Genomic DNA, 144,179 nt, shown 5'->3' with positions numbered 1-144,179 from the left:
ACAATAGATATAATATAGATAATTGAAAACAATGATATTTTCTAAAGATTGCCCTTATATTTTGAGTTATTTTGATTCCTTCACCCAAGTTATACCTCTAATATCATTAGTTTATCATATTATCAATTTGCAATCTCAAAATTCCAGTATTATGCAAATATGAAACGTCAGAACTATACATGTACCCATCGCCAACATTTCATCCCAGGTCTCATAATGTATCACTATGTTGATATGAATATCGCCCCCATGTGGTGACCTTGAGAAATTTCAACCATAACAAGTAATAAAATTCCACTTACTTATCATTTGTGGCAAATATGAAAATGATTGGTCTATAAGACATATATAATGGGGATAAAGAAATTATACAGAAAAATCATGTTTTTAGCATATTTCCTATGTATTTCTTTATATTTTGGTAAATAGCGCCCTCCATGGGTGACCTTGTGAAAATTCAAATGTACAGTCATGTAGAGTATGAGTTATTCTACCCACGTGCCAAATATGACGATGATACATCAAATAATAAAAAAGTTATATAGGGGGGCACAATGTGCCCCCCCCCCCCCCTTGGGCCTGCGAGGGGTCAAAATAGCTTGGGCTTAATAGGGTTAAAAGTGGAGCTCCTTTATCCCATATCAGCTATCAGTGAAATGATAAGAAACAACTTGACTTCATTTAGGCCTACCACTTAAATCGAGCTATAAGCTATAACGCTAATTCCAGGTACAGTTCGACCTCGATTATCCGGCCATGTCGGGACCGGCGCTCATCCGGATAAGCGAATTGGCCGGATATGGGAGACACAATGTTAATGTATATAATAGCTGCCGTCCAACCTGCCGTCCCAGTGCACTGGCAGCTAGGCAGGTAGCGTACCCCGCGACGGTGGTGTAATCTATGCTAGCCTGCGCAAAATTGTAGTCCCTTCTTCACAAAAATATAGTATATCTTTGTGCAAGTTCTGTCGGGAATATTGTAGGTAAATCGTGTGAGTTTTGTAGAAATTTTAATTGAGTTTAAAGTCACTGTTTTTCTCAATTTTTGGACGAAAAAAAAAGTCCTTCACTGCGTGAACGCGTCCGGATGATAGAGATTTCCGGATAAAAGGAGGCCGGATAATCGAGGTCGAACTGTAACTGAAATTTAGATTAAAAAATGATAAATAAAGATACAGAAGGTGATCTGAGTTTACTCGGATCACCTAATAAGCGTCTGACTACTCGCGAGAGCGAAAGCATTAAATATTGAGATATTATTTCATTTCCTGCAAAGCGTGTTTCCGGCCTTTGACGGTGGGGTTTACATTGATGTATCCACGCGGCACGACTGGCAGGGGTCGTTCAACTTCGGCTGGCAGGGGTCGTTCACCGTCGGCTGGCAGGGGTCGTTCACCGTCGGCTGGCAGGGGTCGTTCCCCATCGGCCGCCACAGATTCCGCGACGTCCTGAGGGAACGTATATGCGTAGTCCTCGACGGCCATGTAGTCTGCGTCCCGTATTATAAGATCTTGGTAAACGATTCCAGGGGCATCAACACAGACCACTGGTTCTTCATAAGCATTGTTCGACTGGTTTGGGGCTATTTCTTCCACTGTGCGCGGTACACGCGTTTTCCTTTTCCGCCTATTTATAAAGAAATTAAATGCAGCATACAAAAGAAAAACTCTTAAAGTTGAATCAAAGTAACTACCCATGCATGGATTTTATGCTTTGCGGCAAAAATAAAAATGGTGAACATAAACGCAGGACTGACAACTGCAAATGATAATACAACAAGAACGAAACCGCCCTCATCTGTGTATTTCTTGTTGATACTACAGTTTTGTTTTGTTTGTGTGTGTGTGTGTGTGTGTGTGTGTGTTGTTTTTTCACGGCATTGCTACCCTCTTCTCTGAATAAAGACTGATTGCCATTCAATCAGGCTGGGCGGGAACACTTTAGGGAATGCGTATGAAATATGGCACTCATTATGTCGGTCAACACCATGTATCCACGATGTTATACTGTACATAATTATGATATGACTCCATCGGTTTTATGTACACTTAATAATTTGAGTACGTACATTAAATGTACCTGCGATCCGTCATAGTCCTGTGATCATTGAAGCAATGCCGAGGAACGGCAGAAAGTAAGTTTGTTGCCAAATTTAAAAAGAAAGAATACATTATTTTCGACAGTGTTATATCTCACACACCACATGTCAGCGTTTCAAAACTTTTCACAAGTTTTCTGATGTTTTAAAGCTTTAAGAATTATATTTGTACTTTAAATGAAATATTGTGTTGACATGCCTAACCTCCTTTAAGAGTACGGTACCTTTAAATTTTGGAAAAGAATGTCTTATTTTCGATTTTGGGTACCACATCTCACCTATTTCAAGTACGTTTGTTTTATGGGTTTTTTTTTTTTTTTTTTTTTTGGGGGGGGGGGGGTTTGCTGTTTGTTACTTGTTTCTAGGATAGGAGGGCGGTCAGGATTGGACGCAATCCTCAGTGGAATATCAGTTGATTATTAACGATTTTGTTCATCGGATGACTGACGTAGTTGCACAATTTGTAATACAGATAAACACACACACACCACACACACACACACACACAAACAAGCATTTTAAGAGTACATGCTTACCAGAAGACAATGAACACACCACAAAATCCAAGGAATAGTATCGTGACGACGACACCAAAAGCGAGACCTAGCGTAGAATCTGTGGAACTTTGATCATCAGATACTTCAGATGTAGAAGGAAAAAGGAAATTGAGCAGAAAAAGTAAATGAATTGATAGTTGTATTTTCTACAATGTTGTAAAAGGGAAGAATGTGCTTGTGCATGTAAAGTTATTACCGTAATCGACTTTTCTAATCTCAAAGCTTCTTTATTGTTTGTTCTATTCGGCAACCTGTCAATTTCCTAGAGATTCTTCAACATCCCGTCCAGTAATGGCCAGAATTAAAGGTTTTTAAGTCCCAGACCCTTATACTTATGGTGTTACTTTGGTGTAAATTTATTTTCACATTTTTTCAAAAATCTAGTATTTTAATGTAAAATTCTTGATCGTCTTGTTTAAATTAAAAATCAACAAGAAGTGCAGTTACTAAGAAACTCTTCAAAAAACAGTTTAAAATTTGGAAATGACACCCAGAGGTGTTAATTTAACACCATAAATGAGCACCGAAAATTTAACACCAGCTCGATGTTCACTATTCAACACCGGACTTTTTGCAGTGTATCATTTCCACATTCAGACATTTGGGTTTTCACAGCTGCTGCAACTCTAAGACCTTGCAGACACTCTTTATCAACGTTTTCCATCGACGAAAGAGTTAAAGATTATAGAGCATTATGTTTAACGTTTGTATTCCAAATTCTTCTGTGTAGACAGTTTCATTCCAGGTTTTGTCCAACTATTTAAAGTTGCACAGTGTCTTTAATAACCCTTGAATTAACCAAATGCGATGGAAAAGAACGATCTACAGATAATCGGAGCTTGTGAAACGTAGATTACTCGAAAATCAAAATGCCAAAATCATGGTATAGATCCAAATTTATTTAAACATAATTCACAGTTAGAGCATTTTATGGCTGATATCATACGTTGCAGGAAATTAAAGAAATGATACGGTATCGGCTGAGATGGGGCTTCACTTCTCCGTTTTTGAATGATGATTTTTTTTTAGATGATGAGAAATCTTTGATGAAATATGAAAAAGCATATAATTCTAAAAGGAATTCAAAGCTTATGTGATGAAAATTAGCTTTGAAATGGCTGAGATATCCAAATAAAGCAATCCTAATAAAACGTGGGACCAATCTTCATTAGGATCGCTTTGTTTAACTCAGTTGTTGGATTTCTCAACCATTTCAAAACATATTTTCACCAAACAAAATTTGAATTTGCCATTAAACATTTCATAAAGTTGCTTCTAAGTATCTAGCAAAAAGTTAAAAGCTGAATCCTCACCTCAACCATTAATATGACACATCCCTTCTATATTATATAAATGATTATATATATATCATATTTATAGTTAGAATGATAGATAGATAGATAGATAGATAGATAGGAGGACATGAAAATCCACACTATTCTTGAGCCGGTCTATGGAAAATCTGGCACAAAAACAGTAGATATACATGCACTCAAAATTTATTACGCAAAGAAAGCAAAATAAAGAGATTTCGCTATGGCAACTGGTATGCCTCCGCCATTACGCATACTTCTCCAAATAGATCTTGAGTACGTCTTAACAGTGTAAGACAAACATTTTATGTAATTGCCCCCCCCCCCCCCCCCAAAAAAAAAAAAAAATGAATGGCAAGTTTGTCAGAAAAGTGTCGAGTTTCTATTTTCCTTGAACTAGGTTTCATTTAGCTGGATGGCGAGATCTTTTAGAGAGCAAGTATTTTGGAATTACAGCATGTTTTACTTGAACTTTGACTTTCACCTTTTGACCCCATGTCCCATAGGTAATCCTTTGACCTATTTTCAAAATATTGGGAAAATTGTGATTTTTTTTTTTAAAATGTAAGATTCATTTGACCTTTGACCCCATGGTCAAAATCTTTCCACAAAATCATTTCGCAGTATTGCATGTATGAACCTAGGTTGACTCATTTTAAGCATTGTTTAATTATCTTCAAGGTATGGAGATAAACGTGAAATTCCGGCATTAAATAGAACCTTTTTTAGCATTTTAACCTGACGTGTGATCCTACCTTTGACCCCATGACTCTAAAATTCCAAAGAAAACAATTGTCAGGCAGGATATGAATATGTGCAGAGTTTCATAAAGATACCATATGGCATTTCCAAGGTGGAGAAAAATAAAATTGATTTTAAAATTTTTACTTAACCTCTGACCTTTGCCACTTGAGCCATGCCCCAAACCTTTCCCTAGAGAATTTCTATCTGATAAATTATTTATACTCTAAGTTTCAGGAAAATACATTCAGGCATTGCGTAGACATGGGGGAAAATAGCGAATGCTAAAAGTTTGACCATGACCTTTCACCTTAGGCATTGCGTGGACCCAAAAGTTGCGAGGCACGACTTCTTCCACCCATACATACATAAGTTTTATGATGCCATTTTTTTCCGTTATTCCTCAAACAGTTTTTTTTTTAATTTACGCTGTCCCGCCCCTCCCCCCCCCCCAAAAAAAAAGCAAACAAACAAATAAAAATATAATACTATGGACGGAAAGACAATACCTCCGGCGGCACTATGTGGCTGAGGCATAAAAAGCAGAAAGAACGACTTCCCGCGTGACAAAAAGACGCTATATTGCAGCAGGAAGAGAGAAAACGATGACGTCACAACACAACGCAGGTCAAGAAGAAAAGAGGAGGGCAGAGCCTTCTCGAGCCTTATATCATGGCTCGACACTAACTTTTTTGTTTGGTGGCCCGATGGGGCCACCAAAATCCTAAATTTCAAATTTTTGGTGGTCCGAGAGAAAAATTTGGTGTCCCGAAAAAAACAAACAATAAAAAACATTAAAAGTCCTTTTTTTTTTAAATGAGTCAAATATTTAAGATTTATGATAGTAAGAATTAGAAGTTGGATATATCTACTCATAAATAAACTTCAACAAACTTGCAACACTCACTCTCAGGCACTCATTCAGTCCTTTTCATCCATCCTTTTAACAAATTTAACTGCTAATTTCCGGCGCAAAAAGTTACGAATTTATTGACATACTTTTCAAAAAATTTTGGTGGCCCGAGGCGGGCCACCAAATTTGCCCTTTTTTGAAATTTGGTGGCCCGACTTTCATTTTTGGTGGCCCCGGGCCACCGGGCCACCGTTAGTGTCGAGCCCTGCTTATAGCCAACATTCCCATTCTCAGAACTATTTTTGAAACCGTATATTATTCGAGGGATCCATATGCAAAGAAAAAAAATCATAATGATATAGAAAATAATAATATCAATGCATTATGTGACATTAAATCAAAATTAGGAAACAAGTAATTAAGCGATCCGCGAGAGAGTAAACGAAGCAAGAATAACCAAATGTGTGCAATCTTCCTTTTTATTTTTGTTGCTGTTGTTGTTTTTTATTTTGCTATATAGTTGGTTGTTGTTTTTAGGGGATGTTACTCTTGAAATCACTTTACCTTGAGAAATTTAATCTGCATTTCAAAGCAAGAATATAACATGTGTTTGTGATTTCACTTTAAAAAGGAAAACACACCTAGGTTTACAAGTCAACGGAAACTTTGAAGGTTGATGATAATTATCACCTCATCCTTCTTCCATAATTGACTGTACGACATCGTACGAAACACACAACATCACTGTTTATGATAAAAACAAATGCTCTGTATGCCGCAGTTTCTATTAATGATCCTATCTGCTGTTCCGTGTATCAGTCTCTTTATTAAGGTAAACTCAAAGATGGAATTTTCGTTTTCCCTTTTACTTCATTGAATATTAACGTTTAAGTCTGGATTACATCCAAGCTCATTATGAAACTAGTTATGAAACTACATTTCAAATTAATTGATATACAGCTATTAATTATCCACGTTCACTCTAAATAGATGTGTGCATTTACATAATTATTCCATGGACTAGATTCAAAGTACTTTTGCAATTCCTGGATCCCGTTTCATAAAACTTGTATCAGTAACAACTGCTACAACTATGACAAAACTGTTATGAGCCAATCAGATGCAAGGATTTCAGTAGCTTATAACAATTATCATCTTGTTATTGATAACACTTTTTGTGAAACGGGGCCTTGGTCGATGTTTGTGCATGTCTAAAACGGAGAACCTGAGCACGGGGTCATCCCACAAGACCAACACCGACGAGTCATACAGCCCACGAGTTCGACATTGAAAACAGGTCAATGAGTCATACAGCCCATGAGCTCGAAACTAGGCTAATAAGGCCCGTGAGTTCGGGCACTAGGTAAAAACAGCCCACGAGTTCGACAGATGCAAAACGGGACTTAATGAGTCGGTCTCGTGGGCCTTGTTAGCTTAGCGTCGAACTAATGGGCTGTATGACTCGTGAGCTGTATACGTCATGGGCTGTATGACTTGTGACTATAGTGAGCTGTATGACTCGTGGGCTGTATAACTCGTGGGTGTCGGTCTCGTGACGTGCACCCCTTTAGCACAACCTCTGGAAGCATGGGACATTTGCGAACGAAGAACGTATGATTGGACAAGCAGGACACAAACCTTCTCCCATGGTGTGGACAAAAATGTCCGAAGACCACGCGCTGTCTCCGACGCCATTTAATGTTCTAACCTGTATTATTGAAATAGGAGATAAACAAAGGGAAACATCTTTAAAAGGTGTCTACGTCAAGGTTGGTAATTAATCTCATGTGACGTATTGAAAAATCCTGAAAACACACACGCACACACACACACACACAAGGAGAATAGGTTATGTGGGTATACTAAACTCTATGTTACCCTGCATCACAAAACCAACAAAAAGTCGCCAGACATGAATTTTAGTTAAGGACCGATTCTGGATGAGCAGCCTCTAAGCTTTAAAATGATGTATAACTCAATTCCAATGGACTCCCCTAACCTATCTAAATAATGGAAAGAAAGCACACACTCTGGAAAAGTGTGAACTGAGAAAAGAGGCTCTCAAGTACCGTCTATTCAAGCGCTTAATCTTTCACCAAGCCGCGCTAGCTGTCGGATGAATGGGACAAAACGCAGGATGTAAACCACTGGAGCAACAACAAAAAAGGGATTATCATAAGCTGAAATTGAGCATTTTTTATTAAAGCATTCTCTCCATGATTAATGCCATCTTTCAAAGCAGTGACTTTATCCTTTCAAAAGTTATTAGACTTGAAAGTGAAGAGTGTGCAAAGGATTTCAAGAAATGAAAAGAGGCCTCTAAGACATACCTGCTCATTCTACTCTCCCCTAAAAACAAGTTGTAGACAAAAACTGCTTAATTAAAATACACTTCCCTATTCATGTTATGATCCGAAAGTGAAAGATAATATAGAAGAAGGGTAGCTCTTTCAGAAAATATGAAAAACTCAAGAGTGACTTGGTTGACCCATTTCACCTTCTTTGAGTCCTCACGTAAAATCAAGGGGTGCGACTTTTTTGTTGGTTTTGTGATGCACGGTCATCTATAAAGCCCAAGCTATTTCGACCCCAGTCTTCCGGATCCGAGGGGGGCACATTGTGCCCTCCATACTTCTTTTTCATATTATGTATCACTGTCATACATATTGGTAGAGCAATTCATACTCTCCATGACACAATATTTGAAATTTGTCAAGTTCACCAATTGAGGGCGCTGTTTACCAATATATAGAGAAATACATAGGAAATAATATGCTAAAATCATGTTTTTCTTTACATTTCTTTACCTCCAGGATATATGATTTCATTTCAATCATTTATATATTTGCTACAAAGGAAAAGCAAGTCAACCTTCACTATTTGTTATGATTGAAATTTCTAAAGGTCAACACATGGGGTGCTATTCATTACAATATCAAGAAATATATGAATCCTTTGATGCATTGTTTGGAATAGGCAGACCTACATGATTTGGTATCATATTTAATATTTCCATGATATTAAAGGCATTATTTACCAACTGGAGCAGTGATTTAATACAAAATGTTCGAGATATCACATTTGATGCATATTATGTGTAGGTCAATTGTATATATCACAAAACATCCTACCATATAAAAATTTGGCAATAGAGCCTAATATATAAGGAGATATCACTATTTTGTTCTATAAACCATAACTGTATACGGTTTAGTCTATCAACATTTTCATTTTTGTGAACTATATTGTTCACATTTTGTATATTTGGAGTCAAAGGGGGCCTGAGCTTTCTATTCTAGCAGAATCTTCGTCACAGGCAAAATGACAAACAGGCAGGGAAAGCAATCACATATAAGGACTTCACACAACAATAACAGTCAGGGACAGGCAAGGAACACAGAACAAAGGAAACAAAAGGAGAGGGTAGGAGGTCATGGGCAAGGAGCCCAACAGGTAAAGGGAGAGGGGATTAGGGCAGTAGGGTGGACAGACAAAAGGCAGAGGAGAGTCGGAAATGATCCTGAGGACCAAGGGGGCAACCATAGAAGGAAAAGGATGAGTAGGGAGGCAACATCAAACAAGATGAGGAACAACAGAGAGAAAAAGAAAGGTAAAGAGTGAAGAAGCAACAGCAGAGGGGGGGGGGGGGGGTGGGTGGGGGCTGAGCAACCAGCAAGCCCTGAAAAGGTGTACCAAGAGGAGGCAACAAAATGAAAGAGAGTCGACCAACAAATGCAAGTAATGAAGCATATACATCAAAGTATATTATACACTATAATGGTGATAACAGCAACAATAATGATAATGATATTGATAAAAGAAATTAACATAATAATAATTAAAGCACATGAGGAAAAAGGGGGGCACAAAGTCCAAGGGAGAGAAAAAATATATGTATGTTGAAAAGCGAGCATAAAAGGGCATAGTAAACACAAATATGTAGAAACACAAACCAAAACAGGTGTGTGTGTGTGTGTGTAGGTGGACATAGGCTGTATAAAAGAGACTCTGACAAGAGGAAGGAATCAATCGGAAAAGAGATGGTCTGCAATGGGAAAAGGCGCAAAGAAAGAAAAAAAAAGTTTGCAGGATCCAGTATGTTGGGGAAAACAAGACAGCACTCAAAAGACGCTTCTATGGACACAGATCTACTGTCAACACAGCCAAGCTCGATACTCCAGTGGGCCACCATTTCAATCTTCCCAATCATTCCATCACTGATATGACTCTACAGGGCATTGAATCTTTAGGCGCTCGTCCAGACACAGTCCGAACCAGCATTTTGCCTTTTGTCTGTCCACCCTCCTGCCCTAATCCCCTCTCCCTTTACCTGTTGGGCTCCTTGCCCATGACCTCCTACCCTCTCCTTTTGTTAAAGTGTCCCTAGCCCGTCCCGGGTGCTGTTCGTTATTCCGAAGGTTCGCTATTCCGAAGGTTCATTATTCCGAAGGGTCGTTAATCCGAAACACGCAAATTCCCTATACCTAGAGGTTCGTTAATCCGAAAATGTGTGACGTTATTCCGAAGGTTCGTTATTCCGAAGATTGGTTAAGCCGAAAATGAAATTCGGAACAATGAACCTTCGGAATAACGAATCGTAGGAATAAAGAGCCTTCGGAATAACGAACCTTCGGAATAACGAGCTGTAACCGCCTGTCCCTGACTGTTCTTGTTGTGTGAAGTCCTTATATGTGATTGCTTTCCCTGCCTGTTTGTCATTTTGCCTCTGACGAAGATTCTGCTATGATCGAAAGCTCATTCCCCTTTTGACTCCATTTTACTCCATTGGCTCGCCAGTATTTGATAAGCAGTTTTCAGCAGCTTTTTTTTTTTTTTGCTACATTTTGTATATTTGACAGAGCTTAAAGGGGAATACTAAAGAAATAGAATTATATATGAAGTGAAAGAGTGGGACACATAGAACAATTTGTCGTTTACATCGTTTAAAATGGCCTTTTTGAAGTGGAGTTAGAGGATTTTGAAAATTTACACCTGTCACCCCCCTGAAATCTAGGTCACAGCGTAAATTTCGAGGCTTTGCCGATGACGTCATGGGATGAAAGGAATCGCGCAAGGTCTCGAGCGCCGCAGGCCCCCGCGCGCATAATGCATGCATTGTATCATACAAGTTGTTGTAGATAGTATTTGCATACAAAGTTTAAAAGTTTGTTTTTCGATAATGCACGCCATGCAGTGATGATCAGGATGATTTCTTGGTGGAATTTGAATGTGGGAGCGATGATGAACTGAGTGATACAGTACACACTAGTGATGATAACGATGATGAAACTAGTGATGATGACCCTGGTGAAGTTGGAGAGATAGATGTTGCTGATGAGCCGCACGGCGGGGCGCAGGAGCGGAGGGAGACGCTACGGGCGAGCCAGTGGGGATGGCCCAGGGCGGTCCGGTTGAAGCGGACGGACTTAGTGGAGATTGGCAGTACGAGCCCTTGCCACACGGCAGGCCAGGGGACAATGTTGGTGATGCAGGACCAATACCAGGTAGACTTCAAAATTTAGACGGGTAAGAGTTTTTTTTTTTATTCTGAACTGAAAATGAACCGAGCTTAGTGCTGACTTGATCTCGTACTTCAGAGCAGCAGTAGGCCTAACTGAACACAGCCCAGTCGCTGTAAGTAGCGCAGCGTCTGGTCGGGCTACGTATTATCAATCACATCACACTCACTCCTATACAGCCCAGTCGCTGTACGTAGGTACGTCGCGACAGGTATTCGCACAGTGTACTTACAGCGTCTGGTCGGGCTAACTCACTCCGTACTCCCGTTCACAGCTCATCAGCATTCTATCTAGCAAGAGTTAGGTACTGCACGATCCATTCATTACTTCACCGAGTCCATCAAAGTTTTATCACTATCGATGAAAATCGCAGTGCTCTGTATCGTTTATTTTATCACCAGATAGGCCGGCCGGCCTAGTCAAGACTTCGACTTAGCCGATGCCCGCGCATTGATTGCGTGGTACCTGTATCTAGCATTAGCGATCCACGTACGCCGAATGTTTCGCGAGTTTTTTTTTTTTAATTATTATTATTTTCGCCAATTTCGCGAACCTGGTGCTTTTTGCGAATTTAAAAACACGAGAAAATATTAACTCTCTTTCCATATATATTTCCTTCTTCCGTGGTGTACTCCACAACCACGAATTTAAGCACTCGCGAAATTATTGGCAAGTCCCGATTCGCGAAAAAATAGACTCGCTAAATACATGTACCATATGTATATGGCGTACACAGCTGTAGTACTACCGAGGAACTACCGATATAATACATTGTACGTATCAAAGAGGTACGAAGCTCAGGCTTCTCCGCTCTTTGATACACGGAGGCTACTGCACTGCGACATACGCGGCCGGTGATGGGCGCATGCATGTGACTGATTGACTACGAAGCACCATCGTACAGGCACTAGGCCTGACAGCTTCTGTATTCGTGGCCTAAATAACACGTAACAGACTCTATTTAAACGAGGAAATGTGTGATTTCACAGGAGACTTGAAGTAGAAAACAATTTTATTTCATTTTTTGTGACATTCTGATAAAAAATGTCTTGGGATTTCAAGGTATGAGCCTCGACATCACGCTCTCATCGAGAGCATACATAGGTAAAGCTTAGGCTGTTGTGTGATACTTCCGGGTTTGCCTTTCATCCCATGACGTCATGGACACGCCCCAAAAATAACCACGGATCTTCCGATTGAGCATGATTCAGGATACAATTTTTCTAAGCAGCCGTTCTCCAAAACGCAATTTTCTAAATGGATGAATGAAAGGCCGCTGTGTTTAACATGCTCTATGCTTGAAATGGGGGAATAATCCAACAAAATATGCGTTTCCTTTAGTATTCTGCTTTAACATTAATGATACTGATTCAAATTCTTACATTGCTAGTTTTTATCCCTGACCCACATTTTAATACTATTTTCTAACACTGAAGCTGGGTTTTCGTTTCATCTGCAAATGGTAAATTACGCCTTTAAGATTGTGAGTTAGGAGATTGATACAACGATAAATAAATGAAAGAACCCTGCTACACTTTGTACATGCAAACCTTGTGTGAAAATGACACAAAATAGAACGGTTGTCTTTGGAAAACAATGTATTTTGAATTATTTTTATTGTATCTATTGTTTGATGTTTATGACATAAAATATATAAATGAAATAATAAGAAACACATTTTATAGTATAATCCACGACCATAGATACTTCACATGTTGGTCCTTCAGCAAATTACAACCAAGAAAAATCCCCATTTCATCCAATATCATACTGTTACCTGAAGTTGGAACAGAAAAACTAACAAAATCTGACGAATTGGCTGTCAGCCTATACGGTTGCCATGACAGCCAGCAATATCGGACACATTTGAATTATGTATCGAAATGTTGGGAAAAAATAGGAAAAGTCACCAAATTTGGTTTATACTTGGTAAAGGAGTGGCAAATAAAAATGAAATGAAATGAAATGAATGAAATTAAAAACATGATATAGGGATCTTGGGGTTTATAGGGTTAAGACATCATCTTTCACCCCGACACAATATGATTAATTCCAATATTTTTCATACCATTCTCGGAAGGATCATGTCTTGTACGTCATAAGTTAAGTACCCCATATTTCTCACGATACTATTATGTGTGTGTATGCGTGTCAATCCGAACGATGCCTGCTATTTTTATTGCATTAAAGGAAATTTCCCTTTGATAGTACATGATAATAATATTGTATGCTGTTTTGAGTCCATAGATTTAGTCGTTCCTTTGGATACCAAACCAATGCAACTTTTTTGCACTTTTCATTGATTTTTAACGCTCTGGTTTTCATTAGATAAAATAAAAACAAATGTTTTCTTCTCTGTTTGTACAAATCATTTTTAGTAAAGAGAGCAGGTACAGACTTTGACTTATTTATGCATATAGGGTCTCTGAGAATAACAGTGTTTGAAGCCCCTGACAGATCTACCCTACTGAAAACAAACAAAAATTAATATTGACCCAGGTAACATTTGGACGTCATTTGGATGCCAAAACGTTTTACTTTTTTGTGGAAGGTTTTTCGACGTATTTGAAAACGTTTTTCATATGGACGTTATAAAAAACGTTTTTTAAAACCGTTTAAAGGTAACAATAAAAAAACCTTTCGGAATTTTTAAGGACCTGCAGAAAAACCTTTTTAGACCTTATAAACTTCAGTAAAACCTTTAAAGAATATTCAAAAACGTTCTGTGGACGTTGTGCCGACGTCCAGAAAAACCTTTGAAAACCGTCTAGAAACGTTCAAAAAAACGTTTTAAGAACGTCTAAAAAGTCTTATGACCCGTTTCGACAACGTTTTTGAGAAACCTTTCATGTCCGTCTAGAACGTCCAGAAAACCAGAACGTCTAATGTTTATTTTTTATTGGGTATTTAGAAAAATATATATATATTAATAGGTAGGAAATGATACAGGCATAATCTGGGATTAATGTACCCTAATCCTTATATAATCCTACCCTAACCTGTTCCTAATGTCCTACCACCTATACCTATACTACATCAAATTCCCAATTGATGAATCCGTATCACATTCTTTTATATGCCAGCAAAATGTTAGATTGCATGAAGACATGGTTACTAAAATTAAATTGCACACACCTTAATCAGGCCTATTAACGCAAGAAAATACCTCTTCATAACACAATTTGAAATTGTGAATGACTGGACAATAACATAGGTATTTTCTTTTTACCAAGAAAGTTTGAACACATCAAATCTTTCGATTTCAATGTTTTTTATATATATCCACCAGCTTTCAAATCGTATATTTTCTCATTTGAATATTGATAAATAGGCATGAATATTCATGATAAAGAAACCAATTGCGAGCACGTAGCGGACCAGGTAAATAAAAACGTTTCTAAACGTTCATTGAAGACGAAGTCGACGTAGCAGACCTAATAATTTTGTGTGTGTGTGTGTGTGTGTGTGTGTGTGACGTTTATAAAGGACGAAGGAGTAGCATACATAATAAAGCGTTTTGTAACGTCCATTAACGTTTTTAAAACGTTTTCCAAAAACCTGTGCTTTGCGGTAAATGCTAAGTCCCAATTTTGACGGCGTGTGTACGTTTTAAAACCGTCCATTTTATACGAAGACGTACGGAACCTCAAAAAACGTTTAGGAAACGTTTTGAAAACGTTATGTGTTTGCTGGGGAAATAAATAAATCAAACTTGGAGTACGCAGTGATTTTAAGAGCCTTGCAAGGTAAACTGCTAAGAACTACTGCGAACTATAACTGGCTAAATATCACAGAAAAACATACCAAAAAAATAATTGGTTAATATGCTGTCCTCACCTCAACAGTATATGTTGTCTGCGCTGATAGGTTGAGGAGTGTGATCTCTTGTTTCGTTTCTAGCTCAAACTCATAATCTTGCCACGGCTCTGGTGCTACAGCGATATACCTGATCTCGAACCCTCGGCGGGCACCGTTTAAGTTTTGCGGAGATGCGACTTCCCACGTGAGCTTGAATGAGTGTGCGGATATCTCCACAGCCATGACTTTAATCGGGGGCGGAGCAACTATTTTAGACAAACAAAGAAAAAATTATGCAAAAGACAAACGATACAAATAATTATCAATAATAATAATAATAATAATAATAATAACAATAATAATAACAACAATAACAACAATAATAATAAGTGCAGCATTTGTAATGCGCCATCGATGTAGTAGCCTATTCTGAGGCGCAGAAGGACATAATTATAAAGAGAATAACATACATTATAATCATAGTTGTACATAAGAAGGTTGGAGAAGAAAGAGATAGAAATATATACCCGATGAGCAATTCAATGAATATTACAATAATACAACAACGGATACGCGACTGTGGCCATATTTGCTGATTTTGTTTTTTTGTTTTTGTTTTGGTTTTTTTTTTTTTGTCCTTTTTTTGTCCTTTTTTCAACTTGTATTTCAAGGCAAGCTTCTCGTATTTTCCTAGTAATGCAATGACATGCTTCCGTTTACACCATTTTATTTTCATTAAAATGAAGTCACTGAGTTTTAGCTTGTGATTCCAGCAGCTCGATCATACAAACATAATCATCAAGATCCTCATGCAATGTCCAACTTACAACATGGATGGCAGCTAATCCCTAATCATGTCTTATGACAATGCAGCATTGAATTAGGTTGTCTCAATGGAGCTCTTATTTAGCGTTTTGAAGCCACTCTCATTATATTGTTAAAACCGTTTAGTATTGATATATTTCATGATGTTAAAGTGTGTAATTTTGTAACATTTTACTGAGACAAACTTACATTGAATACCTTCGACCCATACTTTATGGTTCGCATTAATTTACTGATTTGATTGATTGATTATAGATTATAGATTGATTGATTCATTCATTCATTCATTCATTCATTCATTGATGAATTGATTAATTAATTGAGGGATTGACATTGCCCTGTATCTTCCTTCTGCAAAAAAAAAAAAATTAAAAAAAGATAATGATAATAATAATAATAAATAACAGATAGGTTCAACAATCCAAAGCAAAGAATTCGTTACTAACTTTGTCATTGTGGGCATGCACAAAATTGAATAATTCATGCATCAAGTTTAGGCTGTTATTTAATGCTGAATTCCATACAGTGACAATATTCATGAAGAGCCTTAGAAATCAACACACAAAGAAAATTTCAGCCCAAAATGCTGTCGTTGAGAATATGATACCCCATATACTGATATCCTACCATGGACTAATATCAAAATTAATTTTAATAATATTATAAGAAGCATATTTTTTGTCCGCTTTTTTTTTTTTTGTTATCGCCAGTTATTACATTTAGGGTTAAGATGTTCTACATTATTGTATTATTATTGCAGTTGGGGGGATACAATTTTATCATTACAAGAAGTATACGCCCACCTTCTTCCAGCGTCTGATTAGATCGCATGTTACTCTTGCTACTTTCCCCGTCCTTGTTGGCCGTCGCCACTTGAATTTCGTAAGTTAGATAGGGCTCCAATCTGATCAAGGTCAGCTCTGTCGCTGAGCCATTGCTGGTCCGTGCAGATGCAGACAATTTGGTTCGAGTATTCAAGTAATAGACGACGTAACTGGTAACCCCGCTCCTGCATCGTGCTACGTCATCAGGTACTGCCTTCATAGCGTGTAATAAGTGTACAGACAAATTGTACTCCCTCATGTTATAAAAAAAGAAAGGAACAACATTCATGTCTACTAGTCATATTCAAACCAGGGACTGAATAAATATCAGTTCATGAGAATAGAGTATACTCCCTACTTTCTAAACTATAGAACAATAACATTACAAGGCCGTCACCAGCTTTTTCAAGTGGGGGGTGGGGGGGGGGGGGCGGGGAGGGGTGTGGAAGTTTTGACCCTTAATGCATGGCCGGCCCCATGTCTTGTTTTTGTTTTTGTTTTTTGCGTTGTTTTTTTTTTTTTTTGGGGGGGGGGGGTTTGGGGGGAGGGAGGATTTTTTGTTTGTTTGTTTGTTTGTTTTGTTGTTGTTGTTTTTTTTTGGGGGGGGGTTTGTTTTAGTTTTTGTTTTATTAGGGCCTTCAGCGCAATTTTCTCCTTACCCTCCCGGGTTTCTTCAACTGACAAGCAAAAAATAAAAAGAAAGAAACAAACGACATACAGGCATACATTGTAATGCCGAATACCAGCGCACCTGACTTCCCGAAGGTATGTATTCAACCAAACCCTTACGTTTTAGAACACTTTGGCAATTTTCATATTAAGTACTATATTGATGTGACAATGTCAGTGTTATTCGGATCACGTTTATTCCATCGCAGAATCAAAAGAAACAGACGGTACTTGTTTTGTGTGTGTGTGTGTGTGTGTGTGTTTTCTTGTTTTTGTTTTTGTTTTTGTTTTTGGTTTTTGGTTTTTTTTTTGGGGGGGGGTCTTCTTTTGGGGGGTGTCTTTTTTTTGGGGGGGGAGGGGGGTTGACGTCGTGATTTGGTTATTTGATCAGCTGCTATAGATACGTTAAGCTGTTTTCGTCACCATACAGTTGTGTTACTTTAGTTTCTCCTTTCCTTATTATGGTGAGTTTTGCCCTTAAAACAGGGAACAAATTTATGCTTAATTACTTAAGTGTCATTATCAATACTTTGAAGTGCCATTATCGAAATTAAGGAATAAGAAACTACTTATGTGACGTACCTGCCAAGCAATTTTTAGTTGTCCAGGGGCTTTTGCTGTTACAGACGCAAGCGTAGGTGGCGATGTTGGTGCTGCGTTAGGAAATCGAAATGGGGTGTATGTGTGTGTGTGAATGTGTGTGTGTGCATGAGTAAGAAAGAGACAGACAGGTAGACAGAGATAGTTAACGATTATTATCAAATTCTCCTACCCACAAAAAAAAAATAAAAAAAACTTTCATTTATGGCTTCTGTACATGTGTTCTGCCTGTCTCCCTTTTATTTGAAGTAATAAAACTAGGTGACGGGGTGAATATAGGAAATTCAGTATCATTTAAAAAAAAATCAAAGTTTGTCTACCCACCACCTTTCTGAAACTCAATGTCTACTGAGTCTTTTTTTTTATTTAATGTTTTTTTATCATTTCAGATTACCAATTAATAATGTTTCTAGGTATACGATATAACGTTTTGCATTGACTATATCCTGCCCACTTGTTTACTCGTTATCTTCAGAACAGACTTCATAAGAAAAGAAACTTGTTTATAATATTATGGGCAGCCATTTTCTGTCCTAGGTTTTCAGAAATACAATTGGGAAATTATAAAATTATCTTTTTGTTGTTTAATGGGGATGATGTCACAGTCATTTAAAAATGTATACATACATACATATATATATATACATATACATATAATCATATATTCATATATATATATATATATATATATATATATAATAAAAACATGATATATTAATATACGTGTATAATATAATGCCTGCGTCAGAATTAAGTTCATGAATGACAGATGACCAATATAGTCAATTTATCAATTCTATCAAATCAATTATGATTACCGATCAAATTCATTGTGCATGACAAAGGGCTACATTAAGTAACGTCATGGTTGTGAATGTTACAAGAAATTATATTCATTTTGACGTTACAGGAATAATATTATCATTTTGACGTTTGTATCACCTAGGTAAATTGCTTGGAAATAGACATAAAACATAAATGATATTAAATGAATGCATTGTTATGATTAGGTTTTTAACTTAACATTTTTTTTTTCACATAATGCCTTGTCAGTCAACATCGGAATTTCAAACTAGAATCAACGTAATGCATGTTACTCAGTTTTGAAAATATGATAATTCCCAAATATTTATATCTTTTTCTCATAGATGTTATCACCATGTTTGTTTGTTGTTGTTTTGAAATCTATGTCTACGTGCATGCACGTCAACAAAATTTTATGCGTCATTCCGGACGTTCAGCGGCACTGTTTCTTATGGACGAAAAACGCAACAACAGAATGCTTGTTAGGTCAAAATCGAGCAATCATGAAATAAAAACGTGCGTGTATCTTTGTTTTCTTTTTTTCTTTTCTTTTTTTTTTTGGGGGGGGGGGGGCTAATTCTACGTTATGAAGTTAAATTGGAATTCAAGGAATCGAACATTGAGTTACTATGCATTCACTTATTCACTTATTCACTTATTCATTCATTCATTCATTCATTCATTCATTCATTCATTCATTCATTTAATATTCAGTTATTCATTCATTTCATTCATGTCTTGGTGGTGAAAAAAAGGTACCACTTACCTTTGCACAGGGTGGCGAATTGAGTTACCGGTGATCTCGGCCCAATGCCACCCGGACCCTCCCTGGCCGCCGCCACACTTGCCTCGTAGTCCGTATCCGGCAGCAGTTCAGTTAAAGCAGCAGTCACAACGTTGCTATTCAGCACCGGCCCTTCAACCCAGTTTTCAGCGGGATTTCTCAGAAACACTGTGTATGACGTCAGAGGAGGATCTCCGATGCTGACGCCCTGTAGCCATGGTAACCACTGGAGATTTACACTTGTAGTCATGACTTCAGTTACGAGCGGCCCACTTTCAAGAACAGGGAGAACTGCAAAAATAGTTAGATAACAAATGTAATTTCCCCATCAACAATGTCAAAGTTTCTATAGCAATTTTATATGGATGTTTTGTTTTCTTTTTTGCTAGCAGAATTTAGGCGACAGCTCATATTTAGTATATGCAGCAGTTTGGAGTGTAGTGGCGAGGCCATAGCTTTGAAACAGACGATATGGTGGGACTTTTACCCATCAATCCTGTAGTCCTGACGACAGGGCGGTCTTGCAGAGTAGAGCTCATGGCACACCGAACATTCTTATTTTGATAAATGAACAAAATTTCATTATATTGCCACAGACAGTGCACTACCGTTCATAACGAACACGGTGACTATGAAATTCCGGTTACAACGAAGTAAAAAATTAAGGCCGCAACATTATCCGCGTGTATTTTTTCTTAAATTGTTTGTTGTTGTTGTTTTAACGAAATTTCGATATAACGAAAGAAAACTGACGGTCCCGAGGAGTTCGTTATATCGGGAGTCCACTGTACGACGTGGCACAGGAGGTAAAGCTGCACAACTCCCAAAATTTGGAATACAGTTCAACCTCGATTATCCGGCCTCCTTTTATCAGGAAATCTCTATTATCCGGACGCGTTCACGCAGTGAAGGATTTTTTTTTCTCATCCAAAAATTGAGAAAAACAGTGACTTTAAACTCAATTAAAATATTACTACACGATTTACCTACAATATTCCCGACAGAACTTATATAAATTCACACCACATTATCATCGTAAAAGTAAGCAGTCATGATCTATCGGGACTACAATTTTGCGCAGGCTAGCATAGATTACACCATCGTTGCGGGGTACGCTACCTGCCTGGCTGCCAGTGCACTGGGACGGCAACTTGGACGGCAGCTATATACATTAACATTGTGTCTCCCATATACGGCCAATTCGCTTATTCGGATGAGTGCCCGTCCCAACATGGCCGGATAATCGAGGTCGAACTATAGTTATCATTACCGTAGACATTTGATTCGACTTCGAGCAAAGCATCCGAGCTGTTGCCACGCAGCAAACAGGTGTAATAACCCGGAATTACTTGATTGACGACGAAGACTATAGATCGATCGAGTCCCGAAGCGGACAGAGAGACTTGACCGCGCTCTATTCCTAGTTCATCGAGTGTTCCGTTACCAGAGCAAAAAAAGTGAACATCAGTGGCCGGTGGGGGCGGGCTTCCAGTGACCGCACACGTGAAAGAAGATTGTTGGGAGGGATTAACTTTTTCGTTGGCTATAGCCTCGAGTATTCCTGATGCGTCAAAACCGAAACAAAACAAATGCACAAACAGAATTGCAGACAGGTTGTGTTAGTAGTTATCACAATATATGCATCATAGACAAAACAATGGTATGAATATTTCCTTGCAGGTAGTGTGACGCGAGCCGTGGAAAGAGCGGTATATTATTACAAATTGTTGTTCAATATTATTTACTACAATACATTATAGCATGGATCACTAGGTGTAGACACAAAAAGCACAAAAAAGAGAAAAAAGTAAACATAACAGACTTATGTGACAGTATTGTTAGATAATAGCTATGTATGAATGTGTGTGTTTGTTTGTTGATTTGTATTCAATCATACATTCATGTAAAATAGAAAGATACACATACATTACACATAATGCACGAGTCTATACAAGTGTGCGGAAGTTTAATATAAATTACTTTTATTTTTTTTAATCATTTTTACCGGTTTCGCAATTCGGTAGGAGCCAGTTGGGCAGACAGTCTCCAGTACAGTTTCCTGTCTCTATGTCACACGCCTCATCGGAGCAGCGACACTCCCCCACGCAGTTCACACCGTAGAACCCTGGACGGCACTCTGTAGGGTATCGTCAAAATGATCATTAGCTGGTCGCTTTTGAATCGAGTTGCATGGAATTGAAAGGATTGGATTGGATTTTTAACAAACCTTCTCAATAATTTTCATGGAACTGTCATGGAATTGAATGGATTTGATTCTACTTTCAACAGAAGTTCTCAGGAACCGCTAAGTTATGAGCGCTTTTGAAGCAAGCAATCGTTTTGAACGACGACGCAATTTCATATCAGAACGTACGGAAGGACTAGGCGAGTATGAAAGTGTCTTGGATATTACTGTACCCAGGAGACTCAACCACAGACCTCGTAATTGATATTAGTAGACCAGGAGCTGGCTGCTGGTCAATTTACCCCATCAAGCCCAAAAGGTTTGACCCCTCAAAGTTACTGGGGCCACCCCCCTCATTACAAAACTGGGCGTCAGCCTGATACCTGAGGGCGGGGTCGTCCCCCAGGGACCCCCCCAAAATGGCCCCCGGCGGGTGTAATTTACCCCATGGAGCCCATGGACCAAACCTGGTCTAAAAGAATGGCCTAGGGGTGTACATAATAAAAATATAAAAACTGACAAAATATCTGGTCGGGAAAGGGGTTGCCAGACCGTCCCCCCCCCCCCCCCCCTGGGCCCCCCCTGGCGGGTGTAATTTACCCCACACAGCCCATGCACCAAACTTGGTCCAATGAAAGTACTATGGGTGTTCATAATGAAAATATAAAAACTGACACGATATCTGGTTGGGAAAGGGGTTGCCAGATCCCCTCAACCCCCCCCCCCCCCCCACCACCACCACCACCCATTACGCCCCTTCGTGGGTTTAATTTAGCCAACAGCACCCATGGATCAAATTTGGCTGGGGGAAAGTAGGCCCCACTATGGGTGTGCAAAAAATAAAGATAAAAGCTGACAAAACATCTCACTTACAAAGAGTAATCAAACATATCCCCTACCTTTGCTACCCCCCCCCCCCATTTTTTAGTGTGAAGGGCCTATACGGTTTGGAGAGGTATGAATGAGCGTGTCATAAAAAGTAATAAATGGAACTTCTTGAATTAAGATGAAGTTATGACAACAGAAGCATTGTGTGTGTACATATATCCACATGCCCCATCCCACTCCCTCCCCCGAAAGAATGGAGTTATTGATATCTACTAGAAACATACTCAGACAGTGCAGACCTTTGCCAAGCAGCTCATTTCCACCCATCCACACATGCTAAAAACTGCCAAATTTCCCATATAAAAGCCTTTTGCTCTTAAATGCCATCAACTTCCAGGTGTGTGGTAGTGCATTATACCTTGAGCACATGCCTTTACCTTTAGTGCGCATTGATGCAAACCTCAAATTCATGCAGCTTGAACTCCCAATTCCATTGATCTCATCTGCCATAAGATAAAAATCATCAAAATTTCATAAAGATTCCCGGATCACTACCAAAATTTATATTTATCATCTGTTTTCAAAATGTAATTGTGTTATTATCATCTTTTCATACAAGTTTCATCCAAATGTGTTCTCAACCTTTCAAGTTGTTTTGCATACAAACAATAATGCAGACAATACTATATATAAGTAACATAAAACCTCAAGTGGCAGAAATAATCACAACTGTATGCAACATCCTACAGTTCAACTGTGTTACCATGCATGTGGAGCAAGCTCATGTACAACAGTACAAGAAACTGTATACCTGTGATACAAAATTGTACATGCAGTGGGTGCATAGGCCATAGTGTGTTTAATTGCATGCATATATTTGTATGTTGTATACATTTTACTTGTTGCATGCAATTATACATTTCGAAGATCGGCAACACGTGTATCATCAGTCTGCAAACAATAAAAAGGCGGTGTTTTCCTGACCTTGGTATTAAGTGAACTGGGCTTTCCTATTGTAGGTACTATACTGGTAGGCCCCTATGACAGTAGTACATGTATTTCATCACTGGATGACAATTGGTGTCAGTAACAAAGCAAACAAAGAAAGGTCAAGAGTCTAGATCTTGGACTAGATCTAAGTCTCAAATATGCTATGATATGGCTAGATATCTAACGTTAGGACCTATATTTCCTATACATGCTATAGCTTGTAGAATACCTAGTACTATTTGGCGAAACCAAATGAACTGGAACAGGGGATGGATTATCAGCGAGATGTAGTGTATTATGAGTCATAACTGAAAAACCAATAAATAGAACATCAATGTTCTCAGCCTATATAGGTTTAAGTGTCAAAGGTGTGCATTGCTTTAAATTTGCATAGAACACTTAAACCCTGAATTTGTTAAAGTCACTGCACTTCCTATCATTCATAGCTAGAGTCAAAAAGGCAGAATTATACTACATTTCAATTTCTCTATCTAATAGACAACTTTGATTTTAGGATTAGAAATAGCCTTATTAATAGCTATATGTATCATAAGTGTTGAAGATGCAGATGTTCCAGTGAATGAATACTTGCAGAATTTGGTATGAAGATTAGGCAAATAATCTGAAACTCTCTTTAAATATAGCAAAAGAAATAACAAACTGTCCCTGTGTTGTAGCCTCTCCCAGGAGAGGCTGCAGTGCCAGTGTGGTGCATGTAGTAGTCTTTGTGCAGACTCATTGACAACCAACAAAGGTTTGTACCTGTAAACTATGAGAGCTGCACAAGGTATAGAAAACAAACAACTGAAGTGAAAACAAGCTTATGTGTACTTTCGCCTCATACATCAGTGTAAACAAACTCAGAGTTGAGCATAAATACTGTAGCAATGCACAATTATAGCTTTGGCTCTAACAGAGGTGTAAGTCAATGACCTTTGGTACAGATTCCTATATTTTTGCAGGTATTTAAAATATTATCTTACTACCAATGGATTTGATTTGCAATTTAAGCAATTTGAGGCTTCATTTGGTCACAGCTCTTCAATCTTAAGGCTCTCTGTCCATGTTTCTGGCATGGTAGACATGCTGCATGTACTGTAGCTTGTTAAGACATCGATATCACAATATTTGCAACTTTACTCAGGCTGTTTGTTATTTCTTTTGCTATATTTAAAGGGAGTTTCAGATTATATGCCTAATCTTCATACCCAATTCTGCAAGTATTCATTCACTGGAACATCTGCATCTTCAACACTTATGATACATATAGCTATTAATAAGGCTATTTCTAATCCTAAAATCAAAGTTGTCTATTAGATAGAGAAATTGAAATGTAGTATAATTCTGCCTTTTTGACTCTAGCTATGAATGATAGGAAGTGCAGTGACTTTAACAAATTCAGGGTTTAAGTGTTCTATGCAAATTTAAAGCAATGCACACCTTTGACACTTAAACCTATATAGGCTGAGAACATTGATGTTCTATTTATTGGTTTTTCAGTTATGACTCATAATACACTACATCTCGCTGATAATCCATCCCCTGTTCCAGTTCATTTGGTTTCGCCAAATAGTACTAGGTACTCTACAAGCTATAGCATGTATAGGAAATATAGGTCTAACGTTAGATATCTAGCCATATCATAGCATATTTGAGACTTAGATCTAGTCCAAGATCTAGAGTCTTGACCTTTCTTTGTTTGCTTTGTTACTGACACCAATTGTCATCCAGTGATGAAATACATGTACTACTGTCATAGGGGCCTACCAGTATAGTACCTACAATAGGAAAGCCCAGTTCACTTAATACCAAGGTCAGGAAAACACCGCCTTTTTATTGTTTGCAGACTGATGATACACGTGTTGCCGATCTTCGAAATGTATAATTGCATGCAACAAGTAAAATGTATACAACATACAAATATATGCATGCAATTAAACACACTATGGCCTATGCACCCACTGCATGTACAATTTTGTATCACAGGTATACAGTTTCTTGTACTGTTGTACATGAGCTTGCTCCACATGCATGGTAACACAGTTGAACTGTAGGATGTTGCATACAGTTGTGATTATTTCTGCCACTTGAGGTTTTATGTTACTTATATATAGTATTGTCTGCATTATTGTTTGTATGCAAAACAACTTGAAAGGTTGAGAACACATTTGGATGAAACTTGTACGAAAAGATGATAATAACACAATTACATTTTGAAAACAGATGATAAATATAAATTTTGGTAGTGATGCGGGAATCTTTATGAAATTTTGATGATTTTTATCTTATGGCAGATGAGATCAATGGAATTGGGAGTTCAAGCTGCATGAATTTGAGGTTTGCATCCATGCGCACTAAAGGTAAAGGCATGTGCTCAAGGTATAATGCACTACCACACACCTGGAAGTTGATGGCATTTAAAAGCAAAAGGCTTTTATGTGGGAAATTTGGCAGTTTTTAGCATGTGTGAATGGGTGGAAATGAGCTGCTTGGCAAAGGTCTGCACTGTCTGAGTATGTTTCTAGTGTAGATATCAATAACTCCATTCTTTTGGGGGAGGGAGTGGGATGGGGCATGTGGATATATGTACACACACAATGCTTCTGTTGTCATAACTTCATCTTAATTCAAGAAGTTCCATTTATCACTTTTTATGACACGCTCATTCATACCTCTCCAAACCGTATAGGCCCTTCACACTAAAAAATGGGGGGGGGGGGGGGTAGCAAAGGTAGGGGATATGTTTGATTACTCTTTGTAAGTGAGATATTTTGTCAGCTTTTATCTTTATTTTTTGCACACCCATAGTGGGGCCTACTTTCCCCCAGCCAAATTTGATCCATGGGTGCTGTTGGCTAAATTAAACCCACGAAGGGGCGCAATGGGCGGTGGTGGGGGGGGGGGGGTGGGGGTGAGGGGATCTGGCAACCCCTTTCCCAACCAGATATCGTGTCAGTTTTTATATTTTCATTATGTACACCCATAGTACTTTCATTGGACCAAGTTTGGTGCATGGGCTGCGTGGGGTAAATTACACCCGCCAGGGGGGGCCCAGGGGGGGACGGTCTGGCAACCCCTTTCCCGACCAGATATTTTGTCAGTTTTTATATTTTTATTATGTACACCCCGAGGCCATTCTTTTAGACCAGGTTTGGTCCATGGGCTCCATGGGGTAAATTACACCCGCCGGGGGCCATTTTGGGGGGGTCCCTGGGGGACGACCCCGCCCTCAGGTATCAGGCTGACGCCCCGTTTTGTAATGAGGGGGTGGCCCCAGTAACTTTGAGGGGTCAAACCTTTTGGGCTTGATGGGGTAAATTGACCAGCAGCCAGCTCCTGGTCTATAGTAGTCGGCAGTCAGATCTGGCGAGTTACATTTTTCCTTCTGGTGTGATATTATTTCTGCCAACTTATCTTGTCCCATCATATCTAAGAAACCACATTTCTCAGTTTTAGGTACCGCGACATTTTTCTTACGTTGTTTTCATTATTATTCAGCTTTGGATGCGCGAAGCGACCGCTAAGACGACGCTAGTCTGGGCCGAAAGTGGCGTTCTACACATGCCCGAGACAGCTGTTTCCATTGCCCTATACCCGGGAGGCTGCGTCGTCCTGGCGTTCGCGTGGCAGATCTGAAGCTAGTTAATCACTAATAGTGAGTTCATATAGTTCAGTGTAAGACGTGTCTTTCAATGAAGTTCTACGAAGGTCATCATTTCAATTGCAAAATTCAATAATGTCCAAAAGTTGGCAACACATTCTAGAAGACTACATGTATTTTTTTTTTCTGTCGTGATTATAACATTACTTCGATTCTCGTATTATTTAGGCAGGTAAAATGAATCTTTTCCACTGTTCTTTATTTTTGTAGGATATACTTAACAAAGGCTGAGTTGTCAGTGTTTGCCGATGACAGAAAGCTATTTTCTGTGATGCAGCTATAAATTCATCTGAAATTAATGTGTTAATTGGCATAATACGCCGGGCAAACATTTTTGGTAAATAGCAGCCTTACATTGATTTTGCAAAGTTATCAGTAATGATAAATAAGAAATTAATGAACCATCTCTTTGCATTTTCCCAACCACTTTGCCCTTTACCTTAACTTACTTTGATGACACAAGTAAAATCAAACGAAATTGGGATTGATACAGCCACAAACTGTTGACCGTGATTAATATTCTCTATCTGATGAGAATAATACATGAACTAAAAATAGGACACGCAAATCTCAATACTCACATGCGAATTCCTTATGATATTTTAATGCAAAATGGTCAGAGGAATATATAAAGTGAAGATGGATAATTTTTGGCGAAAGATCACTTTCAAGAACTTCTGGCTATGCCAGTTCCATGTTTAGTCTCGGTCAACCCCCTACATGAGTGGTGCACAATTTTTTGAGTGGTTCACAATTTACAAGCTTGCTTTTTAGTGGGCCTCTCAATTCTTTTTTTTTTCAACTGAAGCATACTTTGTATTTTTTTTTTTTTTGCCAGTATGCATTTTTATGTTTATCGGTATAATTTATCTTTTTCAAAAGCAAATGTTTATGTTTATGATGTAATTCCTGATTTATTTTGTGTTATGTCTTGTTGGAAAAAAGAAGAATGAAAGTAAATGAATTCAATCAATTCAAAAACATCATTGTACATTGCTGGTCCCCAGCTCTCTAGCCTACCCACCTTGATCCCCTCAGCCAAATCCATTACTCTAAGATCTCACTTTCTTGCTGTATATTAAATTGCTGAAGCTGAAACTTCAGAACAGCACCATTTTCAAGTTAACATCACTAAATAAGGCAAAGCAACAAAAAAAAAAATGGTCTGAATTACATTAAAACCAGGACAAATGAAAGTCGAATACTCACTTTTCTTTTTTTGCATTACCCACATGTTTATAGTTTAACGAATGTCTAATAATAGGACTTGAATATCTTTCAACAAATTGTGCTCGTCTGATCTTGTTCTCGTTTAAACTCTATCATAATCCTAAGATTTTCGATAGTGTATCTATATACCTTGGCAGTTCAGCTGGTTTCCGAAGACACCATAGCGGATTGCACAGATTCCGGATGAGCATTGCCCGGTAATTTTGTCACACGGTTCGTCGTCCATGCAGTAACATTTGTCGATACATTCTGGTCCGTAGTAGCCAACATCACATATATCTGGGACTGTGAAAAGCAGAAATTCTTACACTTCAAGCAAAAGCAAGGACTCATCAAACCAAGCAAAGTGAAACTGAGGAACAACATGTAGGATAGTATTCGGCAATTTGACAACACGCCATGATTACAGTACCAAGTTCAATTTCATGTATTGACCATAATGTCAATGTATTTCAAAACTGAAAGTTGCAAGGCGATGCCCACTAGCTAGAGATTCGCTTTTAAACAGCTCAACACTGCGTACATCAGGCATATTAAGCCTCATGAGAAATGTCGAACTCTCTAATAGGCCTCATCTGCCCAGAGTGTTGATCTTAAGGACCTTATTAACTAGTGTTGAGCTCGTGGGCTGTATGTCTCGTGGGCTGTATGACTAGTGGGTTGTGTGACTCGTGGGTCGTATGACGTGATGGGTATCGAGCTAGTGTGACGCACATCTGAATACCCCCCCCCCCCCACACACACACGCACACACACATTACATAGATGTAATGAGGAAATAAGTCTTACTCTGGCAGTTGGTCCCGGACCAGCCTGGCTGACACGTATCGCCTGTCGTGGACGATAAACATGCCCCCGAGTAAATGTTGCACCCATTAATGCAATGACACGTCAGTCGACAATCTGGACCGAAAGTGCCCCATTCACAGTCTAGACATCAAAAGTAAACAAATCATCAACAACCGTTACAGCTTGTAGGAATGATTACAACATTTTACTGCATAAAGTAGAATGTGATAAGCAGCGTGCGGACAAAATGGAAATCGTAAGAGAGAGAGAGAAAGGAACAACTTAAACATTTAAGTATAGAAGAATCAAATAACTTTGTGATAGAAGCTATCTCGTTTCCAGCAAGTATGCAATGAGGATAGATATGAACAAAACAATGGAATATGATTATATGAAAAACAGCTGGTCATTGCGTCCGCTGTGTGGGTCACGTGATAATACTAGTCCATATACCTTTATTACACATTAATACGGATATATCTGATCATTATGCCATTTATATGTGTTCATCCTTACAGTTAAAGACTAAAATACCTCAGAATTATGAAAGAATGCGTAAGTTTACACCTCAGAATATAGCCCGTTTTCAAGAATCTTTGATGGAAATTGACTGTCTGACTTATATGTGGTGCAAGATACGAATGTAGCTTTTGAAATCTTTATAAATAAGATTGTTACTTTGTTAGATACACATATTCCATTAGTTAAAAAGAATTTGGGTAGTTATAAACGTGATCCAAGATTGCCATGGGTGTCAAAGTCATTATTACGTTCAATTAATCGTAAAAATATAATTTGTATTTTGTAAGTAAGGCTAAAAAAACACAGCAATCCCGTGATAAGTATACTACATATAAAAATACTCTCACTATGGTATTGCGTAAAGAAAAAAGAAATTATTATATGAGAAAATTAGATTTGTTTAAAAATTATATGCGTAATACTTGGAAATTGATAAATGAAACATTAGATAAGCATAAGGAAAGAAATGTTATTTCTAAAATTAAGAATGATGGATTTGAAATAAAAGATTTATGTATGATAGCAGAAATATTTAATTCACATTTTTCAACTGTTGGTCGGAATCTCTGTGCAAATATTCCGTTGTCTACTAAAGAATTAACTTTTATGATTATCTAGACGTAGGTAATCAAAATGCAATCTTTTTTCCCCCTGTAGCAGTATATGAGATTTTAGATATTGTTCATAATTTACCTTCTAAAAGAAGTTCTGGTTATGATGATATTGATAATATACTGTTAACAAATATAGTACCTTATATTGTTGATCCTTTGTTTCATATTTTTAATTTATCAATATCACAAGGGCAGGTACCAGATGTTATGAAAATATCAAAAATAGTTCCAATTTTTAAAAAGGGTAATAGGGAAGAATTGAATAATTACAGACCTATTTCACTTTTGCCTAATATATCTAAAATATTAGAAAAGATAATATATTCTCGAGTTATAGATTTTTTAAATAGAAATGACATTTTGTCAAAATATCAATTTGGATTTCGCAAGAAACATAGCACAGCACAGCACATGCAATATTATCTCTCACTGAAAAAGTATCTCGAGCAATTGATAAGTTTGAACATACTGCAGGAATCTTCCTGGACCTCTCCAAGGCCTTCGACACGATTAACCACGACATTCTTCTTTATAAACTTAATCATTATGGTATACGTGGGAAGGCCTTGGAGTGGTTCAGAAGCTATTTGAAAGACAGAAAACAATTTGTTTGTATAACAATGAAAAATCTTCTTTGCGCCCAGTTGATTGTGGAGTTCCACAAGGAAGTATACTAGGGCCGTTACTTTTTATTATCTACATCAATGATTTTCCAAAATCTTCAAATGTTCTTTCTTTTATATTATTTGCAGACGATTCTAATCTTTTCTTTTCTCATTCAAATCCTCATACATTAGTTGATGTCATGAATATAGAATTGAACAAGATAATGCAATGGTTAAGACCAAATAGATTATCGCTTAATTTGCAGAAAACAAATGTGATGTTGTTTAGTAATACCCTTGATAAATTGCCACATGATATAATTTTTGAAAATGAAGTGATAAAACAGGTCTATTCTGTTAGATTTCTTGGTGTAACTGTAGACAGTAAGCTTTCTTGGAAACAGCATATAGATTGTATATGCCACACTATTTACAGTAACATAGGTGTAATTGATAAAGTAAAGTTTTGTTTTTCTGTTAAAAAGTTGTTAATATTATATTCAACGTTAATTTGACCTTATTTAACGTATGGAATTATAGTATGGGGAAATACACATTCAACTTATTTGGATAGATTATTTTTGTTACAAAAAAAGCACTTCGAATAATATGTAACACCTCCAAATATTCCCATACTGACGGATTATTTGTGGAGAATAAGGTTTTGAAAGTAAGGGATTTGTATCATTATTACCTTGGTCAATTTATGTAAAGTTTGTATAATAATTCACTTCCTGTAGTTTTTGAAAATATGTTTAATAAGAATAAAAATATTCATAAATACCCCACTCGTCAAACAGATGAATATCATTTGCCCCTTACCCGAACTTTATTTACAAAATCCACGTTTATCTACAGTGGCCCAAAATTTTGGAATTCCCTTGAGAAAAGTATAAAACATTCCATTAATTTGAAATCATTCTCTAGTAATTTAAAGAAATATATGATTAGCTCATATGTACCCAATGATTAGTTTGACTGTTTGGAATTGTTGTTCTTTTTTCTTCACCCTGCATCGAGAATGCTGACCATGCCCTTCGTTCTCTCTATATACTGCCCCTCTCCCCCTCCCTCCCTCTCTTTCCCTACTCTCTTCTGTGTGTGCACAATGTATGTGGATGCATACATGTGTGTGCTTGTGTGTTTGTCTATGTGTATGCCTATGTGTATGTCTATGTCTATGTGTATGTGTATGTGTATGTGTATACATGTGAAAGCGTATAGTTCATGTAACCATCCGATTCGATTGGATGAAAACTGTATACTTTCAATGATTAGCTTGTACGGTACATGTATCGTTGTATTGTGTTATAAAGTCATGATAATTAATGTATTGTAGTAATGTAACGTAAGTGAGGGGAATTCAATCTACAAGTTCGCTTTTTAGCAGCCCCTCAATTTCCATTTCCATGAAGTTCTTTTAAGAACCAATATGTATTATTATGTTCCAATATATGTAATCATGTCAAAGTGTATTACCTGTGTTTGATTGGAAATGAAAATAAAATATAAAAAAACATGCATGTGAACATGCATGTGTGAAATAAATAGAATCCTTGAAGCATACCCATGGCTGATTTTTCAACTTCATTAATGATATATGCCACCTTAAAAAGACTTCCTCGAAGCTTCTATTTTGTTATAAACATCAGACTGAAATCCATGTCTGTTTTACCAAAGTCGAATTCCGTTATTAAAAGCATTAAGATAAGTGTTGGAAATTATACCTTGATACCGTACTGTATAATTGTGTCTAGCTATCGTCTCCCATTATTCCAGTTAATCCTTACGATTACAACTGTAAACACACACACACTATTGACATACGGTATATGAAATAACCTGCTTATTGTGGAGATTTGTCCTCCCCGAGCATGTACAGTATGTCCAAAAAAAGAAGAAGATACAAATAAATTTTTGCATTGATAGCACCCAATATGATTAAACTGTCTAAATGCTACTTCATGGTCTTAAAATATAACATCTTAGCTCTATTTTGCAGAAAACGCCATTCAATTTGGTTTAGCGGTCACAGAGAAATGCGGAATGTTATAAAGCATGTCATGAGTCTTATTCTTCCAAGTCTAGCACTTTGATACTTTTGTGTGTGAATACAATAAATAGAACTTGGAGGGAAGAGATTCTTGACATCCTCTACAAAATTCCTCATTTCTCTTTGACCGCTGAAGCAAATGGAATGGGGTTTTCTGTAAAATGTGGGAAATGAGTTATAGTTTCATATTCTGAATTTTCATTTGGATTGATGCACTATCTTTTAAAGATATCATTGCGGAGGATCCCGTTGTATTTTTTTCTTTTTTTTTTGGGGGGGGGGTGGGGGGGGGGGGGTTAATACGGTATTTTGGTTCAATTGATTATTGTCTTACCGGATGAGCATTTGTGTCCCCGAACTCCTGTCTCGCACGAACAGCCATACGGATCGGGCAGACAAAACAAATAATTACGACACGAGTGGGCACGGTCGGACTCCGTGTACGAACATCGATATTCACAATCGAACCCAAATCGATTGCCACCATCCTCCCTGCAAACTTGATAAAATAATGATAATAATAATAATAATAATAACAATAATAATAATTATATTAATAATAATACAATGCAATTTCCCGTCATGTTTCAGAAACCAAATGAATTTGTGGTTCAATACTGAATCTGTTCTTACAATTTTCTATCATTTCTCCATAGTACATTATTTTATACGTTGGAACCAAACGCTCATTTGGCCATACTTTGTTTTATTTTGTCTTGTATTTTTTTTTATTCTATAGTTGGGAAAAGTCCCAATTTCAATTGCTGGCCCTTAGATTGGTTAGACATTTTTAACTGATGAGCTCTTGTGTTTCTGGATTACATCGGCATTTCATCTAAACGTCCTCCAATATAAGATGCACAATAACATTCAGAAGTGGCAATTCAAATCTCAAGTGAATAATCTCTACCAGCTCACTTTCTGCAATCTTTCTACCTCGAAACGTCCTCTATGAATGTTATAGTAATCTTTGTTTATGACGTTATTTGTGTAAGTCAATTTTCGTATATTGAGTCTCGATTTGTAGTGCAATTCCATCTATCTTATTTTTCCTCTTCCCCACTGAACATACCGAATATACATGTACAAAAATTACAAGATGACCTTAACCTGCCCCATTCTGGAACCTGGTGGTCTCAGCTGTATGTTTAGTCTATGTGGATTTCAGAATTCAGTATGGAACAGGTTAATATAACATGAGGGGGAAACCATGAGTCCATACCAGGCGCGCCGAAAGCAGTTTTGGATTGGGGGGCAAATATTGGAGGGGGCTCACGATAGACCATACATTTACACAATATACACATACTAACACACACATATATATATATATATATATATATATATATATATGTGTGTGTGTGTGTGTGTGTGTGTGTGTGTACAATGGCGTACCGTGGGTCGAGACATGGGGGGGGGCACCTGGTGGAAGAGTAATTTTGAGGGTGTGTATGCTTGTGCGTGTGTGCGTGCGCTGTCAGTCTGCAAGTACGGAATCGGCCGTAATCTGGCAGAACTGCGTATCTCCTTTAACACATTACGCCAGAAATTGGGTTTAAAGATTCAATGTTACACCTTTCTAAACTGAGATACGATGAGTTGCATTTTTCCTCTTTTCTCGGTCATAATTGGTCTAAAGAATTTATTTCCAGCAAAAAAATGACAATCTGACCTTTTTAAGTAGTAAAAATTACCAATTTAAAAAACTTACGCAGTTCTGCCAGATTAATCGTCGCCAAATTTTTGCGATCGTAATCTGGCAGAACTGCGTATCTCTGGTCACGTGCCCGGGTTGATCAGCCAGAACTGCGTAAGTTTTTGGCCATGCGGGGGGTTTTTCAGGCAGAACTGCGTATCTCTAGGAGATACGCAGTTCTGCCTGATAAGCACGTGTTTCATCAGGCAGAACTACGTATCTCTTTTTGTCGTCAACCACGTGCTTATCAGCCAGAACTGCGTATCTCCTAGAGATACGCAGTTCTGGCTGATAAACACGTGGTTTATCAACCAAAACTACGTATCTCGGTCTATTTTCTGCGGGTTGTCTATCGTATTTTACCATCCACCCTCTTACTATTCAGCGGATGCAGTGTCAAAACAATGAATATTTTAGATCGAGTACAATTTTTTTGAAATATTTGTATTGTATAAAGTCATCATTATTGATTCACATTTAATTTCATTTTATCCATTCATTTGTATATGGAAAATAACTTGCTTTCCCCAAATGTTGTCAGTCTGTGTTCATGTTTCAGTATTATTTAGCGGCACAAGAAGTACTGCTACATCAAAAGCCTGGCTGCTGCTTGGGTTATTGTCGATCTCATGAAGCATTGCATTTGGACTAAGAATAATATTAGACTAGGTTCTAGATGTTAAGCTATATTGTTCATCAAGACTATAGGTACTACACTGTAGACCGTCGTCTATTCAGGCCTAACGATACACTAGACATCTAGAGACTAGTACTAGTAGAGCGGTACGTAGGAATCTGCATACGATAGGCCTACTGATCTCATCATTATCCTAGTATTCCTACTCTATGCCCAAAGTAAGAGTAAGCCTAGACCCTTTTGGCTGAAGGCCTAAACTCTATTTAAACTAAAGAATACTAGGAGCTAGGCCTGACTAAAAGTTTATTTACAGCTTTATTAGAAAATAAAAAAATAGACCCTAGTTCTCGTTTGTGTCGACTCCTAGTCCTACTGTAGGCCTTATTGTCACTACAGTACTAACGTTAGGGTAGTAGTGTTCTAACCGTTACTATTTCTACGCAGGCCTATTAAAAACGTACGAGAACTCTCGAACTCTGTCTACTCGATTGTCTAGGTCTATGTAACATCCAGACGTCTATTTTGGGGCGTCATTATAACAGACTAGTAGATCAATGAAAATTAGTTTCTAGATTTTCTAGTCTAGACTCTAGATCTAACGCTAGACTCTATATCCAGGTAGGGGCTAAATCTAGCGTTACAGCTAGACTGTTTATTGGGGATCTAGGCCTAGAAGGTACTAATGTTGTAGATCTAAGAACAACATAAAGCCTAACATGCCTATCTATAATGACTAACGGTAAGTCTATAGAGTCTATAGCCTATAATGTCTAGTAGTAGGCCCCTAGTACTGGTAGTAATGTATAGAACACAGATCTAAATCTAAGTTTCAGATCTATTTCTAGGGCTAAATGTTTATAATTTAGCGTTTAACCTGTAGATTCTAGATTATTCATATTACAGACTTCAAGAATGTCTGGCCGAATCAAATCTAGAAAAATAGAAAACTGAGTAAAGACAGAATAACCGGCGATTCAGCCTAAGTTAAGTAACGGTAGGCCCCAGTAGTCTACTAGTAGTAGGCCCCTACTGCACAATTTACTGGGAGTACCGGTACGGTACCGGTATTAAAAAGTAAACTGTAAAAGTGTTAGTATTGGTCAATTTCTGACGTCTGTAGGATTGGATCGAAAATGCCATCGTTATAGACGGTATCCTAGATATTCATTAAATTTCTCGAGATCAATCCCATAGATCCAAGCCCACTAACCGCTTATTACAATGAAAAATAAAATAAGAAGCTATGGTCAATGGATTACAGATATTGTTGTTCGCGTGACCTACGCTACCGCACAGTACATTGATTTCACGTACACTAACAATGGACAAGTGCTGCAGCAGTACCAAGTAGGCCTAAAGTTGACTGGAGCGTGATGTCAGACAAGATGAAAACTATAACGTTTGTTAGATCTAGAAATGCTCTAGGCTTAAAAAACACTAGATTGTAGCAAAACTTAATAGTAAGGCATACCGCATATTGACCTGTTTTGAAGCCTGCCAGTCTATGAAGGGAAAGAAAGTGGCAATTTCCCCCAAGAGTAACGAGGGTTATTGCTTTAGCGTGACTGTCGTCGTGTACAATACACGTAGCCGCACGACGTGTCTAGCTAGCTAGCTAGCTAGCTAGGCACTGCTAACCTGAACGCGCAGCGCGTTCGTCACTACCAAGGTCGCGCACGCGCGTGTTAAGATATACCATGTCCGTGCGGGACGCAGGAACACCTTGGTCCAAGCGTTGTCGTAAGTCGACTTACGCAGTTCTGCCTGATTAACATCGGAAAATTCATTTCGAATCTCGACTTACGCAGTTCTGCCAGATTAATCGCCCTCTCTCCTCAGGAATTTTGCCAAAATCACTTTCTAAAAATAACTTTCTGTACCGATTCACAACTTATTTTTTGGCCCACTTGAAAGAGCATGAGAAAAAACACACAAAACACTCAAAACCTGAAAATCGACCAAAATCGACTTAGGGAGTTCTGCCAGATTACGGCCGCAATGTGATACATTCAACAACGCAGTCATTAGACGTTTTCACAGATCAGCCCGATGTTTCGAAATAGCGCGCTATTTTCTGACTTGGGAAGTTAAAAAATATCTCGAGCTTGGATTTTTATCGGGCTGATGTGAAAACGCCTATTGAGCAACATTGTAAGTTTTCCTTACATGGATTATGGAATGACGGTGTGAAACGACAAGCACTGTCAGTAACATCAGGAGAATTGCATAACAATAAAATGCGAGCGAGCGGAGCGAGCGAGCTTGAAAATTTTGACATTTTACAGTCCCCAAACTGCCGTTTGCTTTCGCTTTGGAAATTAAGGGGGGCGCACCGGGCGCAACTGCTGGCAATTACTGGCAGCAACAGTAATGGAGAATGGCATAACAATCTAATGCGAGCGAGCGAAGCGAGCGAGCTTGTAAATTTTGATATTTTACAATCCCCAAACTGCCGTTTGTAGTAAAATGAGTTGTAGTTGTAGTTAGAATTACTAGTCTTAGCTAATAAATTTCCCTATTTGTATTTTATTCATATGAAGAGTTTGTTTGCAAAAACCGATAAGTCCATATATGCTAAATGGAGATATTTGCGATTAAAGGTCAAGAAAAATACAGACAATAATAAGAAAATTTTTGCTTCTTTTGACCATAACTTCAAAAATGTACCTTTATATGTAGTGAACAACATATCATTTAAAAGCTATTATTTTGTACTTTATGGCAGAGACCGTACTTCAAAATCTTCAAAAATGGACTTATCGGTTTTTGCGAACAAACTTTTCATATATATATATATATATATATATATATACATATCTTATTTGATTTATTTTTATATATCTATTATCTTATATATCTTTTTGAGGGGGGCGCTTTTTGGGGGGCAAAAAAGATCATGGACATTCAGTACAGAAAGAAACATAAAAACAGACCACACATGCAAAAACAAAATCACAGCAGCCTTGTATAACTGCAGTAGGCCAAGAGACTGCCATTGAGAAAACGGGACAGCAATGAACAAGGAAATCGCAAGATCGAATGTTTATCTTTCCCTCCCCAGGCATGCACAGCAAGCTATCCTTGTCAGCGTGTTCGTATTAATCGTTTCTCTTTCAAATTAAAATGTTCTCCTAATAAATTTGTGTTTGCTCTTCCTTTGTCTCCATACTGTGTCACAGAAGTGCCGTTCAAGCTCTACTTCTTTGCTGAATAAGTCGGGTTTTCTTATTATCATTATTACTATTATTATCATCAAGTAATCTAGCGTGACCCCAGTGACTGATGAAATGAAACGAATGAATGATTGGAGTTGTTTGCACTGTGTTTCTCTATAAAGCAGCAGGCGTGATTAGCTGGCTAGTATAAACACAGTATAGAAATTTGACCTTGATTTTTAAGAAACGAAGTATACATTCAATAGCCTCACTGGGAAAAATCTGCAAGGAGACAATTTTACGAAAAGGCGTGGGTGTATTTCTTTATAGAGGAAGCCAAATCTTATGCGAGGTTCACAATTTACAGCCACACTTTTCCCTTTAGTTAATTCATTTTTTTTTTCTTGCCAGAATGCGATGACTTTGTCAGACTTACATTGTGATATCAACCACTGCGAGAGTTCAACAAAGAGATTCGACGCAAAGTGGAACTTCGGTGATTTGGGGTGGAGATTTAATTAATTTGAACTCACTGTTCAGGCAGTTTGGCCCCCGAAAATTATTTGGGCAAATGCACCTCCCAGTTTGGGCATTGCAGATGCCTCCGTTGTAGCATTTATCGCAGATTCCTTCGCAAGCAGGTGGGCCCCATTTGGCAGCGGAACAATCTAAGAGATACAGAAACATACATACAGAGAGGAAGAAAACAGACAGACAGACAGACAATTAATACGACCATACATATATATAGAGAAATATCATAATAGACAGACAGACAGACAGACAATAACGGAATCGGATTCATGGGGGAGGCAAACGAAAGACAGCAAGTAAATTTTGGGCTACAAACAATAAAACGAACCGAAGACAAGACAACCACAGTAAATATTAAGATGGAAAATACACTTATGTGTGAGCCGAGGCATTTGGCATTGTGTCTACAGTATGCATGTTATAGTGGTAGAAAAGGATAACAGGATATAAATGCTATGTCCAGTCACACACGGCCGGATTTCGAAAAGGGTCCATAAGGAATTAAAACTGTATATCGAGCCGTACCGACCCGCATTGACCCGTATCGTTACCTGTGTCAATTCCTGATGGACTCCGGGGACCACGATACGGCGGTGAAAAAAGTTGGTCATGTTCAAAAGTTTCTCACTGATTTCAATTCCGTATTGGTATCCGAAATGACCCGGTTCGAACCGCATTGACTCGCATTGACCTGCCGCAACCGGCAGCGTAAAACTGTATGGACCCTTGCCGTATACCGCATTGCTTTCAGGCAACGGATGATGACAAGATTTACTTCCGGGACATTACGGGTCGAAACGGGTTGACACGGGTCGATAGGGGTCGAAAAGGATTCAGCTAAGGATTTAAAGTGGATTTTTATACGGTTCATTTCTGGTCAATACTGGTCTCGACGGCTCGAACCGGGCAGCTTTAAGAAGCTATAAATTTTCCGGAATCTGTTCTCTCACAGTCGCTTTGATATAGCTGGTACGTTCTCGCACGACGGACAATCATTATGCATTATGGAAAAGGCGAATTGTAGCAACAATTCTCTTTAGAGGAATCCCGGTGCTACAGTAGGTTATATCAAAGATTAGAATCATAAAAGTACAACAGTGAATATTTTATCAAAATCAGAAAAAATTGGGAAATTATGAAAAAATGAAGTGTCGCGAATTTCTGCAGAACAATTGTCATTCATTTAAATGGAAATGAATCATGCAAATGGTTAGCTGATGATGTCCTCACTTCCCAATTTTCCATCTTATTATGTACGAAAAAAAATGACGAATACTTAAGGTTTTTGTTATCGAAGTGTAAAACATGGTCTTATCTCTGTTTGAAGAACTTCAGAATAACGATCAGTTGAATATATCAGGATTTGAGACTTTTCTGTATTTGCGTTTGAATGAAAAACTGGAATTTCTTTTTAAAGTAGTTTTATGCACGAACTGTGTGCGAGTTTTGAGAAAATTACAGCATCACTACTGAAAATCTAGTGAAACATCAGAATGTCTTACCACCCTTATTTTTCATTCGATTTTGATCAAATTTTCATTATCCTTTTTATCAGACTACCTCAACTGCGCTGGATATCACCTATGAAGATGCAATTCCACAAAGTCTAAGTTGTGTTAGATAATACAATACATTAAGTCAAACTGAGTAGTGATTTCAAATCTTTTAAACTTCACAGTATCTCTTTTTTAGAGAGATATATCATGTTGTAACCATCCACATACGCAAATTAGATGCAGAAATTCAGTACATCTTTAAAGAAAATACGTTGCAGTTGTGGCATTGAACTCGTTTTCTCGACCATAAAAATTGTTTTCGTTTCACAAAGCACGTACGTGCTATGTGACTGTTGAGAACGATTTGAAAAGAAAACACCTAACGCATTCGATTGTTTTTGTTAAAGTTCAACAAGCTGATTTACTTGTAAACCATAATGATTATTATGCAACTCATCGAATCTCAATTGATGGACTGAATCTTGTGGGTACAGTTAACGTTTAGCTGTAGGACCAGAGTTTGGGGGTGTGTGTTTGCGTGTTTTCACTTAATTTTTATTGCATATGTATCGTAATATTTCTAATTACCCTGAAGAAGTTTATGTCATCCGTGGAATATTACGATAACGATTTCACGAATGATATAATTTTGAATGCCGATGACGATTCTTTCCATTTTCAAATCATCGACTTCATGTACTACATTTTTGAAATAAGGGATAAAAAAAAAATGAAAAGAAAACAAAAAACCCAAACTAAACAAAACAAGAAACCCAAAATCGGGGGAAAATGTATTTTACATTAGGTATACCAAGTGCGGGATAACGAATCTTATTTCATTTTTGGAATTACGAACCTTCGGAATACCAAACTGTAACTAAGTTACTATAACGAGCGTGCATAGGTTACATCACCTACCTCGCACAATTAGCCTATACAGGGCACCTCTTCCTTCGTGGCGCGTGCCGTTATAATAGATTTCGTAGATCCCAGCGTCAGATGACTTAATGGAGTCGTTGAAACGGTACACCTCGCTACCTTCCATTGGTGGTCCGCCGTTCTTCCTCCAAAATATACGAGAATCTTCCAGAGGAGTGGTGACTGCCATCTCAATAGCAACTCCCGTGTCGCCAACATTGACCGTTCGCGTTACCAACTCGTCCGCGGACATGAAATACGCTTTTTGAGAGGAATCGCGAGAAGCGAATGAAAGTATTGTTGTTGACGTTGCATGCTATCAAGAGGAAATCGTGTTTGTCTGTGTGTGTGCGTTTCTTCGAGGGGCACTTTTATATCAAAACCATATATGCTTACCAGATGTTATACCAGTATATGAAAATAAGTAGTTATGATAACAGGACTATTTGCCTTGATATTACACAGACAAAGATGAGGAGGTCGGCGGTTTACCGACATGAACTTTTTATATTCATTACCAATTGCGTGTTCTGTGTACGCCTACCAGGTAGCAGTAAAGGAACCCCGACATTGTAAAGAATGTATAACGAACTTCATTTCATGTTCGGACAAAAAAAAACCTTCGGAATAATGAACATTCATCTTTTAAATGAAAAGAAAAATATAATGAAATTTAGGAAAAGGTTATTAAATATAAGTTATTGATAAACATCTATTTACTTTTTCTTCAATTCTCTGTTTATAATAATATTGTATGTCGATTTATGTAAAATTTGTATTTTGTTTCTTTCTACATGCTTTGCTTACTACACTGACACTCTTGAAAAGAAAACAAATAAAGTGAAATATATGACTTGACATGAAATGAAATAAAATGAAACGAAATGGAATGAAAAAAATGGAATGAAATGAAATGAAAATTGATTTCGGAGGAGGTATCGTGGAGTACCATTTCATAGGACATAATTCACTTGTAATGTACATATCATACAACAATCATAAGGTGCAAGCAGACAAAAAAGAAATAATACCATCTTCTCTTTGGAAAAATGTGGAAACGGTGGTGCCTCCGCGTCGACAGAAAAATGCTCCAAAACCGTCCTCGGTCCAGTCACTGGAGTCCAGGAATTCCACCAGGTAGGACGGATTGTCCGAGTTCCGGTGGAACCTGCCCGGTGGAGAGTCGCGCGCTGTCTCGCTGGGAATAGGCGCCGTTCTACCAGTTTCAAACGGGATACCATCTTCCCCCTTGTTGGGGTAACACTGGAAGATTGAAGTGTCACTTGTAGACTGTACGTCATAAAAATTTATCCCGAGTATGGTTAAATGGACGTCTTCTGTAACAACAACAATAAAAAATCAAGCTGGTAGAGGAAAAACAGTTAAATTCCTGATTGCGTGTTGGGAAGCATGTGACAAAAACTCAAGGCTCATCAAGAGAAAACTTTATATTTGGTTTTAGGGACAAGGTATTTTCCACTCTCACTCTCTCCATTTTTTCTTTCAGCTTCTTGCGTTTTGAAACTGTGTTTACCTACTATAAAGGTTGTTTCAATCTCCTTCGAAAAGTATATGCTTGTATGTGCACTATAATATAGACCACTTATATTGCATGATTATATATGTGTGCAAGTCTCTTTCCCCATTGTACTAACACAATGTATAATTATTTCCCCGCCCTGACACTCCCTTCCCCACATATTATATACAGGTAGGTTTTCTGGGCTGCCACGTGTTCAAGCAAGAGCTCATTTTTGCAGTCCTTCAGCATAAAATTTGGTAAAATTTGGCTAGATTTAGTAAAACAATAACATAAGTTTTTTGACGGAATATATGAAGAGTTTGTTTGCAAAAACCGATAAGTCCAGTTTTGAAGATTTTGAAGTATGGCATCTGTCATAAAGTACAAAATAATACCTTTTAAATGATATATTGGTCACTACATATAAAGGTAGCCATATATTAATTAATTATGTTATACCTTTGGAACCTACATCACACAAGCTTTGCTTTTTAGTAGGTTCCTCATTACACGTCACTTATTTATGAAATGTAGAATACGGAACATGAATGAATATATATGTGTATAATATTATATATATGTTCAGAATGATAAATCAAACAAGCACACAAACAAAAAGAAAATACACGCCAACCCTCCAGAACTACGAGGAGTGAGTCGGATATAAGCAGTAGGAGCAATTGTTATTATATCATCGTAACATGGGATGTGTTATGATAATGTCATATAAGGTGAGCTATCGATCTACCCGTCTCACAAGCCCCTGATTTAGGAAGAAACACATTCTTTTTTTTTCTTGAAATTGATTCGAAAAGGGGAAATCCTTCCAATCAAATAATGCGTGTTCTTCGTTAACTTATACCTTTACGGCTGTGGAAATGTTTACGCGGAAGTCTGATAACCCAACCTAGTTTAGAAAAAAAAAAAGGTACGTTGTAATGATAAAAATGTATCTGTATCAAGGATACCTAATTCATAGAGATAATCCGTCTGTTCTGGTTCTGTGCACTTTTCCTTTTCTTTTATGTTTTCTTGTCAAAGCTTTTCAGCAGGAAACGTGGACCACTTTAGTGTGTACTCCATAATTTATACAGTGCGTATCAAAAAGGTAATCCAACTTTGGAGGCTTACTATTTCATAATTGTCAGCTATGGAGTACGCAGTGTCAATTGTAAGAGAATGGGAAGGGAACCCTTCTTCTCTCCATTGATACCTAACTAATTTGACAGTTGTCACGCATGGCTAAGCACTTGGCCTTAAAAGACAACAATGCCAACTACTATTATACAACTAACATTTGTGCTCTCCACAGCTGACAATCATGAGATGGGAGCCCCCCAAAGTTGGATTACCTTTTTTTTTTTCTTTCTTTCGGTTTTTTTTTTTTTTTTATACGCACTGTATATGCCAAAGTCTCAGATCAAATACGAGATGTCAAGGTTATCAACGTCATTGAAGTTTTTTTTTTTTCTGTTTGGCAAACAAAAGGGAACGCCAGGAGTTTTCTCAGTCATACAGTGCAAGTCATGTGAGGAGATATCCTCCAAAATCAATAATCCCGAACCACAATAACATGCCCGATGTACATGGAGGAACTTTGTAAAAATACGTTCTCTATCCGCCGTGTTTTGACTTGTGAATATGAGCACTATGGGTGGTGAGCATGCATGAATGAATGTACATAATAAGTCTTGTGGATAATGGGATACAACATGTTTTGCATGAAATCGTGAGGTTTATGATACACACACCCCCTCCTTTATCTGTTAAAGATTAATAACGTCCTTCTTTTGTTGAAATTAATGGGGAAAAAAGAAATGTCAGCTATCAGTGGAAATTTTCCAAACCACTTATAGAACCTGGGATACAGTGCTTTCCTTCTCCCGCTTAAAGGAGAAAATCCAGTCCAAGTATAAGTTAGTCTGATAAGATAGAGTGAAATATTTTTAGTTCAAAAACAAAATTGATTGAAATCGGATGAAAAATAAGGAAGTTATGACATTTTGAATTTGTGCTAATACTGCGGAAACAGTTTTGAAACGGTCAATAAAATGAATATGCAAATGGCCAAGTGAACATGTCATCCCTTCACAACTTGCCATGTAGTTTGTATAAAAAAAGTTCTAAAATTCCCAGTCTTTCATTCAGACGCAATTATACCCGAGGCTCAAATCCTGATATATCTAATCACTATTCTGAAGTTATTTAACCAGGAATAACATCATGTTTCACGCTTCAATGACAGAAACATTGAATTTTCGTTATTTTTTGTACACGATCAAAGCGAAATTGTGAGTTTATGACATGGTCAGCTCACTCATTTTCATGGTCATATCCACTGCACAAGAACTGTTTTGTAGAAATTAGCAAAACTTCCAAATTTTACAACTTCCCTATTTTTCATCCGATTTCAGTCATTTTTTTTTTCCGTTGAACTCGTAAACTTACTTTTTTATAGATGTACTTATTGGACTGGACCTGTGGATTTCCCCTTTAATCGTATCTTCGGCATTTTATTGCAATCAGTTAAAATCGCATCTTTATTCATGTACTCATATACTCACGACAAAATCAAAAGATATCACAGGCATAGCCCCAGCATATTCTTGTCCCTCATAGTTTCCTGACATTCGAATTGAATTTAGTAAATGCTATTCTATTTCTGGAAAAGCAAAATAAAGATTACTCACTCATCTTTACAAAATTCATTATGTTTGGTTCATGTGTGTACTTTTTGTGTTCATGGTGGTAGTGATGTTGTTGTTGTTGTTGTTGTTGTTGTCGTCGTCGTTGTTGTTGTTGTTTGGGATGTTCAGATAGGCCTATGTATTGCAGCATCTGTATAGCCCTTCATGCATGTCGACCCGAACACAAGAAAAGTCATATTCGTTGATTCACTTAGTATACTCCAAATAGACATTCCTATGTTGTGTATCGACGAAAAGATAACATCAACATCCTAACGGACAGAAAATGAATAACAGTAAAATTGACGTCAATATCTTAGACTCTGACATTTGCCGCAGTGGATGAGACTAAAAGAAATATTACGTGTTTAAAATGAATATAAATTTGGCTCGGTATTGATGGAGTGTGTAAAAGTTTGTAAAGTGATGTAAATTATTGAGGAAGAGAGAATTTGCGGTAACCATGGTAATACCATGTGGCTGGACATTGCTTGAAAGGATAGTAGGATTGAAAGTCAGTACATCTTCATGATTGCCTTGACAATTCATTTCATTTCATATCATTTTTTCTATTTCCAACGAAAAATTGTACACACCCTTAAAGCATAACGTAATTGCATGAAAGGAAAGTTTTAGTTATTTTTTTTTCTAATGGCTCGTGAATTGTTACATGATAACATAAGTTTATACAAAGTCTAATAACGTGTACTAAGGTAGTACTGCTGAAAAAAAAGTCCCTTTTGGAAAAAGAAAGAATGAAAAAGAGCTCACAAGAGTGAGCAATCTTTAATGCTCATAGAGGAGAAAAAATGAGAACAAAAGCGCTCTCTGAATGCAATGTGCCGCATTCAGGAAAACGCAGAAATTAAAGAGGGGGGGGGGGGTGGGAGAACGAGACGTTACAGAAGGTAACAATACAGAAACAAGGGACGAGCATGAGGTGTTGTATTGTGGGGGGTTCCATCTTGCGTATCGCTTTGATAGTCAGGTACTGTGGGAGTAAAATGACAATGTGGGAGTATTTCTCTCTGGGAAAAGACAAAGGGGGTACTCCCCCAAGCATGACAAGCACCTATATTGCTAGTTAGCCGGAGTGGGCCCTATATTATCTTACACAACGCAGAATTGCCTGGTTCCAGTCAAGAAGAGGCAATAAATGATTTTTGCGTCTAAATATGGAAGATGTAGATGCGAATGTCAACTCGTATCAAACTGATGACCCTAAGATGAGACTTGATAATGGATTCAAAGATATTTCTTTACGGTATAGTTGCAACTTGAGGGCGTTAAAAGTGAGTACACATTAACGTTAACATCCAAGGACTTCCGAAACATGGGACCACTACAGACAAAACAGATTTCTGTAAAAACTATATATATGCGTGTCACAGGTAAATGAAATCAATTCGATTTGCGTTCTGGGTATTTTATGGATGGATTTGTTTGGGGAAATCATTGTATAGTATTGGTTGAGATTTGGCCTCAGGTTTCCACTTTTGTGAGATAATGAGAAACCTCTTATGAAAATTCTCTGAAAGAGAAATTCAAAGTTCATTTTGATGAACATTACACACTGGTTTTGAAATGGCGGAGATATCCAAAACCATGCAAGAGGTCTTAATAAGGGGTGGGACCAAACTTTTATCATGACCACTTTGTTTTACTTTGTTTTTGAGATCTCAGCGATATAAAAAGCGATTTCATCAAAAAGTAAAACTTAGAATTCCCATTAGAATTGTGTGTTCTTTCACATTCAATAAAGTGGTTTCTCATCTCTCAAACAGAATCCAAAGCCCACATCTTAACCAAAACTCTACCTTCACTGTTGTTTAATCTTAACATTTGACCAAATTTAAAGAAACACAAATCATTCATCTTGATAATTTTGTTTTCTGAATAATTATATTAGTATATGGCAGTGATTGCATCATGGCAAAAATAAATTGAATGGCATAAGTGTCACATTGAAGATGCATTTCCAGGTTGTTTCATGTACAACACCTATCGGTCATTCAACTAGACAAACATGTTTACGGGTAGGGATAACGAGACAAAAAGTGCGAGTGAGTGAGCGAGAGAGAAAGCGAGAGTGAGAGAGAGAAAGTGCTAGGACAGGTGTAAATGTTTTACAAGTCGCGCCATCGATGACCGAGAGGAGTTCATTTATTTTTGCATGACAATTAATGTAGAAAGAGAAGACAGGAAATAGCTCCAGTTCCGGGAGAGTGCGGTATAGGTGTTTTCGTTCAAGTCCTTTTAGTTGTATCAAATATTCCAAATGCCTCGAAAAGGAGTGTCGTAGTCGAGTAGCAATTTAACAGTAGAGTTGGATCTTTTCGTGGCAGACACCATTTTGATTTCACCGAGAGAACATTGAGTTAGCTCCGTGATGGCAGAAAACCAACCTGCCACACCCAGGCGCCAGTTGGCAAGATAATTTTGTGTCTAAGCCCAATTTCGTTTGCGGCCAGGAGCCGTCCGTCCACCTTACCGTCAGCCTGTATACTGGCTGATTTGAGTTCAGATTTTGTTTGCTGCCAGAAGGCGTATTCCAACAGCCTTTGCAGCCTTCCAGTAGCCAAGAAGAAGAGGCATTTTGGTTATATTACACCGGTCATTGATGGCGCCGAGGCCGAGGTCGAATCTACTCCCAGGCCGACGCATTCGCAGCAGAGCGACTGTGCCCGCCCCTCGCTAGGGAGAACTTTTGACGCCAATGAATACGGAACGCGGGTCCCTCGCGAGACTTTGGAGCTGGAACAGCAACCTCGCATACAAGGACGCTCCACCCACGAATCAGTTATGTTCTGGAAGCGAATAGTTTGACAATTAAGGTGACTCTGTGGACAACGCAGGTGAGCGATGAACCTGGCGGGTGCATGACACCCTGTTGATATGATTGGTTATGACGAGGAAGTGTCGCCGAAGTAGAGAGGTGAAGGTCAGGTTAAATTGGTAAAAGGATGAATATGATGTGCACATAATTCGAATGTTGGTATTTATACACTCCATGATAGTTGCGGGTTAACACAGAACCCGGATGTAAACGGAAACAGTGTAATTGAAGGCAAGTGTTATAACCGCGGTAAACCGTCGTGCGTGCAGGCTGGTCATCTCAGGATCAGCACTACGGTGGTGTGAACCATATAGTGTTGCGCTTGATAGCAGATAGTGTATTGTCAGGGATAACGAATTAATAGTGAAGCTGTTATAATTATTCTGAAGAAGTGTCAAGCCAAAAGTACAGGTGGAACCGGACCAAGACAGGGTCCCGTTCACATGGTTGTCGAATATAAGAGTATTGTAATTTAATTTATCTCACTCAGAATCTTGATTTTGCATTTTATGTTGGTCACAACTCCTTGATTTCAGTCTTGTAAATATTCTACAAATGGTTTATTAAATTGTACATTAAAGTGAATGGCACGAGTGTGATTGAGTATTATTTAAGTCCGCCCATGTGACAATAAGTCTAACCCAAAATCATACAGCGTGAAAGAATGCGACTTTCACATATTTTCAGTCAACATTTTGTTTGAACGAACACTATGCAAATTCAGCACAACAGTGTTTAATGAGTTGATGACTGCTATCCAATGCATGCTTTTAACACTATATAATATTACCGTATTCATAAAATCATGTATTTGGCCTGTCCTGAGCAACAACACTCGATTTTTTTAGAGTGTATGTATTACATTATACATAATATATCCATTAACCCCTAAAGAACGTCAATACTCTGTTCATACAACACAACAATTATATTCATTTTCACACAAAGGTTGTGGTGGTATGTCATTTCAGATTAAATATTTTGTCTGCTGTGGTGAAAGTTAAGAAATGAAACCCTTTAAGATTGTGCAGGTCTTTAATTTTTGTAAAATACGTCAATAAAGGGATGACATAGTTCTGGTTGAGACCTGGCCTCAGGTTGCCAACTTTCTTACGAAATATAAAACAACATGTAATTCCAAAGGTAATTCAACGTTTATTCGATGGAAATTGGTTTTGAAATGTCTGACCTATCCAAAACCAAAGCGATTGTAAATAACTGTATGACCCATCTTTGCTTCTGGATATTTTCAGCCATTTCAAAACCTGTTTTAATCGAATAAACTTTGAATGCCTCTAACAATGGTATGTTCTGTAGCATTTCTTAAGTGGTTTCTCGGTATCTCGCAAAAAGTTAAAAGCTTAATTCTCATCTCCACCAGCACTGTATCACTTTAAATCTCATTATTACTGTTTTGCTAACATGTGCATTTATTATCATGAGAAAATTTGGAATTTTTCCCAGTACGTCTAGAGGTTACATCGAGCCTACCATTTTTTTTTTTGATCAATTTCGTTTAACATAACGTCAAACAAACAAACAAAAAATCCTCGAACATTGATCGCCGCTGTCAATCAAATTCATTGCATCTTGAATGTGGGTGAACGCATGGCGTTATCAAAGCACCCAAATGAAGCTTTCTCCCATGCATTTAGTGTCCTACGGTACCGTAAAGTCATTATGAACATTCTATAGCCAATAGGACATTGGTGATTGACGTTCCTGTTTGCCGATACCAGAGGCAAACGCCATGATCTTACCTTGTGACGAAACGTACTGGATGCAATTCAGGGCGTTGACTGCCATGGCTAGCACGAGTGCACTCCTCATGTTAGAAAGCTCTTATTTCAGCCAGTGGAATTCTTTGACCTCTTGTCACCTTTGACCTTGCTACAAACTAAGAGTGTCATGTACACATTCAACAAAGACCCTCTTTTGTCCTAATTCCAACCAAAGCGATTAGAGGGTCGCCACGAATCATGGTCCGGAGCCTATCCATCCGCAAGCATGAAGCCACCGCGAGAATCGTACCTTTGGCAGACCTGTCCTACATAAACATTCGCAGCAACAATCAGCCAATTAGAGGAGCTGTCTTCGGAGAAGCTTTTACGTGTGCGCAGAGACGTATGGTGGCACCATTTTTTACCTATTTGGCAGGTGATACCGAACACGTAAGTATTTCGACGTATTGTTCAGTGTAACAATGCGTCTATGAATCGGATAACTGTATTCAAAAGCTTTCAGCAATAATATTGATACTCTGCACCAAGAGTGACTCTTGAAGTTTACGCTATTCAAGTTCATATGCAGCTTTACAAATTTAAACATATCTTTTTTTTTTCTCCGTCGGTGATGAAACCATCATTTCTTCAAATTTGGTTGAGAAGTTAGACACTGGGCGCCATCTGCAATTCCTTGACGAAACATCCTTTTGTGCATTGTCGATACCTATCTTTTTATTTTCTGAACATCTGATTCAAAATAAATGTCTTTCGTATACGTATTTGATGAAACCAAATACAATTCGCACCGACACAGTCCAGGTGATTTTTTTAATGGACTCAGTGTCACGAATAGGCGCGCAATTTAGCATATGAACATTTTTGTTTGTTTCTTTTCTGTTTTTGTTCATGCTCGTGTTCTTTGTCATGCTACAGTCAAACACGGCCGGGTCACAAAACGGATTTGATCCGGGTGAAAATGAGCCGGAGTAGTCCCAGAATGGAGGGTAATTTATGCTACAGTCACACACGGCCGGATTTCGAACCGGGTCCATAAGGAATTAAAAACGTATTGACCCGGTTCTAGCCGTAGAGACTCGGACTGACCCGTATCGAACCGTATAAAAATCCGCCTTAAATCCTTAAGGCCCCAGTCACATAATGCTCTGCGTCCGGAGTTACGTCCAAAAAAGGTCATTTTTCCTGCGGACTCTCGCGGATCCCTTGCCGTCGCAAGAATTTTTTTAAATAAAAAAATACGGGAAAAATGCAGGAGATACGAACAGATACGATCAGATGCGGACACCTGCGTCCACTTGCGGATAATCTTACGTATTGACACCTTATTTTTTTTTTTCGACTTGCGTAAGCTTCCGAATACTTCTGAATACTTGCGGAGAGTTACGGATAGTTACAGATTGATATGAATAATTATGGACAATGTGGTTTTCTCTGACGATCCCTGCTCAGTTAGTGTATTATGACGACAAGATTTTCACGTATCGGACTGTCTTATATTGTACACTAGGGAAAAGCTGAAATTATGTCACGTACAACTTGTGAAGACTTTTCGCATTCCTTAAATTCGTTTTACAGCAATAGAAGAAAAATGAAATTTTGAACTCTAACTCTGAATTGATTTTGTCCAACTCAAATATATACGTCATCAATGTCTAGTATACATAGCATAATTATACCACAAATAAGATAAATAGATCGATAAGTTAAACAATAGAGTAAGAAAAAATAAATTACAGTCATGAAATAGAAAAAGAAAAACTTTGATTTAGCTGTAATTGTGCATCAATAGTCATGACTTAATAATGGGTTATGTTAAGGAGACTGATATAACAAAGTTACCGTAATGCTTGATAAGTTTCCAAATGGACGTCGAATAGAACACCCCTCCATTTCCAAAATACAAAATAAGAATGTAATACACATTCCATGGAGTGTAAAGTGGTTAAGACTTTATAGAAATACAGTCGTTCTCATTTCATATAGTTTACCTATATAATGCAGGCAATACGAAATTATGAATTGAATTGAATTACTGAAAATGCACTGGTCTTGCACTTGAGACACAGTGAACAGTTCCAGCTGTTTATTTTCATATTTCACATCACATCATATCTGTACATATACTTAACAAAAAAGAAACAAAAATACAAACAAGCAAATTTTAACAAAATACAAAATATGATGTAAGGTTTGTCATTACAAGAAAGTGTGTCAGCATTAAAAAAAAAAAAAAATCTCTATAACAAGTGAAATACGAAGGAATCGGAAAAGCAAAGCTTGTAACCGCGTGTTCCAGGAAAAAAAAAGTATCAATGTAAATTCGTTTTGCAATGGAGATAGGACACAAAGTATTAATAACGAAACTATTTTGAAAGCTAAAACAGCAAAGTACAAAGAGCAGAAGAAGTAAAAGAAAAGAGAAAGAAAAAAAGAGAAAAGGAAGAGAATAAGTACTGATTGATAAAAGATACCTAAAAAATACGCTGGTATACGAGCATGACCTTTCTACACTTAGTTTCATAACAAGTACAATGTTCAAAATATGAGTAAATTATGTAGCGCAGTATAATGGGAGCATAAACACGATAAAAGCTGAAACCAGAGGTCAAGCTAAATGTACACTTAAAGTTGATCTGCCGTGCATTGAAAGAGAATAATATAAAATAACGGGTTACATAAATTTAATCAGACATGTAAACAGAGAAGAACATTTGACTTATATCTGCGGAAAGATCATTCCAGAGTTTGGATCCGGTGAAAGCAAATTTTGTTTTTTGAGCAAAGAGTGTGCGAGTAAGTGGAAGGTGAAACGAGTCTCTTTGCCTAGTAAGTGGGGTGTGCATGAACCGCATAGTATTTCTGAAAGATATGCATAAATATGTCGGGCAAGTCGTTGGCTGATAACTGATGCATAATGTTCCTAAGTTGTATAAAAACAAATCAGCAATCTTAAGGAGTCTGTTTTCAAAGAAGAAATAATGCGTGTGAGAATACAAACCAGCTAACTTGACTGAACGAATAGCCCGTTTTTGCATTTTGAAAATTTTCTCAATGTGTGATTTCGTACAATTCCCCCAGGCAAGTATAGGCCTATACCGAAGAAATACTGAATAACGTAAATAGTTTTATTTACATTGAGAGATAACTTGTTTCCTTGAATCCACGTTTGAATTGACTTTAACTCTCTGTTCACTTCATCTAAAAGGGTTGTTGGGTTTCCATGTGGAATCATCGGCAAAAAGAATTCAGGAAGGACAAAACACCAGATGAGTTTTTGAAATCAATCATGTAAAGAATAACCAAAAGCGGACCCAAAAGAGATCCTTTTATCGAGGGATCCCGCAAGAGAGTTTTTTTTTTTCAAACTAGAACTAAAACCTTTAATACTATATACAAACTGTTTCCTGTTGGTTAGATAGCTCCTGAACCAGTCAAAGGCCTTTCCACGTATCCCATAGTGCGAGAGTTTATATAGCAAAATATCGTGATCGATCTAGTGTCAAAGGCCTTGGACATAGGACAGGTCCAGGAATGATATACCAATTCAATCGTTGTATATGATGAATCGTCAATGGCGTGGGCGATTTTGTCGATAAAAGCAAGCAGAGCGTGAGTATGGGGGGGGGGGGTGTTTTTTTTTTTCTAAATCCAAATTGAGAGTCACAAAGAATATTGCATTCATTTAAAAACTTAATCACACGAGAATATCGAATGTTCAAGAATCTTGGAAATTGTGGTCAAACGGGAAATTGGACGATAATTACTTAAATCTTCTTTATTTCCATTTTTATAAACTGGAGCCACTTAAGCAATTTTCACTTGACTAGGCACTGTACCAGTGAGAAGGAACAAATTCAATATATATATGTTAAAGGAGTCAAAATTTTGGATGTTATATTTTTCAGTAAAACAAAAAACACGCAATACCATCATGTCCAATACTCTTTTTTGCTTTGTGAACTACGTCTTTCACCTCATATTCTTGGATGGGAGTAATGAACACAGTTTGGGGATTTAGATTAGTTAGCTGTTGCAGGGATATTACCAGCAAGACTGGGGCCTAAATCAACAACAACAACAACAACAAAGATCATTAAACGCAATCGCTACTTGTTCAGGATTTTTAATCAAAATACCATGTCGAAATATTTCCTTCACTTGTTCCAATCTATCTTTAACTCGGAGAACTTCATTAATCACCTTCCACGTACCCTCTTGGTATCATTTTTTTTTTTGTAAAGATCAAACTGCCTTGTGAAATAATTCTTGTTAGCAAGTCTTAGAGAAGTTGTAAGAATATTGCAATAACGAACATATTTTCTTTCCGTATTTTCATTTGGATTCCTCTTGTATTTGCAAAATAAGTTATTCTTGTGATGAGATTGGGTGACCCAAGGCATTCTTGGTGCTCTTTTGTAAGTAGAACGAGTGGATTGTCGTAAAGGAATAGTTTCAGCATAAATACTCTCTCAAGTTCACTATGCTGTGAACTTGAGAAAGTATACTTTAAACACGGAGCATACACCTGCAGGTCCATGGGGGTCCTTGACCTCTAACCTCTCTCATTGTTGATTTCTATCAAATTTCATTTCTCTTTATGTGAGTTTTTCTCCAATACCAGAAATTATTTAATTTCAAGCAACTCGAATAGTGTGTGGAATCACGAACGCTAGATGCATATTAATAATGTAGGCCTATGTCTTTACGCGAACAGCATTCCTCCTCATCTCCTGCATCTTCTATAAACTTCAGAATGTTCTTTGTGCTTTTTCTTTTTCACCCCATCATTTGTATATCCATAAATTTCATTTATCATATTTTGTAATATTGACATAAAAAATGTAGGCCTACTTATATTTTATGTGAAAATTGTGTTTACAAGTTCTGTTGGAGATGAAAAAAAAAATGAATGAATGAATGAATGAATAAATGAATGTATGTATTCTATAACGTAGGTTTTATCCAATGTCTGTGGAAATGTCACGTTGAAGAGAGGGCGGCCTGTACAATGCATGCCATTTTGGATAAAGTGAATGACGTTTTATGGCCTCTGTTTACTCTTTCTTAGTTTATATTTATCTATTCTATGTATTCAATTCCGTTATTTTATGCCTTTACCTAATTGTACATTAATCTATTTATTTATTTATTTATGTATTTACTTATTTATTTATTTATGTATTTATTCATTATTATCATTATTATTCATTCATCCATATTCATTCATTCATTCATTCATTCATTCATTCATTCATTCATTCATTCATTCATTCATTCATTCATTCATTCATCATTGTTTATCTAAGTTCTCTCATTTCATTCCTTTATTCATTCATTTTTAGTGGGCGGGGTGTTTCGTTGTGTTTACCTCTCTTCCATTCATGGGCAGTGCTTGCGAATGCGGGCACCCTTCACGTAATACTAGTAAGGCCTACGACAGATCGTGAGATTTACCCGTGCGCGTCGTCCCCAGGGTCGTTGTCTGGATGTCAAAGGTCAAGGGGTTACAGCAATCATCCAATGCTCCACATGTGATTGTGTGGTAGAGGCATGATCACTGCATAGAAACCACATCACACAGGAATTACGAAGCGCCTGCCCCCACCTACCCATCCACTCTGCATCCAGTAGTCTAGATCTTCATCATGGCCGTTATTCCAGAGCCTCTCATCCACTTATTCGCAACTCTTGGGCTATTCACGACGATCTACGCCTCGACAAAAGTTTTTCTTTCAATTCTGAGAAATGTGAACACCTTTTTCTTGGCCGGTCCCATGGGCTTGGGGACTAACCCTGCTCGTCAGGGGAAATGGGCAGGTAAGATTTGTAATCATGCACTTTATTTAGGGCCCTGTACTGTGTAGGCTGTATTACTAGTATCGCATATCGGTGCAAGATTTTACCCTTAATCGAACAGTGCATGCAAATGAAAGTAGACACTCCATTCTACATGGAGCCAAACCCTATACCGTTTCGGTGGTAGCTCCATGATTCTACCTGCCGCCGCGCCGTAGCCCCAATCAAGCACCGTAGAAGTTACTGATAATATCAATGGGCAGGGTCGACAGAGCAGAATGTGCATGTGTCAATCAATGTCTTGCCTAACGTTTGATGAGTTGTTACCAGGATTAAATGGCTTTTAACTCGGTAAGAATGGAAGAAAATAAAAAGAAACAAAAATTAGCAAAACAAATCAGTGAAGTATAACTCCTTCTTAGAACTAATTGTTTACAAGGCCCTAAGGGTCTAGATTGAAATTAGGCCTAGAGTAAGAACCCCAATTTTCGGCCGGCCCCCAATATCCGGACACTTACCACTTATCACAAGGCAGCAAAGTCGACTGTCACAGCACAAACATATCACATCGTTTCACACACTAGCACACTCGTTCACCACGCGAAAATGCCTGAGTCACCTCCAAAAATCCATCTAAAATCCCAAATTTTGCCCTCAAAATCGCGGAATCGCCGCGACTTTTCCAAAACGCGCGCAAATTAGGGCCCGTGTAAAGAATCGGGGTCGCCGAAAAAGCGCTAAAAATTGAAAAATTACGCCGTTCTGTTGCGAGATTTTTCGCTTATCGCAAGCTCAGAGTGTTATGGTATCCTCAAAAACACAAAAGAAAAACAAAATCTCCGTACGTGCCGATGCAGTGAATAAATGTACAGGGGCTGAATGCAAGTGCAGAGTCCCCAAAATTCGGACACGAGCGGGCGCCGCAACATCCCCAATGCAACCTTGCGTCAAGAAGGTATGGCGCGCGCGGATTTTTCAGCGGCCTTGTATGCATACTGACATTGCACGTGTGTCCGGATTTTGGAGACACTGTCCGAATTTTGGGGAATTGACAAGGTGATAATATTTGGGGATTTTGTGAAATTTTATGATCGGTTTGAGAAAATCAATATCAAGAAAAATTAGTTTGATATATGTAACAAACATTATTATAGATTTCATTTTGTGGAAAATTATTTGAGTTGAATAAATATTGCAAAAAAGCTTAAGTGTCCGAAAATTGGGGCTTTTACTCTAGGTCTACTTTTGACAAATATTCAAAAGAGTAAGATTGCATTTGTCCCTACTATACTAGCTAGCCGGTTAGCCCGACCAGACACCATCAAATCATGCAGAGCACGGCGTCACCGTCGCGTTTTTACAGTGACTGTACAGATTGTTCCCTAACTAAACTTTACTGCCTGAATGTAGCATAGATTCTAGTTCATGTGTTTCTTCCCCAAAGCGATGGGTGTGGGACTAAAGAACCAATTCTTCTTCTTCTTCCAGGTAGAGTGCAGCTTCAAGTTTGAAGATTATCGCACTGTGAAATACGTGTGAGTGTGTGGACCCTCACACACGTCTAAGACAGGATAGCTTTTGTGCAAGTGCGTACATGTATATACAACGTGTAAGTAAAAATTTGTGTCCTCTGGAGACAAAACTATTTCTTCTTCCCACTCAAGACAAGCCGGAAGGCGTCGAGAGAAGAAGAAGAAGCTGGGTCCTCTTGGAGGCTGTTCCAGTCCTTACAGGTCCTTGGGAAGAAGGAAGAAGCATACGCCTGATTGCTACATTGGATCGTCTGCAGTCGAGAGCCTTGTCCTCTAGTGGCTGATGTCCGTTCGCTGAGGTAGGACTGCCAAGCAATGTCAACAAGGTTGAAGCGGATGCGATACAACATAGCCAGGCGGCTGTGAAGGCGTCTGTCCCGTAAGGAATGCCACTGCAGGTTGTTAAGCATGGCTGTCACACTGGATGTTTGGTTGAAGTCACCTGTCACATAGCGGGCGCACCTTCGCTGGACCATCTCGATCTTGTTGATGTTCCGCTGAGTGTGTGGGTCCCATGCTGTTGCAGCATATTCCACCACTGGTCGGACATATGCGAAGTAAGTGGCCTGCTTGATGTGACGGCTACAGTGTTTGAAGTTACGACGTAAGAAGCCAGTAACAGAGTTAGCCTTCTTCACTGTGGTATCAACGTGAGAGTTGAAGTTAAGCTTGCAGTCGATGTGGAGGCCGAGGTATTTTGCGGAACTCACCACTTCGAGATCATGCCCATGGATGTTATACTGGCCAGTAACTTGCTTCCTCTTGTTGGTCACGCGAAGGATCTGGCATTTAGAAGGGTGAAATTCCATCTTCCATTTGCTCTCCCATTCCTGTAGCCGGTCTAAGTCTTCCTGAAGATTGGTACAATCTTGGGCTGACCTAATGCGCCTGTAGAGCAGGCAGTCATCAGCGAAAAGGCGTGTTGTCGAGTGCTCAACGCTGTCTGGTAGATCATTGATGTAGATCAAGAAAAGGAGTGGGCCTAGGGCACTGCCCTGCGGTACTCCGGATGTAACCTTGATCTCCTGACTGATCTGGCCCTCAAGTACGACTTGTTGGGTATGGTCGCTCAGGAAGCTTTTGACCCATCTGAGAGTAGTGCCGCATATGCCATAGTAGTCTCCTTTGAGTAGAAGTCGCCGGTGAGAGACTTTGTCGAATGCTTTCGCAAAGTCCAACAGTATGCAATCTATCTGTTCCTTGTCGTTGAGCCCTTTTGCAAGGTCATTGATGGTGAGGATGAGCTGGGTTTCACAGGATCTTCACTTTCTGAAGCCGTGTTGTGCGTCTGACAAGATGTTGTGTTGAATGAGGTGATGGATGACAGCACAATGCACCACATGCTCGCATAATTTGGACAGGATTGCAGTGAGTGAGATTGGCCGATAGTTTGCCGGGTTGGACTTGCATCCCTTTTTGTGGATTGGTACAACAATTCCAGCCCAGGAAACCTGGAGCTCACGAGGAGGGATCGTTACAAGCAAGAGCCCCCGCCACAAACGGGTTTCCTGGACTGAATACAACTCCACATTGACTATCCTGTTCTGTCCTGTAGTGTGAAAGACTGTCTGATCATTTACTGGTGTTGTATTCAGAGCTATACATAGCTAACGTTAGAGCTCATGCACATAAGTTTGATCTCTGATTCAAAGTTGAGTGCAGAACTTCCACATGAATTATTTCATTGTTTGTGTTTTTTACTACAGTTGTGACTGGTGCTACTGATGGTATTGGAAAGGCATATGCAGAACAGGTAGATCCTAACGTTGTTAGAGTCTTAAGTAAAGTCTCATGAGGCTGAGAGAACAGTCCCATTCTTATTCTGTCCCACAATCATTACATTGTATGCTACACTTGTGGCATCATGGTGCTTGCCAGTTAAAGGCATGACAGCATGCATACCAAAACATGATCTTCTCAGAAAAGAATATTTAAAAATAAAATAATTCACAACTCTGCTCATTATTCACTGTCTTTCAATCCATGAACAACTTGGCGCTGGAAATCCTAAATGCCATTGGAGGCAGATCAACTTTGTGCACCAACTAGAACATTTTCTATGCTTTTCTTTTCTTACTTGTAGGTCTCTGTATTCATAGAGTTTTTATTTTATTTTTATAGTTGAAATGTCCTAAAAATATTCTTTCTTTATAGTGGTGACTGAAAACACTGCAATAGAAAATGACTCTTGGTAACTAAAATATGAGGGTTTTGTTTTTTTCATTTTGTTTTGTTCTTTGTTTTTGTTTTTGTTTTTCAATGCCTGTCACATTTTTTTTTTTTTAATAACTATATTGCTCTTGAATTGTTGTCTTTGCCTTTGCATAACTTTGCTTTTTATGGTTCATTGCAGCTTGCCTCAAAGGGAATGAGTATTTTTCTTATGAGTCGGTCAGCGGACAAGCTGAAGGATGTGGCTACTCAGATAGGTAAGGCTCTGAGGGGTCAAATATGTCTGTGGGAGAACCTTGTTTAACCTGTTGAGGACGGTTTGATTTTGCTTCAACATGCATTTCCCGTAGACACCTGCCCGCGTATACTCGGGACTCGTCCTCAACAGGTTAATAGTACCTATAAGGCTATATGAAGGACCTAAAGACCCCTGAAAATTACCTTGTTTCACATTTTTTTCTCATTCTGTTGGATGCAAAAAGAAGAAAAAATACAGTCAAATTTGTCTTTGATTAACAGACATAACGTACGAGTGTATAATGTAAACCCCTTATCACTAATGTGTTGCTACAGTTTTCCTGTGTGATACTGAGGCACTTTGCCACACTTAATATGGGCTTGGGATCTTTATAACAATTGGGTCAGATCTAGAGGGATTAACTGAATTCCGATGAAAGAGCATGGCGAGTTAAGCTCAGGGCACTGGCACAAAAATGTTCCAGTCACTTGAAAGGACTTCAGTGCAATATTGTGTTCACCACATAATTAATGAGGCTAATTTTTCACCAATCAGGACTTTCCAACAAAGTTTTAGAGTGGTTGAATTTGCGATTGTGGAGTACAGTAATAAACACAGAAATGTATATGTGCACATTGCATTGATGTCGACTCTAAGATCAGAGTTTGATATTTTCACATGTTCTTCAATTCACAAATGGCACCCGACTCGCTTAACTCACATAAATTGCTAAATATTTGGCATATATATGCAGTATGGTTCTAACAAAGTTACATGTACCTTCTGGACAAGTACCCCATACCCTTTATCAGACCCTAATCCTGATCCTGAACCTAATCCTAACCCTAAATCAAACTGTAACCCTTAACCTTTAACCTAACCCCAATCTTTACACTATGATATTCTTATCACTAACAAGTATTTTACCAAGGGGGGTTAATTGTCCTTGGGTTGACGTGGGTGGGAGGGTAATTTCCTAATACCATACAGTATATCTGCACCTGGAAATGAACAGGAAGGTAAATGTGTCTGGTTTGCCCACTCGCAGGAGAGAAATACAACGTTGAGACGAAGACCCTGGCCGTCGACTTCTGCGGCAATGCCGACATTTACGGAAGGATCAAGGAAGCCCTGGCCGAACTCGAGATCGGTGTCCTCATCAACAACGTCGGGATGTCGTACAGCTTTCCGCAGTTCCTCACAGAGATTGAGGATGTGGAAAAGGTACATATTACTGTAAGCGTGGGACGACAGTGAGACTGGGTGAATGGGTCTGAATGTATTGCTCCAGAGGTTTTTGGGTCAGGGCTATTTATAGCTCTGCTGCTTGTATGATGGTATTCTTATCCCATCACACCCCGATGCAATTCTGCTAGAGAGATTATCCCAGTATAGTCAGTGCTATCATTGGCACCTGCCAGATTTTTAGCATTGTTCGTAAATTTGTGTTATTTTGAATCCAAACCCTGCTTTTCACAAGTAGGGTCTTAAAATGTGCGTATGATATGAACGAAAATGAAGTCATGAAATTTCAGCATGAGGACCGTTTTGTGTTCAAATTGTAGCAAATAATGTTGAGGTGGGCTATTTTAATGGCTCTATCGGATGAGATACTGAAAGTATTATACCCACCGTAATTTGTGTTCTTATTAATGGTTTTTTCTCTGCAGTTTCTGCCGAACATCATCAACATTAACTGTCTCACCGTGGTTATGGTAAGATTTTCTGAGTTTGTGGATGTCTTTAATAGTTTGTGTCATAGATGCAGGGGTGTTACAAAGCAAGGTGGCAACTCTTCCTTTTTTACGAATGCTGAAAGTCTCTTTCATGTGTCAGTTGGTTGGTAGAACAGGCAATGTTTCAGCAGTGGTTCAGCAGTCTCTCCAATAATGCTAGATGATATTAGTAGGACCCTTTGGTAGAGCAGTGCTACCATGAAGAGGATAGCCTTGATAGTAAAATCATATTTTAATTATTTTTGATAGTGACTGTAATAATAATAATAACAATAGTAATAATAATACTGATAATATTATTATTATTATTTTTTATTATTATTATCATCATCATCATAGGAGGATTAATAATGACCCTTTTCCCTTTGCATTATAATCATTTATAGTAGTGGTAGTAGTAGTAGAAGTGTTTGTTCTCCTCCTTCATCTATGAAATGTCTATAATTTCTTACAGAGATTCCACGTCTCCTACTTTCACCCACTGTCCGAGTTCTGTCACATGCTGTATACTACAAGCTCTGTCTTTTTAGTGGGTCCCTCCATTTTTCGCACTTTAAGCAACGGTATACATGTACTTCACTTTGATCACTTCTGTTTCTTTTTTACTATACAATGTATGATTACTATAGGTCCTCAATTGTTGTACAGTCTTTTCATATCACTATGTTCTATTTACCTTATTCTTTGTTATCAAAAGAAGTGAAACATGTTTTGTCAAAAAATGAAATAAACTTTGAATTGAATTGAATTGAATTGAATTGTATGTTCCATAGCCCAGTGAGGACGAGTCCCGAGTGTACTCGTGCAGGGGTCTATGGGAAATGCATGTTGCAGCAAAATCAGCCTGTCCTCAATGGGCTTTTAAAAAAAAAAGAGCACCAGAGAGCATCCGTAACACTAGAAAATCCATGCCTCCTATATGATCCCAGGACCCCAACCACAAAGGACTTCATACTTGCGATTGTGCCCCATACGCACACAACATGGTGCGCATGTTCACACGACCGCAGAGTCTCCTGTTTGCTAGGGGGTCCATGTGGCAGGAGAATCTTCAGGTTAAGAAATACTTGGGGTTGGAGTCTCTGCTACTAACACTAGCATTTGTGTGATTATTTTTGTTGTCATTATAATCGGAGCAAACCTATTGAGGCCATGCTTACACTGCAAACCATGTCGGTCATTTTTTTGCAGATGAGTTACTTGGTTCTACCCAGCATGATAGAAAGGTAGGTATGCATAACATTAATTGGAAAAAAAACAGTAACTTTAATGAAAGAATACGGTACATCAATAGATTGGGTAAAAAGTGGACAGGTGGCTACTCAAGCATTTATTTTCCAGCAATGAGCAGACATTTTGAATGGAGATTAGTAAGTAAACAGTCTCCATAACTTTTGAACTGGAACACTGTTTGACCTCTATGTAACTATGATTTACTAATTTGACTCTTTTCCCCAACCCCAACCCCACAAAAGAGAAGCAAACAGTAGTAAGAGATTACCAGATATAATTGTTAAACTCTGTTTGTGCCAGCCATTTACTGAACACTTTTGCATTAACTCTTTATGTGCCATGTTTGCACATTCGACTCAGTCGACGGCGTACCAACTTCGCATATTCTGCTCAAACCCACAAACCCGCCCAAACCTATCGATAAATCGCCAAATGCCTCAGTGCAATGAAAGCTTTTCTCGCGCTTCCGTTTGTCTCACATAGAGCTTGAATTTTATGTGTTGATTGACTATCAAGCTGTGTTTCCCAATAGATTTGCGTGTAAATTCTAAGTTTCTGGCACTGTTTTATGTGCAAATGTCATGCCTTTACATTAATGTAGCTACTGGTCATATCAAGAAAAACAATCATCGATTTGTCTTGCAAATTTCCATCAAAGCAAAGCTTGGCATTTTCTCTACAACTTTACTCACTACATGTTCACCTTAACGGAAATAGATAAAATCTACATAGATTTGAAAAACATAATGTTTTCTCAAAGCATGACTACGTTGGTGTCTCAGAATAATGTGGCACACAGGGGGTTGCCACAATGGCACATGAAGAGGTGTTAACTGAGGTGTTAACTGAAGCACAACCCAAACAGATCACTCTGTCAGTGATGATAAAGCAAGCCTGTGATTTCCAGACATTAGGCAAAGAGGGTGGAGCATGTACACAATACTCAAACATCTCTCCATCCTTTATATTATCAGGACAGTTGTTGACAGAAATAGCATCCATTCTGTATTAACAAACTGGATGGAGTCGCTAGCTGCTGTACTTATGGTTCAGCGCACACTAGTGACAGCATTGATACACAGATCAGTGGATGCAAGCGTCCCTGTCCACAGAAATTGAAACAGCTCCCAAATCAGAATGGCGCACGACGCGTTAATAGATAAGTCGATTAGCTCTCCATTCTGTACAATACCATACAGACCGAAATTGAAAGCTCTCTTTTCATGCAAACACAGTAGCTCACAGGACGTGCATACGTAGTGTGAGTTGGAGCAGTAAAAGATTCCGAGCTACTCCCATTCATAATTGCTATTAGATAGAAAACGCACAAAGAGGGAATGTGGGTAACAATCGCATTCTCAAAGAGGGTTGCTTTGGCGTTGAAGCGGTGCATATGACCCGTGACAATTTTATGCTCATGCATGTACCTACTTAAAGGAACAAAAAAGTGGAAAAAAAAAACTTGAAAAATGAAGCATTTATTGATGTTACTATGGAGAAAAAAAGCTTTGACAAAGGGTAATATTGAAGTGCGCTGAGGCAATGTCTATTGTATAGGGAACAAAAGCAAGGCTTTCAAGTGGCGTGCTTTTGACTCTGCTTGTAGTGTGTGGTGCTTTGCTGTCTTATTTTCTCTTCAAAAAGTGAGAACACATGTATGATTTTTATATTGATTTTTTTTTTTCTGAAAATATATTAAGCAGGCTTGGTTTGTGCAATTTTCTCAGTTTTAACCCACATATTTGAGGTTTTTCTGGGATAGGTTTCAATATTAAAAAAAACAACAGCATTGGTTTGATATGGGATCATACAAATCAGTAAAAGAAGTTTTTGTTCAACTGCATTGGTACTCTCTTAAGGTGCCTGTCATGGAGTTTCCAACCTTTCATTTTTTTTTGAATAGTGTTGCCACTCTCAGTGAACTAAAGGCATTATTTACCATTTGCAGATGAAACAAAAACCCAGCTTTAGTGGTTTAAGTATACGCTGTTATTTTCTCATGCAGATATTTTCACAAATGAGGAGGTCATAGACATTTTTTCGAGATGTTTTCGCGAATTGATTCCAATGCCAATGTTAAGGCACTATTGCCCTAGCGCATCAATGGAGACATTTTCGCGAGATATTAAAATCGTATTCGTGAACCATTTGATTTGGGAAATTCAGGAAAAATAAAAACGTCGCGAAAATAACAACTTATACAGTAGTTCTAAAATGTGAGTTAGGGACAGAAACAACCTATGTAAAAATTTGAATCAGTAAACTTATTTTTAAGTAATGTTAAGTATACAAAATTTGAAAAATGGAAAACGTTTCTTGTGATGTCTTCTGATATTTTAGGCTTCATTGTGAAATCTTTACATGGTAGGATGTTTTGTGATACAACTGGCCTACACATATGCATCAAATGTGATATCTTGAACATTTTCTTCAAATCACTGCTCCCAACAGTAAACAGTACTTTTAGAATGCAGTGAAAAAAAAAAAAGATATGTATGAATATTCCTGGTATTTTGTAACTGTGCTGCAAAGCTCTCTGTGTGTGCAGGATGTTTCACACATGAAATTTGCTTTCCATCCACACGGTAGGAGAAAGGGTGTCATCATCAATGTCTCCTCAGCGTCGGCCATGAACCCCAGCCCGATGCTCACCGCCTACTCTGCAACCAAGGTAACAACATTCAAGATGTGCTTGTAACGACATACTGTAGGCCATGGAACACTTGGCACCCCATACAAAACTTCCATCTTTGTCCATGGTTTAAACCACAGACAAAGATTGTACCACCTTCATGAATTCGGGCCTTAATATTGCATTTTAGTCTATTTTGTGTTACACTCTTTCTTCATTTCTTTTTCTGTTTTGAGGGGAGGGGAGAAGAGATTTGCTTTTTATGTTTGTGATGTGTGGTTTTTTTCGAGCCCACCGGAGGTGTGGGGAGACTAAGGGATCGCCTGCGGAGTCTGTCCGTCCGTCGTCCGTCCGTAACGCTACAAAAACTTCAATAACTCTTTACTTCGAGGGAAGAGGGGTCATACAAAGTTTCACATTTTACCATATATGAAGGTCACCTCAGGGTCAAAGCTCACAGGCAGGGGTCAATGAACTTTTCGAGCCCAATGTTAAGTTTTTATGGCGCGTTTCTATTATGGGTCATAACTTTTGATCCATAACTGCATTTGTGACTAAACTTGGATGGTAGATGTCCAGTGGGGAGTGGATGATCACCACAAGGTTAAAGGTCACAAGCAGGGGTCAACGAACTTTTAGAGCCCAATGTTAAGTTTTTATGGCTCGTTTCTATTATGGGTCTTTACTTTTGATCCATAACTCCATTTGTGACTAAACTTGGATGGTAGATGTCCCTTTGGGAGTGGGTGATCACCACAAGGTCAAAGGTCACAAGCAGGGGTCAACAAACTTTTAGAGCCCAATGTTAAGCTTTTATGGCTCGTTTCTATTATGGGTCATAACTTTTGATCCATAACTCCATTTGTGACTTAACTTGGATGGTAGATGTCCCTTGGAGAGTGGATGGTCACCACAAGGTCAAAGGTCATAGGCAGGGGTCAACAAACTTTAAGGGCCCAATATTAAGTTTTTATGGTACATTTCTTTCTTGCCATACATTTTCACCCTTTTATATCTCTTTTTATCTGTTATATCTCTCTTTTTGTCTGTTATATCCCATTCGCTTACAATTTCTTGTACGCAAATGGGCGAGACACATAATGGCACTTGCCTTGTGTTTTTTAACCTCCTTTCTTTCCAACCCATAATTGAAGTTTGCTTCTTCACACTCTCTTGCTTTTAAAGATTTTGTTTGTTTTTTTCTTCCTCTTTTCAGGCGTTCGTAGACTTTTTCTCCAGGGGCCTCAACACAGAATATGCTTCCAAAGGAATCATTGTTCAGGTGAGTACACTCATAGTGCTGTAGACAAGTTCAATTATGTCATCAAACTATGGCTCAATTTGCTGAGGGGCAAAAAGTAGGGGGGGGGGGGGCAAACGAGAAAGCGTTGCATCCCATGTCCCATCATCACGTGAGATTTTATCAGGCCAGCTGGGGAGTCGGGTATGCGGTACACATACTGCATGCTAGAACTGCTTTCTATGAATAGACACATGACCTGCTTTTGCCCCTCAGGTGACACGTTTCTTGATGTCCTGGAACCTCGTTCTCAAGATATTTGAGAAGTGATGATTGGCTTTTTAATACTGACCATGCACACTCTTTCTACTCAGGGGAAGTTTGTCAGCTTGTTTGATTTTTATGTGCAGATCACACCTTCACCAGGGGTTTGTGATGCATTTGGTCTGTTTTCTATGGCATTAGAAAGCCATGCTGATATTTGATTTCGAGAAGGAAAACTAGATTTTAAGTATTTGGACCCTCCTGTCGTAGTGAATGGAAACCACTGTGTGTTCTTTAAATGTCTGAGAGTTTAAAAAAAAAAGTTCTATTGTGTGTGCAGATTGCTGCGTGAACACCTAAACACACAAGCATACACACAGGCATGTACCGGTATATGAAGGCAAATTTGCATGATTACATAATGACAAGGTTGCCTCATGTGTATACATGAATTGTAAAATACAAAAAAAAAAAAGAAAATAAAAGATGATGGTGACTTCATTCAGTGTACAGCTCACTCTTGACTTGAATTTTCATGGTATCTTGTGCAGTCTGTGCTGCCCTTCTACGTCACTACAAAACTGAGCAAGCTGCGCCGTGAGACTATTACCATACCGAGTCCCAAGACGTACGTAAAGAGCGCCCTCCTAACCGTCGGTCTCCAGGATCGCACAAATGGCTGCCTTATGCACAACCTCCAGGTATAATGTTCTTGCCTTGTTTGTCAGCATTTGTTTACATGAATGCTGAAATTAAAATAAAATTACACATTTGTGCATACAGGTTGATGTGTTGCTTGAAGGTTTGCATGGTGAAGTAAATGAGGGAGAATGGTGTGTGGTAGCACTATGAACAGGTTGATGTTGTGAATAAAGCGCCATTTAAAGTGTTCAACGTAAATCTGTCACTTCATCAGAATTTTGCGATGCTTTATCGACAAAATCCGGATAAATGTTTGTGGTATGCACAACCTCCAGACATAAACATTGTTCATTTTGTTTGTGCATTTTTTACATGAACACAAATATAACAGTGAAATGACATACAAATTGATGCTGTGAATATACATAATTGTAAAGCTGTAATTATATATGTACTACCTCTTTTCAAGGGGAAAAAAAATCTCAGAAACTTTCTGCTTTGGATTTAATAGGACACACAGCACATTTATCATATGTGACCCTGCATCACAAAACCAACAAAAAGTTGCCAGATCAGGAAGAGCAGTCTCTAAGCTTTAAAATGATGTGTAACTCAATTCAAATGGACTCTCCCAACCTATTTAGATATTGGAAAGAAAGCACACACCCTGGAAAAGTATGAAATGAGAAAAGAGGCTCTGAAGTACAGGATCTATTTAAGCGCTTTCATAATCTAAACCAAACCATGCTATCTGTGCGAGGAAAGGGACAAAACACGGGATGTCAACCACCGGAGCAACAACAATGAAGGGATTATCAGATTAAGCTGAAATTGGGCATGCATTATTAACACATTCTGTCCATGATTAATGCCAACTTTCAAAGCAGTAGCATTGTCCATTCAAAAGTTATTAGAGTTGAAAGTGAAGAGTGTGCAAAGGATTTCTAAGAAATGAAAAGAGGCCTCTAAGACATACCTGATGTCATAACTTTACCAAAAAAAACAAAACAAAAAACGATTGTAGAAAAATTGCTGAAAACACGCTTATCCATTTGTTTTATGATCCAATCTTAGAAATAACGCAGAAGAATAATAGCTCTTTTAAAGAAAATGAAAAACTGAAGATTGACTTGGTTGAGCCGTTTCACCTTTTTTGAGTTCTCACATAACATCAATTGGTGCGACTTTTTGTTCGTTTTGTGATGCACGGTCACATATATGAGACAATAGTCACTTTTGTGAGATTTTTATTGTAGGAATATCTGTGAACTTGAACAATTCACAAAAAATATACTGCCTGTACACCATTCCCTCCCATGCCAACCAGTGCTTAACTAAAATGTTGTGATCTCGCTAACTTTTCCAGGCCTACGTGGTGGATTTGGCTCCCGAGTGGCTGCTGAACCGGGTACAGATGTCGCTGCACACCAATATACGTCGCATCAACCTGAAGAAGCTGGAACAGAAGAAGGCTAAATAGAAAGACCGGGACCAGCAGTGAAGGCTTGTCACTACCTTAATAGATAGTGTAGCATTCATTATCCAAGCAGTACAGGGTTGTTTAATAGTGGGAAGATACAATTTGCACTTAATGTCCCACATATCAATGTCATCTTTCTGTAAGCAAAGAATTTGTCAAATTTTGAAGGAATCAAAACTGTGTACTGTATTGTCAGTGTGAACAAATCAGAGCTTGATTTAATATCCTACGTGGTACCAGTGTTCATGCACGTGCTTGAAAGAGAAGGTGTTTAAAAAGAGAAAGAAAGAAAAGAAGACCTTACTACAACTGGTAAACAAATTGCCCTACAGAACTTGTATGTAACGTATGCCCGATATATACACCTATGATATGTATCATGGATTCACAATGTAGTTGTGTTACACAGCTACATTGTATGTGGGTTGTCAGTACTGCAGATCTGCCTACTAGATTGGGTGTAATGATATTGAACAAAGTATGTTCTCTTCAGCAAATGTCACTTGTGTGCTTTCTGAAACATGACTCAGCATGCAGAGTATGTACAGTTTTTCCACTTTTATAGCAAAAAATATGATTTTATTGCCCTTATTTGTTTTTTTGGTTTTTGGTTTTTTTTATGCAACATTTCTCTTGCGACAATTGCAACTTATGATTAGGTTAGTGATAGGGGTTTTGGCCTTACAAATGCATTGCAGTTTAGTGTGAGGATTAGGATTAGGGTCATGGATATAATATGTCTGTGGGTAGAATTTATGTTTGGCTTATAGCATGGTAGATATTTCATGGAGTAATTGTCACAGGAGCAAATGTTGTGAAACCATACATGTGTCTCCCTTTGGTAATTTTTCACTCAAAACAAAATCAGTTTGATTTTGTCCAGTTTCTGTGATGCAGTATTATTTGTTCACCATGCATTACCCCATGACTAAGAGTCCCACAAATGGAACTTCTTGATAATTGACTCGCGAATTGATTTGACCAATGCAATGATGTGAGTAAATCGTGATATGTATCATCTTCCATCAACCCCTGTGATTGCATCTTGTAATACTTCATTTGTTTATTTCACGTTGTGTGTTTGTGATTCTCAGCATTGTTTGTTTGTGATTCTCAGCATTGTTGATGGTTTCTGTAAGGATTGAACACACATTGTATTAATGTCCTGATAGTGTAGCAGGAAGATACCATGGCGTGGTAAGGCTGACCCAGCTCGGATAATGTATCTGATTCTAAATATTGAATATAAGTTCGAAAATCTCTATGACGAATTGTGTCAGACTTTATCACTGATCTCTATGTGAGTACAATCTACATACATAATTATGTTAGAAAGATTGAGTGGTTATGACCAACACTGCAATTCATTCCAAAAATATATACTGTACAGTAAACTATCACACTCGTGGAAGTTAATTCCTGCAATATTTGACTCTGGGAGGAGTTAAAAAATTTGTCTGCCTTGCTTATGCAGTAATTGATATGTATTTTGATACAGTATATTCATGTGCGCATAAATGGCTGTATAGGCATGTTTCTGTTAAACTAAAAAACTAATGGATTTGTTTATGAATTTCATAGGCTTTTATATTGAATTAGACTGATGTGACATTTAAAATACATAGAAATACCCCACCACTTCATCATACATGTACTGCAAAAATGAGATAAAATGAAGTAGTGTTTTGATCTGTGTGTGTGCCTGTGTGTGAGACATTACCAATATTTTTTGTTTCGTTTTTTTTTTTTTTTTTTTTTTTGTTTGTTTTTGTTTTTTTTTTTTTGTTTCTTTGTTTCTTTGTTTTTTTTTTTTTTTTTTTTTTTTTTTTTTGGGGGGGGGTTGCTACCGAATGCTCAGTTTAGAAAGAAGGGTGATAAACAACTAGCACGAGGCATCTTCTTAATCTGCCTGCAATCACCACAGCCATTTAGACTGTTATGTTCAGGATTATAATCATAGAATTATAGTACAAAAACAAACTCTGCAGAAAAAAAAAAAAAAAAAAAACACTCCTGTCTCCAATACTTGTGTTACAGCTTTGTGTTATTATGAACGTCACTCACCCACATGTAGCAGTTATAGTCTAGTAGGAGAAAGGGGTTCCCATGCACCCCAAACATATATTTTTTTAATCTACTTCATCTAGACCAGTTTTGTGCGTAGATTTCAAAAATGCAATGTTAACAGGTCAAAGCGTGTCCCATAGTGGTCAAAAATCCGTTTCCATGGTAACGCATGGTGAAAATGTCAGTATCTCATAAAAATACATGTAACCTTTGATAAAATTGTTCAATTATCATGGCTGTGGTATCAAATTAAAGAAAATTAAATAATCTATATGATGATACCAATTGTGTAGGGGTTTATACCAACCTTCATCTTAATTTTGAGGCCAGAATACAATTTTTTCACATTTTTTAGCAAAAATGCAATTTTACCATAAAACTTATCTATCTCTAAATCATACCAAAACATATTCAATTTGTTTGAATATTCTTCAAAATTATACTAAATATGTATGCAATACAATGTGAAAATTTCATAGATATTGCTCAAATAATAAGAAAGTTACAGCCATCCAAAGTTGACATTCAAGCATGTCAAGAATGTGCATATGGGAGTGTGATGTACGCCCTCTATTGTTGAATAATCTCATTTAAACATTTCAGTCATCATAATTTGGTTCCAAAAGCATGAGAATGAAGTTGGATGTGATAAAGTGGGTCATCTAGACCAGTTTTGTGGGTAGAATTTAAAAAAAAAATGCATTAACAGGTCAAAGTGTGTCCCATGGTGGCAAAAAAAAACTGTTACCAAGGCAACGCATGATGGAAATGTCAGAATCTCCTTAACAAAATGTAATATTTGATACAATTGTTCACTTATCATGATTTAAAATGTTAAATTTAAACGAAGAGTATTAAATTCTTTGAATGATATACCAATCATCACACAGAATTTATATTTATACTAATCTTCATATCAATTTTGAGGTCAGGGTAGTAGTTTTTGCAGCGCGCTGCCGGGGGGGGGGGGGGGGGGGGGGGGGGGGGGGGGGGGGGGGGGCGGCGAGTAGAAAAAAATAATCGGTTCACATATAAGTACAGTACAGTACTAGTATACTATTCGGGTATACGGTGCACGTTTTCGATCGAGGGCATGCGAATGGCTTGAATCGAACAATACGATTTCGTAATACCGGGGGCCCTGTTTAGAATTGATTATTATACTAGTAGTTGATTTAAACTGTAAGTCTATAGGCCAGGGAATTGAGGCTGAATTTTGGGGTCAACTGGCAACTATCGTATAACAAACAAATTTTGTATTTGAAAGTATACATGTATGTCTTAACAAACTTACCAGTACAATTTTCCCAGAAGTTCTGCTTCGGAACATGCCGAAATGACATCATCAACATGGCCACCCCACAAACCAGATAAATGAATGGGAATTTTAGGATACCTCAAGTGTTCATTATACAACTGACATTAAAGGGTGTGTACAGTTCTGGTCGAAGTGAAGATTTAGCTTTTAACGTTTTGCGAGATATTCAGAAACCATTCTATAAGATGTCAAAGAGCATGAAGTTCTAAGGGGTATCAAAAGTTTATTAGAAAAAAAAAAAAATAGGGTTTCACCCAACACTAATTGCAACAGTAGGAATTCCACTGCAGTGCTATACTTGTTATGGGCTCCTAAACACCATACTAAAAGTCCCAAGAAATCCAGTGGGGCAAAGTGGCTAAATTTCCATAATATGCAAATTAGCTCCCATTATGATAAAAATACAGTGTTTCCATGAAAACTAGGTTTCTAGTTTTCAGATTGGAATACCGAAAGTGTTGAAACTTATGTTTACAATGTCACTAGTGCGATGCAAACATTTCACCATGTACATAGTCTGGGCCTCATTTGCATAATATGCAAAGGGTTCCGAGTCAACGGAATATTCTGATGCATCAAAGTGCCCGATATGAGCATATCAAGAGTGTTCAAATATGATATTTCAGTTTCTCTTCACCAAAAACAAACTTTACAGCATTAGTAAACTAGCATGAATTATTATTATAAGATTAGAGTTTCTTATCAGACAGATGATGATAGCTTATCCATTATTATTACGTAGAATCAAAGTACGAAATTAAACAAGTGTCAACATCTGTCTACGGTATTTTTGTAATGAATGAACTCTATTTGGAGGGTGGTTTGTTCGAATCTTGATGATTAAGCTCTTGCATCCTTGAGGGTTTTGAGATATTGAAGATGGCACAGTCAAAGGAAACCCTGTGGGTAGTACCCAAAGTTACCCCCAGTCGAGCATATTATCCCACGACCATTAATTTACAAAACATGCATCAACCAACACGATTTCCGTTGTTCTAAGCGTACAAGATTTAATTCTAAAGTCGTTTCGCCGTCTGGCAAAGACTTTGTTATTTCCATGAAATACAATTGGCATTGACAGCGGAGACATTTTTCTACAATGTGTACATCTTTAAAAAGTGGTGCACAGTCAAAGTGGCTCACATGCAGGGAGGTACCCGAATTTATCCCTATACCCTCACGGCCCGGTACAAAACATAAATACACACGTGAATGCAGCTGTTTGAAGCGAAAAAAAAAAACAACAACCTCTGTGCATAACGTCCTATTCATTTCATTTCCATTAAAATTCAGTGGAAGTTCTCGCAGAATTGTTGTTCTACAATATCTTGGTATAAGGTGAAAATGGTTCACATACGAAGACAACCACGTGGAGGGTGCCCAAAATTACCCCACCCAAAGACAGTCTAAGACATGCAATAATCATGTACCAGTGCAAATACATGAATATGTTCTATGGATACATGCCTGTAAACAGTCCTTCTGGTCCTCTAGCCCAGAAACTTTTATTTAATGAAATTCAATGGAGTCAACAGACGATGTATTGCTCTGTAATTTTTACTTACACTGACATAGTTAAAGTGGTCATCATTCGAAGGGAGCCTACTATATGGGAAGTGCACACATTAATTGCCTCTATACATGACCTTTGTAACGCAAATATCAACGCAATCATAGTATAATTATACAGTCGTTCCAAAAGTGCATGTCTCAAAAAAAGGTCGTTCCTTGAGTTTTAGGACTATCACTTGAGTTTTGTGATTATGTATAATCATCGTATGGTGCTATAATCATTGTACATTCTTCTCATTCGACATAATTTTACGCACCTCATTTTCTGTTACAAAGAAAGTGATGTCTATCTGTTCTTGTCGAAAAATGAAATTGAACTTGAATTGAATTCTATTGAATTGGATTCCTGCCATAATTATCAAGACACTTTTTTTCTATAAAAACTGCCGAGGTAAAGATAAAATAATAACATTGATCCATAATATCTATGCAGTCCAAAGGGTTCACTTGCAGAGACCACCTTGTGGGAGGTGCTCAAACTAATCCTAAAGGCAATGAAAAACATGCAGTATACAATGTACAACCGCGAAAAATGTTCCATGATTATATACATGCCTCTGAAAAGCTCTTCCACCTGTGTAGCACATACGCTTTCGTAAAATGCAATTAAGGTGATATAGGAGACGTTGCTTTACAATATCTATTTTGTCAAGCCCTTGGGAAATGCCCAGATCACCCCAGCCCTGACCGTCGTGGTCCCAAAAACAGATTAGCAAAACATACATTATATGCCACAGTAAACTCACTTGTACATGCATGTAAAGTCGTTGCCGAGTGGTAAATAAAGACACTTTACTTTTCATGATTTTAAATGGTATAGAGACACTGCTTTACAATCACCATAGTCAAAAGGGGTGCACATTCAAAGGCAACCGAGTGGGATTTGTTCAAAACCATCCAACCCCCAGAGCAATATAGGAAACATGCACCAGCATTTAGCACAAATATGTTTCAATTTATCATGCCTTCACATTGTCGTTACGGTTGTACAGCGATTGCCCTTTTGTTTGTATGAAATGCAATATAATTACAAAAAGTAAAAATGCTCTACATTAACTATTATTGTTAAAAGGGTCAACATTCAAAAGCGATCCCCTGGGAAGTGTTTAAAATAAACACCGTCGCTCAAGCCCCGTAATTACATCACACGGATACTATGAACGCAAAATTAATACCGACGTTCTTTCGTGCATGGTTTTAGAAGTAGTTCCAGCAATACAGCTACACACTTTTATATCAATAAATGTCGTGGAAATGATAGGAGAAGCACTGCTTCAAAATATCTATTTAGTGAGAGGATGTACAATAAATGCCAATCTTGTTGGATATGCCCCAATCCCCCCCCCCCCCCCCCCCCCCCCGATCCGCCACCTTCAGTGCAGAGGCATGAAAATATACCTCATGAAATGTTGCAAATTTAGATAAAATTTGGGTGCTTCTGTTTACTTTTAGTTTTCACCATCAATTAATTACATAGAACTAGACTCTAACATTACAGATCTATTGTAATGAATACAAAATTATGTGGAGTCTACAGAACTAAGGTCTACACCAAAACTAGTATTATGTTACAGACAGTATCATTCCATCAAACTAATCTTGTAATCTGTTACTTTCACACTCAGCAAAGTAACTATACAAATAACAATCTATTCATAGATGTTCTCTTTAAATATTAGTAAATTCAACTCAATTCAACACAGCACATCAACAAGTTCTGATTTCATTTCATACCTATGAAAATCCTAACACATTTTTTAAACATGTGAGACTGAAGTTCACTGAACATAAACTTGTAGTGGAAAAGCTTCAATAGATGAAGTTTTTTTGGTACTTTGCTTTCAGGCAAAAATAAATGTATGTTGCAGAATGGTTTTAAAAACAATAATATGACACAAAATGCAATCAGATACAAGGGTCAGAGGTTTGATTTATGGCAGATTTCTTTGACTGATCCCGGTCTGATCCAAACAATAAAGCTTCTCACCAAAACTTTTGTCCTATCACAAGCAAGCTTGCTTATTTCTCCACAATAGAGGGCGCGCGTCATCATCAATCTGGAAATTCTTGACCAATTCTTGACAGGTGTCAATGTCAACTTTGGATGGCCGTAACTTTCTTGTTATTTGAGCAATATCTACGAATTTTTCACATTTTATTACATACATATTTGGTATAATTTTGAAGAATATTCAAACAAATTGATTTTGTTTTGGTATGATTTAGAGATAGATTAGTATTATGGTAAAAATGCATTTTTGCTAAAAAATGTGAAAAAATTGAATTCTGGCCTCAAAATTAATATGAAGATTGGTATAACCCCCTACATAATTGGTATCATCATATAGATAATTTAATTTTCTTTAATTTGATACCACAGCCATGATAATTGAACAATTTTATCAAAGGTTACATGTATTTTTATGAGATACTGACATTTTAACCATGCGTTACCATGGAAACGGATTTTTGACCACTATGGGACACGCTTTGACCTGTTAACATTGCATTTTTGAAATCTGCGCACAAAATTGGTCTAGATGAAGTAGATTAAAAAAATATATGTTTGGGGTGCATGGGAACCCCCCTTTCCGACTGCACTATTAGAGAAACTCTCACCAACATAAACACTCCTTTGGTTTTAATAGGTTAAGATTGACTGGTTATAGTGGGCCCAAACCAGTTTGCATTGTGAGGTTGATTAGGGAAGACTTGACCTGTACCGTACTTGTGAAAAAGACTATTTCAAGTCAAAAAGACTGGATTTTTTGCTCAATGTTCACTGCACATACACAGTACATTATCATATCATCGCTGGGGTGACAATACCTTGTATTTCACATTTTGGTGAAAATGACTATTTAGATTAATGGTCAAATAATCGGTTGAGTGATGTCCTGTCCAAATCCTTACTGCCTTACCCAAAAAATGAAGCCACCACGGCATGTCAATGCTTTGGCCGCCATGTTTTTGGGCTGTCCTGAACACTTGACATTTCGTAGCGATGATATGACATCTAACCATGAGTGATGACATCGCTAAACATTTATACATGTATCCCAATTTACTGTTACATTGTCAGTACAAAATTTTCAGACCTTATGCTATACCATTTTGTCCCTGCAAATACAGTAGAAGCAAAAGGAAATCACACAGCTGGTTGAAAAACAAGACAGGTGTATGCAATAATATTATGCAATGTAGTGACTTAGTAGCTCTGTGTATTGCATAGGATCAAACAGTTTATGTCAGCAGTCAAAGTTGTACAAAGTGAATTGGCAAAATATGAAGGAAGCAGCATTTGTATTGAAGACAATTCAACACAATTGTTTTGAAGAAGAACTTTTAAAGCCATCAGTGCATGCTCAATTCATACCATGCAACCAATACGTTAGATGAGAAACACACAATAAAAACAATCAAAGGAACTGGTAAATATGAACCAAAGGAAATATATTTCATAGAGTCTTTTTTTACAACAGGCCTATATACAGCATAAATTGATTTTCTACTCTAATCTGCCTGTTACTCAAGCAAAATGTTCATTCATTGCTACACATGACAAGCTTAGCTCCATTCCTGATACATCAAACTCAAAGCATTTATGTACAATGTGGTTTTTTTACTCGATCGGTATGGGCAAGTTTCTTCGTAAAGGGCATACATGTACAAACACACACAAAAAATCAGCATACAAGATAGATTACACATGATATCGATACAGATACAACACATGCCGTCAACATTCAATGGTATAAGAAAAAAATAGGTGTGGTAAAGGGTGATATTGTACATAATGTCATGTGGACTATTGTTTATATCTTCCTCCATAGTGCCTGCGATCATACATTCTCATATCAATATTTTCTCATAATTTGTGTTTGGACTAGATAATTTCACCATGTACATGACCACAATGGGAGCCCTCAGAAAAAATCAGTAAATTGGTTATACCAAGGTACAGAGGTACAGAATAGAATAGTATTTGGGATATGGAATGAGAACATTTGCAAAACTCATATTAATAAATCACACAAAATTTGTGACACAGTGTTTAAAAAATTCTATAACAGCATCAACATTTGCCAGTAAGGCAAGAAAATAATTATGTTGTCTCAGCAAGAATCAGTTACGTGTTCCATTTGACATGATTCCACTGGGCAGTTACACTTCTTATCATAGTACTAGTAGTAGTGATAGCAATAATGATAATAATAACAATAACACTAATAACACTAATAACAATAATAACAATAATAATACTAATCAAATCATAATAATCTAGTAGTAGTAGTAGCAGTAGTAGTATTGTTATCATTATCATTATTTTAACAACAATCACGTCATTAATAATATTAATAATAACAAGGCTGAAGAAAAGAAAACTGAGAAAGCGAGACAAAAGGACTGATGAACGCTGCCCAAGACAACCACTGTCAACGAATATACAATGTACTTCAAAAGCCAACAAGGTACAGAAGAAAGATGTGAATCCACATGAAGGATATATGCAAAGAAATGATGAAAAATTATGAAATGCCATTGTTAGTCTCATATCCGGCCAAGCTGCTCATCTGCAGAGACTCCAACTCTCCTGTTTTCGACGGGAGATCTCCCGCCGAAAACCCATTTTTGCAAAATCTCCCGTTCTCCTACTTGAGATTTAATTTCTCCCACCCTGGCTCTGTGTCTCCCGATGGAAAGGATTTCTTACTTATTGCTATCGTATGTTGAAAAAATAAGCCTTAGATAGCACCAGAGAGCATCGAGAACCCTAGAAACTTCGCACACATCAACTTGGAGTCTCCCGTTTGCTAGGGGTTTCAGGCGGGAGAATCTCCAGATCAGAAGGTGCTTGGGGTTGGAGTCTCTGCATCTGAATGAGTATCGGTCCAGACACGGCCAGACGACTGAGGGTGAACATTAGGTAATGAGGCTACATGTATGTTTATTGAAATAATGAACTACAGCCTACTGTACATGCTGTATAATTTGCAAGCACACCACGTCTTGAGTTGGGACTTTTAAAGAGTTGATGATTTTGTGAGCACTTAATCAGTAACTGGGAACCAAATGACAGAATGAGAAAAAGGTGCATATAAAGCTGTACAGTGGCAACTCAGTATAACGAGATCCTTGGGACCAAGGGAATTGTTCTTTATATCGGATATTTTGTTGTATCAGTAGTCCATATACAATACAAAACAAAGGAATTACATTAATTTGGACTGGAGAAATTAGTCTTTCAAATAAATACATGTACATGAAATTCTTCCATCGAGATGTTTTTCACTACAACTGATTGAGTGTGTAGGGCAGTTTGTCAATCAGTTACAATGAAAAACATCTCAACAGAAGAATTTCATGAATTTGAATGATTACACAGTACCCGCTACATGCTATAAAGATTAGAACCAACACTTGCTGTCGGGCGAAAGCTCTGTGGTCTAGTGGAGATGACGCCTGTCTGAAAATTGTAGGTTTTAATCCTGCTCGAGTACATACACCAATGATTTTTTTTTATCATCGCTACTAAGTGTACTAAAACACTGATCGATTCAGTGCTTATTTGCGTCAATGTAGGGCAATTTGTCAATCAGTTGCAAAGAAATTACTTTGTTACATCAGGTATTTTGATATATCAGATCTCTTTATGGAGTTTCAACTGTATAATCCTTCTTCAAGAGAAAGCTACAGTAAATTTCCCAACTTGGATTACAACACATCTTTATATACAGTACATATACAAAATTGTACATGTACAAATTTTATATGACACTTCTGTATTCCAAGACACGCTTTGCAAGTTGTTCATTTTGCAAATCTAAGTCAACTCGGAAAATTTACTACAAATATGAACAGCACAGAATATATCGCATAACTATAGCAATTCATGTATTGGCCACAGTTACTGAAATGTTTAGATGGTAGCACATCAGCAGTAACTGTTCTTTGACCAGCATACAAAGCACAATTTCTCTACCATGAAAGACTCAAGTTTAATTATCATCAAAGAATTTGGTGAGCAATTTCTTATTTACTTTCTTTTTCTCTCTCTCTCAAATAAACATTGAGGTCTACATTGTATGTATTGCTGTCATGACTTAACTTGAGAACAGGAAAATACGTGTGTGTGAGAATTTCGAAAAAAAAAGAAACAAATTCTTGGACGACAGAAAAGCCCTTAATGCAACTCCATCAGAAGGTATTGAAAATAGTGCAGTATACAACCTTGTCATATTGAGGTCGAAAATCATGAGATACATAATAAAAGGACATATTTTACATGCACATTTGTATATCCATTTGTTTTATCCTCACTGGTCTAACAAGATACCCAATATAACAAGGACACCCGAGTGGCACGAAGCAGCACATTTTGACACAATTTCTCCATATTCGCCCTAATCTCTCTGTAATCATCTCAAAAAGAAGTAGAGGGATTAAAAAAAAAAAGGATTATCAAATACTTGGATACTATTCTGACAATAATAAGGTGGTTTTGTTTGTTTTGGTATGATTGTTAATGAAAACACAAACTGAACATATGTTTTCATTCATATCTTCCTCAAATAAGCAATTAATTTGTGTCAGAGTGTTATATTCTCTTTTTCTACTTGTCACTCTAGAAAGCAAAAAAATTTTTAAATAACATATGAATGTTCCTGGTTTACCAACGTATTGTGCAAGATTGGTTAACTTTCAAATATCTTATTTTGCTTACAAATAACATGGCAGCATACATGAACAAAATTATCAGTTGTATACTTTTGAAACATGCTTCTACTATGGTAAATACATGTATATCAAAACTTAGCAGTACATGTACACCGCGTCGGAAATCACACACACAGAATTATTTACTCCATGATCAAGTCGACTTTGACATCTAAAAAGGTAAGACCAAACTTAAAAACAGAAAATCCAATCTCAAGACTCTCATATTCAAGTTGAACATAACAACATAATTAAATGTCTATTTTTCATCATTCTACAACTACATTCTCCCTACCCCCCCCCCCACCTCCCCTGTATGAAACCATAGCTGAAAATGGTCAAAATTCAGAATCTTTTTTCTGTATTCAGAATGGTTGGGAGGTCTGTCATTGTAACTGTAGTTTTCCACAATCTTGGAGACTAAAAAATTTCACTGATTTCTTATACCGAGGAAGGCTCAATCTTCTTTAGGTGCCATGGGTAAACCCCCTGTGTGCCACACTATTCTGAGACACCAACCTAGTCATGCTTTGGGAAAACAATTTGTTTTTCAAATCTACGTAACACCTATAGATCTCTGTTTACCCTGGGCATGTAATGAGCAAAATGGTAGAGAAAATGCCAAGTTTTGATTTGATGTAAATTGTATCACAAAGCTATGCTTGTTTTTCTTTCAAATGACCAGTAGCTATTAAAACATTATCGTAGAGGCATGACTTTTGCACACAGAACAGTCATGGAAACCTAACCTAAAATTTTCTCGCAAATCCACTACGGAATACCCTTTGATAGTCAATCACCACATCAAATGCAAACTGCATGTGACAGGAATAGAATCGCGAGAAGTGCTTTCATTGTACTGCGGCATTTGGCTATTTATTGATCGGTTTGGTCGGGTCTGTGCGTTTGAGCAGAATATGCGAAGTTGGCATGACGTCGACTGAGTGGGACGTGCGAACATGGCACATACAGAGTTAAAGATCAATGAAAGTTCAGGAGACTTGTCTACATCAAAGGATAGTGCTGATGATCTGGAGTGACTATTTGTTTATATAAATCAGCCAGTGTACATGTAGCATGTACACTGTATTTTTTGGGTACTGATTTAACACTTTGCAAATTGGGACTCATAAATTGCATGAGGTTAAAATTTTGATAGAGGAGAAGAGTGACGGAATGAGAAGAAAAAAAAGGTATTATTCCTTTTTAGAGATCCTACAGAGTTGTATCTTGCAGATAAAGTACAACGTAATAATATTACAGGTGGGAATATATCTGCAAGTTGTGACCAACACATGGATGAGTTCACTGTTGTGTTATACGCTAAATATTTGGTGATGTTTTCATTTTTATGAATTTTGCGAGTTGCATGCTCTTCATGAATTAACCCGTTCCTTACGGGAACCTGGTTTACCAGGTTCCCAAAATGAAGACAAGAGTGCCTGCTTTAGGGCCTATATTCATGTTTCTTTGCGTTTTAATGCCCAGAAAAGTGGGTTTGATAAAAAGATCACAGTTTATTCTATCAGCATTTGTTCTCTTTCTGTTTGAAAATTGCGTGTTTAAGAGTATTATGTACCTTTTCCTGATTTAGTTTTTTGCTTGTTCTACTGTAAACTCGTACGAACATGTACATAGCGATCAAGGCTGAGATCAGTTAGATATGTGGGTTCGCTGACCCCAGTCACCTCATTCAGGTACCTGGTTTTGTGTAGAACAAAAGATTGTGTGAGCTCATCAGCGCAGGCTCTATTCAAACATCGCACCCGATCGATATTCCATTGTTCACTGGCACATGTAGTTGACCGTGGAAAGGGGGATACAATGTACCGCTTGACTGCCCTCACACAGGTTGGATTACCAACCTGTGTGCCTCTCTGTCGACGGGCGAAAAGAATCTCGTTTGAGGGCATTAAAGGCACTCAGAGAATTGCGGAAGGAACGGGTTAAAAAACAAATGTAAACATTAGGTCTGATCCTTTATACATGAATGCAACATTTTTCTGTTCAGTACTGTACTTCACAATCGTGAATTTGTCCACATGTGAAATCATGGGGAAGTCCCAATTCGAGAAAATTTAGACTTGCAAAATAAAGGGCGTATACAGTATTACAAAAAAATGGAAGTGAAATATACATGTACGTGTACCACGGATACAGCAAATTCTGTCACGGAATATGCCCAGCATCACACTATGATGAAAAGTATGTTCTTCACAAATTTTTTCCGAAATGGTTTCTACAATGCACGGCTGCCACACCTTCAGATTTCACATTAGTCTGTTCAAGACCTCGTACACTGCTTTGACTTGCCTCCATAAGTATAAAGTGCATCATGCATTGCGAAGCTCACATAGACGCAGCTACCGTCCCTGAAGGCATTGGCGTATGAGGCAAACCCAGAGGATATCAACTGACGTTTCACGTTCTTCATCGCATCCTCACTTCCACAAATGTCTCATCATCATGATTGGATTCCTTTAACAAAAAATAATAACAATAATAAAATAATGGTAGATAACGGTTAATCATCTGGATTGTCCACATACAGTGATAGGTCACTCCGGCCCGCTTTCTCTAACGCTTTCTTGAGCTTGGCTTTGGTCGCGTTGACGCCATTTTTCTTCCGCCATTGAAGGAGCATCTGGAAAATGCATTCCTAGGAAAGAAGAATATAGAGTGAAACACACATGTTAAAATAATGTAGGCACACAACCATATTGTAAAATCAACTTGTAAGGTTAACACACACACATTCAGGTAAGATGTTACAGTTTGAATCAACCCCCCCCCCCTCAACATTTTTTTGCGATTACTCTGCCTCACGAAATTTTTTGACCGCATCGTTCGCCGACTTTTTACTTTCAAGTCTCTCACATCTTTTGACACCGAAAATCACGAATACCATTATGACACTGCATGACCTTTTATACATGCCTGTCAGACCAAAAATGGCTCAAAACGTGATATTGTGTATTAAAGGTGCATAGTTCCAGTAGTGTAGAGGGCGCTGTTGATGATACTGCCGATCACCGTCAGCACTGATACAAAGATTACCGAAGTTGAGCTCTCATCAAGAGTAAAGCGCGTAGGTGTTGCTAAGTAATGTTGCCTTCGTTGTCTTCTCTGCACATCGCGCAGTCTGTAGTAATGCCAGGGTGCATGCATGTGCTTGTTATGACATCACAAAAGAGGTTTGCTAAAGCTGTCATCCCCCTCAGCCAAATCATGAGCCGAACTATGATCGGACCTCTGACTACAGTGAATCAAACTTCTTCGGACTCGGGGAAGTGGGCCAAAGCGTAAGCGCTAAAGAGGAGTTGATAGCGCAGGTCTCTGTAGGAAACTTGTGCCGTGCGCCCTCTTACGCATTTGACTAAAACACCGGGACCATGCACCTTTAAAGTCTAGTTTATGCAAATGGAGTTTTCTCTTCTTATTCATAAAGATATGATTATTTCACTTTCATATGCTGAAGTCAATCAATTTTAGAATGATTATGTTTGAGATATGTTCTCTCATAGATTTTGTGAAAAAAATGATAAGCAAAAGGTCGAAAAACAAAGAAATACATATGAAATTCATAAAACAATGAAATACATAACAAATTGATTTTGATACTAGATATTTTTCAGTACATTGTTAGGAATGCTACAGGGAATGTTATCACCAAAAAGTAGGATTCTAGGAGCTTTACTTTCTGATTTAGAGCAAAATGTATGATTCTATGCATATATTAGCATAATTATAGTTATTCTGACAAAAAATTCCTTTTTGTTTTGTATAGTTTAGTAGATTACGCTACAGGTAATGCAAATTTTCGTGGTGATTCCGCGATTGACAGCAGAAATCTCAGGGGTTGACTCAACCTTCTGTGAGTTCCCTTTCTGTGTATTATTAAAGACACTTGGCTGTAAATTACACATAACTTGTCAATGCGCTCCAAAAGATACCGTACCTTTAATACCATGCCATGCCAGAGAGCACTAAAAATCAAGAGCAAACAGTATAACAAGTTGACAGGAAAAACATGTGGCTAATAGTTTCTTACAAGTTGATTGACAAACCATTCTGGTCACCAGATCTACGCAGGTTCATTCTTTGTTTGAATACGAGTTCTATAAATTACCATGTGAGGCAAGTTGAGCATTATGACCCTTTGAATTGAGTGAAGTGCCTAACCAACTGAGAAAGAGGAAAGGTCATTTGTACCCATATGCACATGAGCTTTTCCCAAACTGGCTTTATAGATGCTGCATAAACCAGGTGGGCACAGGCCCTGGCTAGTTACTTTGTGGATAGAATTTCTAAATACATTCGAAAAAAAAAGGACAAAAAGTAAATAGAATATAATGCTTACAGATACAAGGTTGTGTTGCTGCTGTAAAATTTCAATTTCCGAGTTTAGAAATCCAAGATACGTCCCTACAAATCGCCACTCTGCACCAAGTTTCATCGCCACGTCGCACAAGAGAATTTCGGACAACTCCATTTGAAGATGGTCACCACCTCCCCCACCTGCTATCGGGGCAGGTTGAGCCGTCTGCTGAGGTGGCTGGGGATAGGCCTGGGGTGGCTGCCGATGGGCTTGTTGAGGATGGGGCACCTGATGCGCAAAGCTGTTTGCCTCCGCTGTTTGGACAGGTTTCATTCCGTCTGGGAGGCGGGCTCGGAATGCTCCTGTGACAGAAAGGGCATTATGATGAAATGATGATAATAATGATAATAAATCAGGTACATGAGAGAGAAAAAAGACAAAGTGCAGTGAAATAATGACAATAAATCTGCATAATAACGTGCGCATACAGCACAGAATGCACAACTGCAAGGAATACAACTTTATTCAGTGGTCCCAGAGAAGTCCTATGAATAATATTGAGAACAAGAAACAAAGGCACAACTTATCACTGTCATTTTATTAAAGCGTGTATATCTAGATGTATTATCAGTGAGCAAAATCACTGTAATTCACACATTTTTGCAACTTGTGGTATAGAATCTGTAAAACGTGAAAATTTTGTATGGACATGCCAGCTGCACTGTTGTTACAAAATTACCCTGTTGAAGACTAGCCTGAGTATTCTTAGGCTGGGGTGAATGGAAAATACAGGAAAATCAACCCATCCTTAATGGCTCGGACCTAAGTTACTATGTCATGTCAATCAACCTGTGCCCATTATTCTACAAGTTGCTGTTTAACAGTAATATTAGAAAATACCCCCCCCCCCCCAAAAAAAAAAAAAACAAACAAACAAACAAACAAACAAACCCAAACAAACAAACAAACAAAAACAAAAACAAACAAACAAACCCCCCCCCCCCCCCGCAAAACAAAAAAACAAAAAAAAACAAAAAACCATAATGCCACTATCCACATGTTTACAAATCTAATACCACAGTAAAGAAATTGTGATCATGTGTTAAACATGCCACAAAGAGCAATTCCATACCACATCAAGGTTGACTTTACAGTTCAATAAAATTATATTCAGGCAAAACTTGGTATGAAGGACTCAATATATTATCAAAATTTCAAGTAACTTTTTTTTGCAACTGATTGACAAATTGCCCTGCATCGACGTAAATAAGCACTGAATTGATCAATGTTTCAGTAGTAGCCATGATAAAAAATCATGGGCGTACATACTCGAGCAGGATTCAAACCCACGATCTCCTGATCACTGCACAGGCTTCATCTCCACTAGACCTCCGAGCTTTTGCCCGACAGCAAGTGTTGGTTCTAATCATTATAGCATGCAGCGGGTACTGCGTAATTATTCAAATGAATTTGAAAAACTTTTTTTTCATGTTTTTGTTTCGGTTTTTTTGTGATGAAGATTAATTCAAGTAGACAAGTAGTTCGTTCACTCTCCTTTGATTTACCATTCTGGACTTTATCAGACAGATTGCGTAATTTGCAGCTCTCGAGGGCGGCCATCAGCAACCGTCGCCCCTTCTCCTCGTCCTGGCTGTTGTTCCAGGTGATCAGCATTTGGTGGGCAGCTTGCTCCGTGTTCATGTGGAACTGCCGTTCCCAGTTGGCTAGTCTCACCTCCGTGAGACCCAGGTACAGGCCAAGCTTGCGCCATGCGTAGGGCCCAAGGTTCTCAGCCACCGAAAGGAGCTCCAGGGAGTCAAGCGGCGTACTTTCCGACACTGCCATTTTTTATCTTAAAGATAAACATAAAAAATAGAAGAGATAGAATCTTATCTCGTTGCACAAATTATGTAAACAGAGCGATGATTGTTGAAAAAGGAACAGTACATGTACACCGTCTGTACATGTACATATGTACAGCGTCCAGTTTTCTTGCACGATTTACTGATGCTGTGATCTGTGAGGTTAATTCTGATATAACTTTACAATATCACTGTAGTTGGTCACCTGTAATATACTTAGGGCATACTCGTTAAATAGGGCCCACCACTGCATGTCCATACTGATACTTTGGCGGCTCACCGAGGTTCTACAAGGTATACTCACGAATTCAGCCCCATCGTTCATCGGGAGATAAGCAAGGCAGTGGGGCTTTCTTCCACAATATAATACTCGTTAATGTGGCCCCACCAAACGACGTTTGCAGGAGATTGATACAGCTGGGCCGATTTCCACAGCATCGCATCTTTTGCCCTCCCCTTCTCCTGTTTTTTTTTTTTTTTTTTCGTCTTCAACTTTTTAGTTTTGGAAGGACTCTCCTTATGTAACTTGCCTAATTTAACAGCCAACCATACAACCCTAACCTAACCTTGCTTGCATTAATGCACGGGTGCACTCGCACTACGGTGCGGCCAATTTCACAATTTTGCCAACTTTTGCATGCATTCTCGGCGCTAGTGTACTTTCGCACCTGTTTGTCAAACGACCTCCAAACAACCACAAACTCACCCTGGTTTCTTAGTAACCTAAAATACTTCCATCTGAGTCTCCAAAGTCCACCTTTAGCGTTTACAAGTGTCGGAAAATCGTTGGAAAATCTTGATCGCTATAGTGGAATTGCTGCTCGGTGCACAAGCACAATTACGAATTGGTCTGAATGTAGCGACACAGCGGCTTTTTCTAAGGTGTCGTTGAAAAGCTAAAATTTGTTTTGTCCTTGTACTAGTAATCGGCCAAGGTGGAAATTGTATTTTCTTTTTAAAGACACCATAGAAGAACTTGCCGTGGTCACTGTGAGACAGCTACATTCAGTTCAATCGCGGTGCTCGCTGCTGTGCTGCCGTGTGTTTTGTACATCGTGCTGCGCTGTCTGCTCTTGATCCTGTGCAACGCAGTTATCGCTGAGCGAATGGCTGCGATCGAGATGATTTCGAGAAGTAGATAAATGACAATATGGTGAAAATTCCATTACTACTGGACTTTAATCTCGCTCAGATGCAAGTATTTAGGTTACTGAATAACTAAGGTGAGTTTGTGCATGTTTGGAGGTCACTTGACAAACAGGTGCGAAAGTACACTAACGTTAGCGCCCTAGGCTAGGCTATGGGCGCGACCGGTGTACTTTTCAACTCCGATTTCTCATTTTTCTTACCTTTTCGGCTTTCTATTTCATGAAAACTCTCTGATATGGTTCAATTTAGCATCTCCAATAGCTGCACAAAATTTGATTGACAAACGGCAAAGCGAACGGTAACACACATGCTAACGTGTTAGGTGTAGAATCTACATTACCAAAAAGCCCTTTTTAACATGTTAAGTTATGATTGGTGAACATCCAATCCATGGCATGTGGCATTAGCTGTTACCTAAATTAGAGAGTAACTTTTAGGTCCTAAGATAAAGAGGCACATGCAGCCTTCTTTTATCCACGTCATGTCCACCTAACTGCGGAATTCTGGCTGGTTCTGTGTGTTAACTTTTAAAGGGAAGATAAACCCCAAGAACAATATGGATTGAGTGAAAGCAGCAACATAAGTAGAACACATCAGTGAAAGTTTGAGGAAAATCGGACAATCGATGCAAAAGTTATGAATTTCTAAAGTTTTGGTGTTGGAACCGCTGGATGAGGAGACTACTAGAGGTTATGACGTATGAGTGGACAACAATACCAAGAAAATATAAAGAAAATACTACAAAAATCCATTTTTCATGAAAATTACAAATTCCATCAAATTGATATTGACATATGTTAAGGGTAGCAATTATTCCCCCTGCTTTCTGAAAGCGGTTGGTCCACTGCTCTTTCATAATTCTAGAAAAGTGAATTTTTGTTGAATTTCCTTTATATTTTCGTTGTATAGTTGGCCACTCATACGTCATATCCTCTAGTAGTCTCCTCATCCAGCGGTTCCAACACCAAAACTTTAAAAATTCATAACTTTTGCATCGATTGTCCGATTTTCCTCAAACTTTCACTGATGTGTTCTACTAATGTTGCTGCTTTCACTCAATCCACATTGCTCTTTGGGTTTACCTTCCCTTTAACAGTAAGATGTTAGGCCTAAAGTTAGCTAGACCTATCCATCACGTGATCCATGTCGATATCTAACAATGTTAACCGGTTAAACGTGTTATGTTAACAAACTGTTAGACATCTAATTCCGCTAAACTGAATTTTAAAACCAAAATCACACGAAACACTTGGTCTACTAATGTTGCTAGTGTACTTTCGCACCTGTTTGTCAAATGACCTTCAAACAAGCACAAACTCACCCTAGTTATTCAGTAACCTAAATACTTGCATCTGAGTGAGATTCAAGTCCAGTAGAAATGGAATTTTCACTATTGTGTCACTTATATCCTTCTCGGAATATAATCTCGATCGCAGCTACTCGCTTGGCGATAACTGCGTTGCACAGGAGTAGACAGCGCAGCACGATGTACAAAACACACGGCAACGCAGCAGCAGCGAGCGCCGCGATTAATCTGAATGTAGCTATCTCACAGTGACCACGGCAAGTTTTTCTATGGTGTCTTTAAAAAAATAATACATGTACTTTTCCACCTTTCTCTTGGCTTCTACCGAGTCGCGGCATAGCGATTTAGGATTGGGGTTGTTCATTTTGTGTGTGTGTTTTGTTTTATATACAAAATTCTTGATTTACCTTAATTTACCATGATGTTGAATCAAGGTAAATCAAGAATATTTTATTTGATATTGACAATGTAGAATTTATGTTGCTATAATTTAGTATACTAGTATTAGTGTTATTTTGCAATGAAATAATTTGTGTATTAATGTTTATATGAAAAAGAAAGAAAAATAAAAGATTGACAAAGACAAGAAAGGTGTGTATGTGTGTGTGTGTGTGTGTGTGTATGTCAATTGGTATGAATGAAAGAAGATTGTGAAAATGTGATAAGACAAGGGTAAAGAATACAAGGGAAATGCTAGGAAAAGGGGGAAAGGAAATAAAAAAATACACTAGCAGGCTAGTGTATCAAAAAATTAATCCACAAAAAATAAAACGAAAGGTTTACAAAATGGAGAGTTCATTAAAAGAGAAGAGGAAAGCAATTACTACAAAGAAATTCAAATTGAAAACAAAGATGAATCAAACCTGGATGAGAGCAAAGATGAATATGAAGACAAGAAAGAATTATACAGATTGAAAAGGAAATAAGGGGGAAAAAAGAATTATTAGAACGACATGTAAGAAAAAGATTGGAGAGGATAGAGGGGTAAGGCCCTCGTAGTTGGAGGGAAAAACAACCCATAAGGAAACAAACAAAAAAAAACAGGCAGAAAGTAGATCTATACAGTTGAGTTAAAAAAGAAATTGAGAAAGATAGAAAAGAGAAAAATCACAAAGAAATGATTGCTAGGAAGGAAGGGGAAATACATTCTACCTGAAAATAAAAGAAGAAAAGAGAGAAAAGAAAGAGAAAGATATACGTGATCCTATCCAGCATACACTCGCGCACGCGCTCATTCAACCGCCGCCATGAAGCTACAACCGCTATTAACGGAAGACTTGCCTGAGGATAAGGAAAAAAAATTAGCTTTTCAACAACACCATAGAAAAAGTCGCTGTGTCGCTACATTCAGACCAATTCGGAATTGTGCTTGTGTACAGAGCAGAGCAGCAATTCCAGCGAATAGCGATCAAGATTTTCCAGTGATTTTCCGACATTTGTAAACGCTAAAAGTGTAAAAACTTAACGTATATTCGACTTTGGAGACTCAGATGGAAGTATTTTAGGTTACTGAATAACCAGGGTAAGTTTGTGCATGTTTTGGAGGTCGTTTGACAAACAGGTGCGAAAGTACACTAGCGCTTTAATTCTACTTTATACTCACGTGAACTTGAACGAATCGGATATAGGCTCTAGTGTACGTGTTAATACCGACGTCGATCGGTCGACTAAGTACACGACTAAGTACACAAACGACAGCGCCTTAATTGTGGAAGGCGATACCCTGCGTGCGAATCGCGAAGACCGATATGATGTGGGATTTCGTACCAAGTGGCAAGGAGTCTTGTGTTGCTGACCCTTTTATAGGGCCTAGCGCTAGGGGTCGGTCGCTCGCTCCATGATCCAGCGCCTACTTTTACACAACCTATGGCATGGCCCACACAGTATACTTTGTAGGCGTGAAGGCCAGGCGTGACCCGGCTGAGGGCCCTATCAGCAACTATTGGCCTATATAGTATAAGAGGTAGTTAAACGCGGACTGTACTGCTCATCTGATCCTGATTGGTTGGATTCATGAAAATAATTAGTGATCGTGACCGTGGATATGACGTCATGATAGCCAGCAGTAAAAGCAATCTGATGCTGCCGTGAATGGCTTTTTTACGAGGGAATTCCCCATCGTCACATCACACGCGTAAGCATTGTGCAGAACCGGCTGCGTGTTTTTTTTTAGACGGCACAGATTGGGGCATGGCGCGTGTTAAACCTATGGGACACGTTTTTTCTTCCTCTGAATAGTGCCTGCGGGGTGAGACTAGTCATGATTGCACTACTAGTAGTCATGAGTCAACTTTCGACCAATGCAATACCGTATGCGCGCGCGCTTACCGTATGTACTGTCTATGGTATAATACTATAGCAGCGCAGCGCATAAACGCCAGCGCAGCGCATGCAGCGCATAATAGCGCCAGCGCAGATGTTGATATTCGCGGCAAAGTAAAGGCTAATGTACCTGTCTTTTAATGTGTCAACAATGTGTTTAGACACCATTCCTGCTCAGTTAAGGGTAAGTTTTATTAGCAGAATAGTGTCGTATTTCTTCTTTTTTGGGTATAGTTTTCGACTGATTTCATTTTGCACGGTGATTTTTTAAATAATTTTCCATAATGATAAGTAAATGCATTGTCATTGAGAGTAGTGCAGTAGAGATCCGCACAACACAATGGGCATGATGCCATGTCCATGACAATGGATGTATGACTATATCAAAGTCTAGACTCTATGTTACATGAACGTGACAAGCAGTCCGCCGTATGCCAGTGAAGTGGCTTTTAAACCTAGTCTACCTAACTTTTTCTAAAGTTAATGGGTAAATGCTTAATAATTAGTAAAACTGTAAAATTATTAAAGTTAGGCCCTGGGTGTCTGATTTGACATGTGACTTGTAGAAGACCTAGCCTAGGAGGGCAAGGCTATGTAGTATGTGTGTACAAAAATGACTGAGTTGGGAGCAAAGTCTGAGCCCCTTCTGAGCGGCAGAGTTTTTGGCTGGATGTGAATTCAACGCAATTCTGTGGGGTGATCTTAAAGTTTAAACTTAATAAGATTTCACATGAATGAAGTTTGGTATGTTTTGGTAGGTAAAATGTATCTTTTAATACTGGTCTTTAATAGTAGGATAAGTAACAAGTTACATAGCCTTAACTGTGCTTTATAATTAGGTACCATATGAATAACAAGATCAAAACTTTAATTCTAACGTTTAATAGGTGACTAACCAAGTTAGGTCTAGATCTAGAGTCTAGATCTATTTCTAAAGCTAAAAACACTCCATAGTGGTTATTGCACATCTTGTGTGGAGATTTGTAGGCCTATGACAAATTGACATGTCACTGCTTAATAAAAGGGACCCGAGTTTTTTACCATAGGAATATATACAGATTGCATATCTTGTGTGGAGATTTGTAGGCCTATGACAAATTGACATGTCACTGCTTAAAAGGGACCCGAGTTTTTTACCATAGGAATATATACAGATTGCATATCTTGTGTGGAGATTTGTAGGCCTATGACAAATTGACATGTCACTGCTTAAAAGGGACCCGAGATTTTTACCATTTTATACAGAGCTCCTTCTAGTGGTAATTCATTGTTTACTCAAATCTGTCGTTATAACAGTAACTTTCGGTGTGTTTGAGTTAATTTCCTGGTGTCTGGAGTGAGAATCCTCCAGTTTTCAAAAGATTGATAAACTTCTCCCTTAAAACCAAAACTAAGTTTGGGCTTTAAAGTTAAAGGGATGAAATGAAAGGAAAATAAGGGATTTTAGCTAGAGTAGAAATGATAGAAACAAAATCCATCCCTGAAATATTTTCAAATTTGAGTGAATGAAGCATCCCTCTTCATTTTACTTGAACCCTATCTTTCTTTTTCGGGGGGGGGGGGGGGGGAGGATTTTATTTATTCTTACATTAAAAAATTTGAATATTCTCAAAGCAAATTCTGGAACATTAAAATAGAAGTGATCGATGTGAATCAGTTTGCATGTTCATTTGTCAAGTTACAATTATTTGATTGCAAAAGCCCATTTCTGAAAGTTTCTCCCATTGTTTGTTTGCACAGGCAATATTGCCAGTTGACCCGGTAGCGCCGCCGGTACATGTCTGTTCCTTCAGTGCCAATGACAATGCTTCAAACTTTTCAGCCACATTTCGCCTGAAGTCAAGAACACCTGACAGCTGGCAGCAGTGGCTGGTTACTTTCCAAGAAAAGACAAAAGTAACATGGAGGGTAAAGACAACCATGCCAGCACATGGAAGATCTGTAATTTTCAAGGTAGGACCACCCACCAATCATACTAATTTTCAATTTCTTCCATTCTTTAATTGAACAGAGAGGAATGGAGCAACAGCAAGCCAACGTCAATCCAGTCTCCTTGATTTCAAATAATATGCAAAGCAAGATTTGAGAAAAAAAAGGTGTTAGATCATATTGATAAAAACTGCCAAAAGTATGCACCAAATTTCATTCTATAATTACAAATATCAACATGAAATAAGGCTCTCCCCCTAACATTTTATAAATTTATATTGATAACTAGTACATTGTATATTAATACGTATCCTCATTCTTTTGATGCTATGAATGAACACCTCTGAATAAGAACGGAATGAATGACACTTGATGACAAAAATAGAGTGCAGATCACATGAGAATGGGTGGCAGCATTTAAAGACCTACATGTAGCTAAAACTGAAGGACTTAATTATAGCAAACCAGAACTAAGAAGAAATTAAGTACCGGTACATGTCGTAAATTGAACTGTTTTGCAAAAAATGCACAGGATGTTTGTGGTTCTAAATATTACTAATGCATAGTATGTCAAATAGTTATTACAAATATAAATAGCTATTGTAAATCATTGTGTTTGTTATTGACAAAACCTAATGTAATTTTTACCATTGTAACAAACTTTCTATACCAGTACTTGTATTGTTGACAGTAAGTATGATTTTGTGCGACCCTGAATTATATTCCTGTGAAACATATGCAAAGTATGCTCTTTTTTATTCAGTCATTTTTAATTGAAATTGCATAAGATTCATTTCTTTTTTTTTTCTTATTTTGACTCTCAAGAAACAATACAGATGCCAACATGGACAGCAGAGGACAAAACGGTATACCAAGTTACATCCTAAAGACACTGACTGTACATCTACCATGACAGTGACCATCAGAAAGACAGAGTTTTCCAGGAAAAGACAGAGTAGGTAGGTAAAACTCTAGCATTGCATAGTCATCACATATGGTCAAGATAGTAGATACAATGTTCAATACATGACTCATTAATGTCATTCTGTTCTATCTAATGAGCCAGAGGCAGTCGGGTGTCTTGACTTTAAAGGATAAGTATAGGCCAGTTCCAAGTAAATTTTCAAACAAAGAGCAAGAACAGACAAGAACACTAAAAATTTGATGAAACTTGAATAAAAGATAAGGAAATAAAGGAAAAGTATATATATATATATATATATATATATATATATTGAAGTTGTTCACAAGGTACCCAAGGGCCCTAGGGGTAGGGTAGAATAGTCAAGTTTTAAAATGTGTGTAGATGACAATTACTTGGTAGTGAATATAGAAGAAAAAATGACATATGCTTTTCTATACATAAACTAGACATTGAGAAGAGTGTAAGAGTTATTGTATTTTGTTGTGTTTTATCAAGGAAGCTGCAGGGGTTAATCACAATAAGCTAAGGCTTGAAATTCCATAAAAATGCAATGAAAATGGAAATGAGTGTTGCTGCCGTGGCATCACAGTTGTTCACTGAATTTATACAAATGTTGACCCACAGATTTAAGATCCATATATGTTTGACGTATCACAAAATTCAAGAAAATTCTTAAGTGTCATTTTCATGTACAAAGTCAATGGAAAATTATGAGGCAAGGACATCAACTCAGTCATTTGCATATTCATAGGCACTGTTCAAGATTTTTTTTTTGTTGTGATAGAGACTTCAACAATTTATAACCTCTTTGTGTGTGTTTTCTTTTTTTTTGGGGGGGGGGGTTGGAAGGGTCTGATTTCCATCAAATGTTCACAGTTCTTTTCAATTAAAATAATTTCTTGCTCAAACTTGCAAGTTCTCTAAGTTTGCCTTCTGGGTTATGTGACCAATATTTTACTTATTTATCTAATTTAAGCACTACATTTAGTGAATGCATGAGCATGTGCAGATCCAGAATTTTGTAAAAGAGGGGCCAGATCACCTGAATCCAAAATTCACAACACTTGCCAACCCTTGCTAACCCTGGAAATAACTTATCAAGTGTTGACAAGTGAATAGACTATTTGACCATAGCCTATTGTATTCACTGCGCAAATTATTACTTTTTCTTTTTTTTTTGGTTCTGCATACAGGAGCTCAGACACCCACATGCCGGAGTGGCCAACTGAAGTGAGTATCACTTGGACTCACAATCATGCGTCAAGCATCCCTGCCTCACTCAAGTACAGGGATGTTGGAGAGGAGGCAGTGAAGAAGCTGCAAGAACTGTTTGAACAGGGGCATTCTCCTCAAACCGCCCTCACAATACTTCATAGTGATATGCAAGTCGATGACCCTGAGGGCTACATCACAAAGTCTGCGGATAGAGCTGTGTGCCCCGACCTCCAATTTTGTTATAGGTAAACAATTCTTATCATTGCCCTTATGATCACCAGTATCACAATCATCATCATGCATTGACCCTAAAAATGCCAGATTTGTATCAATGTTTCAACAACGGAGTACCAAATTCACATACACATGCAGTCATGCATGCAATTGTTGTAATGCCTATTGAATTGTGAGAACTGGATTTTATGCATGATTGATTCTATATCGTTTAGTGTGTCCCTGTGTCACTTATGTTTTCTCGTCAACTTGTCTTCTTATTAGTGGACAAAGATTCAAGGAAGTAAATTCTGCTTCCAAATAAATCTGGCAACCAATTAAAAAGCAATTTAATAGCACATAAAAGCCCCAGAGGAGTTTGGTATTCTTGAAGTTTTATCAATCTTTCGAAAATCAAAGCACTTTCACTCTAGATACCGGGAAATAAAATCAAACATTTCTAAAGTTAATGTTAATGAATTGTGAGAACTGGGTTTTATGCATGAGTGATTCTATTGTTTAGTGTGTCCCTATGTCACTTATGTTTTCTCGTCAACTTGTCTTCTTATCAGTGGACAAAGATTCAAATCAGAGGACTTGTAGGAAATGAAATGAATAATACGATTGAATGCAATATAATTTCATGTGAAATGAACCAATACAAAACATTAATATAGTAAAATGGCTTAAAATATTCATCCGGTTTGCCTGACATGACTCTAACTTTTACAAAGTTCCAGCATAGATTATTTACGATATGTATATCCACTGTTTTATGACTAGTTCTTTTTTTTTTCATTTTTCATTTCGCTTATTTTCCACAAATATATACAATGTATATAGCATGAACTTAATATTGCAATATAACAAATGGAAAAAAGCAGATGCAGTTGCATTGTACAAAAGAATTATTACAAACAATATTAACGATAATGCATATTAAGTATAACAAGTTTAAGATGTGGAAGGAGCCTATTTAAAAGGAATGCTTGTCAATTATAGGCCCCTGTAAAGAAATAAAATTGTGTACTAAATACTGCATAATTCGCATAATAACATGATGGGTAATTAAAGTAGCCAAGAACATAACAAAATGAAATAAATAAAGAAAACAAAAAGAAGCTAGCTCGGCATATAAACAGAAATAGGTAATAAATTATCATCTTTGTAATACTCAATTTCAAGATTCAGTTTTCAGTTTTCAAGTTTGCCTCAAAGGATACACAGAAAATTATCATAAATATGTTGAATTAATAGTGTCGGAATCACATGTCTGTACTACACTGTATTTTTTGAGTGAATAAAAATACCCTTGAAGTACAAAATACAATACGAAATACACACCTGCCAGGGTAGAAGAAACAAACAAGAGCAACTATATACCAATAAACCTTATGGCAATAACATTAAGCGGAGAAAAGAATCAATCAGTTCATGCTTGTTTTAAAAATTGAATGAACTGAATTAAATCAAATCACTTTTAGTGTAAAGGATTTTATGACACTTGTAGTGAAGTTGATAGGTCTTCAGAAACTCTCTGGCACACAAGTTATATTGGAATGCTTCATGATGATCTTCCCTTATTGGTTTTGTGTGAAATTTGGAATAATTAATGATATATGAGTTTGCACATTGAGATTATTTCTACACTGCAGACTGTACTACCATATCTTTAACAAAAATTATGGAGCAGGGGATGGACAAGGGATGATTGATGCCATTGAAGATAGAGTCATCACCCCATACAACACAGAGGTGGGAATGAAGTGTGCAGCCATGGCCAAAGAGGATGACCACATCATCATAGCCATTTGCACACCAATAATGAGGAGGGTGCATACGACAAGGCAGAGTGGAGAGATGGTGTTCATAGATTCCACAGGTACTGCAGGCCTACTGAAATCTGTATAATGATATGCTTACAAATTAGAAGTAAATGGAAAAGGCACAGTATAAAATACTTGGAAGATATATAACTTTTTAGGAGGCACTCATATTCATGACTCTAGACACCTTGTAACAGAAGATGATTTTGTTCAAAGTTTTTTATTTTAATATACTACATAAGTATAGTAGAAAGATACATCTTATGGTCGTGCTCTAATGTCACACTACTATCACATTGTGCAGCAAGCACCATTCGATTGTAATGGCATAGAAGTCTCTATTCATATGCATCCACTTTGATTATATATTATATAATTTTTTACGTGTTTTATGGATGTTGAAGATGTCAATGGGCCATCAAAGAGGACTTGGTAGGAATTGGAGAGTCTATATCATGTGATATGTAAACACAACACGGGTAGCGTCCGGGCTTCACTGCCAGCTAGTATATGTGATTCCATGTATATATATTTATAAATGTTCATCACTGTAAATTAGGCATTCACTGCAAATGCCACCTTTTTGGATATGGTTGATCAGCACATCACATACAAACAAATCTTTATGTTAGAATAGAATCTTAATTACCAGTCAAAAGTGTGTCTTATTATGTTTGTGAAAAATTGATACCTCTTGCGAGATCGGATGCTTTCAATTATTACAATCACCATTTAATGATATAGCCCCAGTATAGTTTTGGTGTTATTGAATAAGTTAATTTTTATCAATCATGTGAAAAGTGGAGCATTCTCACTTAAGACAACAGAAAATGAAATCACATTTAAAATTACTGTTAATGAAAAATATTAAGCCTTTAATGAGCAACCACTAGAGGGAGCTCTGAACACATTCCTTTGGTAAAATCTTGGGGGCAGGCATCCCGATATATTACATTTTTTTGGTAAGCAATCCCCAAAGTAGATTGTTTTAGAGAAACAATTCACAGGGCTTTTAGAGCTCATAAAGCTCTATAAACAAAACAGTTAAGCATAAATTTTATTATTTTTCATGGATTACCAAACCATACTTTGGAAACTACCTACAGGTGGTTTAATTATTACAAAACTCATTTTGCAGGTAATGTTGATCGACACGGTAGTCGAGTATTTCTACTCCTAACACACAACAGTGCCGGTGGTGTACCTCTGGGCGTTATGATTACATCATCTGAGCAGCAGAGTGTGATAGAGAAGGGTTTGCAGCTCCTCTCTGAGGTGATGCCGCCTGATTGCTTCAACGGCCGCGGAGCAGCTGGGCCAAACGTCTTCATGAGTGACGACAGCACAGCGGAGCGGACGGCACTTGGGAATGTCTACCCCTCCTCCACCCTGCTACTGTGCACATTTCATGTGCTCCAGGCTGCATGGCGCTGGCTGTGGGACAGTAAACATGGCATTCCTAAATCTGCCAGACAACCCCTCTTCCAGAACATCAAGCACATCATGTATGCATCAACCCCTGGAGAAGCTGCCACAGTATTCTCAAATGCTGCTGAAGACCCTCTCACATTAAGGTATGCCTGTTTGATACTGGCTCAATACTGTAAAAAAATAATAGAAAGATCAGAATAAACAGAGTAGTCTTAAAGAAGAGTAAGCGGGATTGGTAATTTTTACAATTTAAAAAAGGCGGAAATGCTCGGATGATATTTGAATGAAACCAGATAGGGTGCATAACATGCCATCAATCATGCATGAAATGATATGAATTGATTGGATTTAGAATTGTTTTGAGTAAACAGGTCAAATGTCACAGGTCTGTTTTCATATAATTTCAGCAAATTAATGTAGTGACAAAATGTGACCCTCTCAATTAGATTTCAAACAAATTCAGGTTTAATGTTTACTACGATGCAATAAAAACTAACTATAAAGACTGACGTCCATCATGTGTTAACTATAACCACGTCAGATTGATTAAATTCATGCATGAAGTGAAATTTGCAACCAGAGCTGTGCAAACGCAAACTGTTGCAAATCAAAGTACTTGAAATTGGCATGGCAGTGCCCATTTATCTTCAAAGGTCTTCTTACTCTTTATATTGTTTGCAGCTGTTACAATGCATGCATGTAATCATGATGAACGTTGACTAACTTGACGAAACTATTTATGTATTGTTATGTGGAAACATGCGATTTACCAGTCACAAATTCTCCACTTTTCAGATGATCCGACTTTAACATACTTATGTGAATTAGCGCCGCTTGCCTATTTCATTCTTATAGCTATAGCACATCTAGCTTGTGTGTTAAGCTGTACACTGCCTTCATTATTCTGTACTACGTTCAGCTAGTGCATGCATCTGTACTGGTATGCCAGTATGAACTGCGTAACATACACACATATGTATTAATTGTAACCACACCCTGTTAGATCTAATGTGAACATGGAGACAGCTACTGCCTGCTAGGTCTCCTGCTAAATCCAACAAAATCTGTAATAGCCTTTACCTCAATCAGTATGTGGGATACTGATTAATTGTGAACCCATTGCTACCAATCACGCAGTGTGAAACACACCACATACGCCTTGGAAATTAAGGAAAAGTGAATGAAATTCCAGTAATGGAACGTTGAGAAACATACAGACACATGCATCAGTGAATTTTTTGTAAGTTTTCTCCTTCAACTTCTAATTTCATTGTCTGTAGATTTCCCAAGTACCTTGACTACCTGAATGCCCTGTATGAGAGGCGAGCCCTGTGGGGACTGTCATTCAGATCATCATTTCTTGTCCGTGGAAACAACACCAATAATTATGTCGAAGCTGCGATGAGGGTGCTGAAAGACAACATTCTCCACAGAACAAAAGCCTTCAACATCCCTCAGCTTGTGCACTTCATCTTGTCTCGCCTTGAACCACACTACCAGAGACGGCTTATTGCTGTTGCAAACCAAAGACCCATGACCTCTCCTCGAATGAGGCCTACAAGCTGCAAAAAGGAAGATATCTCGAAGGTACATCTTAAAGCTATTTTGCCACCATAGCATATAGCAATAGCATTGATTCTTCACCTGCCCTTTGAGTGGTTCATTGATCCAAGTTTAATGATAAAATCTATTTTCAGTCAGCCGAACGAACATAATTGCTGATCCGGAAAACTTAATAAAAATTGAATGTATCTACTGTGTTATTATATAAATGTATCTACTGTATACATATATATAATAGATAGATATAGATATATAAACACAACAAAAACGTAAGTCCCCCTTTATTCAAAGTAGCACAACTTTTTGAAAAGGGGGTTTCCAGCAATGCAATTTGGCAGTAATGTTCCTGAAATAATGGGCTCGCTTGTGTGTAAAAATCCATTGAGTTATGCATGAGTGAGCACACATCAAAGGGGCAAATGTCACTTTTCAAAAGTCACAAGTGCTCTGTTTTAGGGAGAAGATTTAGCAAAAAATTGGCAAATTCAGTTTCAAATGCATGTTTCAAGTGCTATTTTTGTTATGTTTTAAATGATCAGACACTATCCCATGGATCTGGATATTTTTAACAGTCATTTAAAAAAAAAAATCATTTTTGAAGGAAATTTGCAATTTGCAGCGTTTTCACAAATATTGATCTGAGCCAGAAAAGGGGGTGGAACACAGTGATTTACACCTTTAATTTATGCCCGTTCAACCATAAAAACTGCTGGGATATGTGGATGGGGTCTAAAGATTGGCATTACATCAAAAACTCTCTTTGAATGTACACGAGAAACAAAATTCATGAAATTCTTTGTAGAAGAGCTTACAAAAAGACCCTTGTGACTTTTGAAAAGTGACATTTTTCCCTTTTATGAGTGTGCACTCAGACATGACATACTGCAGTAGTGGAACATATTGATTTTCATACACAAGGTAGCTAGATACATGTTGAAAAATGTTCCTGCCAAAGTTTGTTACTGGACACCCCTCCTTTAAAAAGTTATGCTCCCTTTTAAAAGGGGGAATTACTTTCTTTGTTTATATGTAAAGGGTGGCCCAATAAAAAAGGATCAGTGGATTTTCAGGACCTCGCCTTAACTTTCAGTTATTAATTTTTACCTCTGTAGAAAGAACCTCTGTTTTCATAGTAAAATAACACATAATCATCCTTTTCGGTTGAGAACATTTGATGTTATGACTGATTTGATTTGGACTGTCATTTTCAAGAACTGCCTAATTCAGAGGTTCGGGGCATGATTAATGAATCGATATTAATAATTGATTTTTAGGACAATGCTGATCATTGTGTGTATTTTTCATTTTGCGGATAGAACAACGTCTTGTCACTATAATAACACTAAATTCTCCAAATTTGGTTGGAGTGATTTCCTAAGAAATTTCATTTTTGGGGTTTGCACTCATTACTCATTATCATCCCTATTAATTGACCAATTCGGGTTCGTTGAGGGCAGCAGACAGCGCCACTGGGAGCAGCCATTACCTCATTTTGCGGTGTCCCAGCCGACCCCCCCCCCCCCCCCCCCCATCCTCTCCCCCGGTACCCCACGGGCAACATATTTATCGCGCACTTGTAACAAAGGTTCGCGCAATAAGCAAGCATTCGCGCACTCAGTACGAGATGCTTATTGGCTAAAGCAACCATGCATCAGTTTTTCATTCCGTGCGCGGAAGGCGGTGGGGGAGGCGTGGGGGAAAGGGGAGGGGGGGGGGTCGGCTGAGACACCGCGTAATGGAAATAATAATAATGATAGTGAGACTCGTATAAAGCGCACATTTCTACCTAAAAAAAGATACTCAAGGCGCTATAGAACAGAGTACAAAGTAATGGCGCTGCCCATGCCAAAAATACACATAGCGCGTCACAGAATCGGTCAATGGGAACTAAAAAATCGGTCAAATCTCGAAAGTGACAATTCAAAATTAACAACTCACAAAAATAAACTCCAAAACCAAATTTGATGATCTTTGTGTTTGGGATATGTTGTAAAGTTTTTGAAATACAGTCAACCTTGCACGCCGAAATTCAATCTGTTGGGAGTTTGGACTAGAGAATTATAGCTTCGACTTATAATCTTCAACATATATTAATGAGGAGTAAAAAGTTAAAAATAAAAGAATATGAAATGAAGAGGACTTGATAAGACCTTCGTGATTATTCGACTTGTGCGAGTTTGAATTAGGCACGGTTTACTGTATGATCGATATTCATTTGAAATGGGGCAGTTGCTCAAGTTGCATATTATGATACATGGATCAGGTGTACCCTGTTTAAGTCAGACTAGTTTTAATGCATGTAGTTATATTACATTCAAAACCAGTAAGCAAGGAGCCATGGTGTAACTTGATGCATTGTCCTGAATTCTATCAGTATTTATTTTCATGAAACTTGACTTTTTAGCTCCAAGGTTGTTGTGAGAGGTGTCAATCTTTTCATTATAAATGATTTCAGCTTGATTACTTGGTAACTCACTTCAGAGTACGTAGATAATGGACACAATCTAAAGTAGTTGCGTGATTGTACTTTCAAGTACCAATTCCATGTTACAATGATTGTATACATTTCTTAATCTCACTTCAGACTGGAGAAATGACATATGAAGTGAGAAGTAGTGATGGCTCCAGTACCTACCTTGTGGATATGAGTCTTGGTGTGTGCTCCTGCAATGCTGGCCTATCTGGAGATGCATGCAAACACCAAGCTGCCATTCACTTCCATCTCAAGGTTGCAAGCGATAACTTCCTACCCAGTACACCGGAGGAGCGAGCCACCATGCTGAACATAGCAACTGGAAGTGAGTATTTCTTTATGTTTAATTCATAGTACTCTTGAAATGTAACCGCTCTCCCCATACTCATTGAAGACGATTAGATTTAGCTACACGTTCTACGTGTATTTTCCATACAACAACCCAAGATACATCAGGAATAGTGATCATCAGGTTCAGTACATTTTGGGTTTTTTTTAGCTCACCTGAGTCAAGGCTCTAAAAAGCTATTGCCATCCATTTTTGCCTGTCATCGGTAATGTATTGTTTGTTGTTTGTCTTCCATCGTCAATATTCATCTTCTTTTCCAGAGTGTGTGGTCAGACGATAGCAAAACTTTTTCACACTGCTGTAACAAGTGAAGTCCATTCCCATCATTATTTTCCCATTTTCCATCATTACATCATTATTCTATTATTTGGTTCTACATATCGTGGACTCATTTAAAAAAAAAAGAACTATTTATTTTTTATACTTCACACTATAACTTTTACCAAAGGAAATCTGTAATTTTATAACTCTTGCATGTTGTAATAAGTTTTTTTTTTATATCCAAGTGATGTTTTAGTTGGTACTCAACATATAACATTCTTGAAGTAATGACAGCTGAGAGATACATGACAAAGAATAAGTTTTGTTCAGCTTTTTAATTATACATGCACATTTTTCTCTTGTGGTATGTTGTCTGTGTGGGTTTATAGTGGAAAGGAATGTTAAAAACTGACATAACCTTAAGGTTGCTAACGAGATGCTGAGTGGTAAGTGCATATACACAATCTGAAATTATTGAAATCTAGGCCTATGCTGTATCGACAAAAACACAAGAACAACATGAAACATGAAAAATGACAATGCCATGGCGAAGCATTTAGTGAAAAAAAAAGTAAAGCTCAATACCGCTGAGTGATTCCCATTTCTGGTTATATGCACATTAATCCTTGTTTCTTTGCAATATAACACTCTTCACGATATGATTTTGTTAACATAGCCTTAAAAAAGGACAAACAGAGAATAGTGTTGTTACATCTGCTTGCATAAATACACCTTTTTCCTATAAGTAAAGTATGGTTTACCAATATTTTGTTTATATCATTCTCTATAATTCCAGTTAATACCGTCTTCACATTAAGGAAACACAAATCTATAATCGAGAGAAAAGATGTTATATCCCTCAAAAGTGTTTGTGACACCTTGCAGTTCCACATAATGTGTTCAATCGTTTCATTCTCAATGCATCGAAATGAACATAAAGGGGAATACACTAACTTCATTTTAAACAACTTATAATTTTATGGTAGTATGTTATTAAGTATCTTAAACTGAAATTCTCTACTTCTTGCATCTATTGACACTTGCACTATGAGTTTACGTGCTTTATATATATCCTGCTCTGTCATATCAAAATTAGACTGCATTGTAAGAGCACTAACAGACGTTTCATATTCAAATTCTACTAATACATCATAAAAATGTCTGCTCTTTAATCGGGCACGCAGACGTAAGCATTCCGGAAGGACGACAATGTCTTTGAGGACTTGTTGAGATTCTGTGCTAACTGATAGAACCTGAATTTCTGTATTCTTTTTAACAGCTGACCAAATACCTTGTAACCTCTGATAATCATTACTATCAATACCAAATTCTACTTGTAAGATACGAAAATCTTTAAGATGTCCTTCAGGGGATATAATTTGGTAAAGCAGACATATACCCTTGTACAACATTCTTTTGTAAAAAATCATCTTTTTGTCAATCTTGATATCGGCATTGTTCCAAATTATCTGTGATCTGAAAGCTTGATTTTCCATTGGTATGGATATCGACAGCCATTTCTGCAAAAGAGAGGAGTAAAATCTGGGTATATTCGGAGAGAAATTGCTCATTTCATAATTGCAATTGAAAATACAAATTCCACCATATTCATCTAATTAATTTATCTAATTACTTGAAACCATACTTGTGGATTTTCAGGTTTCATCCTATTTATCCAGGTCAACTGTTGTGCATCGATAAAAGATTGTACATCTAACATCTTCAGACCGCCCTTGATCAATTCTTGTATCATCACACTACGTTTGATTCGATCTGGGCCATTCCACAAAAAGTCATAAAACATTCTTTCAATCTCCTTTACTATTTTCTTAGGAATGATAATGGAGGCAAAAAAGTGAATAAATTTTGAAATTCCGAAAGTTTTAAGAATAAGTATTTTTCCGAACAGTGTAAGTTTCCTAATTTTCCATAAATTCAACAATTTTCTCAATCCAGACATCAATTCGACCATTTTATCATTTTTAAATCGCTCTGCGTTATAACCAACATAAGTTCCCAAGATTTTAATCGTGTCAACAATACGAACTTCATATCTTAACACATTTTAAATCTCTTCTTTTTCGATCGATCTTGATTGCTTAACGATCAAAATCTCTGTCTTTTCTTGTTTACATTTCAAACTGGAGCATTTACAGAATTGATCAAGAATTTTGAATAAACTCTTGATAGATGAGGCATCGCAACGAGACGAACAGAAATCATCGGCATAAAGTGACAACTTGAACTCTTTGTCGTTAATTGTGATGCCGGCTAGATCCTGTGAAGAGCGCAAACGAATTACTAGTGTCTCTAATACAATGATAAACAGATAAGGGGACAAGGGATCACCTTGTCTGACACCACGTGTTATCTGGAAATAGCCAGTTGATGTTCCATTGTTAAGTACACATCCTTCGATATTTGAATATAAAGTTTTTGTCCATCTAATAAAAGACGGACCAAATCCCAAAGCTTCTAATGCATGGTACATAAACTCATGATCGATAGAATCGAATGCCTTGTGAAAGTCAATCGATACAATAAAACTATCTATTTCCCCAGTTCGCAAAAAATGAAACATATCATGCACATTACGTATGGCCTCGCAGATTTCCCTTCCTTTGCTGAATGCGGGCTGATCTGGGTGGATTATTTCATCTAACACTCGTTTAACTCTCATAGCCAGTGCCTTAGAACATATTTTTGCGTCTACATTTAGAAGTGAAATTGGACGGTAATTTTGTAAATCTCTTCTATCTTTTTTCGCTTTGAGTATCAGCGTAATAACTCTTTGCTTCTGACTAATCGACAGTTCCATATTCTCATAAGAGTAATTTAAAGAAGTTAAAAAAGGTTCTGAAATGATATCCCAAAACTGAAGTTAAAATTCCTTTGTGAGACCATCATCACCTGGAGACTTTCCAGAGGGCATTAAATACAAAGCTTTGTAACACTCTTCTCGAGTAAGTTTACCTTCACAGGACAACATACAACTGTAGATTGCTTAGATAAACAAATACCACGAGTGTTTAAAAACTCATGAGGATTTTTATCATTCGTTTGTACTGTCTGTTTTGAATATAAACATTCATAAAAAGATTTAATTTGTGAAAGTATCTCTGTCTCACTCTCTATACACTTATTACCAACCTTTAATCTTTTAATAATGGACCTATTCTTACGTTGCTTCTCCAATGATAAAAAAAATATTTATTACTCTTTTCTCCATATTCTATCCAATTTGCTTTAGACCGTATAATCAAACCTTCAGTAATCTTAGTATAATATTCTTCTAATAATTGTTTGGCCTGTTCATATTCTTCCATCTTTTTTCTGTCTATTTGCTTCCATCTGTTCTATGTCTTGTATTTTCTTTTCTAATCTATTACGTTTCTTTCTATCTAATTGAGCTTTCTCCTTGCTGTACTTTTGTGCAAATCGTCTTACCTTAAATTTCAAATATTCCCACAATGAATTGGGATTGAACATATTGGCTTCTATCCTCCACTCTTGAAAATTAACTTTCAGCTCGTGACAGAATGCACTGTCTGTACAAAGAGACGAATTGAACTTCCAGTAACCTTTCCCGGATCTTTGTTCTTTGATTTCTAATTGTAAAAAGATTGCAGAGTGATCCGTGGAGACGGATGGTACTATATCAACTTTAGACACCATATCCTGATGCTCAAATGGGATGAACCAATAATCAAGTCTGCTCTGGCTAGTGAAATCTCGTTTTCTCCAAGTGTACTGTTTAGCCTTTGGGTTGTAAAATCGCCATATATCACATAACTCAAACTGATTTTAAAAAGAAATCAATTTTTGTCTACTATTTCCTCCAACCGATCGGTAATGAACTTCTTTACCCATTTGATCGAGACTTGCATTCAACGACACATTAAAATCACCGCCAGTGATCAGAATTGAGCCATTTGTATATTCCATATTACTCAAGGTATTACTAATCTCAGCCCACAATTGTTTTTGTTCTTTAACAATATTTGGTGCATATATATTGACAAAGGTGAAAATTTTATCATACATTTTGATACACAGTACAATATATCTCCCTTGTGAATCGTAGATCATTTGTATCGACTAATAAATCCAACCCATCTGTAATGAAGGTTAATACTCCTCTGGCTAGTTTACTTCCATGACAAAAGTAAAGTGTACCTTTCATATGGCATTTCCAAAATAACTCCACTTCTTTGGTACTATGCGTCTCTTGTAGAAATACAACATCAAGATTTCTATCCTGTAAATATTTAAACACCTTCTTGCGTTTAAAGTATTCTCTGAGGCCGCATACATTAAGCGATAGAAACGATAGATTTATATTTGGGTTTTTTTCCATATTCATAGCAACGACATAATATCTAAGTTACAGAGAATATCCTTTCCTGTTTTAATATGACATACAAATTGAATTTCATTCGGTTTCATAACCACTCCTACTACGTATCTGCTGATATAGAACAATATGTACCTTTCTGTTGTAATAAGTATATATCGCTGATTCTGCATATTCTACATGTCTTGCCTTAGCTATGAACATAATTACAGATTCAAAAGATGTAGTTCATGAAAAAAATCAATTCTTTATTTTTTTATTTCTAAAATGTTTGCAAAGATTCTATTGTGATCATGTGATGCAATGCTTGAGACAACCACTAACAAATATACAAAACAAAAAGAAAACAGTAATCACAATAAACATCACTGAAATTTAACACCCGCATGACTTTAATTACAGTTTTCTGCACATGTGGACAAACAAAAAATTACTTGCAAATAACTGCATGTATACTCCTGTGAAAATATAATGAGACAAGCTTCAAATCATTTCCTGGCAGAACTTTCAAGATAACATTTCTGTGATACCTCATTTCTATCACATCATCACTGTGCGTTCTCCAGTAAATGCGATAAGGCAAATCTGCACACATGGGTATGTCTGCTAGTGAAATATAACAAGAACCATTTATTTGTATCTTTAAAGTCAATGCTACTGCCTTCCCAGCTGATTGGCTTGCACCACTCCAAGGCCAACAGGACAATCCAGATGATGGTACGGCCTCTGATGTGAACATTGGAGAAAGACAAGAGATAGACCCCTTCCTTGAGGAAACCACTGACCAGCCCACAGAATGCTGGGATGAACTGCTCGAAGAACCAATCTCAACACATGGTTATTTGTTTTTTTGTTGCTATCAATTAAATAGTAAATTGTCAAATATTTAAAGATAATAAGCTAATGTCCAAGGTAAGAATTAATGACAGAGCTTTAATAACAGGTAATGTGATGTAAAGGGAGAGATGTAAGAAATGAGGTGGGGAGTTATTGCGATTGCAATTTGTCCGTCCTTTGTCCGTCGTCTGTCGTGCGTCGTGCGTAAACTTTTACCATTTTCATCTTCTTCTCTAAAACCGATGAAAATTGCAAAGGCTTGTTCGATTTGTGTTACAGGTATTTATTATACCCCCGCCAAACGAAGTTTGAAGGGGGTATATAGGAATCAGCGGACGGTCGGGCGGTCGGGCGGTCGGGCGGTCGGGCGGTCGGTCGGGCGGTCGGTCGGGCGGTCGGTCCGTTGCAAATCTTGCGTCGCGAACTACTTCCTCAGTTTTCAACCGATTCCCATAAAACTTGGCACAGATGTGTGCCTTGGGTTGTAGATGTGCAAGACGTATTTTTTGACAGTACCCAAAAGTACGTTGCCATGGTAACGGCATATTATGGGCAAAAATGGGTACAAATCTTGCGTCGCGAACTCCTCCCACAGTTTTTGATCAATTTTTATGAAATTAGGTACAGATGTTCATCTGAATATGTTAATGTGCAAGACACATATTTCCGCAGTGGCAAAAAGTGTGTTGCCATGGTAACGGCATGTTATTGGTAAAATATAGGGCAAAATGCTTCATGGCAAAACTGCTTCATCAGTGTTCTTCCAATTCTCATGGAATTCATATTGAATGTTTGTCTAAGGATATAGGTCAGCATGACACATTTCTTGACAGTGACAAAAAGTATGTTGGCATGGTAACAGCTCACATATTATGAGCCAAAATGATGGAAAAATTTGTGTTGCAAACTACTTCCTCAGTTTTCAACCGATTCCCATAAAACTTGGCACAGATGTGTGCCTTGGGTTGTAGATGTGCAAGACATATTTTTTGACAGTACCCAAAAGTACGTTGCCATGGTAACGGCATATTATGGGCAAAAATGGGTACAAATCTTGTGTCGCGAACTCCTCCCACAGTTTTTGATCAATTTTTATGAAATTAGGTACAGGTGTTCATCTGAATATGTTAATGTGCAAGACACATATTTCCGCAGTGGCAAAAAGTGCGTTGCCATGGTAACGGCATGTTATTGGTAAAATATAGGGCAAAATGCTTCATGGCAAAACTGCTTCAACAGTGTTCTTCCAATTCTCATGGAATTCATATTGAATGTTTGTCTTAGGATATAGGTCAGCATGACACATTTCTTGACAGTGACAAAAAGTATGTTGCCATGGTAACAGCTCACATATTATGAGCCAAAATGATGGAAAATTTTGTGTTGCAAACTACTTCCTCAGTTTTTGCCCACTTTCCATGAAACTTGGTACAGATGTGTGCCTTTGGTTGTAGATGTGCAAGACGCATTTTTCGACAGTACCCGAAAGTACGTTGCCATGGTAACGGCATATTAATGGCAGAAGATCAAGGAAAGATCTTGCGGATTTAACTACACTGTACTTCCTCAGTTTTTTGACCAAAGCTTATGAAATGTTGTTTTGACCAAAGCTTATGAAATGTTGTTGGGCGGGGGTATAACCAGTCGCTGTAGCGACATTTCTAGTTAGTACTAGTATTATTTTGTATATTTTTATTACCTCCACCAAGGGAGGAGGTTATGTTTTCGTTACCGTTGGTTTGTTCGTTCGTTCGTTCGTTTGCCTGTGCGCAAAATAACTCAAAAAGTAGATAACGGATTGGGATGAAACTTGCAGGAAAGGTTGAGAATGACAGAAGTAACAAACGATTAACTTTTGGTAGTGATACGAGAATTTGGGGGGAATTTATGAAGGATTTGTGATATTTCTGCAGGTAGGGTCGATGAACTTGGAGTTCAGGCTGCGCGTATTTGAGGTTTGCATGCGCGCACTAAAGTAAGTGCTCTAGTTTCTGCTAGGGTGAGGCGCGCTGTGCAACTGAGGGTCTATGACATAACAATGGCTTCTATATTTGGAAATCAGGAGACTTTCAGCACACTTTTATAAACACTTTCAGCATGCTATAGTATAAGTACGTATGGGTGGAAGTCACTGATAATATGGAAGAACAAGATCAATGATGGAAATGAGCTGCATGCTTGGCGGAGGTCTGCGCTCTCAGAGTGCTTCTCTAGTTACTATTATTATTGTCATTTTATTATGATTATTTCATTATTGTTATAAATACAGTTCAGAGTTCATATCTAGATTTGCAATATGGGCTGAAGGGGAATATGTTTGTTATTGCTATGGGTATATTTCTGGGAAACTGATTGGGACTGAATGGAAACATCTCATTTAAGTATTCATTTATTCCTGTATTTCTTCTTGATTTATTTTATTTTTCTTGGAGGAAGAGGAAGTTATATGATACATTCAATTATTTATTCTATACACACTAACTACCTCTCGATAAATGACCCTAGACAATACTCTTACTCTCCCTCTCATGTAAGCAACATATTGGTCCACTTCCAGACAAATCACCTCTAACTAAAAATTATACCCCTATATTGATATTGCTGAAGACCATCTTTTGAAAAATCAATTAGGTGCATTTGTTCCTTTAGATCTTATCTTTACTTCTGAAATTTCCAGCTGGAAAATAATGATTATCTAGAAAACAATTGTACATAAAATCGCTAAACTGTTCATGTATAAATATTCTTTTATAAAGAACCAGTAATTTTTCTCTTTTCCATAGCTTGCAGATTATTTTTGCTTGTTCTCTCAAATTCATTTCATATCTTCATAAGGCACAAAATGGATGATGATAAACATGGGATTATTTTGGGGGGGTTTATTAAAAGGTGGTGATTGTGATCATGACATCAAGGATGGACATTTTCCAAAAAAAATGAAAATGAATTATTATGAAAGTAAGTGATGATATAAAACTAGTTATTTTTTGATTTCTTGTGTTTCTCCAAGAAATCCGATTATCATATTTTTATTTTTTTTTAACCCCCAGATGCTGACACGTCGCAAGAATGTGCAAATCTGGCCATGATGTTTGATACGCTAAAGAGCAAGCTGCAACATGACCCAGAAACCTTCAAAGAGCCAGTGAATGCAATGTTTCGTACATTCTAACAGATGACAGATAGCAACATCATATCAGCTATGTTCATGTTTGGAAAATATGGTGCAACTAACTTGGCTCCACGCAAGTTCATTGGTGCACCACTTAAGTCACATGGCCCAAGTATTGGTGTACAACCAACTGCAGTAGCTCGGCGAAAAGCTGCAATGGGGGGGAGGAGACATCTGACATCTGGCCGCCCTACTAAACGTGCAGCTGTGGCAGAGCATGGCTACTCAAGGACAAGGACGGAGCGTGTTCTTGGAGTTCATGCAACCAAGAGATCCCGAGTTGCTGCTCCTCACTCTTTGAGTCATGCTACAAGCAACGGCGTAGCCAGGATTTCATCTTAGGGGGGGCGGTTAGTCTGCGAGGGAGCGAAGCGACCGAGCCCGAGCGAGCGGAGCGAGCGAGGGGGGGAGGGTGCTGGAGGGGGGTGTCCCCCCTCCCACGGTGAGAACTTTTTGCATTTTGATGTTGTAAATGGTGCAATTTGATGCATGTTTTTGCGCGTTATATCGACGTGAAACAGTCCCACTTGTTTAAGGTAGCAGTTTATTTTGATGTAGATTATTATTGAACAATTTGCCTATAAAATGCTATAAGTAAAATACACTTCTTGTATTAACTCTTTTCACTGAATATCATGAACGCGACTGAACCCGAGAGAGCGGAGCGAGTGAAGGGGGAGGGGAGGTTGTGGGAGGGGGGTGGTATACGTTAAATACACTTCTTGTATCAATTCTTTTCACTGAATATCATGAACGCGACTGAACCCGAGAGAGCGGAGCGAGTGAAGGGGGAGGGGAGGGTGTGGGAGGGGGGTGTCCCCCTCCCACGGTGAGAACTTTTTGCATTTTGATGTTGCAAATGGTGCAATTTGATGCATGTTTTTGCGTGTTTTATCGACGTGAAACAGTCCCACTTGTTTAAGGTAGCAGTATATTTTAGTGTAGATTATTATTGAACAATTTGCCTATAAAATGGTATACGTTAAATACACTTCTTGTATCAATTCTTTTCACTGAATATCATGAACGCGACTGAACCCGAGAGAGCGGAGCGAGTGAAGGGGGAGGGGAGGATGTGGGAGGGGGGTGTCCCCCTCCCACGGTGAGAACTTTTTGCATTTTGATGTTGCAAATGGTGCAATTTGATGCATGTTTTTGCGTGTTTTAACGAGTTGAAACAGTCCCACTTGTTTAAGGTTGCAGTATATTTTGATGTAGATTATCATTGAGCAATTTGCCTATGATATGGTATAATTCAAATACACTTCTTGTATTACTTCTTTTCACTGAATATCATGAACGCGACTGAACCCGAGCGAGCGGAGCGAGCGAGGGGGAGGGGAGGGTGTGGGAGGGGGTGTCCCCCTCCCACGGTAAGAACTTTTTGCATTTTGATGTTGCAAATGGTGCAATTAGATGCATGTTTTTGCGCGTTTTATCGACGTGAAACAGTCCCACTTGTTTAAGGTAGCAGTAATTTTTAGTGTAGATTATTATCGAACAATTTGCCTATAAAATGGTATACGTTAAATACACTTCTTGTATTAATTCTTTTCACTGAATATCATGAACGCGACTGAACCCGAGAGAGCGGAGCGAGTGAAGGGGGAGGGGAGGGTGTGGGAGGGGGGTGTCCCCCTCCCACGGTGAGAACTTTTTGCATTTTGATGTTGCAAATGGTGCAATTTGATGCATGTTTTTGCGTGTTTTAACGTGATGAAACAGTCCCACTTGTTTAAAGTTGCAGTATAATTTAGTGTATATTATTATTGAACAATTTGCCTATAGAATGGTATCATTTGAATAATCTTCTTGTATTAATTCTTACACTGAACATCATGAACACCGTCTGTTCAGCAGTCAAACAGAAAAAGCATGCACACGAGGGTGTAGATAGGGGCATATCCCCTCCCACACGAAGGTGATTTTGCGTTTTCAGACCTGAAATTTAGCGATCTGTTGCAAATTTTTGGTGCAATACTTTTTCATCGAAGTGATAAAATCACGGAATTTAGCTCTTATTCCGAATGTGCACCATCTGTGTGTATGCATAAAGTCTAGTGATGTATATAGAGGAAGGGGGATTCCTCCTCCCGCTCGCGGAGCTTTTGCGTTTTTAGAATTGAAATAAAGCGATCTGGGTATAGCCACAGTCTATACTTCTATGCATGGTGGAAGGGGGGGGGGAGGGGCGGGGGAGCAGGGAGAAGGCGTGGGCGAGTGTTATCCCCACCCTTCCCTTCCGATCGAGCTTTTGCCTTTTTAAGGTTGAAATTGAGATATCTCATCTACGCATTTTTGATGGAATCAACATTTGGGAAATCACACACACACACACACGCACAAACTGATGGGGGGGGGCTGAGGGAGGAAAGGGTCGATTAAAAGGGGAAATTCCCCTTATACATGAGGGAACCTTGAGTTTTCGGAATATAAGTGATAAGTCTTGTGCACTCAGAATTATTCATAATTTTTTGTAAATTTAAGAAGTGTACTAGGCTAGGGAAAAGGCACAGAGGGGGAGGGTTTGGGAGGGGGTATCCCCCTCCCAAGCACGAGAGATTTTGCATATTTTGAATTGAAATTCAACGATCTGGTGCACACTTTGAGTGAAATATTCAAAAAATATCTTATTTGATGAAAGGTTGCAAAGGAGACCCGCTTCATGTGCATGCATATACAGTATACACGCATTTTTTTTTCCGCCTCCCAAATCCCCGGTCCAAATCTTAGGGGGGGCGATCGCCCCCATCGCCCCCCCCCCCTGGCTACGCCAGTGGCTACAAGCATGAATGTGGCTTTAGGAAAAACTCATAGTGCACAATAAGTGTTTGAAATGCAATATAATTCAAGTGGGGCTCATGAGGAACTCTGAAATCTTGGCAAAACCAGGATATGCCATTCCATGGATGGGAAAATTTACAAAATCAAAAGCTTTTAACCAAATTTGATGATCTAGGTGTCATCATCTCTATGATGGAAACGATGTAGATGTTCTATCCAGCCAGGTAAAAAAGATTTAATAATTTTCTTTGTAGCTTAGTCCTAAAAAACTGTATCAAATATTCCCGAGGGAGGGGGTATCTTCCATTTAAGTACAGCATCCTCGCACTTGACCCTCTGAAAAGTACACTAAACGAGGATTAAGATTTTGTAAATTTGATACCCTACTTTTTAATGGCTCCGCCCTCGAAGGAGGCATTATGTTTTCGCGTTGTCCGTCCGTCCGTCCATCCGAATATCTTGTTACCGCGATATCTAAAGATCCCCTGGATGGATTTACATCATACTTGCCCCACTGGTACCCCAAGATGACTTGTTGAACTGATTAGATTTTGGGCCAAATTCGCCCAGGATCAAAGGTCAATGAACTTTAGAGGGAAGTGATTTAAAAATATTTGGATGGAATTTGCCAAAGGTCAAATGTCAATGAACTTTGTCTAAAAAATACGTTTTTGCCCATTTCTCCAAGTAGGAAGATCCAATTTTTATAAAACTTGATACAAAAGTTATAGAGAAGGTAGGCAGAGAACACATCAGGGGTGGAATATAATTGTTGATTCATACATGGCTATGGCAACCCAATATTAAGGTTTTTACTAAGTTTACAGGAGGCTATATCATAACTTTCACAGTTTGGAAGTGATTCAATTCCCATTCAATTGGAACAATTTCAATCAGACTTGGAGAGGAGAGTGGTTATGGAAAGTTACACATTTTACCAAACAAGAAGGTCACCTTAGGGTCGAAGGTCACGGGCAGGGCCAATGAACTTTAAGAGCCAATGTCAGTTTTTAGGGCGCGTTTTTATTATGGCTCATAACTTTTGATCTAAATGTCTCTTTGCAACCAAGTAGGTGGTAGACATATGTCTCTTCGGGAGTTGAAGGTCACCACAAGGTCCAAAGTCACAGACAGGGGTCAATGAACTTTTAGGGGCCAATGTCAAGTTTTAAGGGTGCGTTTTGATTATGTGTTGTACGTTTGTAGGCGAAACACATTTCGGCACTTGCCTAGTGTTTTTACTTATTTCTTTCTTTCTTTCTTTTTTTTTGGGGGGGGGGGGGGGCACCAAACATATTTCCACTACTTGAATAGATATTAAATCTTGTTAGCTGAACATTACTACACATACAACTTCATTCAAAACTTGGATGGAGAGATTAGATTTCTTGATGTTTAATGAAAAACAAAATCATATCTTTGTGATTATTAGACCATATCACATGAAATCTAATCCAGTTGTAGCAAATGAATTTTAGTTTACAGGTGTGAAGATATAAACAATATAATGATGTAATATTAATATTACACCCATGTACAGTGTCATTAAAATTTTTTGGGACATGTATGTTGTATGTAGATATTTACATACCTCTATATATGAAGAAAATAGTTTGTTGTGGAAAGACATAGGATGCCCCCTTTGGCCCCTATAGAGGGGGTTAAAATGTGGGGGAGGGGCCCAAGGAAAAAAAAAAAAGGTAATTCCATCATATTCTTCAGAATTAACTAGTAGCCAAATTTCATTCAAACTTGGTGGGAATCATCCTTTAGGGTTATGGACCCCTAGTCGTTCATATGATATGGGGCGTTTGCACCCCCTGGACCCGCAACGAAATTAAGGGAGTAAACTTTAAAAATCTTCTCCAGTGACCCTTCACTAGTGGAGTGAAGATATGCTGTATGTAGTAACCCTTATAAATAAAGTACTAAGAATGTAATTTGTTCTTTGCAAGACTAAGGATAGCATTGTTCCTGGGGGGTTTCCCCCTCACCCTCCCCAGTTCCCCCCCCCCCCCAAAAAAAAAAGAAACAAACAAGTGGGAAAAGGGGCCTTAACAGCAAACTGCACGTAGTGTATCGATCGCGTTACTCAGGTGAACGGCTTGCCCCCTGGGGGCTCTTGTTTCATTTGTAATGCATTATACACTTCTTTTGGAAGTACCATTAAAGAAATCAAGAAAACTTGTTGCCTATTTGCATGATGAAAATGGGCTTTACTTGTACATAAATAAATCCTGTGCATGGATGTGTTAACCAGTATATTGATGGATGTAAAATTTTATAATGTTGTATGTGATACATACCTTGATATGAGTATGAAAGTTTGAAGTGGCCTTCAAAGATCCAGAAATTACTTTGTCACAATGACAGCATTTCGCTTTCATTCCATTACCATTAGGGTCCTCAATAATAGTCTCTAGCTTTTAAATATTGGTGGTGGCATGATTAAGTGGTGCCTCCTAGTTTGTTTAATCTATTGGAACTGTGTATTTCCCATATGCTTATGGCATTTGATGGATCATGAGCACATATAGACAATACAGATGAGAAAAACCTTGTGCTGATGCTATAGGAAATATTTCGTGGGATTTAATTTTAATAATATTTAACTACATGAATGACCTACATGTATTTAATTTTGGAACTATATAGGCTATAACCAATCCTCTACATAGGGGAAAACATGCAATTCATCCCACTACTCTGTAATTTACATGAAATCAGCATAAATGCAGTGAATGTTATGCCTGCCTGAACACATTCTTAAGGCCCATTCTCATTTGAAAAAGTTGCAACATTAGAATTATTTTTTTTGCAATTTTGACTTTCTGTTCCCACTGCAAAGGATTATAAGAAATGTAAATTTCCTTGTATAATGTACATAGTTTAATTTCTTGTTGAAGCTTATGACCTATGGCAATTATGAAATATTTCAAATGGTCAATTTGTGCACTTCTTGAAAACAAATAGTGTTTTCATCAATTCCTATTGTGTCCCCTCTTTCCCCCACATCATGGGAAATGATGCAGTTACATGCTAGAGAGTACTAGATACCTAAGGGGAAAGAGAAATAAGCAATCCAGATAAAATTGAAGAACAAATGAAGTTTTATTGTAATGTAATTGAATGTAATTAAAAGTAATTGACAGTAATTAAAGTCGATTACAATTTTTTTTCCAAAAATGTAAATAATTACGTTGTAATTGAGCTCAACAGTGACCCTGCCTCTGACATCTATTTATGCTCCAACAATTATTTTGAAATGTTTTTTTTTCTCCCTGAAAAATAGTAAATAATGTTGTCATCAGAAATCAACATAGGAACATGCATCAGGCCGAATTAAAATTCACAATATGTCAGAAGAAAACATGATTATGTCAATAGGTATGAAGTTGGAAGATTGATGAAAAATATGTCTCATCATCCCAGCCGTTACTTGAGCTTATATCTCTTCAGTTGTAAATTGCATCTAACTGTAGACTTTAAGATTACTATTAACAAATTTTCAGGAATCGAAGTGTGCCTTTAAAAAATCTGTGTGCTTAGAAATTTGAAGACACACCCACAATAAGTCATGAAATTTTACGTTTTTATTCTAATGAGAGATAATTGTTAAATGTATGACCTATCCTGATAAGAGGTTCTGAAATTAACTGACATATTTTTATCACATTTGAAAGGGAATATTGATCCTTGTTTAAAATGGATCATTAACATATTTGTATGAACTTAGATCACAGTCAGTGCATGTCTGTTAGATGAGCAAGAATGTGTATTAGTTTAGTCTCGTGTCATACAGTGATCTGTACAAAATGTATAAAATTCAAAAGTAAGAATGAATTTAAACATGTGATAATTTTGTGATTCAGGCACTAACTTTAACAAATTAAATGTCAAATCACAGCCCATGTAGCTAGAATGGATGAATCATTGTTAGACGGTATCTGCTGTTATATATACTGTTGTTTTTATCAGTATTACAACTTTATAATAATTATCATTTAAATGATAATGATGATTAATTTTTATTATTGTAATTACTATCATTGTCAATGTTGTCAGGATTTCTATCAAATGTATTTATGATTCTATTTCATTTATTATTTTTAATTATTATTTTCACCATTGATATGGTTGTAAGTGCTGTTTTAGTGTTGGTTATTTGAATCATTGCTTGGAATTATTAGATCACTGCTGGCCTTGCCATTTTGCCAGTGGTTATTTTGTATTGCACTCATTAACAGGCAGGCAAACTCACAGGAAGGCAATATTGTTGGGACGATATTATTTTGTAAACAGAGAATAGTGAAGAAAGTTCTGCATATTCTTTCAAGTGAGAGTCACCCGTGGAAATTATTTATGGATGAGGTCTGGAAAGAGACTGCAGTCTCCTAAGTGTAGGACGAGTAGGTACCTGAATTCATTTGAATGAGTCCCATTCTCTATAGGGGCATAGTTTCTGCCGTTGTCGTATGAATTGCCCCATGTACACATATATATGCATTCATATGTTGCATGCATGCAATATAACATAACTCACATAGACACATGTATTTATAGGCCTACTCATACATTTCATATCCCCCCACACAAACATGTACTCATACATGTATACATGCACATGCACACACACAGACACACACACACTACACAACACACACACACACACACACATGTACTCATACATGTACACATGCACATGCACACACACACACACACACACATGCACGCGCTGTAAATGGTGCATTGATCTGCATTTGTTTTGATATGTATTCATTTTATGTAGGACTGTTGAATGTTTATTTCTTTGATTATTCATTCTGGTAATGTATTTATATTCTGTTATTTATGTCTATTATATGTATTGTGAAAATTGTGCTGTAAATGTCAACTATATTCATATTTGTACACTTGGAACAACTAAATTTCCACTTTATGGACAATAAAGCTGAAATTGAAATTAAAATTGAGTATGACGATTAAAAGGATTAATGATTAATGTCGGGTATGTAGATGTAACAAGGAAAAAAATGGTTTTGTGTTTTAATTCCGTTAAAAAAAACTAACGTTTGGAAGAAGAGAGAGATGTGTGTGTGTGTGTGTGTGCGTGCGTGTGTTGGGTAGGTCTGACAGTCTGTCGTGGGACAGCGAACAAAAGAAATTCTGGAGAACAATGGTCCCACAAAGGTAAACAATAGACCCACAACCGTCAAACAATAGAAAGTGGCTTTATTCCGTAAACGTTTGTGGGTCGACTAAACTGTGGGTGTCCTAGAAGAGAATGTCAGACGAGTGTGTGTGTGTGTGTGCGTATGTGTGTGTGTGTGCGTGTGTGTGTGAAGAGAGAGATCGTGGGAGAGAGGTGGATGGATGGCGTTGGGGTTAGTGAGTTGTGATAATGATGCTGGAGGATTTTTCCAAACAGTTGGGGCAGTAGTTTGGCATCATGCTATCTGAATGGGACTAATGAATTATTATTTTTCCATATTAGAAAGCCGTCAAGTAGAATAAACACAAGAATAGTATAAACATGTAGGTATCAATATTCGAGTAGCTTTTGTCCAATAGGAGGGGATGAGAGAAATATAATTTATTTCATTTATGGGTATGAGAAAAAAAACCATACAAACAAATTAAGGACGTGGATTTATGGGGCATTCATTGTGCTGTCATTCAAATAAAATGACATGCTTTTGTATAATAGCTGTATCAAAATGGCACTCTATTATTTTAAAGTTAAAGGCACAACATCTTTATTTAACAATATAATGCACACTTGTTTCACTTCGATTAAATGTTAATTACAGCAGATGTCTATGGACAGGTATGGCATAAAGCAAGGTTTCAGTGATCTAAATACATGTATTTATATCACTGAAATCGTGCTTTATGCCATACCAGAGACTCGTGTAGCTATGCTGGGAATAAAATTCTATGTTGATTAGATAGGTCAATTGCTAATAGTACCAAGCTTGATAATGAACCCTAGCAACAGGCACTTATACATGGCCCATGATTTTTCAGTTTTAATGAAACGAAAATTGAACACTTTATCTGAGAATGTAGAACGTAAATGACTTCTTCAAACCAGCTAGTGTGATGCATAATTGTACATAGCATGCTCTATCGCTACAAATTACAATATTGATATTGTGTAAAGTACGCTATCGCAATAAATTTTGTAAACACTCGGAATCATTTTGTACAAGTATCACCCCTGAATGGCTCGTATGCATGCAAAGTCTGCGCGTTGCGAACTGCCCATCCACGCATGCATGCGTTGCAGCGTACACTTATGGCTACGGCGTCGCGTACGTCCCACTCACAGAACTCTTACACAGTGTAAGAGTTCTGTGGTCCCACTGCACTGAAGTAATTTTAATTCAGTGAGTGCTCACCACAGAATGAACTCTAAAACACGCACATCCGCTATTAGCCCATCCCCGTCACATCCCACATAATTCGTGGGTTTTATTATTTATGACCAAAAGAGGGCGTCCTATGACCTGAGACTTGGCCAGGAGCTGTAGAATGATTTTAGCCAATCACAGAGATCGTTACTGGGACTCTGAAAAATAATCTATGCATAGAAATCTATTTTAGAATGTCTCTTATTGGCCAAAACACCTACCAGGGGTTCGAGCCTGCTGAGAAACTAATCAATATTCATGTTTACAGCGCGCATGCATCTTTGTTGCTCCAGCAACGGCAGTGATTTCCTACGCGCGGTATCGTGTTATCGATAGCAGTTGAGACTTGTTGCCCGATACCTGTTTACTCACTGTGGTTACGAAGGTATTGCTGTGTCGCATTACGTTAGTGTGACATAAGTTCTGTAGGGTTTCGTCCATTTCTCTCATTTTTCTCTCTTTTGCTTTCATTTCACTCTATCCCTTTATTTTCAGAGTACAGCCGTACATCTGATCGTGTTGTGTTCCATTTTTTGTTGCGTGATTATTTCGTTTGCAGCAATTTGGAGGTGAGTTTTTGTTCGAATGTCGGTTGATTGATTGTGAACGTCGTTGTGTGTGTGTGACCATCGTACTTTTCATGTAGCCTACTGTACTCGTTTCTACCTACCGTAAGTGTCTCCGCAGCAGCTCCGTCCTTCGTCATCAAGCTTCGTGTTTTCATCGTAGTATTTCTCATTGTAGTTTTTCTTCTCCTTTTTAGATTTCGGTGCAAGATATTCTGTATATTTTTTTCTACGGTAATTTGCCTTCGTTGTCGATCGTATTCGTGTTTTATTATTTTTCCACCTCCATTTCATTTTTGTGCTGCAATATGTCTGCGAGTAACTGCGACCAGCCCCAACACGCAGTGTTGGGGCAGTGTTGGGGCTCCCACAGTGTGTAACTGTGTATACGGAGCGTCCCGGGGTTAGTCTGCGAGGTATGAATCGTATGCTGATGTGTTTGGTTTGAGTGACGAAGATGAGAGTGATTTTGAGGGTTTTGCGGTGGATGAGATCGGTGGGAATGACTCTAATGATGACAGTGATGTTGGTGAAAGTTCGAGTGATGATGGTGATGGTGTCATTGTAGCCCCGGAGACCCGCCGCTCTGCGGCGGGGTCCTGGCGGCTACCTCGCAGTTTCGTTAAAGTGAGAATCACGAACAACTCCCTATTGCCACATATACGGCAACTTCACAAATAAACCATGGCTAAATTTCTATCATAAACACAGTGACAATAAAAAATGAAATATACACTACCCCATTGCCTTGTTTCTTCTCACCAATTTATCTGGAAACTGCAAAATATTCCACATTTTTTAGGAGTAAGCGGCCTCCCCTAGTGGAGAGCTTTGCTGCTATTTTGAACGTGTATATCAATTTGTACGCATCTACGCATGCGTAAACAGTGACGTCACCGTTACGGATGCTCAAGGATATGAATAATGCATCATCGCACGGTGCATATAAGGTGAAATGAATATGCATCATGTAGCGAGCGATACAGCTGTCAATGGACCGACTGAATGCATGCTGTGCGCATGTGCAAGTGATTGTGAGTTTTAGTGAGCATCGGTGAGCTGAAGATATTTGCCTTATAAGACAGCATTTTCTGCATCATAAGCAATGAAATGCATCAAACAGTCGCCGATAAGAATCATTTAGGTTTAATCGACCCATGTAAGTATTCTTAGTAGTTTTTGTTGAAAAATCAAGGAAATACAGCGCCGGAACGGCACCCGTTTGGTACAACATTAAAATCTCGATGCCAAAACGGCGCAGCCCCAACACTGTACGTTGTACGTTGGGGCTGCTGGTCGCAGTTAGTGTCATTGGTGATGATGATGAGAGTGACACTGACAGTGACACACAAGCTGACGCTCAGGAGTGGTCTAGAGACCTGCATTCTTTTTTGGCAAGGTCCTTTTCAGGACCTCCACCTGGACCGACAACAAAACTGAATGAAACGTCTACAGTGCTGGATTTTTTCTTCTTGTTGTTTCCTTTGACTTTGATCCAGCACTTGGTCCAGGAGACAAATCGGTATGCTGCACAAAAGCGGCAAGCCAACCCAAATCTCCCTAGGTGGCAGCCTGTGTCGGTGGAAGAAATGAAGTGTTACCTTGGTATTCGGCTGTACCTCAGCATAATGCCTCTCCCAGAAATGCGCTGGATGTGGAGCTCCGATGATGTTTTTGGCCATCTCCGTATCGCTAAGTTCATGTCTCGGAAACGTTTTGAAGGAATTAGCGTGAATTTTCATGCTAATGATCGAACTCAACACCGACCAAAAGAACATCCAAATCATGACAAGCTGCACTTGGTTAGACCGGTGTTGAATGAAGTTTTGGCAAACTGTGTGCAGCAATACAATCCTCACCAAAATTGTTCAGTTGATGAGGCCATGATTGCTTTCCGTGGCCGTCTCGGATTCCGCCAGTACATTCCAAGCAAGCCGACGAAGTATGGGATAAAGGTGTGGATGAGAGCTGACCCTGTGAATGGATACTGCAATGAGTTTCAGGTGTATGTTGGGAAAGAGAAGAGAAGAGGGCGTGAGAGAGGGTTGGCAGCACGTGTAGTGACTGAGATGACTGAACGGCTTCGGGGGAGGAGGCATGTGGTGAACATGGACAACTTTTTCACGACGGTTGACCTGTTTGAGAGCCTCCAGCAGAAGGGCACCCTTGCTCGAGGGACGGTTCGTCGCAACCGTCGAGGTTTGCCACATGCTGAACTTGCCGAGCCTAGGCTGAAAGTACAGGGTGAGTTCAATGTGCTCCAGCGTGGCCAGCTTTCAGCCTATGCTTGGCAGGACAAGCATCTTGTGAACCTGCTCTCTTCAGCCGATGATCCTACAGCACAGACAACTGTTGATCGAAAGCAGCGAGATGGGACTAAGAGGGTGGTCCCATGCCCTGTCGCTCTCCGTGAGTATAACAACTTCATGAGAGGAGTCGACCGAGCTGACCAGCTGAGGACGGAGTATCCAACCTTCCGTGCGAGTCGGCGGTGGTGGGTGTATGTCTTCTGGTTTCTCTTTGATGTGGCCGTAGCTAATGCATTCATTTAGGCCATGGGGTGAAGCTGAAAAAGAGGCTTAGAAAATGGGTTTCGTTCCAGCAACACTGGCACTACTTTCTGAATGCGGAAATGTGATGTTTTGTACATCCTAAATATACTGTAAAAAGTTCTCCTCGAAATATCCTGCAGTTTTTGCGAAAATCCATATTTTATAAACTGCGACCAGCAGCCCAATACACATATCGTAATGGGGCTGCGGATTGTAGCATTTAGGATCATGACAGGGAAGTATCGCGGACAAATGTCAACCTTAAATCGAACAAAAATTCTTCAATTTGAAGACTTACAAGTAAGGGTGAAGTATTGACAACAGGGTTCGTGCAAGGTTTGGTTCTACATATAGTCATTTATCTGTTCGATTTGATGACTTAATATGACTAGGTCGAGAGGAATCTGGGAGAGCTACGCTGAATTGACGGTCAGCGCAGGCGCACACATCACTGCGCACAAATTTCGTATCCATTGACTGGATATTAGATGTCTGTGTGTGCATGCGCTGGCCGTCAATTCAGTGTAGCTCTCCCAGTTTCCTCTCGACCGAGTCACATTTAGTCATCAATTTGAACAGAAAGGAACTATTTGCAGAAGCAAACCTTGCACGAATTCTGTTATCAATACTTCAAATTTATTAATAAGTCTTCAAATTGAAGATTTTTTCCCGATTTTAAGTTGATATTTGTCCGCGATAAAATATCCGTCATGATCCTGTATGCTACAGTTCACAGCCCCATGACGCTATGCGTATGGGGCTGCTGGCCGCAGTTATGCGTATGGGGCTGCTAGCCGCAGTTATGCGTATGGGGCTGCTAGCCGCAGTATAGTTCCCATAGTGTTTCTAAGCTGAAATGCATATACACATTTGTAAAGCACTGCTTTTAGCCATATACCTAGAAAAAAAAGTGAAGTTTTGGTTTAATAGTTGCATTATATCTCATGTTTCAGCTTTTCCTGATGCTGGCTATGCAAAGGAGGACAAGAGCAAAGTGGTTCAAGACCATATGAGAGAGAGCACTGACTGACCGTCAGAGGTCAAGGCAAATGCCTTATATTCTGTTCAAAGACATGTTATTAATCAAATGACTAATCATTCAAGGCAAAAAAAAAAGAAAAAAAAATCAGTGTGTTTGTTTGTGTGTGTGTCCGCGTGCATGTGGGAGAATCTTATTGTACACACACACACACACACACACACCATCACATGCACACACACATACGCACACACATAGTTATGAAGATTCAATATACCCAAGTGTATTAAAATATTATTCTTCATGCCTTGGCCATTTATCACATCAGTATCATAAAAAAGATTATCATAAACATGAACACACACAATGATATGATACATGTACTGATCAGTGCATTACACATACACAGGTGCATAAAAACGCTGACATATTATATACACTCACACGCACACATACAAACTCATTTACACACATGAGACATTACTATTAAACAGATCATATTGTTTATCAGTAAACATGTTTTTCTTTTCTTCTTCTTCTTCTTCTTAAGAAGCTTTAATATACTAAGATCACATAGCAATCACGTTGTTCATGAAATATTATACATTACTTTAGCACTAGAAAATTTAATCTTCATAAAATTTCCTGAAGTTTTCATTGCTATCATTAGGTTACAACATGGTGGGACACTACCTCCTTTCATGTAAGATAGCTCAAAATGATAATCAGTCAAATTTTCTAGTTTTAATAAATTTCCTGGAACATTCCATGGTCCAAATATCCTTGAAAGGGTGTAAAAGTTTTGAAAAATGCCAATATATAAAATAAAGGCAAAATTATAGTTTACCCATTCATGAGTGAAAACTGTTGGATTCTGCATTGGAGGTAATGCGTACCTGAAAATCTTGGAGAGAATAAAACAGGTTTGGCATTAAAAATTATGATAACATTGCAATTAACATCCAATATCAGAGGATCTGTGCAAACCTGACTCAACTTATGCACAATTTTCATTTGGCTGGTGTGTATTAGTTTTAGCAAACTGATTTTGTACTCACACCTACATTGTACTGACCTTTCTACATGAACATTCTGTTTCAGTATTAATAATACTTACATATTTTTTTCCCCAGAGTGGGAGAAACAAATTTTAATCGTAGTCATTCAGTTTTATGAAAAAAAAAACACACTTAGGAAAACATCTTTGTTCTTAGAATAATTCAACCCTAATCAAATCATAATAGTGGGCAGAAATGTTTGCTAAAGGGCGAACAATCACATACTGAGGCAAGGAGTCAAAACATGTTGCATAAACATTGGCATTCAAAATACAGGAAGCAATCTGTATTACAAAGACATTTTATCATGCACAACTTTGGTAAGATGTCAATTCTTGAATATCAATCACATTGACCAAAGCATTGGTGCATATACAGTACATTCTGTTGTTTCTGAACTTTGCACTGAAGTTCTTTGTGTATGTGTGTGAATGTTTCAGTGGTGTATAGGCCTATATATTGCTCTATTTTATTAAGGACAACTTATAGTAACATGACAATGTTTTCATGCTTCAATATCAATCATATTAACCTATTTCCCTTGGCAAGTAATGAGCAGGTTGACTCTGTTGCAAATGATGCATTTCACAGGCAACACAGCAGAACCTGAAGAGCTTCAAGAAGAAAATCTTGATCTTGATGTGAGCGTCTTAGGGGAGGAAACAGATGCTCCTGCTGACGGACCAGGCTCCTCCTTCAGCTTTCGTTTCCTAGCGAGATTCAGGCGTTTGCTATCTATAAACCTCTTGTAGCACGTTTCATGGAATCCTATTTAATACAATGGAGAAATGAACAGCAATGATTAGCCGTTGGATTTTGTTAGGGGGAAAAAGGCTAAATGCTAGAGGGAGGGGTTGAACATTACACTCAATATATCATTAAATGTACGGTAGACTATTGACTGCCAATATTTGAATCTTGTAATTACCAATACACAGGCCCTAGTACTATGCCAGGTAATCATTAACACCTCATGATCATTGTCATCATCAACTACTTCAACTTGTACTTGCAGTGCAATTACTGATTTTAAATTACATCTACAGCTTTCAGCACCTGATCACATGCAATATCAATTATCATAATTATGAATACAACTGCCTTATCATCATTAATACTAGTAATCCTTGGCCTTTCACTATCACCACCACCCACTGCTTTATAGTTTGGCACAACATAATGGTAATCATATGTTTTAGGGAGTTTAATTGTTGCAATTATGTTATTGTCATTGTTGGTCTTTTAGATCTATTTATATCAAATATTAATAAGTTAATTTAATGAGATGCTAAATGTGTGTTTTGAGGGAGGATTCGCCAATTTCGGGGTGAGAGAAACAGGATGGATTAAATTAATACTCCATGGCCATGATTATGAAAATATAAATTTACATGCAGTTTAGACCTTTTTAAATCCAGTCCTGTGTGTCAAGACTTTTACAAAACAATATCACCGATCAGCTACATCAACCTAACCTGGGCTGTACATAGAACAACATGTAAAATTACATGTAGGCGACATTTTATAACGGCGCTATGCCATGCCAAGGTGAAATTCAAGATAATTTATCTAAGTAACAGACACGCTAACGGCTAAGCTACTGCATTAGCGCCCATTATAACATACACAAGCAACGTTCATAACATAGCTATTAAACGTTGTACAATTGTACTTGTAGTCATCATGGTCATTAACATTATGAGTGAGACTGCACTGCAGTGTCGACTGCTACGACTCGACTGTACGCACGTAAACTAACCTGTAAATTATCCTACTACGTAGGTTGCAGTCAGTCCCCCTGAGCAGCTGAATCACTTCGTTCTGGTCTGCGATTTCACGGTCTCCCCCACTCAATTTGATCCACTCTTTGGCACACAAAATAGGTTTCGTCTATCTTAGGTTTGTCATAGCCGTGAAATTTTCAAACTTCATCGATGTTACATGCATAATATAACGCATAATAAGTTTCGGCTGAGCAGACGACGTAGTAGACGCGTCGACAGGCTCACAGGGGGCGGCCATTTTGACTCGTAGACAATAATTCTCGATTCGGATTGGATAACATACATCACATGATCGTTCGCGAATGAATATCGTACACGGCAAAGTGTACATATTCAGCTCCTCAGTGACAAAAAAGTTCACTGTTTCCCCCTAAATTACCAAAATACTGCAGGAGGGTTTGTGTCGAACTTTTTCCTGTAGCTTTTTTGGTTATTTGTTTACACGTAGCTGTGGAGAAATTTTAGTGCCGCAGTTGTCGGAACGAAACAAGCGAAAAAACCAGCTCACCCCATGGCCTAATTCTCATGAATGAATCTGAGGCCCATCAGAGGGAAACCAGAAGTGGACGCCCAAAACCGCTGACTCAGCTTGAGTTCCGGAAGCGTTTGGCAAAACTTCTCCTCGGCTGCCATGGTGATGACGGTCGTGATGACCAGAATCATGGTGGTCACGCTCTTGGGAAGGGACCATCTCGGCGAGCGTGCCAGGCGTGCAAGAGAGAGAGGCGGCGTTGTGAGACCCGAACGTTCTGTGTGAGGTGTGAAGTGGTGATGTGCAGCAAATCCTTTGCTGCATATCATGGATGGTAGATGGTGCAGGAGAGAGCATGAGGTGTAAGTGGTGATGTGTTTGCAGCATATGGGTGGTAGATAGTGTTTTAGTGTTCTGTTTTGGTTGAGAGTGGCATCTCACTGTGATCGATTTTCAGTTGTCAGTGCTGTCAGGATTCCAAATAACGCTTCATTTCTGTTTGTAAATTTTTTATGGTAATTCATTGTAAAAGCAATGTAACATTTCAAACTGGACTTCCTTGAGGAAAAATTTATCAAACTGCTAACATGAAAACAAAAACTTCACATTACTCTGTTTTGTAATGTCCTTTCTAATTCACATATGAGCAATCACTGCAGGAATTTAACTTCCTATTTTCTTTTACCTTGTTCAGTTATTCAGGTTCACTTCAAAAATTAATTCAACTAAAAGCTAGACAATAAATTTGTATTAGGTCCAGTTTGAAATGTTAGCTTGTTTACTTGTTTATTGTATTCACAATTGTACATGTATAGTTATGTTGTATGGAATGCTACAATAAAGAGAGCCTGCAGAGCAGGTGTTTTCCATGCTGTCCCTTTCATTTCCTTCTCTCTTTTTTCTTTGCCCTTGGATGAAAAAAAAAAAATCCTACTTTGCCATGTAAAGACAGAACACATAGCAACATCAAATATCATGACATTTGTAAATATTAAAACCTAATAAGCAAATGATAATGATTATGATAATTATAATAATAGTAATAATACTGTAATAATAATAGGTATAATAATAATAATAGTTTTAATAATTTAGATAATAATGATTACAAAATAATTCTAATGGTATTTGGAAATAAAAGAAAAAAATAAATCAACTATTGTAATTCATGTTTGGACTATAAATGATTTCTTATGATATAAGACATTTCTTGTATTATATGAAATTATTTATAGTGCAAACATGAATTCTAATAGTTGACTTATATTTGTCCATATTATTATTAGCTCATTCAAATGTACAAGTAGTACAACATAGTTTGATAATGATCAAGAGAAACCTGAAAACTATCGTGGTAAAAAGTGATATGACAGGTACTTCTGACAAAGACTGCTTCATCTGATAATGCCTGAATTTCTGTAAAAGAAAAACAGAGAAGGTAAGATTGTAAAATCAGTAATGCCACTGATAAAATCACATTGGCATACATTTACATCTCACAGGAACTGCAGTAGTTGTACGACTACATAACAGCTGATTACTTATGCATCGTTGCCATGATCGCGCGACGTAACTGCAAAAAGGAGCGTTGAATTTAGACTCGAATCAAGAACTCTTCATATTATTATTATATTTGTTATTCGAAAAGAGAGAAATTTTGGGAATGAAAACCCTCAAAAATATTTGCATTATGTTTCAAAAGTGTACAATAAATATATAACGTATTCATATTTACGATTCTATAAAAAACTGGAATTACCACCCAAATATGAAATAAAGGGAGGGCTTCTATCAAGGCAAATTTCGCCCCAAGAATCTGTAGCACACCGTATCTGGTGCATTCCTTGCGTTCTTTGCCACATGACAAAAAGCACCTTCACTTCATGCAGTACGTGTCCTACAGTACAGTACACACGCTGTTGTATTGGTAGCTGTATGAAGTTCACCGATCTCATTCTTGATCTCGTCGTGCGAGGAAAACTCAGAAATACTATTCTCAAACTCAGCCAAACGTGAACTGGGAATCTACATTAGAGTGTTAAGACCGTTTGCCGATCGTTTTAGTGGATTTTGATTTCGCTATTCGTTTTAGCTTTCGAAAGTGTGGCTTTTTCACATCGGATTCCTTTGTACCATGCCACGTTTTCGTTTTTCCGAAGCAGCATAACCCACGTGTTTACAACTGCGTCATACACATGTACGGTCTTTGTTAAGAGAGCGATAACTCGTGTGGTGGGAGACATGCGGATTTCTGCACAGGGTGAATGAATAGTCAAACGTATCGTGATTGTATTACAAATCTTTTTTTGTGTGTCTCTAAAAATTTGAAATATGTTATCTAAGCATAAATATATCGTGATTCATTCATAAAATAGATTAGCAATCGCAAAAAATCTCTTTTATTAGAGTTACTTCATGATGTTGCAAAACAAAACCCCCGTGACTGAATGGAATGTCCCACAGTTGTCTCCGAGGGAGTCGAGGACATTGTGGACGCTTCGATTTACGTATGGGTAATGTGTGATAACAACGGGGTTGAAATGAAGAGGAAATACGAAAAAATACACACAAACGTAACATTTCTTTCAGAATTCATACATTTTATTATTTTCTTTCACATAATTCACACAAACTAGCGCTGTATTAAGTCAACTAAGTGCACATTCGCTCGAGTGTACACGCATCAACCCTCCTGCCTATAGTGGGAATGACACAGGCATTTTTTCAATGACGTATGAATGCCCTTCGCGTGAAGATCGCGCCGTAGGGAAGATTGCGCCCAAGTTCACTGCCGACTTACTAGACAGGCACAAACTTACAGATTACACGGAGGCCCATACGTGGATGGGTTAGTCTGTTTCAAGACCCCTTTTGAAGAAATGCCCCAATCTGTGCCGTCTAAAAAAACCGGAAACAGGTTCATGGCAACGTACGTAACAACGAGCGATGTTGGGGATATACATTTTGCGTCGACAAAAAGCCTCGTCGCCAGACACATGCGCAGAATTCCTCGTTTGACACTATTAGTCATGATGCCATCCTGGGGAGACTGGCTAGGTGGTTTGGAATCCGAGGTTGTAGGCCATGGGGTGAAGCTGAAAAAGAGGCTTAGAAAATGGGTTTCGTTCCAGCAACACTGGCACTACTTTCTGAATGCGGAAATGTGATGTTTTGTACATCCTAAATATACTGTAAAAAGTTCTCCTCGAAATATCCTGTAGTTTTTGCGAAAATCCATATTTTATAAACTGCGACCAGCAGCCAAATACACATATCGTAATGGGGCTGTGAACTGTAGCATACAGGATCATGACGGAAGTTTTATCGCGGACAAATATCAACTTAAAATCGGGAAAAAATCTTCAATTTGAAGACTTATTAATAAATTTGAAGTATTGGTAACAGCGTTCGTGCAAGGTTTGCTTCTGCAAATAGTTCCTTTCTGTTCAAATTGATGACTAAATGTGACTCGGTCGAGAGGAAACTGGGAGAACTACGCTGAATTGACGGTCAGCGCAGGCGCACACATCACTGCGCACAAATTTCGTATCCATTGACTGGATATTAGATGTCTGTGTGTGCATGCGCTGGCCGTCAATTCAGTGTAGTTCTCCCAGTTTCCTCTCGACCGAGTCACATTTAGTCATCAATTTGAACAGAAAGGAACTATTTGCAGAAGCAAACCTTGCACGAACTCTGTTATCAATACTTCAAATTTATTGATAAGTCTTCAAATTGAAGATTTTTTCCCGATTTAAGTTGATATTTGTCCGCGAAAAAACTTCCGTCATGATCCTGTATGCTACAGTTCACAGCCCCATGACGCTATGCGTATGGGGCTGCTGGCCGCAGTTATGCGTATGGGGCTGCTAGCCGCAGTATAGTTCCCATAGTGTTTCTAAGCTGAAATACGTGTACATATACACATTTGTAAAGCATTGCTTTTAGCCATATACCTAGAAAAAAAGTGAAGTTTTGGTTTAATAGTTGCATTATATCTCATGTTTCAGCTTTTCCTGATGCTGGCTATGCAAAGGAAGACAAGAGCAAAGTGGTTCGAGACCATTGAAGAGAGAGAGCACTGACTGACCGTCAGAGGTCAAGGCAAATGCCTTATATTCTGTTCAAAGACATGTTATTAATCAAATGACTAATCATTCAAGGCAAAAAAAAAAGAAAAAAATTCAGTGCGTTTGTTTGTGTGTGTCCGCGTGCATGTGGGAGAATCTTATTGTACACACACACACACACACCCTCACATGCACACACACATACGCACACACATAGTTATGAAGATTCAATATACCCAAGTGTATTAAAATATTATTCTACATGCCTTGGCCATTAATCACATCAGCATCATAAAAAAGATTATCATAAACATGAACACACACAATGATATAATACATGTATTGATCAGTGCATTACACATACACAGGTGCATTACACATACACAGGTGCATAAAAAAGCTGACATATCATATACACTCACACGCACACATACAAACTCATTTACACACATGAGACATTACTATTAAACAGATCATATTGTTTATCAGTAAACATGTTTTTCTTTTCTTCTTCTTCTTCTTCTTCTTAAGAAGCTTTAATATACTTAGATCACATAGCAATCACGTTGTTCATGAAATATTATACAGTACTTTAGAAAATTTAATCTTCATAAAATTTCCTGAAGTTTTCATTGCTATTATTAGGTTACAACATGGTGGGACACTACCTCCTTTCATGTAAGATAGCTCAAAATGATAATCAGTCAAATTTTCTAGTTTTAATAAATTTCCTGGAACATTCCATGGTCCAAATATCCTTGAAAGGGTGTAAACGTTTTGAAAAATGCCAATATATAAAATAAAGGCAAAATTATAGTTTACCCATTCATGAGTGAAAACTGTTGGACTCTGTATTGGAGGCAGTGTGTACCTGAAAATCTCGGAGAGAATAAAACAGGTTTGGCATTAAAAATTATGATAACATTGCAATTAACTTCCAATATCAGAGGATCAGTGCAAACCTGACTCCACTTATGCACAATTTTCATTTGGCTGGTGTGTATTAGTTTTAGCAAACTGATTTTGTACTCACACCTACATTGTACTGACCTTTCTACATGAACATTCTGTTTCAGTATTGATAATATTTACATTTTTTTTTTTCCCAGAGTGGGAGAAACAAATTTCAATTGTAGTCATTCAGTTTTATGAAAAAAAAAACACACTTAGGAAAACATCTTTGTTCTTAGAATAATTCAACCCTAATCAAATCATAATACATGTAGTGGGCAGAAATGTTTGCTAAAGGGCAAACAATCACTTACTGAGGCAAGGAGTCAAAACATGTTGCATAAACATTGGCATTCAAAATACAGGAAGCAATCTGTATTACAAAGACATTTTATCATGCACAACTTTGGTAAGATGTCAATTCTTGAATATCAATCACATTGACCAAAGCATTGGTGCATATACAGTACATTCTGTTGTTTCTGAACTTTGCACTGAAGTTCTTTGTGTATGTGTGTGAATGTTTCAGTGGTGTATATATATTGCTCCATTTTATCAAGGACAACTTATAGTAACATGACAATGTTTTCATGCTTCAATATCAATCATATTAACCCATTTCCCTTGGCAAGTAAATGAGCAGGTTGACTCTGTTGCAAATGATGCATTTTACAGGCAACACAGCAGAACCTGAAGAGCTTCCAGAAGAAAATCTTGATCTTGATGTGAGCGTCTTAGGGGAGGAAACAGATGCTCCTGCTGACGGACCAGGCTCCTCCTTCAGCTTTCGTTTCCTAGCGAGATTCAGGCGTTTGCTATCTATAAACCTCTTGTAGCACGTTTCATGGAATCCTATTTAATACAATGGAGAAATGAACAGCAATGATTAGCCGTTGGATTTTGTTAGGGGGAAAAAAGGCTAAACGCTAGAGGGAGGGGTTGAACATTACACTCAATATCATTAAATGTACGGTAGACTATTGACTGCCAATATTTGAATCTTGTAATTACCAATAGGCCCTAGTACTATGCCAGGTAATCATTAACACCTCATGATCATTGTCATCATCAACTACTTCAACTTGTACTTGCAGTGCAATTACTGATTTTAAATTACATCTACAGCTTTCAGCACCTGATCACATGCAATATCAATTATCATAATTATGAATACAACTGCCTTATCATCATTAATACTAGTAATCCTTGGCCTTTCACTATCGCCACCACCCACTGCTTTATAGTTTGGCACAACATAATGGTAATCATATGTTTTAGGGAGTTTAATTGTTGAAATTATGTTATTGTTATTGTTGGTTTTTTAGACCTATTTATATCAAATATTAATAAGTCAATTTAATGAGATGCCAAATGTGTGTTTTGAGGGGGGATTCGCCAATTTCGGGGTGAGAGAAACAGGATGGATTTTTAATATTAATACTCCATGGCCATGATTATGAAAATATAAATTTACATGCAGTTTAGACCTTTTTCAATCCAGTCCTGTGTGTCAAGATTTTTACAAAACAGTATCACCAATCAGCCACATCATTCTAACCTGGGCTGTACATAGAACAACATGTAAAATTACATCTAACGGTTAAGGCTACATTATAACGGTGCTATGCCATGCCAAGGTGAAATTCTTATCTAAAATGTAACAGACACGCTAACGGCTAAGCTACTGCATTAGCGCCCATTATAACATACACAAGCAACGTTCATAACATAGCTAACGTTGTACTTGTATGTAGTCATCATGGTCATTAATTGATATTATAATTATTACTGGCATATAACATTGACATGAGAGAGACTGCACTGCAGTGTCGACTGCTACGACTGTACGCACGTAAACTAACCTGTAAATTATCCTACGGCTACGTAGGTTGCAGTTGAGTCAGTCCCCCGAGCAGCTGAATCACTTCGTTCTGGTCTGCGATTTCACGGTCTCCCCCACTCAATTTGATCCACTCTTTGGCACACAAAATAGGTTTCGTCTATCTTAGGTTTGTCATAGCCGTGAAATTTTCAAACTTCATCGATGTTACATGCATAATAACGCATCTTAAAAGTTTCGGCAGAGCAGACGACGTAGACGCGTCGACAGGCTCACAGGGGGCGGCCATTTTGACTCGTAAACGATAATTCTCGATTCGGATTGGATAACATACATCACATGATCGTTCGCGAATGAATATCGTACACGGCAAAGTGTACATATTGAGCTCCTCAGTGACAAAAAAGTTCACTGTTTCCCCCTAAATTACCAAAATACTACAGGAGGGTTTGTGTCGAACTTTTTCCTGTAGCCTTTTTGGGTATTTTTTTACACGTAGCTGTGGAGAAATTTTAGTGCCGCAGTTGTCGGAACGAAACAAGCGAAAAAACCAGCTCACCCCATGGCCTATTGTGTACTTGAATGGTTTCGATCATATCTTACATCTCGCACACAGTCTGTCGTCATCGATAGGATCCAGTCATCACCCCACACACCGACCTGTGGGGTCCCACAAGGATCAGTTATTGGACCTTTGATTTTCACAATGTACACTGCTCCTTTGGAAAATGTAATTGAAGCACACGGTTTCTCTAAAATGTTCTATGCAGACGACACACAAATATATGTATCTTTCACTGCATCTGACATGTCAGAATTACTTCCCAGAGTAACAAACTGTATTAGAGCAGTTAAAGAGTGGTCACGGTTGAATGGTCTCATGTTGAATAGTAAGAAAACAGAAGTTCTTCATATGACTTCCAGATTTCGTTCTCATACGTGTAGTTCCTTTCCACCCATTGATATTGATGGCTCACAGGTTCTCCCTGTCAAAATGGCCAAGAATCTTGGGGTCGTGTTTGATAATCACTTTACGTTGCATGAGTATGTTACTTCTAGATGCAGGTCAGCCTCATATGCTTTGTATAAGATCAACAAAATTCGACCGTATATTGACAAAGGAACCACTGAAAAATTAGTTCATGCATTTGTTATGTGCTACATTGATTACTGCAACAGTCTTTTGTATGGCTTACACACACAACCTAAATTGGTAGGCAGGACTAATAAGAAGCTAGTCCAGATGGTGTCACCCTGGACTAGTGTTATTCTAGTAATGCTAGCTTGACTTGCTTATTGGACTACCGTGAAGTTAGTAATGACTACTGATTACCAGCTTGATTTGCTTATTGGACTACCGTGAAGTTAGTAATGACTATTGGACTTGGTAAGCCAAGGTAAGTAATGACTTCTGGACTTGCATAATGCTAGTCATGGTGTTAGTTAACACTGCTGGACTAGGGAAACCAAGCTAGTAATGAGCATAAAACTACTCATCATGTTAGTAGTGATTGCTGGACTAGTAAGGCAAAAGATAGTCAAAGAGTGCTGGACTAGCACAAAGCTAGTCATGTCTGCTGAACTAAGTTACCAGCTTTGGATTTCCATGCTAGTCATGACTGCTGGACTAGCATGAGACTTGTAATGGATGCTGGACTATGCTGGGTAAGGCTAGTCATTGCTGCTTGACTAGAAAACGACTAGCTTTAAACTAGTGTAGATGGTGTCAAGTTACACTAACATAGAACTAGTACAAACAGCTAGACTAGCTTATGCCTGGTCTGACCCTTTTGACTAACTGTCACCAAACCTAGTCCAGCATGCGTGACAAGCGAAAGCTAGTCAAGGTCTTGGAGATGAATCTGAAAAGAAAGTACATGTACAGTTGTATGTAGATAATGTAACTGTGAAGAAAAGACATCAAAACAAAAGCAATAATATCATGTTAAAAATCGCATATTTTATTCATCCAACGAATGCAGCAAATAATGTAGGCATCATCATAAATGAATTTTACACAATTGAAAAGAAATTGAATTGCAGCATTGAATAAACAAATGAATATACAGGTTACATACATTTCACTTTAATACACTGCGACAAAGAACAGATAATGTTGAGAATAGTATCCTGTTGTAGACTCATAAGTAAAGACTACACAGATCTTTTTTCAAAACACTTTGGTCTGAAATTCCTAAAGGTGTGTCAAATTTAGCCCATATAGATTATGTAGATTGTCACCACTTACACAAATCGAACACTAAGGGAACACTGCAGGGTTATTCAGCGCTTGTTTTAGTCCATGGACTAAAGTTACCCATGGATTTAGATTGAACTCACCTTTGGGAATTTGGGCCTTTTGGTGATACTACACTACTTTGCAAAGGCATAACAAATTCAACTTCAACTCAATTGTAACAAACTGTGTTTAAAAAACACTGAACAGATTCATCTGATCGGGTTTTCATCAATGAAAAACATTCATATTGACACAATCAGTCGAAAAGCATACCTTTAGGAAAGTCTCATCACAAAAGGTATGATTTTCGACTGATTGTGTCAATATGAACGTTTTTCATCTTGTTTAAAAAAGTTAACTTTCACATATCTATAACCTACCCTCGCCAACAGCTCAGAATTTCCCTATTTTAACATTGTTAACATAACAAGGTAAAATGTATTCAGAGAACCACATACTTTATACAATATTTCGCCCTACTGATGGAATTACCTACTAGTAATGTCACAATTAAAACATTGCAGAGTTTGCTTAATACATCTTTGCAAGAACAGATTCTAAGCTTGCGTCGTCCAGGTGGAAAATCTGGACAGGAGACTTAGCTGCACGCAGACACTGCACTCTTGATAAGAGTATCTCGCGCGAACTAGCTTAGTTAATCAGCTGTATGGTCCTAGTCTCCCGTCACTCCCATTCGACTTTAAGAATCTTACTAAGAACAGTATACTGTTACTCAAAAGTAAAGGAATACAGAGTAATTTTCAAAACACTTTGGTGACAATTCCTGGTGGAGGTATGAAACAGAATCAACATCTACTCAATCCTAACAACTTGTGTACTTAACTTTACTCATACCATGTCTGTAACATTCCTAATTGCTTGGAAGTGTTTTGAACATTTGAACATTTTCAACTAGTCAAAATTTCTGGAATTATATCTGAGGGCAAGTCCAAGCTATTTGTTCTTGAGATGCTGAGTTTTCAACCTTAAGAGCAAAAGAATTTACTTTGGTACTAAATTAAAGCTAAAACACTGAAATTGAATAAAACAACTAAAAGAGACTTGAAACTAGAAGTACCACCGACTGTGATTAAATAATACCTCCCCCCTTCAGCAGGTCTTACTCCTGTGAAAAAAAAAAATAAAGGCAGATTGCAGTTACATGTACATGTACCAATGCAACACTTTGCCCCACAAACGAAAAATATGCCTTGCACATGTATCTATACATCAGTACTTTATTTCAATTGCTTAAAAATTGTGGTTCACTCCACAAGATTTTCACAAAAATACCGATGGCAAAGCTTGGTCAGGTGTACACAATCACACAGGGTGTCTTTCAAACCTAAACTATATAGCATATACCATGCACACCCAATTTGACATTAATTGTTCAAATGCTGTGGAAGAAGTTACAGCATCGCACTCACAGTCTACTTAGTATCATACATTTTTTCCAAAGCTTTTGCAATACATGTAGGCTTCTGTCATACCTTGTGACTCTTTTTTTTTTTTACCATTTCACTTCATCATTAAGCAATTTTGCATCCTCCACTCCTACCCTCTTAAACCCATTTACCTTCAATGAAAATTGAGGTAATTTTCAGAACACTTCAAACATGGTACACATCTAGGGAAACTAGGAAAGGCATGAGAAACAATCAAAATGTGGGCCCCTTTGAATAAATCCTACCATTAACGGTAATCAACTTTCAATGGTAGCTACTATAACAAGGCAAGTGCCATAATGTGTCGCGCCCATTCGCGTGCAAGAAATTTTACGCAAATGTGATATAACAGATAAAAAAAGAGATATAACAGATAAAGATATATATTAGAGATATAAAAGGTTAAAAAAATTTATGGCAAAAAAGAAACGTGCTAATAAAACTTAACATTGGGCTCTTAAAGTTTGTTGACCCCTGCTTGTGACCTTTGACCTTGTGGTGATCATCCACTCCCCAAGGGACATAGGGACATCTACCATCCAAGTTTAGTCACAAACAGACCTACGGATCAAAAGTTATGACAAATAATAAAAAGGTGCCATAAAAACTTAACATTGGGCTCTAAAAGTTTGTTTACCCATGCTTGTGACCACTGACCTTGTGGTGACCATCCAATCCCCAAAGGTCATCAACCATCCAAGCTTGGTCACAAATGATCAAAAGTTATGACTCATAATAGAAATGCACCACAAAAACTTAACATTGGGCCCTAAAGTTCATTGACCTCTGCCTGTGAGCTTTGACGTTGAGGTGACCTTCATATAATATGGTAAATGTGAAACTTTGTATGACCCCTCTTCCCTCGAAGTTTGATTGCAACTGAGCCCAGAGTAAAGAGTTATTGAAGTTTTTGTAGCGTTATAGACAGAGGACAGATGGACGGACGACGGACGGACGACGGACGGACAACGGACAGACGACGGACGGACAACGGACAGACGACGGACGGACAGACGCCGCAGGTGATCCCTTAGTCATCCCTCACCTCCGAAGGGCTCCACAAAAATCAGACATTAGCAATAACAACTTGGGGAAGATATCAAAGATATAGTAGACGGCGAGTTGTAATATTCTTAAAATTTTCTGTAGATTTTGATTTTTTTTTTGCTATTTCCCCTATTTTGGGGGGTGCTGAACACGAATCCACCTGTTGCCATTTTTCTAACTGATGTCTTCACCCGTTGCCATGGCAATGCATTATTTTCCTTAAAAGTTTTTATCGTTGCTATGGCAACAGCATATTTCCCCAGAAAGGAGAAGTATCTCATTAACTAGAAATGTCGCTATGGTGACTGGTATGCCTCCACCATAATGCATGATTCTCCAACATGTAATAGGTCTACAGTACATGTGGACAATGTGTGATTACATTTTCACAAAATTGGCAAAATATTAAAATGACATGTTTGTCACAAATGTATTGAATGTTTACCTTCCTTGACCTATGTTAAATTGGATGAATAGGAGAGCATGTATTTGGGGATTTACAAACTTTAACTTGACTTTGACCCTTTCATGAGTTTATGCACTGAGTAATTTTCAAGGTATGGAGAAAAAGTGCAATTTCTGTATTGAACAGTAAATTGATATCATTTTCATCTGGCCTTTGATTTAAGAGAATCACTGTCAGGCAGAACATACATAAATATGTACTAAGTTTCAAGATAACTTGAGCCACTTCCGAGATATGGAAAAAGAAGTAAGTTCAGCACTTTCACTTGATCTTTGACCTTTTGACCTTTGACCTTCTTGGCAAAAAAAAAAAAAATCCCAGAGAATCTCTATTGGGTTTTAATATCCATGCATGCATACACAAGTAAAAAAAAAAATAAATCCTGCTGGCATTGCATAAATATAAGGACAATAGTAAAATTTTGAAGTATTGTCCTTGACCTTTGACCCCTGACCTTTGACCCCATGAACCCCAAATTCCCTAGATAACTACTGTCAGTCAGTACATGCATATATACTATGTTCCATGAAGATACCTTGAACAATTTCCAAGATACAGAGAAAAAAGTGAAATTTTAACATTTTACTTGACCTTTTGACCTTTGACCTTTTGACCTCATGACCCCAAACTTTCACCAGAGAATCTTAATTGGGTAGTACATGTATACACTAAGTTTCAAGAAAATATCTTCAGGCATTGCATAGATATGGGGGAAATTATAAAATTTTAAGCATTTGACCTTGACCTTTTGACCTTTGACCTTGAGCATGTGCACCCAAAAGTCGATAGGCACAACTTCACCTCCTAATACACATACATGCCAAGTTTCATTAGGATACCTCAAAAGGTTTTGGTAGTTACCCTGTCCACAAAATTCATTACGGACGGACGGACGGACAACCCGAAAACATAATGCCTCCGGCACCACTTCGTGGCGGAGGCATAAAAACCTTCAGGCATATTGCATTTTAAGGAAAGTAGTGATATTTTGAGGAGTTGACCTTGACCTTTGACCCCCTGACCTTTGACCCATGACCCCCAACTCCCCTAGATAATCACTGCCCATCGGTACAAGCATATATACTAAGTTCCATGAAGATACCTTGAACCATTTGCGAGATATGGAGAAAAACATGAAATTTCAATTTTTTTGTCACAAAATAACCTGTGACCTTTGACCTTTGACCCTGTGACCCTAAAATCCACACAAAGTATTATCCCCCCAGGATATACCCTCATTCCAAGTTTGATGTAAAACCACCACACGGTTCTTGAGATATCGACAAAAACAAAACGGGACGGACGGACGGACGGACAGACGGACGGACGGACGGACGGACGGACGACCCAAAAACATAATGCCTCCGGCCACTTCGTTGCGGAGGCATAAAAATGGCAACAAGTAGAATCGTGTTCAGCACCCCAAAATAGGGGAAATAGTACAAAAAATGAAAATCGACAGAAAATTTTAAAGGACAAGTTCACCTTCATAAACATAAGGATTGAGAGAATGTAGCAATATTAGTAGAACACATCATTGAAAGTTTGAGGAAAATCAGACAATCCGTTCAAAAGTTATGAATTTTTGAAGTTTTTGTGCAGTAACCGCTGGATGAGAAGACTACTCCAGTGTATGAATAACTTAGATGTCACATGCGTACAACAATATAAGGAAAATATAAAGAGAATTTCACAAAATGCCATCTTTTGAAAAAAGTACACATTCCCATGACTCGTTACCGACAAATGTTATGAGTAATATTATTCCCCCTGCCTTTAGAAAGAGGCAAGTCAAGAGCTCTTTTATTATGCGAAAAAAGTGAAAATATGTTGAATTTTCTTTTACATTTTCTTTATACTGTTGTACGCATATGACTCACAAGCTGTAGTAGTCTCCTCATCCAGCGGTTCCAACACAAAAATTTTAAAAATTCATAACTTTTGCATCGATTGTCCAATTTTCCTCAAACTTTCACTGATGTGTTCTACTAATATTGTTGCATTCTCTCAATCCTTATGTTTATGAAGGTGAACTAGTCCTTTAAGAATATCCCAATTTCGTGACAACTTGCCGTCTACTAATAGCAAACATACCAACAATGGCAAGTGTAATGGGATGGTGCAGTACTCAATTCTAACAATGGCAAGTGTAATGGGATGGTGCAGTACTCAATTCTAACAACTCGCATTAAAGTTGTTAAGTTTACTTGTAAGTGTGACGATTGGTCTTGGAGCCGGTTCCTCGTCTTGAATGTTAAGGAGGATTTTCTGGCAGAAGAGGAGGGTCTTTGCAACGGAGGCCGGATAAGCTAGATTGAAAACGTAGAAGATAGCCATCCACAAAGCTGCAGCAGTTAGGAGGTCGTCGGTTCTCGCAATGGCTTCTCCACTTGCCATCAACTCAAATGAAGCTTCGAGAATATCCTGACTGTCCAGTTGAAGGTAAACTGGAGACTTTGCCTGAAATATAATGGTGCAATTTCCTTCATATTTTTAGGGTTATTTTTACAAATCACTTTTCTTTGGCCCCATGTATGCCTAACATCATCCCCACAGAAGAGGTACAATACTTTAGCAAATCTAAATAAATTGCCCTTAAAATCCATCTATTAATTTTTTTTTTAAGTCAAACATACAGAAATGTACACACAAGGGAATGAGAATGACCCCAGGTGATCAACATACAAAGAGTGAATGCAATAGCTTATATATTACATCTTTACTTCGGGTGAAATAACACTTTGAATTTACATATAGAAATTTACTGATTTTGTAGTTTGATACATGAAAAAAAAAGCTTCATTTCAATCAGTCTCACTTCAAAGGCTGAAAACTCTAAAAATAGAAACTTATAATACATTAATTAGGTTTAAATGTATTCATCAAGAAACTTGAATGCATGTTTGAAAATGTGTACTAATTAATGAATTAGGAAAATAAAACAAAAAACAAACATGTTCACAGATTTACGATTACACAAAAGCCTGTGAGTCTGACACCACATTCCAGACCTAGTTTTTTTCCTGCATAACCCCCCCCCCAAAAAAAAAAAAAACAAAACAAAACAACAACAACAACAACTGATGTTTGATTACAGGATGGGGACCCCGATTAAAAAAAAAAAAAAAGTGTCCTCATACTCCCTGCTGAAGCAGAAGAAGAGATGTTGCAGTTCACTAGAGTACAAAACGTTGTCCAAACACTAAAAATAATTTTCAATGTAATTTGTGTGAAGTAACAAGGCAAACTAAATACTGTTCAAGTACATTTGGAAAGGCA

The 144,179-nt window shown here is 38.0% G+C and overlaps 3 protein-coding genes and 1 pseudogene across 4 annotated transcripts; 3 read left to right on the top strand and 1 right to left on the bottom strand.

Annotated features, from left to right (window-relative positions):
• The first annotated feature begins 55,727 nt into the window (after window positions 1–55,727).
• On the top strand, window positions 55,728–70,351 carry LOC139723011 (very-long-chain 3-oxoacyl-CoA reductase-B-like). The gene is made up of 10 exons (XM_071634292.1): window positions 55,728–55,904; window positions 59,122–59,168; window positions 59,769–59,844; window positions 60,874–61,049; window positions 61,496–61,540; window positions 62,753–62,787; window positions 65,384–65,465; window positions 66,643–66,708; window positions 67,482–67,631; window positions 68,939–70,351. The coding sequence occupies exons 1-10, from the start codon at window positions 55,733–55,735 to the stop codon at window positions 69,050–69,052; spliced, it is 963 nt and encodes a 320-aa protein (XP_071490393.1). The 5' UTR covers window positions 55,728–55,732; the 3' UTR covers window positions 69,053–70,351.
• A 10,764-nt stretch (window positions 70,352–81,115) lies between these two features.
• Window positions 81,116–91,285, bottom strand: LOC139722993 (uncharacterized). Of its 2 annotated transcripts, none has more exons than XM_071634275.1 (4): window positions 90,965–91,285; window positions 86,610–86,896; window positions 85,087–85,406; window positions 81,116–83,385 (listed from the first exon to the last, which is right to left on the bottom strand). In XM_071634275.1, the coding sequence occupies exons 2-4, from the start codon at window positions 86,887–86,889 to the stop codon at window positions 83,251–83,253; spliced, it is 735 nt and encodes a 244-aa protein (XP_071490376.1). In that variant the 5' UTR covers window positions 86,890–86,896; window positions 90,965–91,285; the 3' UTR covers window positions 81,116–83,250. The 2 variants fall into 2 exon arrangements, with proteins under 2 accessions (XP_071490376.1, XP_071490383.1); XM_071634282.1 differs by lacking the exon at window positions 90,965–91,285 and adding an exon at window positions 87,613–87,754.
• A 549-nt stretch (window positions 91,286–91,834) lies between these two features.
• LOC139722133 (uncharacterized) lies at window positions 91,835–115,058 on the top strand (annotated as a pseudogene).
• An 8,819-nt stretch (window positions 115,059–123,877) lies between these two features.
• Window positions 123,878–124,546, top strand: LOC139722122 (piggyBac transposable element-derived protein 4-like). The gene has a single exon (XM_071633445.1). The coding sequence runs from the start codon at window positions 123,878–123,880 to the stop codon at window positions 124,544–124,546; it is 669 nt and encodes a 222-aa protein (XP_071489546.1).
• Window positions 124,547–144,179: the final 19,633 nt, after the last annotated feature.

The sequence above is a fragment of the Diadema antillarum genome, unplaced genomic scaffold (genome assembly GCF_040938485.1).
Source record: "Diadema antillarum isolate AM-2024a unplaced genomic scaffold, OU_Dant_1.0 scf00000014, whole genome shotgun sequence".
NCBI classification, from domain to species: domain Eukaryota; kingdom Metazoa; phylum Echinodermata; class Echinoidea; order Diadematoida; family Diadematidae; genus Diadema; species Diadema antillarum.
Note: the sequence above shows the minus strand (reverse complement) of the source record. Positions and strands in the feature narration are given on the sequence as shown.

What these genes read in the sequence shown, in the direction of transcription:
- LOC139723011 (XM_071634292.1), top strand. Translation starts at nt 55,733, where the DNA reads ATGGCCGTTATTCCAGAGCCTCTCATCCACTTATTCGCAACTCTTGGG. An exon ending in TCGTCAGGGGAAATGGGCAG is followed by an intron (nt 55,905 to 59,121) that starts GTAAGATTTGTA and finishes TTTTTACTACAG; the next exon opens with TTGTGACTGGTGCTACTGAT. An exon ending in GGATGTGGCTACTCAGATAG is followed by an intron (nt 59,845 to 60,873) that starts GTAAGGCTCTGA and finishes GCCCACTCGCAG; the next exon opens with GAGAGAAATACAACGTTGAG.
- LOC139722993 (XM_071634275.1), bottom strand. Translation starts at nt 86,889, where the DNA reads ATGGCAGTGTCGGAAAGTACGCCGCTTGACTCCCTGGAGCTCCTTTCG. An exon ending in GTCTGATAAAGTCCAGAATG is followed by an intron (nt 85,407 to 86,609) that starts GTAAATCAAAGG and finishes TTTCTGTCACAG; the next exon opens with GAGCATTCCGAGCCCGCCTC. An exon ending in AGCAACACAACCTTGTATCT is followed by an intron (nt 83,386 to 85,086) that starts GTAAGCATTATA and finishes CTTCTTTCCTAG; the next exon opens with GAATGCATTTTCCAGATGCT.
- LOC139722122 (XM_071633445.1), top strand. Translation starts at nt 123,878, where the DNA reads ATGATTGCTTTCCGTGGCCGTCTCGGATTCCGCCAGTACATTCCAAGC.